The sequence below is a fragment of the Scyliorhinus torazame genome, unplaced genomic scaffold, assembly GCF_047496885.1.
Source record: "Scyliorhinus torazame isolate Kashiwa2021f unplaced genomic scaffold, sScyTor2.1 scaffold_709, whole genome shotgun sequence".
Classification (NCBI taxonomy): Eukaryota; Metazoa; Chordata; class Chondrichthyes; order Carcharhiniformes; family Scyliorhinidae; genus Scyliorhinus; species Scyliorhinus torazame.
Genome location: NW_027308436.1, coordinates 1 through 109,480, shown reverse-complemented (window position 1 = coordinate 109,480; position 109,480 = coordinate 1). Strand labels below are relative to the sequence as shown.

At 43.7% G+C, this 109,480-nt stretch overlaps 2 protein-coding genes and 1 long non-coding RNA gene across 8 annotated transcripts; 1 reads left to right on the top strand and 2 right to left on the bottom strand.

Annotated features, from left to right (window-relative positions):
- The first annotated feature begins 8,706 nt into the window (after positions 1 to 8,706).
- Positions 8,707 to 29,586, top strand: LOC140406608 (all trans-polyprenyl-diphosphate synthase PDSS1-like). Of its 2 annotated transcripts, XM_072494610.1 has the most exons (8): positions 8,707 to 8,829; positions 10,429 to 10,570; positions 13,307 to 13,418; positions 13,504 to 13,613; positions 14,498 to 14,578; positions 14,673 to 14,786; positions 23,955 to 24,035; positions 29,153 to 29,586. In XM_072494610.1, exons 1-8 carry the CDS (start codon positions 8,777 to 8,779, stop codon positions 29,291 to 29,293), a joined length of 834 nt encoding a protein of 277 aa, XP_072350711.1. In that variant the 5' UTR covers positions 8,707 to 8,776; the 3' UTR covers positions 29,294 to 29,586. The 2 variants fall into 2 exon arrangements, with proteins under 2 accessions (XP_072350711.1, XP_072350712.1); XM_072494611.1 differs by lacking the exon at positions 23,955 to 24,035.
- Positions 10,378 to 14,673, bottom strand: LOC140406609 (uncharacterized). The gene is made up of 2 exons (XR_011939209.1): positions 13,560 to 14,673; positions 10,378 to 10,554 (listed from the first exon to the last, which is right to left on the bottom strand). It is a non-coding gene; the product is annotated as an uncharacterized lncRNA (long non-coding RNA).
- Positions 29,490 to 90,171, bottom strand: LOC140406607 (abl interactor 1-like). 5 transcript variants are annotated; one of them, XM_072494606.1, is made up of 10 exons: positions 90,019 to 90,157; positions 60,175 to 60,189; positions 57,128 to 57,228; positions 55,993 to 56,139; positions 50,421 to 50,521; positions 49,574 to 49,648; positions 47,680 to 47,856; positions 39,042 to 39,128; positions 37,237 to 37,422; positions 29,490 to 31,037 (listed from the first exon to the last, which is right to left on the bottom strand). In XM_072494606.1, the coding sequence occupies exons 3-10, from the start codon at positions 57,148 to 57,150 to the stop codon at positions 30,862 to 30,864; spliced, it is 972 nt and encodes a 323-aa protein (XP_072350707.1). In that variant the 5' UTR covers positions 57,151 to 57,228; positions 60,175 to 60,189; positions 90,019 to 90,157; the 3' UTR covers positions 29,490 to 30,861. The 5 variants fall into 5 exon arrangements, with proteins under 5 accessions (XP_072350707.1, XP_072350705.1, XP_072350709.1 ...); XM_072494604.1 differs by lacking the exon at positions 60,175 to 60,189 and having other exon boundaries at positions 90,019 to 90,171; XM_072494608.1 differs by lacking the exons at positions 39,042 to 39,128; positions 60,175 to 60,189 and having other exon boundaries at positions 90,019 to 90,171.
- Between the last annotated feature and the right edge of the window lie 19,309 nt (positions 90,172 to 109,480).

Genomic DNA, 109,480 nt, shown 5'->3' with positions numbered 1-109,480 from the left:
AACAGCGCCCGCTGTGGCGCTTGGAAGTGGGGCTGTTGGCGGACGAGGAGGTGAGCGAGCGGGTCCGAGGAAGTATAGAGAGGTACTTGGAGACCAATGACAACGGGGAGGTCTGAGTGGGGATGGTATGGGAGGCACTGAAGGCGGTGGTGAGGGGAGAACTGATCTCCATCAGGGCCCACAAGGAGCGGGGGGAGAGGGAGAGGCTGGTGGGGGAGATGGTGAGGGTAGACAGGAGGTATGCGGAAGAACCTGAGGAAGGACTGTTGAGGAAGAGGCGCAGCCTCCAGGCCGAATTCGACCTGGTGACCACCAGGAAGGCGGAGGTGCAGTGGAGGAAGGCCCAGTGGGCGGTCTACGAGTATGGGGAAAAGGCAAGCCGGATGCTGGCGCATCAGCTTCGGAAGCGGAACGCAGCTAGGGAGATCGGGGGAGTTAAGGACAGGGGAGGGAGCGTGGTGCGGAGTGGGGTTGGCATCAATGGGGTCTTCAGGGACTTCTACGAGGAATTGTACCGATCTGAGCCCCCACGGGAGGAGGGAGGGATGGGCCGCTTCCTGGACCAATTGAGGTTTCCAAAGGTGGAAGAGGGACTGGTGGCGGGACTGGGGGCCCCGATTGGGCTGGAGGAGCTGATCAAAGGGATAGGAAGCATGCAGGCGGGGAAGGCACCGGGGCCGGACTGTTTCCCGGTCGAGTTCTATAAAAAATATATGGACCTGTTGGGCCCGCTGTTAGGACCTGCAATGAGGCAAGGGAGGGGCGTGCTTTAACCCCGACGATGTCCCGGGCACTGATCTCCTTGATCCTGAAGCGGGACAAGGATCCCCTGCAATGTGGGTCTTACAGACCGATTTCTTTGCTAAATGTAGATGCCAAGGTGCTGGCGAAGGTCTTAGCCACGAGGATTGTGTGCCGCAGATCATCCATGAAGACCAGACGGGGTTTGTGAAGAGGAGACAGTTGAACACGAATGTGCGGAGGCTTTTGAACGTTATCATGATGCCGGCGAGGGTGGGGGAGGCGGAGATGGTGGTGGCGATGGGCGCTGAGAAAGCCTTCGATAGGGTAGAGTGGGGGTACCTGTGGGAGGTGCTGAAGAGGTTTGGGGAGGGGTTTGTCAGGTTGGTTAGGCTGTTGTATGAGGTCCCGATGGCGAGTGTGGCCACAAATAGGAGGAGGTCCGAGTACTTTCGGTTGCACCGAGGGACGAGACAGGGGTGTCCCCTGTCCCCCCTGCTCTTCGCACTGGTGATTGAACCCCTGGCTATGGCACTGAGGGAATCGAGGAACTGGAGGGGGTTGGTGCGGGGTGGGGAGGAGCATAGGGTGTCGCTTTATGCGGACGACCTGCTGCTGTATGTGGCGGACCCGGTGGGAGGAATGCCAGAGGTAATGAGGATCCTTAGGGAATTCGGGGACTTTTCGGGGTACAAGCTCAATATGGGGAAGGGCGAGCTGTTCGTAGTTCAGGTAAGGGACCAGGAGAGTGGGATTGGCGAGCTCCCACTAAGATATTTGGGGGTCCAGGTGGCCAGGAGCTGGGGGGCCCTGCATAGGCTTAACTTTACAAGGCTGGTGGAGCAAATGGAGGAGGAGTTCAAGAGGTGGGACGCGCTGCCGCTGTCCCTGGCGGGTAGGGTGTAGTCAATCAAAATGACGGTGCTCCCAAGGTTTTTGTTCCTGTTCCAGTGCCTCCCCGTGTTTATCCCGAAGGCTTTTTTCAGGCGGGTTAACAGGAGTATAATGGGGTTTGTGTGGGAGCGAAGGACTCCGAGGGTGAGAAGGGTGTTCCTGGAGCGGAGTAGAGATAGGGGGGGGGGCTGGCGCTGCCCAACCTCTGTGGGTACTACTGGGCCGCCAATGCGACAATGGTGTGCAAGTGGGTGATGGAGGGGGAGGGGGCTGCATGGAAGAGGCTGGAGACGGCGTCCTGTGTGGGTACGAGTCTGGGGGCGCTGTCACCGGCGCTGCTGCCGCGCCCTCCAAGGAGGTCTCCCACGAGCCCGGTGGTGGTTGCGGCCCTCAAAATTTGGGGGCAGTGGAGGCGGCATAAGGGGGAAGTTAGGGCCTCGGCGTGGACCCCATTACGGGGGAACCGCCGGTTCGCCCCAGGAAGAACAGGTGGAGGGTTTTCTGGGTGGCACAGGGCAGGGATACGAAAGTTGGGGGACCTGTTTGTGGACGGGAAGTTCGCGAGCTTGGGTGAGCTGGAGGAGAAGTACGGGCTCCCCCCCCGGGGAACAGCTTCAGGTACTTACAGGTAAGGGCGTTTGCCAGACGGCAGGTGGTGGAATTCCCACGGCTACTGCCACACACAGTACAGGACAGGGTGCTCTCGGGGGGGGGGGGGGGGGGGGGGGGAGAGATCTCGGAAACTTACCAGGGGGTGTGGGGGGGGATCTCGGAAACTTACCAGGTGATGGAGGAGGAGGAGGCCTCGGTGGTGGAGTTGAAAGGTAAGTGGGAGGAGGAGTTGGGAGAGGAGATCGAAGAGGGGACGTGGGCAGATGCCCTAGGGAGGGTGAACTCTTCCTCTTCGTGCGCGATGCTCAGCCTCGTACAGTTTAAGGTGCTGCACAGGGCACACATGACCGGGACAAGGATGAGCAGGTTCTTTGGGGGTGAGGACAGGTGTGTTAGGTGCTCAGGGAGCCCAGCAAATCACACCCATATGTTCTGGGCATGCCCAACGCTGGAGGAATTTTGGAAGGGCGTAGCGAAGACGGTGTCGAGGGTGGTAGGATCCAGGGTCAAACCGGGCTGGGGGCTCACAATATTTGGGGTGGCAGAGGAGCCGGGAGTGCAGGAGGCGAAAGAGGCTGGAATTCTGGCCTTTGCGTCCCTGGTAGCCCGGGGAAGGATTCTTCTTCAGTGGTAGGATGCGAGGCCGCCAAGCGTGGAATCCTGGGTCAACGATATGGCGGGGTTTATTAAGTTGGAGAGGGTGAAATTCGCCTTGAGAGGGTCGGTACAAGGGTTTTTTAGGCAGTGGCAACCGTTCTTTGACTTCTTGGCAGAACGGCAGACATTGGTCAATGGCAGAAGCAACTCGGGGAGGGGGTGGGGTGGGGTTTGGGTTCCTTTTTCATTTTGTTATTGATATTTTATGAAAACCTTAATAAAACTTATTTTTTTAAAAAAAGAATATCTTTGACAAAAAGTTTTCAAAATTGTGGACCAATTTGTGGCTTGTTGAGAATACTGTTAAGCTTGTGCTAAATAGCCTGTTTTTATTGACATTGATAACTAGGACAGAAGAATGGCTCGGAATACTGAAACTTGAATCTGTATTCTTCAAAAAGAGTGGCTGTTGCATTAAAAAGCTGGACCAGCAGCAGCAGAATGGAACACAGAAACATAGAAAATAGGAGAAGGAGACAGCTATTCGGCCCTTTTGAGCCTGCTCGGTCGGTCATGCATTATGATACATAGAAGATAGGAGAAGGAGGAGGCCTTTTGGCCCTTCGAGCCTGTTCCGCCATTCATCACGATCATGGCTGATCATCTAACTCAATAACCTAATCCTGCTTTCTCCCCATAGCCTTTAATCCCCTTCTCCCCAAGTGCTGTATCTAGCCGCCTCTTAAATATATTCAAAGTTTCAGCATCAACTCCTTCAGTGGAAAGATGCGATGCCCCAAGCGTGGAATCCTGGATCAGCGATATGGCAGGGTTCATTAAATTGGAGAGGGTGAAATTCGCCTTGGGAGGGTCGGTACAAGGGTTCTTTAGGCGGTGGCAACCGTTCTTAGACTTTCTGGCAGAACGATAGACATTGGTCAATGGCAGCAGCAGCTTGGGGGGGGGGGGGGGGGTTTACTTTATTTTTGTTTGTTATTTACACTGGAAGGGTCTGAGGGGGTGTATACACCTGTTGTCTTAAGTCGGGGTGTGAATGTTAATTTATTATTTAGGTCCGGGGGGGGGAGGGGTTTGGGGGGGTTGCTTTTTTAGATTGTGTTTTGTACTTAACCCTGTTGGGTTCTTTTTCTTTCTCATTTTGTTATTGATATTTTATGAAAACCTTTAATAAAAATTATTTTATATTTAAAAAAAAAAGAGGTTATGGAGAGAAGGCAGGAGAAGGGGATGAGAAACATATCAGCCATGACTGAATGGTGGAGCATACTCGATGAGCCGAATGGCCTAATTCAGCTCCGATGTCTTATGGTCTTACACATCATGGCTACCATTGACACTGCAAACTGCCGGCTCAAAGTGGAGAGGATCTCCAAGAAGATCGCGCACATAGACACTGACATTAAGTTTCTACAAAGATGCAAGAAAGCAGAACATGGTCTTAATGCAGCTGCAATCCATTAAGGCATGTTGAAAGTGTGTTTGAGGTCAGAGGGTAGGGTCAGGGATCGGCATTCCTGTGAATTGAGTAACCCTGTTAAACTTTACAAAAGGCCACTTCATCAAGGCAATACATTTCTGCTGATGGTAAAACTATTCCCTAGAATGAGTTACTACCTTTGTAAAAAGGTGGATAAATATTATAACTGCCTGATATATTAAAGGTTAAGAATGTAGAGTTTTGGTTTCAATTTCAGGTGAACTGGAGGTTGTTTATTTGATTTAGCATGCCTGTGTTTACAAACCATCCTTGAATTTTTATCCCAACTGAGAGCCCTGTGGTTGATACGGAGAAAGTTTCCAGGGTGGAGCAATGCTCTACAAGGAACACTGGTGTGTTTTCTGTGGTGGTGGTGGTTGGGGGGGGGTGATGCTGGTAAGAGTTAGAAAAAAGTGCAAGAGAAGCTGACCTGGATGCTGCAGATTGCAAGTTTGTTGTGTTAACCAGAGAACTTGGTTCTGTATGTTTAGAGAGGAAAACAGAGTTCTAGAGAATTGAGTCAGACCAAGTAGCTCTGTAAAGAGAGGAGTATCTGTGTGTGGTGGATTATGGTGTGTGACCGTCAGCAAAGCCTATACTTGCACTAGGAGATTGTATTGGTTGGAATATAACAGTAGCAGAGATGCGGAGGAACAGATTGGGAAACAGATTTTGGAAAGGTGCAGAAGTCACAGGGCAGTAGTCATGGGTGACTTTAACTTCCCAAGCATTGAGTGGAAACTCTTTAGATCAAATAGTTTGGATGGGGTGGTGTTTGTGCAGTGTGTCCAGGAAGCTTTTCTAACACCGTATGGAGAATGTCCGACCAGAGGGGAGGCAATATTGGATTTGGTACTTGGTAATGAACCAGGGCAAGTGATAGATTTGTTAGTGGGGGAGCATTTTGGAGATAGTGACCACAATTCTGTGACTTTCACTTTAATAATGGAGAGGGATAGGTGCGAGCAACAGGGCAAGATTTACAATTGGGGGAAAGGGTAAATACGATGTTGTCAGACAAGAATTGAAGTGCATAAGTTGGGAACATAGGCTGTCAGGGAAGGACACAAGTGAAATGTGGAACTTGTTCAAGGAACAGGTACTACGTGTCCTTGATATGCATGTCCCTGTCAGGCAGGGAAGAGATGGTCGAGTGAGGGAACCATGGTTGACAAGAGAGGTTGAATGTCTTGTTAAGAGGAAAAAGGAGACTTATGTAAGGCTGAGGAAACAAGGTTCAGGCAGGGCACTGGAGGGATACAAGATAGCCAGGAGGGAACTGAAGAAAGGGATTAGGAGAGCTAAGAGAGTGCATGAACAATCTTTGGCGGGTAGGATCAAGGAAAACCCCAAGGCCTTTTACACATATGTGAGAAATATGAGAATGACTAGAGCGAGGGTAGGTCCGATCAAGGACAGTAGCGGGAGATTGTGTATTGAGTCTGAAGAGATAGGAGAGGTCTTGAACGAGTACTTTTCTTCTGTATTTACAAATGAGAGGGGCCATATTGTTGGAGAGGACAGTGTGAAACAGACTGGTAAGCTCGATGAAATACTTGTTAGGAAGGAAGATGTGTTGAGCATTTTGAAAAACTTGAGGATAGACAAGTCCCCCGGGCCTGACGGGATATATCCAAGGATTCTATGGGAAGCAAGAGATGAAATTGCAGAGCCGTTGGCAATGATCTTTTCGTCCTCACTGTCAACAGGGGTGGTACCAGGGGATTGGAGAGTGGCGAATGTCGTGCCCTGTTCAAAAAAGGGACTAGGGATAACCCTGGGAATTACAGGCCAGTTAGACTTACTTCGGTGGTAGGCAAAGTAATGGAAAGGGTACTGAAGGATAGGATTTCCGAGCATCTGGAAAGACACTGCTTGATTAGTCGGGATAGTCAGCACGGATTTGTGAGGGGTAGGTCTTGCCTTACAAGTCTTATTGAATTCTTTGAGGAGGTGACCAAGCATGTGGATGAAGGTAAAGCAGTGGATGTAGTGTACATGGATTTTAGTAAGGCATTTGATAAGATTCCCCATGGTAGGCTTATGCAGAAAGTAAGGAGGCATGGGATAGTGGGAAATTTGGCCAGTTGGATAACGAACTGGCTAACCGATAGAAGTCAGAGAGTGGTGGTGGATAGCAAATATTCAGCCTGGATCCCAGTTACCAGTGGCGTACCGCAGGGATCCGTTCTGGGTCCTCTGCTGTTTGTGATTTTCATTCCTGACTTGGATGAGGGAGTTGAAGGGTGGGTCAGTAAATTTGCAGACTATACGAAGATTGGTGGTTTGTGGATAGTGAGGAGGGCTGTTGTCAGCTGCAAAGAGACATAGATAGGATGCAGAGCTGGGCTGAGAAGTGGCAGATGGAGTTTAACCCTGAAAAGTGTGAGGTTGTCCATTTTGGAAGGACAAATATGAATGCGGAATACAGAGTTAACGGTAGAATTCTTGGCAATGTGGAGGAGCAGAGAGATCTTGGGGTCTATGTTCATAAATCTTTGAAAGTTGCCACTCAAGTGGATAGAGCTGTGAAGAAGGCCTATGGTGTGCTAGCGTTCATTAACAGAGGGATTGAATTTAAGAGCCGTGAGGTGATGATACAGCTGTACAAAACTTTGGTAAGGCCACATTTGGAGTACTGTGTACAGTTCTGGTCGCCTCATTTTAGGAAGGATGTGGAAGCTTTGGAAAAGGTGCAAAGGAGATTTACCAGGATGTTGCCTGGAATGGAGAGTAGGTCTTACGAGGAAAGGTTGAGGGTGCTAGGCCTTTTCTCATTAGAACGGAGAAGGATGAGGGGCGACTTGATAGAGGTTTATAAGATGATCAGGGGAATAGATAGAGTAGACAGTCAGAGACTTTTTCCCTGGGTGGAACAAACCATTACAAGGGGACACAAAATTTAAGGTGAATGGTGGAAGATATAGGGGGGATGTCCGAGGTAGGTTCTTTACCCAGAGAGTAGTGGGGGCATGGAATGCACTGCCTGTGGAAGTAGTTGAGTCGGAAACATTAGGGACCTTCAAGCAGCTATTGGATAGATACATGGATTACAGTACAATTATATAGTGTAGATTTATTTGTTCTTAAGGGCAGCATGGTAGCATTGTGGATAGCACAATTGCTTCACAGCTCCAGGGTCCCAGGTTCGATTCCGGCTTGGGTCGCTGTATGTGTGGAGTCTGCACGTCCTCCCCGTGTCTGCATGGGTTTCCTCCGGGTGCTCCGGTTTCCTCCCACGGTCCAGGGATGTGCAGGTTGGGTGGATTGGCCATGATAAATTGCCCTTAGTGTCCAAAATTGCCCTTAGTGTTGGGTGGAGGTGTTGACTTTGGGTAGGGTGCTCTTTCCAAGAGCCGGTGCAGACTCAATGGGCCGAATGGCCTCCTGCACTGTAAATTCAATGATAATCTATGATTAATCTGGGACAAAGGTTCGGCACAACATCGTGGGCTGAAGGGCCTGTTCTGTGCTGTATTTTTCTATATTCTATGTTCTAGACCCTGTGCAGCCAAACCCAGAGAGAAAGGAATTGCCTCCCACAGTATCAGTGTGTTCAAAAGCCTATCCAGACTGAAAGTCACAATAAAAAATTAAGATGGCTAAATCTGTTGGATTGAGTTTATGATAGAAGCTCGTTGTTTAGAATCATTATCTTTGTTCAGTGTACTAATTTGGTTATTATTATTTGCAAGTTTGTATAGTCAAGAGTTTTTTTTGGTGTTTCAATTTAATCTTGGGTGTCCTGTTGCTTATTTCCTCACCCTTGGTTCATTCACACATAATACGCTCTAAATTATCAGGCTTGGCCAGTATTCTCTAACTGGGATCATAACACGGTCGCACAGTGGTTAGCACAGTTGCTTCACAGCTCCAGGGTCCCATGTTCGATTCCTGGCTTGGATCACTGTCTGCGGAGTCTGCACGTTCTCCCCGTCTGTGTGGATTTCCTCCAGGTGCTTTGGTTTCCTCCCACGGTCCAAAAATGTGCAGTTAGTGGATTGGCCATGTTAAATTGCCCTTGGGTTTGGTGGGGTTACTGGGTTACGGGGATGGGGTGAGGGTATGGTCTTAAGTAGGGTGCTCTTTCCAAGAGCCAGTGCAGACTCGATGGGCCGAATGGCCTCCTTCTGCACTGTAAATTCTATGGAAAGGAGAAAGTGAGTGGAAAGTAGGATTATGGCAATTTGGTTTATCATCTTGAAAGTTGTTGGTTTATTTGGCATCTATATTTCGATAATTGATTCTGTTAAAGACTCAGACATACTTAAGGTTTTTCTGTTATTGCCGCTACTCTTTAATTTTTGAATGCATGATAACTTATTTTGTTTTGACATTTAACTCTTTTTGGTCTTTCAGCTATTAGCAGTTTCTTCAGACCTTAAAGATATTTGTGATTACTATTTTGATGGAAAAGGGAAGGCTTTTCGGCCCATGATTGCGGTACTAATGGCGAAAGCATGCAATCTCCACCACAGCAAGAGCAGGTGAGTGAAGTAAATTTTGTAAATCGTTAGTTGAACTAGAGAACTCTGACTTGGAGATGTTGTCTGGGGGGTGGGGGTTACTAATGCTTGTCAGGGGGATGGGGGTTACTAATGCAAGCACTTTTTTCCATGTTATTTATTTGTGTTCTCATGCAGGCACACACATTGATTGCATTTCCCAGCCACGCTAATAGATTCACAATGGCAGTGAAGGAGGCATATTGGTGCATCAAGTCCATGCCGGTTGTCTGTAGAGAGAGAATGCATGCCTGCATTCCAGGCAGACCTATCCTCCATTGCATCCGCTTCATTAAACTTCTCTGTTACTTCACCAAGAAGTTCCATTAGTCAAGCAAAATCTGCCATTTACAAATCCGTGCTGACTCTCCATTAACTCAAACCTCTGCAAATCCTGTTGACTTTTCTTTTTCCCCTAATTAATGCTTCTAAAATATTACAAACCACCAATGTTAAACTGACCAACCTGTATTACGAGGAATGTCTGGATCTTCTTCAAGGGGTGTGACATTTGCTATTTTCTGGCACCTCTCCAGTATCTAGGGAAGGTTATGGTAAGTGCTTCTGCTATCTCCAGCAACCTGGGCTGCATGCCATCTGGACCATTCACTCTAAGCATAGCCAGCCTTTCCAAATCCTGCTTACTATCAGTTTTCATCCTGCACATTTCCTCTACCATCTCAGCTTCTAACAATATTTTATCCTTCTCTTCTTCCTTAATAAAGATATACAAAGTACTGAGTATTCTGCCTTGCTCTCTGCCTCTAAGCGTATATCACCATCTTTTTAAAATAGAACCCCTGCATAAAGAAATAGTGAATTGGCACTTGTACACTGAAGTCATCTTTAAAATTAAAATGATGAAATGGCGATTTATAACACTGCACGATTGCTTATCTCAGGCTCTTTTTTTAATGTGTGGTTAAGTCACCATGTTGCTGTGTAACTTAATTGATGCAATTCCAGCTACTACTCACTAAATTCTTGACATGCATTGATCACAAGATTTTAAAAAGTGTGACGGGCAGCACGGTGGCCCTATCTGTAGCCCACTGCTGCCTCGTGGCGCTGAGGACCTAGGTTCTATCCCGGCCCCAGGTCATTGCCATGTGGAGTTTGCACATTCTCCCCGTGTCTCTGTGGGTCTCACCCCCACAACCCAAAAGATGTGCAGCGTAGGTGGATTGTCGCTTAATTTGGAAAACAAAATGAATTGGGTACCCTAAATTTATTTTTAGAAGTTTGACAAGAATGTATGCTTCCTTTCTGAGCACTGCATAAGTCAGTGGTATGGTTAAATAATTTCACCAAAATAGCCCAGAATGTAAATCTGCAGGGGAGGTCTATTGGTGAGTGCAATTAAGGGTAGTTAAGTCATAATATCTTGCACAACTACATTTCAGTGGCAGAAAAGCTCAAGTCCTAACAGAACTTTGTGTGTTACTTTTGCATATATTGAATGCCATCTTCCCAAGAAGTATCAGTTTTGATAAATCTGATCCGGTTTGTCATTTTCTCACACGGTCAACATCGCAGTATTAACTTTTATTGTTTTCTCTCCCATCCATCCATTCTATCTAGGAAGCTTTTGAAAAGCCAACATTCAATAGGCATGATTGTAGAGATGATCCACACTGCTAGCCTCGTACATGATGATGTTATTGATGGGTCAGACACCCGACGGGGCAAAGTTACTGTGAATAAAATCTGGGGAGAGAGAAAGGTGAGTGTGACTGCTTTGGTCATAAGGAATGGTTCACATTCAAAACATGAACAATTACAAATCATTAGGAACAGGAGTAGACCATTTAACCCTTTGAGCCTGTTTGCCACTTAGATCATTTCGTATCTGTTGCCCTGTAACCCTTAATACTACTGGCTAACAAAAGTCTAGCGATCTCTGGTTTAAGATTAACGATTGACCTAGGATCAATTGTAATTTGTGCAACAGTTCAGCACCTTTTCCACCGTTTGCAGGTATTTTTTCTCCTAATTTCACTCTTGAAAGATCAGGCTCTAATTTTCATACACTGCCCTCTAGTTCTCAACTATTCAACCAGCAGAAATAGTTTCTAGCTACCCCATCTGTTCTTCTTAATATCTAACTTTTAGATTCCAGGGAATATAACCAAACCTATTTTAATGTTGTCATAATTTAGCCCTTGAAGCCTAGGTATCATTCTGGAAATTGTTGAAAAGTCATGCTGCTGTCTCTCCAATGCCAATTTATCCTTTTTAAGACATGGTGCCCAGAACTGGTAAATATACTCAAGTTCTACTTCCTTGTATTCTAATCCTCTGCAAATAAAGACCAGCTTTTAGGAGCTGCTTTTTGATTGTAAGACAGGAGCAGAATTAGGCCACTCGGCCCATCGAGTCTGCTCTGTCATTCAATCATGGCTGATATTCTTCTCAACCCATTCTCCTGCCTTCTCCCCATAAACCCCTGATCCCCTTATTAATCAAGAACCTATTTATCTCTGTCTTAAAGACACTCAAAGATTTGGCCTGCACAGCCTTCTGCGGCAAAGAGTTCCACAGATTCACCACCCTCTGGCTGAAGAAACTTCTCCTCATCTCTGTTTTAAAGGACTGGCCCTTCAGTCTGAGATTGTGCCCTCGGGTTCTAGTTTCTCCTACTAGTGGAAACATACTCTCTACATTCACTCTATCTTGGCCTCTCTGTATTTTGTAAGTTTCAATGAGATCCCCCTTCATCCTTCTAAACTCCATTGAGTACAGACCCAGAGTCTGATTGAGGTGTACAAGATTGAGGGGCATGGACACGGTAGATAGGGAGCAGCTGTTCCCCTTGGTTGAAGGGTCAGTCCATAGGGGACACAAGTTCAAGGGGAGTGACAGGAGGTTTAGGGAGGATGCAAGGAAAATCCTTTTTTTTTAAACTCCGAGTGTTGACGGTCTGGAATGCACTGCCTGAAAGGGTGGTAGAGGTATGTTGCCTCACATACCTCAAAAAGTACCTGGATGAGCTCTTGGCATGTCATAACACTCGAGGTATGGCCCAAGCGCTGGTAAATGGGATTAGGTAGGTAGGTCAGATGTTTTTCAAGTGCCTGTGCAGACTTAATTGGCCGAAGGGCCTCTTTTAAACAGTGATTCTGTTTTCTTTGGCAAGCATGATTCTGTTGCCTTGCTTTGTCCATTTTAAATTTTTCTATCCTCCTCTTGAGCCAAATATATTGTATTCATTCAAATGACTAAGTCAAGCTGTTAACAACCTCGATGCAAGTACCAGAAAGTGTGAACAACATTTATCTTGACATAGCATACCCAGAAACATTTAAATTCCTAGTTACTTTAAATATACAGATTTTGCTGGAGCATCTCGAGGCTTGCCCTATTAATGAGACCTGTTTGCACACATTTAAATTTTTACATTTATGCTCCCAAAGTTACTGGAGGTACAAGGTGGTATGTAAGGGCAACAAGGGCATATGTAACCTTGGTAACCAATAGGAAAACGATCTATCTTTAACCAGAGATAAACAGGAAGGACCGATGGGCGGCACTGCCGCCTCACAGCACCAGGGACCCATGTTTAATTCCACCCTTGGGTGACTGGAGTTTGTACGTTCTCCCCATGTCTGTGTAGGTTTCTTCTGGCTGCTCTAGTTTCCTCCCACAGTCCACACGTGCAGTTTGGCTGGATTGGCCATGCTAAGATTGCCCCTTAGTGTCTAGGGTTGTGCAGGTTAGGTTACAGGGAAACGGACATGGATAGGGTGCACTTTCGGAGGGTTGGTGCAGACTCAATGGGCCGAAGGATCTCCTACACCGTAGGGATTCTGAGATTCTATGAAAAGGAGGCTGGATTAAGAGAGTGAATTAAATGTCAAATCAGGTTCAGAAAATAAATAGAAAGAAGGGAAAAGACAAAAGTAAGTTTTATAAAGTATTTATTTTGTATTTAGTACAGGAAAACATTTATTATGGTAGGCACTCAACACATTGCTGATGGGATTGAAAAACAAAAACCTCCCACTTGCCTAATTGTGTTTCCCAGAGCAGAGTTTTATGTCCAGCCCTGAGTTCCGGAAACGAGCGATAACCTGGCAGCACGGTAGCATTGTGGATAGCACAATTGCTTCACAGCTCCAGGGTCCCAGGTTCGATTCCGGCTTGGGTCACTGTCTGTGCGGAGTCTGCACATCCTCCCCGTGTGTGCGTGGGTTTCCTCCGGGTGCTCCGGTTTCCTCCCACCGTCCAAAGATGTGCAGGTTAGGTGGATTGGCCATGATAAATTGCCCTTGGTGTTGGATGGGGTTACTGGGTTATGGGGATAGGGTGGAGGTGTTGACCTTGGATAGGGTGCTCTTTCCAAGAGCCGGTGCAGACTCGATGAGCTGAATGGCCTCCTTCTGCACTGTAAATTCTATGATTATTGATACTGTATCAAATGTGTTTTTTTCCTTGCTTCTATAGTGAATTTTCATTGCAGGCTATTTTGGCTGGAGACTTTGTTCTCTCTGCGGCATCTGTGGCCCTTGCTCGCCTTGGTAACAACACCGTAGTATCCATTTTCACTCGAGCAATTGAAGACTTGGTACGAGGTTAGTTTAAAATTAATTTCAAATCATAAAACAGTCTGAACAGTTGATGACTTGTGAATTAGTACTTTTTTATCTTCATGTTTAGGAGAATTTATGCAACTGGGCTCCAAAGAAAATGAGAATGAAAGATTTGTGCATTACCTTGAGAAAACATTCAAGAAGACTGCAAGTCTCATAGCAAACAGTTGTAAAGCAGTATGTACGTTCTTGAAGCAACTGGAATTGTGGTCTGTTGATAAATTGATAAATTATGAAATGTATGATGTAGTGCACCTCATTGCACAAGGTTTCAGAGGCACAGCTTGATTTTTTTGCAAGGATTGAGAGATTTGTTTTGGCTTAATAGCTGCTATTAATCACTTCAAAGGTATCTTTTCCGTTATGTTTCTTTTAAGAAGTGTTCAGGAATGAATTTGTACACTTAATAGCTACACTCTATCTGACCTGAAGTCTTAAATGTTTTTACTTTCTGTTTTTATTCAAGATTGACATAGAGATTGAATTTTGTTCACTTTTTTAGTTACTGATTTCATATAGATTTTCTTTAAATTTTCTACCCTTGCTGCTTCATTTTGAGGGTACTACGTTAATGGTGGGTTTCAGCTTTACAGGTAGAGGTAGTCTATGGTATCTGAATTGGTCATTCTTCATAGAAGGGCCTTGTTAGTGACACTGTTTATTCATAGGTGAGCCTCAACATGTACTGAAATCAGTGGGGGTCCAAAACATTCTTTGTAGCTTCAGTGTGTTGGACTAATTGCAGCAGTCCAACTGTAGCTATGGTTTACATTAATTAACTCAACCCAGATTAGGATCTGAACTGGTCTGTATGATGTTATACCTCTTCAGAGGCTATGTGTAATGTGCTATTTTAATTTGAAATTTTTGTAAAATTTATATACTAAAGACCATGTTCTGGGCTGCAGGCCAGTATGATTCTAAATAAGTGCACAAAATGGATCAAGCTTGTGAAATTGAGAGTTGGCATGTTTTGTTGCTCGAGTTAGGTCAGTAAAATTTGATCCAGGCTTTGAAAATCCAAGACTTTTAATTTAATAGGTGTTTTTTTTTCTTAAAAGGTCTCCATACTTGGTAACTGTGATCCAGATGTCCAAGAAATTGCTTACCAGTATGGAAGAAATGTCGGGATAGCTTTTCAGGTAATGTGCAGATAATGTTGTCTATTATGATTTTCCTGGCACAAGCGAGCCTCCTGTAATGTCTTGCTTTAAAAAAAAACTGTACTTGTTTCAGCTGGTAGATGATGTGTTGGACTTCACCTCCTGCGCAGATCAATTAGGAAAACCTACTGCTAATGACCTGAAGCTTGGATTGGCAACAGGCCCAGTGTTGTTTGCTTGTCAACAGGTACTGTAGACATCATTTATAAATATAAACTGTAGAACTGTTTCCACAAAAACAGAAAATGTTATTTGACTGCAGTAAATTTTCCAATCAGTATTACTCTGGAGAACTAAGTTTTTAGAGGGTGATTTTCATCTGACTATAAAAGTGTGCAGTGAATATTATCTGCAATAAATATTACATTCTACAATATTGTAACTGGAATTTGAACTACAATTGAATCTGATATCAAAGAAAGACTTTGAACACCTTTTATGGTCACAGGACATCCCAAAGTACTTTACAGATAATGAATACTTTTTTGTTGACGTATAGTCCCTGTTGTAGGGGTAGCACAATAGCACAGTGATTAGCACAGTTGCTTCACAGCTCCAGGGTCCCAGGTTTGATTCCCGGCTTGGGTCACTGTCTGTGCGGAGTCTACAGGTTCTCTGTGTCGGCGTGGGTTTCCTCCCACAGTCCAAAGATGTGCAGGTTAGGTGGATTAGCTATGCTAAATTGCCCTTGGTGTCCAAAAATGGTTAGGTGGGGTAACTGGGTTACGGAGATGGGTTGGAAGTGTGGGCTTAAGTGGGGTGGTCTTTCCAAGGGCCGGTGCAGACTCGATGGGCTGAATGGCCTCCTTCTGCACTGTAAATTCTATTCTATAATGTGAATACAATGCAGCTCCCCACATCGTTTCCAGAAACAGCAATACGAGAATAACCAGATTATCTGCATTTGAGGTATATAGTCCAGGGCACTGGAGAGACATCTTCTCTTCAAAACCATGACATCTTTTTAAATCCACTTAAGACACACACGGTCTCAATCTGCCTTCTCCAATAGGGAAGCCCTCACTTGATGAAGACTTGGCCTTTTTATTGTGATCTAATCGTGAAGTGGGATTTAAAACCCACAACCAGAATGCTACCAGTTGACTCATGGCTGACACCTATGATTTTTTTTTTTAGCATTGCCAATCCACCTACGTTGCACATCTTTGGGATGTGGGGGTGAGAGCAACAAAACACAGGGAGAATGTGCAAACTCCACACAGACAGTGACGCGGGGCCAGGATCACTGCTGTCTGAAATGGCTTGGAAAGCCACTCGCTTGTACCAAACTGCTGCAGAAGTCAACAAGAAATGAACTGTCTGTCTGACCAGGCATTGACCCAAGCTCTAGAAATGGCAACAGCACATCCAGCCCTACTGACCCTGCAAAGCCATCCTTCGAACATATGGAGGCTTTTGCCAAAATTAGGAGAGCTGTCCCACAAACTAGTCAAGTAGCTTTTGTTTGCCCTAGCAATTGAGCCGCTGGCCATTGTGCTGAGGTTGTCCACTAGATGGGTATCGTACTATTTTCCAATGAACCCCCCCGCCCCCAGGAGGGGAGCTGATCTGCAGACATTGCTGTTTTCATCCAGCCTGAGCTAGCTTCCGTTATCTGGGAATCCAGGTGGCTCATGATTGGGCCTCACTCCATAAACTTAGATTTTGCTAGCATGATGGGAGGGGGTGAAGGCCGACTTGAAAAGGTGGGATGCCCTCCCTCAGACCTTAGTGGGAAGGGTACAGACGGTGAAGATGAATATTCTCCTGAGGGATTTTGTTTTTGTTCCAGTGTCGCCCAGTCTGTCTTTTTGCAGGGTCAATAAATTGATATCTACTTTTGTTTGGGCTGGTAAAACCCCTCAGGTTCTAAGGATGTTTCTGCAAAAGGATAGGCAGTCAGGGGTTGGCACTACCTAATCCACTATGTTACTATTGGGCAGCAAATACTAAGTGCAGGGGTGGCTCAGGGATCTGGATTCAATATGGGGGCAGATGGAGGAGGGTTCAAGCATAGGGTCGCGTTTGAGGACTTGGGTTACTGCCCACTCCTGTTTTCCCTGAAAGATTCACTTTGAGCCCGGTGATGATAGTCATTCTGAGGTTTTGGAATCCGTTTTGGCAGCATTTTAAACTGGGCTCCATGTCACTGTTGGTTCTAATTTTCAGGAACCATAGTTACTGTGCCGTCAGGCTTGGATTTATCGTTCAGGGCATGGGAGAGGGTGGGGTTGGGGAGGTTTAGAGACATTGTTTCTGGAGGGTAGGTTCGTATGAGTTTTGAGAAGCTCCAACTCCTAAGAGTGAATGTATTCAGATATTTGCAGGTTTGCGACTTTCTACGTAAGGGGCTTACTCATTTCCCCTGGCACTGTCACCCTTGCTCTTGAGCAGGGTCCTGTCCTTGGTCGAGTTAGGGGAGGGTACGATTTCTGATATTTATGGGCAGATGTTTTCAACGCAGCAGGCTTCATTCATTGGAAAAGGTAATAGGGAAATGGGAGGGTGAACTGGATTTGTTTTTTGAGGGGGGGGTGAGGGAGTGGAGTGAGGCTCTTCGCTTCCTCATTGTGAGGTTAATAATAATAATGGCTTATTGTCACAAGTAGGCTTCAATGAAGTTACTGTGAAAAGCCCCTGGTCGCCACATTCCGGCGCCTGTTCGGGGAGGCAGGTAGGAGAAGCTTGATGCAGTTCAAGGAGGTAAACGGGATGCACCTGACCAGGGCACATATGAGTGGGTTTTTCTAGGGTGTGGAGAATAGGTCTGAACTGTGCTTTAGGAGGCTGGCGAATCATACACGTGTTTCGGTGTTGCCTCAAGCTTGCTGGTTTCCGGTATTGACACTGTCAAAGATTTGGGATATTCTGCTGGAGCTGATTTGGGGGCCATTTTTGGAGTATCGGACTTGCCAGTGCTGCAGACAGGGACGAAGGCAGATGTCCTAGCCTTCACCTTGTTAATAGCCCGGAGACGACTTCTGCTTGGGTAGGGGTCTCAGCCTGGCAAGGGGACTTGATGGAATTTTTGTGTCTTGAGAAAAAACAAGTATTGCATGAGGTGGGCCATGGAAGGGCTCTACTCAAGGTGACAGCCTTTTATCTTTTTCGGGGAATTGGTTATAGTCAACTGTTGGGGGGGGTCATTTTTTGGTACGGTTTAGTTTTCTTTATGGGCAGCGAAGTGGGCTTTGGCTGGGTGTACTTTGTATACTGTTACTTTGTTATAATCTTTTGATTTTAAAAAAACCCACAATCTTCCAAACTGAAAATTGTGTCCATCGTGTTTGGCCTTAGTACGGTGGTGTAGTTAATGGGAGAAGCCAGGGGCTGAAGCAGTCCGGTTCTGGAGTATCAGTTCAGTTTTAATCTAAGAGCAGCAAAGCAGTTTAGTTAAAGATTATGCCTGTGAACAGATAGGTTTATGAAAATGTTCGCAGTTTAACAAGCACGAACCTGCAAGCTGTTTCCTGGAGGATCTCTCTCTCTCTGGTTTATCCAAGACAGCAAGCTGTTTTCCTGAATTGGCTAACTGTATTTAAGTGGATTTTGACTAGAGATGTCCAAAATTGCCCTTGGTGTTGGGTGGGGTTACTGGGTTATGGGGTAGGGTGCTCTTTCCAAGAGCCGGTGCGGACTCGATGGGTCGAATGGCCTCCTTCTGCACTGTAAATTCTATGATAATCAGCCATGATCTATGAGTTTTGCCCGAGTGGAGATAAAAGATAGCAATTAAGAATTTGTGTTTAATTGTCATTGTTAATTGTAAGATATGTTCTTTCTGGTAATGTTAGTAATAAACTTTGTTTTAATATACCAAATCATCCCTACTTGTGCATGTAATCACTCCTGGACCAAAGTAACTTTCCTCAGTTTTATAAATGAAATTAAATCTTGGGGTTTTTGAGCGGTATCCAAGCAACTGTTGGGCTCTGGCCCAGGATTGTAATAAAATTGGGGACTCTCTACCGGGATTTAAAAGTATAATTCCTTGTGTGACTTGGGATTATTGAATTTAGAGTGAGAGAGGAAATGGTGCTTTCTTTCTGGTGTTGCAGTATAAGTGGGGAGTGACTTTTGAAATGGCTCTTTCAATTGCAAACATTTCTTGGGTGTGGAAGAGATCAGTCGGGCTGGTTTACAAAGGGTGGCTAAAACAAATCTTTTTGGTTTGGCAGTTGGGGTCTGGTCTGGAATGGTAATATATCATTTCAAAATACTTTAGACACTAAATGCCCTCCGTGCTTTCCACCAAGGCAAAAATGCTAAGGCTGACATCTAATGTAGTTTATATCCTTACTTATAAACCCAAAATGCTGATGGCCAACTTTTAATGGGCTTTGAAGAAATACATGTGCAAAAGTCACAAAGATCCAATCAAAAATGCAAGGGAATGCCTTACGGTATTTTACAAGTGCAGAAGGTAGAGCGAGAAAGAGAGTTAACATTTTGAGTCCATTGTGACTTCTTTGGAAATACGACTTCAGAGTTCTGAGTCATTTTGGAATGTTAACTCTTTCTCCACATATACTGCAAAGTAGTCCCTTGGAATCAAACAGCAGAAGCAGCATGCGGTAGACAAACTTTGTTTGTCCCACAAAGGATCATATCAAATCTCTGCAGTCCTGCCACATCCAGTCATGAATAGTTTGGTAAACAAACAACGAACTGGAGAAGGAGGCTTTACAACATTGGGAGAACCCAGTAAAGAAGGCTGAAGCATGCAACCATTTTCAGCCAGATGCGGTGAGTGGATGATCCATCCCTGCTGTCAAGGTTTGCAGCATCACAGATGCCAGTCTTTAGTCAATTTCATTCACTCCAAGTGATATAAAGAAACAGCTGAACGCACCAAATACTGAAAAGGGTATGGGCCCTGACCGTTCCAGGAATAGTACTGAAGGCTTATGCTCCAGAACTAGCTGTGCCCCATGCCAACCAGTCCCAGTATACACCTACACCACTGGCATCTACCCGGTATAGCACAAGTATGTCCTGCCCACAAAAAGGACAAATCCAATCCAGCCATTTACATACCCATCAGTCCACTCAATCATCAGCAAAGTGATGGACGGTGCTGTTAATACTATCAAGTGGAATTTAACTGAGTGGTATGTGCTCAGTTTAAATTCTGCCAGAGCCACTTTGAGACAGAGTAGAATGAGGTGTGGTGAGAGACTGCACTTATAGGCAGCATTTGGCTTGTTTGGCATCAAGGGGCCCTAGCAAAACTGGTCAGTGAGAATCGGGCAGAGCACTCCATTAGTTGGAGTCATACTTGGCTGCACTCTTTCTCTCCTCTTTCCCCCCCCCCCCCCCCGCAAGATGGTTGTGGTTGTTGAAGGTCTGTCGTCTCAATCCCTGAACATTGGCTGCAAATGTTTCTCAGGTTAGTGTCCTCAGCCCAACCCATGTTCAACTACTTCCCTTCATCATAAGGTCAAAAGTGGGGATGTTCGCAGATGATTGAACATTGCTCAGTACCATTGAATAGTTTCAGATATTGAAGTAAGATATGCATTCATATGCAGCAAGACAACATTCAGACCTGAGCTGACAAGTGACCAGTAACATTTTTGCCATACAAGGGCCAAGCAATCAACATCTCCAACAAAACAATCTGACCATCTCTTTCTTCTCTCCCTCCTCCCCCCCCCCCCCCCCCACAACCCCCTGACAATGCTTACTAACATCCTGGGGGGTTACCATTAACTAGAAACTGAACTGGAGCAGGCATAAACTGGTAGGCAACGGCTTAGTGGTATTGTCACTGGACTGGTGAGCCAGAGACCCGTAATATTCTGGGGACCCGGGTTCAAATCTAGCCATGGGAAATTGAATCAGTTAAATATCTAATGATTACCATGAAACCATTGTCAATTGTCATTAAAACAAAAACAGCTGGTTTACTAATGTCCCTTAGGGAAGGAAATCTGCTGACCTCATCTGGTCTGGCTTACATGTGACTCCATTGTGGTTGACTCTTAAATGACCAGCAAGCCACTCAGTTGTGTCAAAACTGCTACAAAGTCTAAAAGGAAAGAAACAGGAACGAGCACCTGGAATCGACTGAGGCACCAGAAACGACAATTGCAAATCCAGCCTTGTCGACCCTGCAAAGTCCACCGTACTAACATCTGGTGCTTGTGCCAAAATTGATAGAGCTGTGTCTCACTGGTCTAGCAACAGCATTCACGGAATCATACCTCACAAAATATCCCAGACACCACTATTGCCATCCCTGGGTATGTCTTGTCTCAGGAACAGAACCAGCAAGGTGGTGGCACACTGGTATATAGTCGTGCGGGAGTTGCCTTGGCAGTGCTCAACATCTGGGCCCCATGAAGTCTTGTGGCACAGGACAAACATGAGCAAGGAAAGCTGATGATTACCACGTACCACCCACTGTCCCCTGATGAATCATGTTGAACACTACTTGAAGGAAGCATTTAGGGTGGCAAGGGCACAATGTATTTGGGATAGGGGACGTCAATGTCCCATCAACTAGCTCGATAGCATAACTACTGGCTGAGTCTGAAAGGGCATAACTGCTAGACTGGGTCTGAGACAGATGGTGAGGAAACAGAGGGAAAAATATACCAGACCTCCTCACCAACCTGCCTGCTGCGTATTCATCTGTCCATGACTGCATGGGCAAAGTGACCAATGCGCAATCCTTGTGGAGTCGTAGTCCTGTCTTCACATTGAGGATGCCCTCCATAGTCTTGTGGCACTACCATTACGCCAAATGGGATAGATTCAGAACAGATCAAGCAACTCCAGGCTGTGCATCCATGAGGCACCGTGGATCAGCAGCAGCAGAATTGTACTCAGCCACAATCTATATGCTCAGCATATCTCCAAATCTACCATTACCACCAAGCCAGGGGATCAACCCTGTTTAAAGAAGAGTGCAAGGATAGCACCAGGCATACTGAAAAATGAAGTGTCAACCCAGTGAAACTACAACACAGGGCTACTTGCAAGCCAAACAGCATAAGCAGCAAGTGACAGTGCCAAGTGATCTCACAACCAACTGATCAGATCTAAGCTCTGCAGTCATGCCACATCGTCGTGAATGGTAGTGGGAAATCAAATAAATCACTGGAGGGGAAGGAAGAGACTTCTCCAGTGTAACTACAGCACTGGCATCTACCTAGCGAAGTAGGAAATTGCCCAGGTATGCCCTGTACACAAAGCAGGACAAATCCAACCCGGCCAGTTACCCCTCGGTCTACTCTCAACCATCAGTAAAGTGACAGAAGGGGTCATCAACAATGCGATCAAGCAGCACTTAGCAATAACCTGCTCACTAATGCTTGGTTTGGATTCCGCCAGGGTCACTCAGCTCCTAACCTCATTAACGAGTTGATTCAAACATGGAACTAAAGGGCTGAACTCCAGAGGTGAGAGTGACTGCCCTTGACATCAAGGCAGCATTTGATCAAGTATTGAATCAAGGAGCCCTATCAATACTGGAGTCAATGGGAATCGGAAAACACTCCACTGGTTGGAGTCATACCTAGCAGGAAGATGGTTGTGGTTGTTGGAGGTCATCTCAGTCCTGGGACACCACTGCAGGAGTTCCTCGGGGTAGTGTCCTAGGCCCAACCATCATCTTAAGACACTTTATCAATGACCTTTCTTCCAACATAATATCAGATGTGGGGATGTTTGCTGATTTGATAGCACCATTCGCAACTCCTCAGACACTGCAGCAGACCACCACGTGCAAATGCAACAAGACCTGGACAATGCCCAGGCTTGGGCGGACAAATTGCCTGCCACTTGCGTGGCGTGAATGACCATCTCCAACAAAAAGAGAATCAAACCATCGTCCCTTGACATTCAGTTGGCATTACCAGCACTGAATCCTCCACCATCAACATCCTGGGGGATACCATTGACCAGAAACTGAACTGGGCTAGCCATATAAATACTGTGGCTACAAGAGCAGTTCAGAGGCTCAAAAGTCTGGCAAGTAACTCTCCACCTGATTTCCCCAAAGCCTGTCCACCACTTACAAAGCACAAGTCAGGAGTGATGGAATTGCTTGCACGATTGCAGCTCCAACAACAGGAAGCTTGACACCATACAAGCAAGGCAACCCGCTCGATTGGTAGCCCTTCCACAACTATTCACTCCCTCCTCCACTGACACACAGGAGTGTCAACCATCTACAAGATGCACTGCAGAAACTCACCAAAGGTCCTGAGGCAACACCTTCCAAGCATACAACCAGTACCATCTAGAAAGGACAAGGACAGCAGATGCATGAGAACACCACCACCTGGAAGTTCACCTCCAAGTCACTCACCATTCTGTCTTGGAAATATATCACTGTTCCTCCTTCCACTACTGCTGGGTCAAAATCCTGGAACTCCCTCCCTAATACCACATTGGGTGTGCCAATGGTTCAAGAAGGCAACACCCCATCACCTTCTCAAGGGCAATTAGGGATGGGCAACAAATGCTGGCTTAACCAGGTGGAGGCTGGAATTCTGCAGTGAGTAACTCATCCCCTGACTTCCTTGTCACCATACACAAGGTACACATCATGGCATAATCTCAATACTGGAGTCAATGGGAATCGGAAAACACTCCACTGGTTGGAGTCATGGACTCCTGGTTAAAGGAGAAATTGTTGAGTGATTGTCTTTAAGTGACATTAGGAAGCACTTAATTTATAATGGGGAGTAAAAAAAAAACTGGAATAACCTCAAACCTTTTGAGCACTGAAATTTAAGGCCAAGATTGATTAAATGAGGATAAAGGGATGTGAATTATTTGGATAAATGGAGTTGGGGTACAGATCAGCTGTGATGCAATTGTTGATTTTAGGCATCTCCCTCTTGCAGGTTTCGTGTGCACAATTGGAATCTCTAAACTCTACTGAATTATAATAAACCTACAGCCTAGGACAAAACACATTTCTAGATTCCAATCATGTCTAGATTTTGTGCTTTCAGGAATTTGAAATGCAGCAAAGATTTATGTTCACCACAAAGATGCACAACTAACCCTTGTTAATCAGCAAGCCTCAGCCTCATTAACCTAATGAAAGCCTTGGAGTGGATCTCAGGCGGTGTTATATTGCAGCAGGTATTGAAGACCTACCACACACTCGCAGTCCCAGTAATCTAAACTGCTAGCAAAAGAACGGTTGAAAGCCTCCCATAATCTGTGCCAACTATCATTCTTCAAAGATTTAATACTCTCCATCTGCCATCATGACAACACTAGATACCAGGGTCAAACAGGTAATATCAGTTCAGTGTAGTGCAAATTATATATTTAGCATAGTGTGAATGGAACCAAATAATGCTTAAATGTTGCACTTAAATTTCCCATTTAGTTTCCAGAATTACATACCCTGATAATGAGACGCTTCAGTGCGGATGGTGATGTAGATCAGGCCTGGCAATATGTACAACAGGTAAGAAAGAAGCAAAACACTAAAACAGTTAGTGTCTGAATGTGGGTTATGTTGACATGGCTACATGTTTGCCCAGTACTTAATTGCTCTCCTGAATAACTAGTTTGTGGTGGTGCTTCCACCATTGCATCAGAGAATTCTAGGATATTGGTCCAGAAAGGATGCAAAAATTCTCTGTCCAAATCAGCACCAAATAATTTGAGAAGCGGGGTGGGGGAGGGAGGAGTTAAAGACTATTCAGTGCTTTAATCCTTCGCTCTAATGAATAATGCTGTATTACGAAGTGGTATTAATTTTCGATACACACGCAGAAAATACTGGACAATCTCGGGTCAACACAGGTGGAGAAGATAGTCAAGAAGGCATACGGCATGCTTGCCTTCATTGGCCGGGGAACTGAGTAAAAAAAAATTGACAAGTCGTGTTGCAGTTGTATAGAACCTTAGGCCACACTTGGAGTATAGTGTTCATTCTGGTTGCCACACTACCAGAAGGATGTGGAGGCTTTAGAGAGGGTGCAGAAGAGATTTACAGGATGTTGCCTGGTATGGAGGGCATTAGCTATGATGAGGGGTTGAATAAACTTGGTTCTCACTGGAATGATGGGAGGTTGAGGGGCAATCTGATAGAGGTCTAAAAAATTGAGGGGCATAGTCAGAGACTTTTTCCCAGGGTAGAGGGGTCAATTACTAGGGGGCAGAGGTTTACGGTGCGAGGGGCAAGGTTTAGAGGAGATGAACAAGGCAAGTTTTTTTTACACAGGGTAGTGGATGCCTGGAACTCGCTGCCGGAGGCGGTGGTGGAAGCAGGGACGATAGTGACGTTTAAGAGGCAAATACATGAATAGGATAGGAATAGAGGGATACAGACAACGGGAGTGTAGAAGATTTTAGTTTAGACAGGCATCATGGTCAGCACAGGCTTGGAGGGCTGAAGGGCCTGTTCCTGTGCTGTACTTTTCTTTGTTTTTTTTTGTCTGACCGCATCTGCGGAGAGCAAATGGAGCTAACTTGAGTCTGGATGACTTGTCTAGTCATCAAGCTAGAGAGAACTGGAAATGGGGTCAGATTTACACTGAGTGGGGGGCATGGAGCTGGATAGGGGGCCAGCGACAGGTGGAGATAGACAAAGATGTTGAGGACAGAAGACAAAGCGTGTAAAGGTGATTAAAGGTCAAGAAGGCTGCTGATAGTGGCACAGATTAAAATGTGTGAATGGCCGAACATAAGTTGAGCAGTGTGTAAAAGGGTAACCTGCTGAGATTACCTAGTATTTTGTTACAGATTCCTGCATCCATTTTAATATTTAATGTCACAAGTAGGCTTACATTAATGTATTGTCCACATGTACCATGGTGTCCTGTGCTGACAATTTAGCAATGAGCTGACCTGTTAATCTTCATTCTGTCCCTTCATGTGTTGCTAACTATATAGCATCCATTAGTTGCAGACCAGTCTTTCCATCGTTGTAGTCAGAATGGTAGCCTGCTGACTCAGGTTCTTCCAATTTCTCATTAACACTTCTCCAGAATCTGACCAAACCCTGCTCATCATTTCCATCTTTAATTCACACTACATCTGGGGTTCTCCAATACTCTCAACTTGCCATTATCACGAATCAACATAATCCATGTAGTCAGTGATGGCATCCACCTGCCATTGACACAGAACAACTGCATAACCTAATTTCATCCATCCTTGATTTTCTTAGCCTGGAGTGAATGATCTAAAAATTAGTAAAGCAGTAGATCAGTGTGCCACTTGTTCACCCGTGAATGGGCAGCACGGTAGGAGTTGTTAGCACTGTTGCTTTGTCAGTGCCAGGGTCACATTCTGTGTAGTCTGCGTGGGTTTCCTCCAGGTGCTCCAGTTTCCCCCCACAAGTCCTGAAATATGTACTATTAGGTAAGTTGGACGTTTACCCAAACAGGCGTCGGAGTGTGGTGACTCATTACAAGTAGGCTTACATTAACACTGCAAAGATTATTGAAAAGCTTTGAGTTATAGATAACAGAAAAGGCCCTTCAGCCCATCGCATCTGTACCAGACAGAAACAACCACCCAACTATTCTAATCCCATTTTCCAGCACTTGCCTCATAGCCCTGTATTTGATCACAAGTGTACATCTAAATACTTAAATGTTAAGAGGCTCTCTGCCTCTACCACCCTTTCAGGCAGCAAGTTCCAAACTCCATCCACTCTGGGTTAAAAAGTTTTTCATCTCATCCCCTCACCTTAAACCTATGCCCCATGGTCATTCATCCATCCATCAAGAGGAAACATTTCTTCCTGCCTACTCTATGCTCCTCCATTTTATACATCTCAGTCATATCTCCCCTCAGTCTCCTCTGCTCCAAGGAAAATAATCCAAGTCTATCCAATCTCTCCTATTAACTAACTTTACAACCCAAGCAACATCCTAGTAAATCTCCTGTACCCTTTCCAGTGCTACCACATTCCTCCAATGTGGATTTCAGAACTGCCCACAGTACTCTAGCTGTGGCCTAACCAACATTTCATACAGTTCCAGCAGAACTTCCCTACTCAAACTCTATGACTCAGTTAATAATGGCAAGAGTACCAAATGCCTTAACCACTATATCCACCTGCTCTGCTACCTTAAGGGACTGGTGTACATGCACACCAAGAGCCCTCTGATCCTCAGTGCTTCCCAGGGTCCTGCCATTTATGATGTATTCCTTTGCTTGTTTACCCTGCCCAAGTGCATCACCTCACACTTATCTGGATTGAATTCCATTTGCCACTGATCAGCCCATCTGGTCTATACCCTCCTCACTATTTACCACCCTGCCAATTTTCATATCATTCGCAAATGTACTAGCAACTCTCCTATATTCAGATTTATTTATATAAACCACAAACAGCAAGGGCACCACCAATGATCCCTGCAGGACCCCACTGGACACCCCTCAACCATCACCCTTTGCTTCCTACCATTCAGCCAATTTTATATCCAATTTGCCAAATTTCCTTGGATCCTACAGGCTCTTAGCCTCACTAACAGCTCCCCAATTGGGACCTTTATCAGCCTTGCTGAAGTCCAATAGACTACATGAAATGCATTTCCCTCATCTACACTCCTGGTCACTGCACAATAATTAAACACTTTAATTACTTCACCCTTTTAATGTTCAATACTTGCAAAGAATGGGGATTAATGGGTGTTTCTCTGGTTGGCAATCAGTAGCTAGTGGTGTCCCTCAGGGATCAGTGTTGGGCCCACAACTGTTCACTATTTACATAGATGATTTGGAGTTGGGGACCAAGGGCAATGTGTCCAAGTTTGCAGACGACACTAAGATAAGTGGTAAAGCAAAAAGTGCAGAGGATACTGGAAGTCTGCAGAGGGATTTGGATAGGCTAAGTGAATGGGCTAGGGTCTGGCAGATGGAATACAATGTTGACAAATGTGAGGTTATCCATTTTGGTAGGAATAACAGCAAAAGGGATTATTTAAATGATAAAATATTAAAACATGCTGCTGTGCAGAGAGACCTGGGTGTGCTAGTGCATGAGTCGCAGAAAGTTGGTTTTCAGGTGCAACAGGTGATTAAGAAGGCAAATGGAATGTTGTCCTTCATTGCTAGAGGGATGGAGTTTAAGGCTAGGGAGGTTATGCTACAATTGTATAAGGTGTTAGTGAGGCCACACCTGGAGTATTGTGTTCAGTTTTGGTCTCCTTACTTGAGAAAAGACGTACTGGCACTGGAGGGTGTGCAGAGGAGATTCACTAGGTTAATCCCAGAGCTGAAGGGGTTGGATTATGAGGAGAGGTTGAGTAGACTGGGACTGTACTCGTTGGAATTTAGAAGGATGAGGGGGGGATCTTATAGAAACATAAAATTATGAAGGGAATAGATGCGGGCAGGTTGTTTCCACTGGCAGGTGAAAGCAGAACTAGGGGGAATAGCCTCAAAATAAGGGGAAGTAAATTTAGGACTGAGTTTAGGAGGAACTTCTTCACCCAAAGGGTTGTGAATCTATGGAATTCCTTGCCCAGTGAAGCAGTTGAGGCTCCTTCATTAAATGTTTTTAAGATAAAGGTAGATAGTTTTTTGAAGGATAAAGGGATTAAGGGTTATGGTGTTCGGGCCGGAAAGTGGAGCTGAGTCCACAAAAGATCAGCCATGATCTCATTGAATGGCAGAGCAGGCTCGAGTGGCCAGGTGGCCTACTCCTGCTTCTAGTTCTTATGTTGTGAATGCAGGCTTCATCTCTGCCACCTAGCCTTAATTTAACCCTTTTAGTTTCAGTAGCATTCTGGTGGAATCAGTGCTGCAACATTTTTTAATGCATAATGTATGCTTAGTCAGGATCTTTCGCCCCCTGACCGAGTGCACCCATTATCCCTACCTTCAAATGTGCTGATTTTACCCAGCAGTCTGGTAGAATTACAAAGACCCTCCCTTGTCTGAAATTTACAAGTCAAATTATGCAGGCTCTGATTATTTCATCTGTCACTGTCCATCAGTGACATGGTTTGGACATAGAGACCAATGGCATTGATCTGGATAAGGTTCAGCTTTGAATATTGAAGCAGCATCTATCCAGGCAAGTGGTTCTAGCAGGTGTCACAATCAAATGGTAGGTGCAGTCAATAAGAGCAAGTTCAAGCAGCTGCTGTCCAGTTTAGCAAGGTGGTAATTCCACAAATCATTATCTTGGAGGGGATTTGCAGCCTGTGGGTCACTGTTAGCTATTAAGTACAAGACGGCGAACATGAGGGCCAGGACTGAGCTTGGTTTTAAGTCTTAAGTCCAGCACTAAATTATTAAATTCTGTTTCATAATTTGCAAGGATGCAATTTAAGTCAGCCTTAGTAAAGAATCCTTTTAAGAACATGTAGAAATTTAGGGTTATTTTACACCAACTTTAATAGATCCCTAAATTAATACCCAATTCATTTTTCCAATTAAGGGGCAATTTAGCGTGGCCAATCCACCTAGCTTGCACAATTTTAGGTTGTGGGGGCGAAACCCATGCAAACTCCACACGGACAGTGGTATATATATATATATATATATATATATATTCTATCAATTCTTGAATCAGATTAATGCATGCAAAATATTTAACTGACCATGTTTTCCCTCTAGAGTGACGGTGTTCAGCAAACGTGCTATCTTGCACATCAATACTGTCAGGAAGCCATTCGACAGATCTCTATGCTACATCCTTCACCGGAAAGAGATGCCTTGATTCAACTTGCAGAAATTGTATTAACGCGGAACAAGTGACGTCTTCCACTTCAGGCAACAATTGTGACTGCAAATAAATACTTCAAATAACTTCAACTCGTATCAAGAATTCAAAGTTGAAAGGCAGGACTTCAGTGGGAATTTTGTTTACATTTTGGACTAACCATGTACATAAAGCCTAAACATGACCATTGTACAACTACATTTATGAAAGAATCTTGCAGTCCATATGAAGTAACTTTTTATATACCGAGAATGATTTATTATAAAAGGCTGTACATACAATTGTAACAGGTTATATACAAATTAAAGGAATGCATTTTCAATTTTAACAGTTGAAGAAAATGAAGTCACAATGTTAAAGCTTCTTACAATCATAAGGCAGAAGTTAATAAGAAAACCTCTTGCATGTATGGCCTCCATAATGTCTCTTCAAAGTGGACATTTTTAAAAACAAATTTACCTGCCATTTTATTTGTACATAATTTTGCTAAATCAGAGCACAGCTTCCAGAACAAGAATAGAAAAAATGTGGTACAAGAAATTTTAGCAATCCTCCAAACAGGACACTGCATTTATTGCCTTCCATATGCCCTTTAGTACCAGGACAAAATATGCCCATTGCTGCTCTATTTTCAAATTTCAGAATAGGATAGTTTCTTGGTTTCTTATTAGCTTCAACACTTGGAAGCATGAATCGCAAACAATTGAACTGAACATAGGAGAAACACAGCTGAACACTGATTCTATGGAGATTGGGGCTGTTTGGCCTGGAATTGCTGTTTTAAATACATGTAATAACCCCTTGAAACAAATTATACTTTTGTCTTCCAAAGCAAACAGGGAAGCATAATTGATAAGGCCTGAGCCACAAGATATATCGAAAGTAAAATCTGTTCAAGAAACTGACTTTGTACAGTAGAATTGTCTGTATCTAGTATAGAACATAGCTAATAAATCATAAGGTGTTAATTGGATTAATATTCTAATGGTTAGTAAATCATTTAATAAAATTTACCAGCACTATACAAAGCCAATGATCCAGACAAGTTCCACTGTACAAATGAACTGACAACATAGCAGACTACACTTTGGTTCACTTTGTGACTACAGATGATTTTTTCATTAAATTTAATCCATATAAAATGTTTAACCTGTTAAGTACAAATCAACAACATGTACTCTGATTAGAAGACACCCAAGCCTCATCCACAAATGTTCTTTAGACTCATGTGACCGTTCATGAGATTACAAATCAGTGATGCTCACAGATTAACTGAAAATTACAACATATTGGAAGCATTTTAGGTTAAAAATGGATTGGCTACAATACATAAATTTGTGTATTTTATGCATGCTATCAACAAGCACTATTTGTATTTTAGGAATGACCATAAGTCTTAAGAAAATTTGACCAGCACTTGCATTTTTATTGTGCCAGTTTGAACTTTGTTGTATTTTCAGTCGAACTGTGTCAGTTTCCATGCTGAACGCAAAAATAATGGCACCCTTGAAAACCGAGAAATCCTCCCCCCAATTAACCCACATCCCAAAATGCTTAGACTGGCCAATGATTAAAGAGAGCTTGAAGAAGCCATTTGTTTGCTTCAATCCACATAGTGCATGATGGGTTCCACATAATTTCCAGGAAACAAACCAGTAACTCCATTAATGACCCCTTCATACCAGCCATCATCATTCTTCTTTATCACATAAATGATTGAACCCTCCATGAAGGACAACTCATCTTCTTTATCCTTTGAGTAGTCATATATTGCCACAACTGTTGAAAAAGCATAGCAGGAGATGACATTCAGTATGGTCTTCTGCGCAACCACCATCTTAAACCCAATGGCATATTAAAAGTGATGGAAAAGATTTAAAAGCAGTTGTCAGCACAATACAAAACAACCTTTAAATAGAAGTCAGCCCAATCAATTACAGTAAGCAAAACTTGTAACTGCTTTGGTGATGGACTCTTGTCTGTTTGCAACTGAAATCAGAATCCTCTTACTGGATGCAGAATTAACATTCAAATACATGTACAATTGTCTACAACACCCACAGTTCAAATTTTAAGATGTTCATCCCAAAAGGTGAAGATAAGTATTCATCAGTGGACACAACAAGAAGTCTTACAACACCAGGTTAAAGTTCAGCAAGTTTGTTTGGAATCAATAGCTTTCGGAGCGCAGCTCCTTCATCAGGTAAAGGAGCTGTGCTCCGAAAGCTAGTTATTCCAAACAAACCTGTTGGACTATAACCTGGTGTTGTAAGACTACTTACTGTGCCCATCCCAATCCAACGGCAGCATCTCCACATCATCATCTGAGGTGTTTGGTGGAGTTCCAGTGGATACATGGGTGACTTAAGGCTAATCTGCACCCACAAGGTTCTGCTACAAATAGGGCAGGGCATCACATGATTCTGTTTTGGCTGCCTTGCTGTTTCAGGATTTCTTGTTCAAGGAGTTTTCTCCCGTTACGTGCTCACTTTCAAAAGAGGATGTAGTGCTTTATTTGATTGTACTGGGTTCAGCAACCTGAGCAAGTTTATCTCAGGACTTGAAGTTGATATCAAAACTATTAAAGACCTTCCATGGCCTTTGACAGCCATGAGAGCACATCCGAAACTCAAGCTCTCCATAAATGATTGTTCAAGTATCGGGCACTAACCAGATGACCAGCCCAACTTATGTTTGGCAGGTGTCTGGTATTTTGTCTTGCTATGTTATCTTGAGCTCCCAAAGACAGCTCAAGCGAAAAAGGCTGAGCTTCTTGAAGTCATGCATATGTATAGCAGAGTGAACAGGTCTATTGCACTATGGATTTGCAGTTTCGGAAGCAGTCTTACTCCTTGTTCCAATTATGGCATGGCTTGGGTATCATAAACCAATGGCGACAGCTTTAACAAGTTACCATTTTAGGAGAGGACAGAAGGACAAAAACGAACATTGGAACACTGAATCCACAAAATTCCAAATGAAAGGAAACTAAAAATGTAAGCAAAGAGAAAAAATAAAAATAAAATGTTTTAAAATATATGCAGAGATGGGAAATGATACAGAAACTGAAGTACTCTATAAAACTGAAATCCACTCAGGCTTCCAAAAACGTCTGTTGGTTACTTTTGACCTGAACATAGTCCAAAGCCACACAGATCAAGAGACCATAAAAGTTACATATTCTATGCCAGAGTCCAGCATCTACAGATGCGAACAGTGTTCTATGTTTTTAAGAATACAATGCAGAAAGTCATATTTGTCAGTGTCATTTCTTCAAATGCAGGCTAATTCTATTTCCCTAGATATTTTTATAACTTTCTTTTCAAAGACCTAATCAGTTCCATTTTAATTGTCCCAACCTCAGTCAATTTGTGCTAAAGCATTCTTTGTCTTAATCTTTTACAACAAAACCTAAATTACTCATTTGTTCTCCAAGAGCCCCGTTTTGCTAACCAGCAAAACAATTACCTTGCTAAATTTTGGAAGCTAAAGATTCCTTGAACAAAATGCCATTTCACAATCTCATTTTTGGCACAATTCTTATGAATTTTCATTACTAAAATGTCACAGAACTGCACACAATACTTAATGGTCACATATTTTTAAAACCATCTCATTAGTTATACCTCAAATCCCATCTTAAGTATCTGCACCCCTACATTTTAAAAAAATCCAATTAAGGGGCAATTTAGCGTGGCCAGTCCACCTACACTGCACATCTTTTGGTTGTGGGGAGTGAAACCCACGCAGACACGGAAGAATGTGCAAACTCCACATGGACAAAGGCCCAGGACTGGGATCGAACCCGGGTCCTCAGCGCCGCGAGGCAGCAGTGCTAACCACCGTGTCACCCTGCACCCCTACATTTCTGCTACTCCAAACAGTTAGGATATAATTTTACATTGAATTGTATATCCTATCAATTTGCCCACTCTGCTAAACCATATAAATCTTGCAATTTGCCATGATCCTTAAAAGAGCTTCAATATTGTACAAATCATTCAAATAAAAAAGGCAAAATACCAAACGTTTTGGGATATCCTACCTGCCCTTCATTTTTAAGCTTTTTCCACAACATAGCAATTGCATTTGTTTTCATACATAAATGGTGCCTTATCTATCTTCAGAACATTTATACATACTCATAAAAGGAATATAATGGAAGCTGCATCAGTACTAGAGATGCTGCATCAGTACTAGAGATACAGCAACTTAAACCACATCCAATTGTATGACTAGATTAACTAGCTTTGACAAACGGTCATCTGGACTTGAAACATTAGCTTTTTTCTCTCCCTACAGATGCTGCCAAACCTGCTGAGATTTTCCATCCAGCATTTTCTCTTTGGTTTCAGATTCCAGCATCCACAGTAATTTGCTTTTATAACTATATGCCTCAATAGTTCAAAATGCTTGCACAAAATAACTCCCGTCTGTCAAACAGTCAGCTTAAGTGAGTAGTTTGAAAGTAGGTTTATTCATGGTTTCAAACCAAGCTGTTGGGAGATTCCACTACATGAAGGATCTGGCAAGTCTGATGCAATTCTCAAGACCAGGCCCTCATTCAGCCTGGGACATTGGAACCAGTTCCGGGAGAGGTGGGATCAGTACAAACTGTACGGGTTACACCTGGGCAGGACCGGATGTCCGAGGGGGTGTATTTGCTAGAGTGGCTGGGGACGGTTTAAACTAAAATGGCAGGGGGGTGGGAACCTAGGCAAGGAGTCAAAGGAGGGGGAAAATCAAGGACAAAAACAAATTTGGAATATGAAAAGTGATAGGCATAGGACCAAGGACCAGATTCAAACAGGACCAGAGTGAAAAATTGTGGGAACAGGACATGTTAAAATGACAAGCCTAAAAGCTTTGTGCCTTAACACAGAGCATTCACAATGAAGTGGATGAATTAATCTCACAAATAGATGTTAACGGATATGATATAGTCAGGATTGCGGAGACATAGCTGCAGAGTGACCAGGGATGGGAACTGAACATCCAGGGATATTCAGTATTTAGGAAGGACAAGCAAAAAGGCAGTGGTGTTGCATTGCTGGTCAAAGAGGAAATTAATACAGTGGTGAGGAAGATATTAGCTCCGACAATGTGGAATCTGCATGGGTAGAGCTGAGAAGCACCAAGGGGCAAAAAAAACATTAGGTGGGGTTGTATTTGGACCCCCAAAATGCAGTGGAGATGTTGCAAATGGTATTAAACAGGAAATTAGAGGTGCATGCGATAAAGGAACATCTAAGGATGAGTGGTTTTGATCTGCATATATATTGGGCAAATCAAATTAGTCACAATGCCATAGAGGAGGAATTCCTGGAGTGTACATGGGATGGGGTTTTCTGGACTAATACATTGATGACCCAACTAGGAAACAGGCGATCCTAGACTGGAATGTAGCTATGAGAGACCCCTTAGGGATGAGCAACCATAGCATGATAGAAATTTTCATCAAGATAATAATTATAATAATCTTTATTGTCACAAGTAGGTTTACATTAACACTGCAACAAAATACTGTGAAAAGCCCCTAGTCGTCACATTCTGGCATTGAGGGAGAATTCAGAATATCCAAATTACCTAACAACACTCTTTCGGGACTTATTTCATAGATTTCATAGAATTTACAGTGCAAAAGGAGGCCATTCGGCCCATCGAGTCTGCACCGGCTCTTGGAAAGAGCACCCTACCCAAGGTCAACACCACCACCCTAGCCCCATAACCCAGTAACCCCACCCAACACTAAGGGCAATTTTGGACACTAAGGGCAATTTATCATGGCCAATCCACCTAACCTGCACATCTTTGGACTGTGGGAGGAAACCGGAGCACCCGGAGAAAACCCACGCACACACGGGGAGGATGTGCAGACTCCGCACAGACAGTGACCCAAGCCGGAATCGAACCTGGGACCCTGGAGCTGTGAAGCAATTGTGCTATCCACAAGGCTACCGTGCTGCCCCTTATGGGAGGAACTTGGGAATGGGAGGACTTATGGGAGGAAACCGGAGCACCCGGAGGAAACCCACGCAGACACAGGGAGGACGTGCAGACTTTGCACAGACAGTGATCCGGGAATCGAACCTGGGACCCTGGCACTGTGAAGCAACAGTGCTACCGTGCAGATGGAGAGAGTGACATAGTTGATTGAGACTAGGGTCCTGAATTTTAGGAAAGGAAACTACAACGCTATGAGGTGCGAATTGGCTATGATAGATTGGGAAACGTTATTGAAAGGAGTGACAGTGGATAGGCAGTGGTAAACATTCAAAGAGCGCATAGGTGAACTGCAACAACTGTTTGTTCTTATCTGGTACAAAAGTAAAATGGGATAGGTGGCCAAACTATGGCTTACACGGGATAGTATTAGATCCAAGAAAGAAGCATACAAATGGGGCAGTTTAGAATTCAGCAATGAGGACCATGGGGGAAATAGAGTATAAGATGAAGTCTGCGGGAGAACATAAAAGCTGACTGTAAAATATTCTATAGGTATGTGAAGAGAAAAAGTTTGAAGACAAATGTAGGTCCCTTACAATCAGAAACAGGAGAATTTATGAATGGGGAACAAAGAAATGGCATACCAACTAACTAAATACTTTTGGTTCAGTCTTCACAAAAGAGGATATAAATGACAAGCAGAAATGTTGGGGAACACAGGCTTTAATGAAAGGGAGGAACTGGAGGAAATCAGAATTAGCAGAGAAATGGTGTTGGGAAAATTGATGGGATTGAAAGCCAATAAATCTCCAGGGCCTGATAATCTACATCCCAGAGTACTTAAGTGGCCCAAGAAATAGTGGATGTACTGGTGGTCATTTTCCAGGATTCTATAGACTGGAACAATTTCTACAGATTGGAGGTAGCTAATGTAACCCCACTTTTTAAAAAGAGAGGCAGAGAAAAAACAGGGAATTATAGACCTGACATCAGTTGTGGGAAAAATTTTACAATCCATTATCAAAGATTCTATAGCAGAGCACTTGGAAGACAGTGGAAGCATTAGACAGTCAGCATGGATTGATCAAAGGGAAATCAAGCTTGACAAATCTACCGGAATTATTTGAGATGTAACTGTAGAGTTGATGAAGGGGAGCGAGTGGATATGGCTTATTTGGACTTTCAGAAGGCTTCTGACAAAGTCACACATCTGAGATTAGCATGCAAAATTAAAGCGTATGGGATTAAGGGTAGTGTATTGAGGTGGATATAAAACTGGGATATAAAGACAGGAAATAAAGGAATAAATGGGTATTTTTCCAAAGGACAGCCAGGGATTAGTGCTGGGCCCCCAGCTATTTACTATATATATTAATGATTTAGATGGGGGAGCCGCCGAATGTGCGACTTAGCTCCGCATAGCCGCAACCGGATGTCCTGTCAAAGATATTCTAGCCACACTTTCGACATTTACTTTTTAAAACACATTCTTTTGTGATCTTATATTGTGCCCTTAGATGACCATTTCACTAATCATTGGAAACAATCTATCGCTATTCACACTATTACATAATCTTGATCTTCATCCCAGAAAACCGACAGATGAAGGCCCAAAGAAACATGGAGCTGGAAGGGTCACATTTGAAACCCTCGCTCACGAGTTCCAATCGTCTGATAAAAATCATTCTTAAAAAATTGTTATTGTTTCAAGCTGACAACCTTGAAATCAAAAATATATTTACTCCCAACTTCAGTTTAAATAGGTTAGTCAAATAGACAAGAGATTTTTTCCCTTTCCTAATGGTGATATAGTCCCTTTGATGGCCAATCCTTCACAGGCCATGTGGCACTTTGAGCTGTTGGAACACGAGCATGGAATCCAGGACTGGAGGGTGGCAGTTGGAGCCAGGGCATAGTTAGGAGTACACCCACAGTTGTGCTGTTGAAACAGTTGTTCTTCTTGATCAATAAATCCTTTAATTCATTATTTGTTACATCAGTTATTACATTCCTCAATAAGTCAACCTCTTACCTTTTTCAAGATAAATCTTTGGTGCCCATTGAGGGTCTGAATCAGCATATGGGTCATTGTATTGCACGACTGCTGCTTCTTCATCTTCATAGTCCACAGGGGGTGGGGGAGGTGGAGGTGGGGATTCATCAAATATGGGTAAATCATCTGGTGGTGGTGGTGGTGGAGGGGTTGGACTATCAGCAACTGTAACAGTTTGCAAATTTTAATACAAGTTAAATATCATTTAGTTAAAAAAATGAATAAATTTACATAATAAATATTCAACTCAATTAATTTCACATGCATTTTGTATTGCAGGCTTTGAAAAGAAACCATGCAGATAGACAGAATATATAGAGAGGAGGTTTCAGACCATGCTGAGCCAAGTTAGTCATAATTTCTATTGATGAAATGAAAAATTTGCACATAGATCCTTGTATATCCAACTGCCTCAATTAAATACCAAGTTTCCTCAATTGGGAGATAATAATTTGATGCATGTTATTGCAGCCTATAGTAAAGTAAAAAATATTTTTCGGAGCTTGCTTAAATTTCAAGTTATCCTACAGGATCCAAAAATAAAACTGCGCACAATGAAATTGAATTTTTGAAAGTGGTGTTATAACAACTAATTCACAACACATTTTTGCATTAATCTACATTGTTACAGAAGAGCTGAAGTTAGATCATTCATCGCAAGAAAAATGTATTCTGTAATGGAAGTAAAGGTACTTTAACTTAAAAATCTACTGTATTTTGTATTCACTAAGAAAATGCAGCTCTGAACCTGTACATAAATTTAAAAGTTGCCATTTACAATGGGGTACAGAACTCCCAAAACTACCTGGATAAATCTTTTTTCCAAGGAAGCTGACAATATTGCTGGAAGTATTGGAGATAGACAATTTTGGATTTATTTGTACCATGTAAGATTAGGCATCTTCATACAAATGACATCCAAATGTTGCAGCTTTCAAAACGTCTTTCCTGACATGCTCATGTAGAATTCCAGCTGTTACTATGAGTAAATGAATGGCTTACCATTTGAATGAAGTTCAAGAATCACCAAGTACAATCAACACTATCCAGCAGGTGGCAACTTTGCATTCCTAGATTTTAATACGTTGGGACTGGCACACAACTTTATACAGATAAAACCTTCAAAAGAGAACAGTCTTTGCACAAATGCAGAAACTATGCAGCAGGATTAACAGGAGGATTAAATTAATCCACCCTTCTAAAACATGCACAAAATGACAAATGAAATGGTTTCCAGAGATTAGATATGCAATATGCAGAACAGTCCGCCTGAATCCAGTTAATTAAATTAGCATTCCAGGCAAAAAAAATCACAAAGGAGAGTTCTTGAACCAACCAGGTTTTAAAAATAATAGTTGCATATCCAACTTGTCAAATAATATTACACCCGAGCTTTACTGTTCTTCATACACGCAAACAAGTATTGATCTGAATATTATGCATAGAAGTTTATTCAGTTTATTAGTTTGAAAAATCCAATTAAAATTAGAGGATATAAAAACAGACCAAGAATAGTTTGTTCTGAGATACCCAGTGAACCAAATAACACCCGACTTTAAAACTAGTACACCAAAATGAGAATAAGAACTGAATATTGCATGTCAATAAGTGATGAAAGTCACATTTAGCGACACAGACAAGCACACAGCCAGTGATGCACTGTACAATGACAGCAGCAGTAGAGAAATCTCCTAAACAAGTATGTGAAAATGTCAATCATGCAGACTTCTCTGTCCTTAAGTGGGTAAAGAAAAGGATGCATCTACTCAGCCATAGGAACTTACTGTTTTCTTGCACCCTGGCCACGAAGCCTGTGAGAGGTATCTGTGGAGTCAGTTGAGGCATAGGGGGAGGAGGTGGAGCTAGGGATGCTGGCATAAACAGTCACGTTGGAACAACACAGTGAGGGGCAGAAGGAAAAAGGCAAACACAAGCAGCTGTCAATCACATACATTGAGTCACAAGGAGAACATACAATTGCTTAATGAAGGAATGCAACCTCATTCCTCCAAGTATAGGAATAAAGGTTTCAGAGAAACCTTTTAAGGAACTGTATTTGATAGGGTTTTAGTATCAGAGCGTTACAAGTGTTATATTGGAAATATTATATAACAACTTGATTTTTACACCCAAAACAAGACCAATACTAAATATTTATCAGAGTAGATAAGGTTCCGCTGCAACAACATTTATGAATGCAAGTTAACCCACCCCAAATTTTAGATGAAATAGAAAAAGCTCCATTTCCCCAGGACAGAAACAGATGTTCCAGGATATAGATATATTGTGCTAACTGTTAGAAGGAGCTATCCTGCTGAAGATATGACCATTAATCAAGATATATTCATGAATACATTGATTTAACAGCACAATAAACTAAAGCATTGGACTTAATGAGAACCGACTTGGAAAAGTTTGGTGATGGCGTTCACATGCATTTTCTGCCATCGTCCTGTGAGGTGGTAGGTGGTACAATTTAGAGGGTGCTGGCAAAAGAGCCTTAGCAAGATGCTGCAAAGCATAAGTGTAGATGGCAGAGTGTACCAGGGTGAAGACAGTGACATTGGTGTAGATCAAGCAGGCTGCTTTGTCCTGGATGGCATCAAGCTCTAGCTTTTCTGGGGTTGCACTCGTGCAGGCAAGTGGAGCACACTCCATCACACTTCGGACTGGTACCTTGTAGATGGGCAAGCTTTGGGGAATCAGGCAAGTCACACACCATATCATTTCCTGCCTCCCACCTGCTCTTCTAGCTGGTATTTATATGGCTGGTCAAGTTCAATTTCTGGTCAGTGGTAAACCCCAGGATGTTGATGGTCAGGATTCAATAATTGTAATACCACTGAATGGAAAGGAGAGATAGTTAGAGATTAGAGGTGGCCATAGGCTGGCATTTGAGAGGTATGAATGTCACTTGCCCCTTATCGGCCCAAGCCTGCATGCTGCCAAGGTTTTGCTGCAACTGGACACAGACTGTTTCAGTCTGAGGATTTGTGAATGATGCTAAACATCAATGAACATCCCAACTTTTGACCATATTATGGAAATGAAGGTCATTGATTAAGCTGAAGATGGCTGGGCCTAGGACACTGCCCCGAGGAACTCCTGCAGGAATTTCTTGGGGCCGAGATGACTAAACAACAACCATCTTCCTTTTGTCACAAACATTCAGCAATCTGTGCATAATAACGGCTAAGAACCAGCTGACATTACCTGTGATCAAGAAAAAAATCATCACAAATTAAATTGGAGTAATTATCATATTGGGCCTGGCAAGGTGAATGTACTTTTGAGACGTCAAATGTGAAAGGCCAAAGTCCAAAGTGTAGGATGCTAACCAGACTAGAATAGGGAAAGCAAGAAGCATATTTAGTAACAAAGTTTGATTTTAAAAGGCCAAAGATTAGTAGGAAAGTTTCTGAAGCTTTGAATGAAAGGAAGAGCTGTCCGTGGGAGGGCGAACAGGGTCATATAGAATGGCAGTTACAGCACAGCAAGAGGAGGAGAAGGAATGTGTGTTTTTCTGGGACATTGGCCAGAATTTTCCAGCCGGTCACGGCGGCAGGATCTTCCGATCCTACCAACGGTGCACCCCCACTGCAGGATTCCCAGCAGGGAGGGGTAAATTCAACGGGAAACCCAGCCAACAATGCAGAACCAGAAGATCCCGCCACCAGCCAATGGCTGGCCACATCCACTGCCACGAAACACACAGCGGTTTGCGTGAAAATCCCACCCATATTATCTGATGGATTGGAATTTTAAAACTATACTGGGCAATGGGAGGTCTTAAGAGTTTTAATGAAGCCCAATTCTGTAAGGCCGTCAGTATTATTGAGGGGGAAATAAATGATTGGCAATTGGACTACATTTAAAGCTTTTTAAAAAGTACTTCCTACAAAGATATTAAGTAAATATCCTGAATAAGAGATCAAACATCATAACTCCTTGAACTGCAAATTTTTGAGCACAGGATCTGCATTGCTCTCGTGTGCACATTTTTAAATATGTGAAGAAATGTGGGGAAATGCAGCCAAAAATAATTCCTTTTTATTCAGCTGGTAAGTTAATGCTAATTAAAAATACAAACATCAACACCACTCCTGGCATTTTGAGGCCACAAAGTTCCAGAGATCGCAAATCTAAAATGGTACTTTTGCAAAACACTGATATTCAAAAATATAAGCCTAATCTTAAAAACAGTGAACTCTGCAAATTGCAGACAATTTAGGAAATGGTATCAGCTGTCTTTTTTTGTAGGCGTGCTTATTTTCAAGACGTTCATTGTATATACTGCAAGGTTTACTGACAATATTGGAAGAACCAGCTGAGAAGATCAGTACCTAACCAACTATAATGTTACAAATGCCCCTTCTCACACACCAGCATTCAGCTCTGTTCATGTAACAGTTTTGTCATCCAAATAGCCACACAATTCAAACCATTCACTCTTGGAAGCAACATGCAACTTCAGTAATGAACTGTGTTTTAATTATATAAGAGTGCCCATCACTCTACAAATCATAGACAAAGACGTGGGACAACTATTTGTAGCCAGTTAAAATGGCTAACTCCTGATTTAGAATGGCTAACCCCGATTTAAAATGGCGAACGGCAAAGGATGATGGGAAAATCAGCCAACAGGACTAAAACGAGCAGCTGCAGGTAGACTGTGTATTCACCTCTGGGAAGGCCAGACAAGATCGATACCAGTAATCATCAGCACAACAAAACACCAGCCAGCTGCATAGTAATGAGCAATCCCCGGGAACAATGTGCAACATTTTAGACACACAAAGCCAACCCAGACTCGTCGGCGCCAGCAGAAGCCTACACAAAGGGAGGTGAACGATTTGCTCAAGGCCGCCCATCGATCAAGGAATCACTCCAGCATTGGAAAAAAATCGAACCAAGTGATTGAGACAAAGTCCAATCGCTTGGAACCAGGTACAGGGTCCGCCCCGAAAGGCGGGAAGCTCCTGGGGACTATAAGAATAGAGTCCAAGTTCAAATCGACCCGTCTGCCATCCTTCCGCACCCTGCTGCATCTTCTTCTGACCGGGTCACTCAGCAACGCAGACCAACCCTTGACAGTGACCGGTCCAGCCATCGCGAAACATCCAGTAAGTCTTACTTCAACGCTCGCAACGAGATAGGCACTCCTAGCTATCAATCTGTACCAGCTTCGAATCCCGCAGGCTCAGAACCCGAACGAAAGGCTATTCGTTTCCCTGACCTGGTGGGCCATTTCCAAGTTAAGTATTGGCCTGTTAGTTGTAGGAAGCAGCTGAGACGTAGAATTTATGCAGGAGTATCGATTACTGTATATAATAAATGTGCTTTAATTTAACTCTTACTAAGCGGTGTATTGGATTATTGATCATTACTCGGACTTGAACCACGTGGCGGTATCAGAAAGATACCTGGCGACTCAAGAGCAAAGGTGATAGAACAGAGCAATTAAACTAAGGCAAAAGTTAGCAACACTATCCACCATCACCCCATAAAGCCACAGATCCTTAAAAGATGATCCACCATCAGAAGCAGAGGAAGAGATGATGCAGAGTCAGGAAAGAGGGAGTTACCAGCAGATGCTGCAAGAGCATATTGAAGTGGCACTGGGGTAGGAAATGACGTAACAATCACTGTTCAAATGCATTTTTCTTTATTGGGGAGGCTGGTGAATTTTGTGAGCATTGAGCAGCAGGTTTTGTGGAAGAAATGAATAACGAATTATCCATTAGACAAAAGCCAGCATCCATAACAGTATGATGCCGTGCAAGCATTCAACTGCAAAGAGAGTGCGGTTTCTCTGCTGTTATGGATGTTGCATAGTTTTTCACGTTCCACAAAGGCTGTTTCTTTCACAAAAGATGCAGCCACCTTGCAATGGGTGTCCAGTATTTTACGCCCCAGTGAGTTACGTTGTTAAGTTTGGTGAAGTGAAGATTGTCCATAATTTATAATTGATAAGAGTCTGTGGTTTTAGAACTTCTCTCTTTAACCATACAAGCTTAAAGATTTCTCAGTAATTATTTTGCAGACGCCTGTTTGTACACGTTACACTGTAATTGCAAAATGCTACATGAACACTGCTGTACCCGAGCTAAACTGATTAACCAAAATATTGAGCAACTGGATTTTTCATGTTTAGAAAGATTAAAAACTTGTATGCCAACTTAAACACCGGGGTCAGACTAGTGTGACTGCAGTGAATTCTTGAGAACACATATGGAAGACAGCATGAAAGAGGCAACATAATAATAATAATAATAATAATAAATAAAAAAATCTGAAAAGAGCCACACAACTCTGGGTTATAGCTGGACAACAGATGCTTTTGAGGATAACCATGGCTGGCATAAATGTATACCAAGGAGGCAGACATGTTTCTCTTGCACATAAACCAAAGCATTATTCCATTTTGCGGAACTGAAATGTCGAACTTTATTTTGAAGAACAATACTTCCCCACAATCACAAGATAGCATTCTGGAAAAGGTAACAAAAATGTAAAAAGGTGCAACTGCACTTCAGCTTAGTATCATCTTTTATTGACTGGTAATTTTTTTCTTGCTAAAACCTTGGGGAACAGGTTGATTTTTAATTTCATTACAGTAGATACTCTTTTCCTACTCAATCTGTAATGTTTAGTAAATCTTCACAGGACCACAAAATAAATAAGGATGGGAACAAATAAATCAGGATTTATAGAATTGCTCAGTTAAATACTCACCCTCCTTTCAGAAGTGAAATTATCACCTACAGTCACTCATGTGAATTACTACATCATGGTTAAGTGACAGTGATATGGCCAATCACTTTTAATCTGCTTTGATTTTAAAAATATAATGGAAAGGGCTTCACCAGTGAAGCCTATTTACTGTCAGAATTAAGCAAAATCTTTTTTCTCGAGCCTAGCAAAATTAGCAAAGCTCTATTGGCCAGAAACCCTTGGATTTGATTACTTTTCAATGATTAGTTAGTTGATGTTAACTATGATAGCACCTGTGGATTTAACCGGGATGAACAGCCAGGGTTCCTGCTCCTGATTGCCTGAACATCCTAACTCACACTATTACCCCAGTGCTCAATGACCTACAGTAGTAACTGGCTAAGCAATGCCTCCATTTTAAAATCATCATTCCTAGGTCTGTTACGTCCTGTAGTCCTACAACCCTCCCCAAGATATCGGAGCTTCTCCAATTCTAGCTGAACGGCATCCCTTGTTTCAGGTGTCGTCATTGGCAGACATGTCTTCACCTGTCAAGACCCCGAACTCCGTAATAGCTCCTTTAACACCTTCATTAAAATCAACCTCTGGCAAAGCTTTGCATCATTTGACTCAATATCTCCCTTGTGTGTGTGCCAATATTTGATAATGCTCCTGTGAAGTACTTTCAGGCGTTTTACTATGTTTTTTTAAAAATATGTTTTATTGAAATTTTTTTCCCAAACAACAATTTTTCCCCTCTTACAAAGCAAACGCAATTTTTAACAATACACAAGTAACAAAACCCCTTTATCTTTGACCTAAACTAAACTACCCCCCCCCCTCCCCCCTGGGTTGCTGCTGCTGGTCATCTGTCTTCCCTCTCTCGACTACCTAGGGGAACGTTAAATGGGTGCCACCGCCTGGTGAACCCTTGAGCCGATCCTCTCAGGGCAAACTTTATCTGCTCCAGTTTAATGAACCCCGCCATATCATTTACCCAGGCCTCCAGTCCGGGGGGTTTCGCCTCCTTCCACATGAGTAGGATCCTGCGCCGGGCTACTAGGGACGCAAAGGCCACGACATCGGCCTCTTTCGCCTCCTGCACTCCCGGCTCTTCCGCAACTCCAAATAGAGCTAACCCCCAGCCTGGTTTGACCCGGGCCTTCACCACCCGCGAAATCACTCCCGTCACTCCCTTCCAATACCCTTCCAGTGCCGGGCACGCCCAAAACATAGGTGCGTGGTTTGCCGGGCTCCCGCCACACCTCCCACATTTGTCCTCCACTCCAAAGAACCTGCTCAATCTTGCTCCCGTTATGTGTGCTCTATGTAGCACCTTAAATTGAATCAGGCTAAGCCTGGCGCATGAGGAAGAGGAATTTACCCTGCTTAGGGCATCAGCCCACATACCCTCCTCTATCTCCTCCCCTAGTTCTTCTTCCCACTTTCCTTTTAGTTCGCCCACCGACTCCTCCCCTCTTCCCTCATCTCTCGGTAAATCTCTGACACCTTGCCCTCTCCGACCCACACCCCTGAAAGCACCCTGTCCTGTATCCCCTGTGTCGGGAGCAACGGAAATTCCCTCACCTGTTGTCTAGTAAATGCCCTCATCTGCATATATCTCAAGAAATTTCCCCGGGGCAACTTATACATTTCCTCCAATGCTCCCAAAAGTCCTATCTATAAATAAATCTCCCACCCTCCTAATTCCCAACTGGTACCAGCTCTGAAATCTTCCATCCATTCTTCCTGGGGCGAACCTATGGTTGTTCCTGATTAGGGACCCCACCAGGGCTCCCCGCACCCCTCTCTGTCGCCTCCACTGTCCCCAGATATTCAATGTTGCCGCCACCACCGGGTTCGTGGTAAACTTTTTAGGTGAGATCGGTAGCGGCGCCGTCACCAGCGCCTCTAAACTCGTCCCTTTACAGGACTTTCTCTCCAGTCTTTTCCACGCCGCTCCCTCACCCTCCATCATCCGTTTACGTATCATTGCCACATTGGCGGCCCAATAGTAATCGCCCAAGTTCGGTAGTGCCAATCCTCCTCTGTCCCTACTACGCTGAAGGAACCCCCTCCTTACTCTCGGAACTTTCCCTGCCCACACGAAGCTCGTGATGCTCCTGTCTATTTTATTAAAAAAGGTCTTGGTGGCGTTTTACTATGTTAAAAGGCACTCTATAATGGACTGTTTTAATTATCTGATTAGTGATTGGAGTTGAACCAGAAATCCCTACTCATTTGACCAAAGTTCTATTAGTTCAGGGCAGCACAGTAGCACACGTGGCTAGCACTGTGGCTTCACAGTGCCAGGGTCCCAGGTTCGATTCCCCGCTGGGTCACTGTCTGTGCGGAGTCTGCACATTCTCCCGTGTGTGCATGGGTTTACTCCGGGTGCTCCGGTTTCCTCCCACAGTCCAAAGACGTGCGGGTTAGGTGGATTGGCCATGCTAAATTGCCCTTAGTGTCCAAAAAGGTTAGATGGGGTTATTAGGTTTTGGGGATAGGGTGGAAGTGAGGGCTTAAGTGGGTCGGTGCAGACTCGATGGGCCGAATGGCCTCCTTCGGCACAGTTTGTTCTATGTTTGTCTTTGTAGAAGTGCAAATATGCATCTGCATAAAATTTAAGCCATTACAATTTTCCCTCAACCTTAAACCTGGTCACTTTTTTTTTTAAAAAGCAGATGGTGAACTTACTGAAAGCAAATTAGATGACTGCAAAAAGAATTAAAGTCATTTCAACAACAAAAAAAAAGTTTTACATAATTACAAATGGAGAAGCTGCCTTGGCAAACTGCTCAGTTATCATGCTAGTTGCACATTCCATAGGCTTAATTCAAATTTTGCATATGGGTGCAAACAAGCTGGTTTGCTGACTCCAAGTCAGACCCATTGTAGCCAAACCAACAATATAAATCAGGTGATTCTTCATTTTTGATACACAGGTTTATTTTGGACATGCATTATAAATGTGATGATTCAAAGAAAGCCTTTTAAAGCCGTTGCAATTGCAAATCCATCAGTTATGTGTAATGCTGGAAATGTAGTGATCCAGCCAACTGAAGCATGTACATGCTTCTAATATTTGGAAAACTTAGCTGTCACTGAACAGCTGCCTGTTTCCCTGCTGGGATATTTTCTCCCGCCACCCCAATGACTTCCAAGCATTCAATTTCACAGAACCGCCCATACAAAAAAAAAGAGACAGACATAGAAACATGATTTGGAATTTATGCTGCACAACAGTGAAACTTGGAATGCTAGTACGATACGCTCTGCACAGTCTACTGTTGACTAAGCCATCTAAAATAGTTCAGTCAGTTTACTTTGGGTAGGGTCTAACAACCGGTTTTAAGAATACTTTGTTCTAAAAATCCACTTTCACCACAATGTAGTCTCACATATCAGGAACAATTTTCTCTTCCCCAAGAAAATTGCTGCTGCATATTTAAAAAATCTAATTTCAGTGCTGAACAATCTGCTGAGGATTCCAATCATTTCAGGCAACTCAGGAAGATAGATATGAGCAAAGTACAGGTCATATAGAAATGAACATACAACCCATGCTACGAAGTCAGAATTTTACCAAGTGTAGAAAGATTCATGACACAATAAAGATAACTAAATATGCATTGCATTGAGAGCTAATTAAAGTGTCACTCGATGAGCATCGTATATTTAGAAGCAGTATTAAAGTAAAAGCCTTACTTGAATTTTGAGCATAGAGAGGGCCACCATTAACATGAGGCTGCACAGAAAACTGGGAAGTCACCGAAGGATTTCGCCTGAAGCCCCCTGAAGATGCCGTAGAGGTGGTAGAATTATGCCGAGAGATCTGTCTGGTCATGGTACTGTACTGGGAGCTAGGAGCCGAACCAGGGCCAGCTGAAAGCATTAAAGTCACAGCAGGGGAGGAAAGAAGAAATATGCATTATTCCATAATTTCTGAAAGGCAGATATGATTGGTGAAGAAAATGTGAATCCTTGAACCAGCCAGAGCACAATAAATAAAGTGAGGGGACAGAATTAAGTTTCAGTTTAATCACACTCGTGCAAGACCTGAAATTCCTACAAGTTCCACTAAAATCAATTGACAGTTTTCTCACTCAAGAAAGTCCCTTCTTCCATTCTGTCACAGCTCCTGTTCGGCGTTGCATTTTTAGGAAAATCATAAGACATCAGGCGATATATACTTTAGCCATTCTTCAACCATATTTCGCAAGAGTTCCAAATTTCCTGTTGATTCTGAACATGTTATCAGCATGCAACTCGAAAAAACGAATTCTCACTATACCATCACCAACACAAAATAAAGGTGATAGCAACAAGCAGGTAAGTGTAGAAGCTTTAAACAATGTAAAAGCATAGGCGCTTAAAATTCAAAGGCAGATGAAGGACTGATACCTTCAATGTGAATCAATAACTCTTTAAAAGCACATGTGCATTTAGGACAGGTCTTTAAGGACTTTAATCCATGTTAGTGTCATGCAGCAATAGGATATTCTTCAAAAATTGATTTGGCAAAAAAAAAAAACTATCCATATCCCACCACACCCCCAAAATCAGTAGTTCGTCAAAGGGTTCTAAAACCTAGCAAGGAATGTTGGCAGTTCACAAAAATGTTATTTATTTTTCTTGCCAAAAGTTAACTTAAAAAATGAATGCTTCTAGACGAAGGTGTTTTTTTCCCTCATTCTATGAGTAGGTGGGCAAACTATGCATCCAAGAAACGTTACAAGCTCAATGTCCAGTCTCGGATGGTGGCACAATGGTTAGCACGGCTGCCTCACAGCGCCAGGAACCCCAGGTTCAATTCTGGCTTTGGGTGACAGCATGGAGTTTTCATGTTCTCCCAGAGCGTGCGTGGGTTTCCTCCAGGTGCTTCTGTTTCCTCCCACAGTCCAAAGAGGTGCAGGTTACGTGGATTTGCCATGTTAAATTTCCCCTTGGTGTCCAGGGATGTGCACAGTTACAGATCATCGGTGCAGACTCAATGGGACGAATAGCCTCCTTCTGCATTGTAGAGATTCTATTGAGTTAGTTTATCTCATCTGGATGGTCTGTTAGGAACTCTGCCTGAGCTCTCTTTCTCTTAGTGAGAAAAAAGAAACTCAAATTGGCATATGGGCATTGGGCAAGGACAAAGTTAAGCTCGGGAACATTGGTTCCCACATTCAAAACACTTCCATGAATCACAAAAAATGAATCAATTCATAATGGTCATTTAGGCAAGGTCTAAAGACCATCACCCTGTGAAACCATCAAGAAGTCAACACTTGAGAAATAAAACTGGTCAGTCAGACAAAGATAGACCTGGCTTTAGTTGATAAGTTAATATTTTATAGTTTTTTTAAGAAGTTCCTGAACAGAAGTTCCTGAACAGTTCATCATACCGGAGCCAGTGGTAACCCTATTTCAAAGACACTAACATGGATTTAAAGTACTTGGAATACTACTAGCAGTTCCTTATAACCCAAAAGCATTCGATCAAAGTTTTAGTCACTGTAACCCATTGAAAATCAACACCATTTTTTCACAGCCATTAAAAGTTAGCTGTGAAAGGACAAATGAATGAGTAGCTCCAAGCAGCAGCCAGTCTCACCTATGAAACTGCCCACTGGTAGTGGAGGTGGTGGTGGCGGCAGGGAAGGGGCTCCAGCAGGGACAGAATATGAAGCTAACAAAAAAAAGTCAAAAGTGTGATTATAACCATTTACCAAGTAGTTCTTTGTAAACATCAAATTTCAGAAAATCGAATGCCACTGGACACAAATTATAATATTGGCTTAGCGAAGACCACAAATATATATGGCACATCACTTGAACATCTGGGAGTGAGTGGTGACAGAGGTCCATTTGGTAATGAGAAAATCGGCACAGAATGGGTTCTCTCTTGCATACTCATTGTTCTACCTGAAGCACAACTTTGGTTATAATATTGCATGAACACAATAAACAGGGGCATGTTGGAACAAATGGTCCATTGAGCCTGCTCCGTTATTCAATACCATCACGGCAGATCTTCTGTCTTAACTCCACTTTCCTAGCTGCTATTGATATCTTTAATTCCTGGGAGAGGTCAATAAACTTTCTATCCCATCCTCAAATGTTTTCTATGTTGGGGCATCCTTGACCCTTTGAACTAGATAATGCCAAAACTTTGCAACTTTTTGGCAATGTCTCCTTATCGCAGTCCGAAACGATGGACTCCTATTCCCCATTAGCAACTGTGCCCCATTAGCAACTCAGGCCGATGACCTTCTGATGAAAGGGCATCAACCTGAAACAACTTGTTGAACATTTTCAGCATTTTTTGTTTTTCATTCAATATTGTTGAAGTTTGTTACAACTACACTAAAGTACAGGGAAATTATCAAAACCAACTTTTTACATCAGGTTCTTAAGCATGCACCACAAATTAATCTGTTAAGCATTAGAAGTTTACTGACCTGGCAAAAGAGTCGGTGGTGAGGGAGCAGGCACAGCAATAGGAATGCCTATACTGCTGCTTCCACTATTTTCTCGACTTCCACTTCCTCCACTGCTCCCACTAAAGGCAAAAAAAATTAAAATGATCAGGTATTAATTCCCCCCCCCCCCCAACACCTATCCCAAATACAAAATCTCCTGTTACAGTAAGAGCTGCTGTATTTCAGCCACAGATACACATGCAAGCCTCAGTCTCAGCTGGCTATTCAACCAGAGGCATAACAGTCAAAGTTGATCCTGTCCTCACTGCATACACATGTGCATTTCTAGCTCATCATTTTCAAACCTCCACAAAAGAGTGCAGAGGCCCCTTCCTGTCTGCTGAGGTCAGCAAACCCAGCATAGATGAGACCTAACCAGGGTGCTTTCTGACATGAACCATTTGACAGTTTTAATGCTCCTCCCCAAAAAAACTCAGAACCGAGGATTTTGACTCAAGTCCAGAAATCCTTCAGAGGCATGATACACGCACATGATTTACTGAAGAAAGTATTGGACCATTAAGAGTTGTGGATTCCTGAAGGTTACATGCGAAAAAGGCTAAATTTAGCCTACAGCAGATTGTATTACCTTTTCTCTTCTGCTCAACTCAATATGGCACAGCTGTCAGCAATGGTGTCAAATTTTCAACAAGTGCAACTATACGCTGTCAGGTGAGAATTACTGTATCTCATTTATGCATTACATTTTAAAAAGTGCTGTAAATCACTAATATTTTCAGAACAAATCTAATGAAGTAGTCCCTGTTTCTCTATATTCATTCTAAGCTGCATTTTTCTTAACAGGGGATGGAGTTCCAGCCAGGCACTGAAAGTGGCAAATTGATTGGCTTAATTCATATTACAGCCAACCGGAGAGTTAGAGCCATACATATTTTGTTTTTGATTAAATAAAAAATAAAACAGACATGAAAATTGTTAATTGCACACAAACATTTAAGTTCACACCCCAGTGCAGGATAACTGTATAAAATTCAGGCTGGTGTTTCAACACAAATCAATTCTGTTGGCGAGTTCTGTTGTCAGGTGCCATTCTTTGACTGATATTTAAAACATAAGATTCTACTTATGTCAATGGATATTGAAGCTGCCCAATGTAGATTGATCTAGTGAGTGAGAGTCAATGTTTCTTCTGTAATTATCCATCATTAACAACTCAACTAAGTTGTTGATCCACGATAGGTCTTTAATACCGGGGCCCCACAATGCTGCATTCTTAGCCCCCTACTATACTCCCTGTACACACAAATGTATGGCAAAATTCAGCTCCAACGCCATCTACAAGTTTGCTGATGACACGGCCGTAGTGCGTCAGATCTCAAACAATGATGAGTCAGAGTACAGGAGGGAGATAGAGAACCTAGTGGCATGGTGCAATGACAACAATCTCTCCTTCAGTCAGCAAAACGAACGGGCTGGTCATCGACTTCAGGAAACAAAGTGTCGTACACACCCCTGTCTGCATCAATGGTACCAAGGTGGAGATGGTGGACAGCTTCAAATTCCTAGGTGTGCACATCACCAATAATCTATCCTGGCCCACCCATGTCGATGCTTCGACCAAGAAAGCCCAAATGAGCCTATACTTCCTCAGGAAACCAAGGAAATTCGGCATGTCCACATCGACTGTTAGCAATTTTTACAGATGCACCTCAGAAAGCATCCTATTTGGCTGCATCACAGCCTGGTATGGCAACTGCTCGGCCCAAGACTGTAAGAAACTAGAGTCTTGAGTCACAGCCCAGTCCATCACGTGAACCCGTCTCCCATCCATTGACTGTCTACAGCTCCCGCTGCCTTGGGAAAGCGGGCAGCATAATCAAACACTTCTCCCACCCAGGTTATTCTCTCTTCCGACCTCTTCCATCAGGCAGAAGATACAAAAGTCTGAGAACACGCACTAATAGATTCAAAAACAACTTCTTCCCCGCTGTTACCAGACTCCTGAATGATCCTCTTATGGATTGAACTGATCTTTCTACGCATCTTCTGTAATGTTTAGCACTATACTCCATATACTTCGCCTGACGTCTATGTCTACGTATTTACATTGTGTATTTATTGTATGTCCTATTTTTTTTTCATGTATGGAATGATCTGCCCGGACCGTGTACAGAACAACACCTTTCACTGTACCTCGGTACGCGCAAAGATAAATCTAAATCCAAGCAGGAAGTGTGTGTATGCTCTGAAGAAGTCATGCAGACTCTCAACTTTACTGCTTTTCTCTCCAAAGTTGCTACCAGGCCTGAGTTTTTCCAGGTTTGTTTTTATTTAAATGTATGAAAAATGGCTGGTGCATCAATGACCATACTTCAAAGCAATTAATCATCTGTGAGGCACTTGGAGCATGAGAGAGGCAGTGTATCATGCAAACCCAATATTTAAGACAATAAATGGCTAGAAGAAGAATCTTAATCTACTGGGTAAACAAAACATGAAATCAATAATTAACTGAAAACAGTGTCTCATTTTACTCTGGTGTGTTCAGAAAAAAACAGGGCTTCAGGAGAAACATTTTACCCTTGGACGTTACTATTTTCCATACCCATTATTCATCGAATGATTAAAGGAGACCAAAATTGTGGTTAGTTCAGTGCTGTGGGTTCTTGTTTATTGAGAACTTCCATCAGTTGTTTTGTCAATGCTCTGAAAGGAATTAAATGTATCTGGTGGAATTGAGAAACACACTTAAGGGTCACAAGCAGGAATATTTGAGCTAAAATTGTCCCCAACCATCACGGTTCTTGTTCATGATGCTTAAACCTGGATGTTCTGTAATTCAAGCTGGGAAACATTTTTCATCACTGAGGAATGCAGCTGTTTTACATATTGCAAAATGCCAGCCTAAGAATAAAGCTTATGGTATAGGCTAATGATATGAGAATGACATGCAGCAGAGACTGATTCATCCTTCTGGCGACTTTGTTGCAAAATCCATACCCAAATGGTAATTAGTAACCTGTCTAGAACACACCCTGAATCAATAGGCACTAACTGCTAGCTAGACCTGATATAATCAGGTACTGACTATTTGCATACAGATTTAATCTACTTACTCTCGTCATATTTGCACATATTTTACTAATGTGGTCAAAGGGGCGTTTGATGTTCAATTATCTGCTACACCCAAATTTTCAAAGGGAGACCAGAGAGGCAGAATATAAAGTACTGTATTAATTTACTATGAATAGAATTGGTGTCCGAAGAAGCTAGAGCAGAGACTGAAGATATTACAGGGGGATGTTAACAACAAGTCCAGGGTTAAACCTGTTATGCGAGGGAGGTATGAGGAAATGGAGTCCAGAAATTGGGACCAAAGATGTAGCAGGCAATTTCGGGATTAAACAGACTGATGGGGGAAAACTGCTAGCAGAGTCAGAGAGATACACCTACACCTGGCATGAGTTACATTGCCCCATTCAGATTTAAACTAGTTAGTGGGAATACACAGGATGACCCGCTTCAGCAAGGGTGAGTCACTCAAGATCCATTGTCCTTTGGGGCACGCCCTGTCTGACATTACAGAATCCGATGGCCTTTGTCCATCAATGGGACATTAGTTGTGTATGGCTGCTCTTTTGTATAAACATGATGGGTTCAAGTCTGGAAACCAGAGGAGAGAACCTTTGTTTTAGGGGCTGGGCAGAGCGTAAGCGAGAGGGAGAAATAATCCTGTTTTGAACAGATACAGGAAGGTGGTTTTGGAAAGCGACCGAGAGAGGCCATCAAAGTTGCCACCGAGGCAGGCTTTGGAAAGGAGAATTTCCCTAACAGCAGAAAAATTGCTTCGTAAATGCAAATATTGCCAATGCTGGCCTGTGTAAGTGGAATGAGAGCTGCATGTTCATTTAAAGAGCTTGTTTAATGGGAATTCATGTGTTAAAGTTAAGAAACTAATGTAATCTGTTATTGTTAGGGTTGAAGTTTAAAAGCTTAAATACCGTTTTTCTTTTGTTTTATAAAGCTTGTTTTATAAAATAACCATGCCCTATTTCTTATATTATCATTCCTGGAATGAATCTATCTTTCCGCACCGCCTTAAAAACTTCAAAAGTCATGGTTCTGGTCTAGTCTCTTAGCCACATTTGGGAGCTGACCAGGCACCTGTAACAAACCACAACTCAAACAAGTCACACTCTGTTCAGGTTAGGTTGAGTATGCAGCCAGTTGGAGAAATAGAAACATGGGCAGGGGTAAATGTTTCTGGCTTTGCTCTTACCAGTGTGTAAGCGGTGAGCTTCAGCTAATCTTTAATTGAAGATGGGAATGAACTTCGACAAGAAAAAAAGTAGAGCTATAATCGTGAAGTTGTAGATGGTGGAACAAAAGAAAAGTTGGCCGTCAATATACCACAAAATCTTATTCAATCTTTAGTCAGAAGATAAAAGTGCTATAGTCAATTGTGGGGTTAATTAATTGCTTTGATGAGGAAAACCTCTGGTGTGGAACAGAAGACAAAAAATTACAACAACTTCTATCAACTAAGAGAAAAAAGGGGAGGGGGTTAGCAAATGGAGAGTATTCCAACACACCCCTGAACTGTGTCTTGCAGATGGCAGACAAGCTTTGGAGAGTCATGGGGTGTGTTGGTCACAGTACAGTGGCAGCAGTGTACACCATGTTTGAGACACACTGCTGCCACTGTAATGAAGGGAGTAAAGATTTAAGGTGGCAGAAGGAGTGCCATCAATCTTTTGTCCTGGATGATGTCAACTTTCTGGAGGTCATTGGAGCTTCACATATCCATACAAATGGAGAGTATTCCATCCCACTCCTGAACTGTACCTGCAGGTGACAGACAGGCTTAAGAGGAGAACGGTTCATAGAATTCCCAGCCTGCTCTTGTAGGCACAATATTTATATGCCTGGCCCAGTTCAGTTATTATGGTGGGGATTCAGAGATTTGGTAATGCCATTGAATGTTATCTCTTGTTGGAGATGATCAATTCCTGACACTTCCGATACACATATGACTTGCCAATTATCAGCCCAAGCCTGAATGTTGTCCAGGTCTTGCTGCGTGTGGACAAAGACTGCTTCAGTATCCGAATCATCATGAATGGTACTAAACGGGCAGCACGGTGGCGCAGTGGGTTAGCCCTGCTGCCTCACGGCACCGAGGTCCCAGGTTTGATCCTGGCTCTGGGTCACTGTCTGTGGGGAGTTTGCACATTCGCCCAGTGTTTGCGTGGGTTTCGCCCCCACAACCCAAAGATGTGCAGATTAGGTGGATTGGCTACTTTAAATTGCCCCTTAATTGGAAAAAAAAAATGAATTGGGTACTCTAGATTTATTTTAAAAAAGAATGAATGGTACTGAACATAGTGGAATCATCAGCAAACATGCCCACTTCTAACTTTGTGCTGTAGAGAAGGTCATTGATGAACCAGTTGAAGATGGTTGGTCCTAGTATACTACTAGCACAGTTGTCAACATAAAAATAGGTTAAAAGCAAATCCAATTTCAATTATCTCGGCATGTCATTTTAGAATAAAAGTTGAAATATCAATCACGGAAAAGGCATTCATACCTGTGCGTTCTTGGCCTTTGGTTCAGAGATGCTGTTCGCATAGGACTTTGCTGGTTTGTAGTCACATTCCTGGCAGGACTAGTCATGTAATCATTAGGAATAACGGGTGGTTTAACAGGCTCTAATGTTTTGTAGGGAGTGTTTCGTCTGAAGGTAAAGAAAAAAAAGTGCTACTTAATGTTGTATAAAGAGAGCGAGTTTGAGCAAACAGACAGTAATGAATCAGACACTGACTACACCAGATTTTGTTGAAGCAAATGAGCTTCTGCGTCTCCGATTGTGCAAATTCACAGGCAACAGCCGGGGGGGAGGGGTTAATTTGATAACGTTTTACAGGGGGAAGAAATGCAGAAACTGAAAATGTTTTCATCCTCTCAGAATTGGAGGTTCACCACATTTCACCAAAACATTACAATTAAAAATGTAAAAAAATAAGAGACACTTAATAATCAATTAATTGATAAAGCTTCCAAATACGACCTGCACTTTGTTTTGGAATGTTTAAAAATCAAGATTTTAAAAGTTGACATTTCTTGGTTGAAGTTACAGCTGCGGTGAAACCATCGTTGGATCACTCGTCATTCTTGGAGTAAGAGACTTCCACTTCATCAGCATCAAAGTTCAGAAAGCTACCAATCACATCATTCTCCCCAAACCTTTTGAAGCCAGCTTTTAACAATACCGGCTGCGAACGGCCTTCAAAAAGGCTGCAACCAGATTTTTAAAAATGCGGCCGCACTGCGCATTCGTGCCCGCTCATCGGTGCGCATGCACAAAACTCTGCGCATGCGCACCGATGAGCCGGCACGCATGCGCAGTGCGGCCGCATTTTTTTTAAAATATGTTCTTGGCCATTTTGAAGGTCGCTTGCAGCCGGCATTATTAAAAGCTGGGTGCTGCGGCTGTTGCACACGGATTTGCGCGATCAGAAATGCCGTGACGGACGGCTTCGCGACCCTCCTGACACCCAAACGTGGGTCGCGCCCCCGACTTTGACAATGCCTGCAATAAATAGAAGTTACTCTAGGCGCATTACAAATTTATTTGCTAAAATAAGTCTCCCCTTCAAAAGACACAAAACATAGTTACAGGATAGGAAAATTAACTGAGTTTTCCATTGTGTGGGATAGCATACCCTAAAGTTCCACGTCCAGACATCGGGGGACTTGGAGGCTTTTGTGTGGGTGGGTTTGTCCTGGTCAGTGTACCAGTTCTGGCAGGCTGATTACTTCCATGCTGCAACAAAAAGAAATTGCAGTTCAAGTAAGGAATGCATACATTGAAAGTATTTGCTATTATTTATAACTGTATTAATAAAATGGACTCTGATATCATGATGGTTGAAAAACAAAGCAGTACAGTTCGCTGAAGGCTTACGTATATCATAGCTGAGCTTAGAAACGTGTCAAGTAAAAGTTTTAAAGTCCAATTGGTTCTAAATGGGTTGATCTCAGCCAGGTTGGCAACAAGAGCATTATAACCGGCTACCAAAAACAGAGGGATTATCAGGCGAGGATAAGATTTTGCTTAGTTGTAATGTGGCATGACACCTTAAGACTGGACAGCACTGTCCAGGCTAAAAGATTAGCAGCCAGTTGAACAGGTACCGAGTGTGATCCAGAAGAATCCCAGGAAGGAAATAAAACAAAATTAGGATTCCCAGATGTAAACTTAAATGCTACACAAAGTACAAGTTTCAATTGATAAGTTCAGTACATCTATTTACAAAACTTCCTAAAAACATGCCATTTAATTGAAAGTAGTGTACATCTGCTTAGAATAAAGTCCACATTTAAATTAGGGAGAATTTGAGAGATATCCCAAAGGTACTGTAAAGATATGGTTTACAGCACAACTGCGAAATCGCATGAAAAAACACCGTTAATCATTGGCATAGTTCATAGAGATCGCCTATAATCAATATATTAAGATATATTGGGACAGCTAACTTAAGTCATGAAGAGATTTTTGAGAAAGCAACAGGCAAGGTGGGCAAAGGAGAACATGTAATTCTGCCGAACTTGGGATATCCAAAAGGTCTTGATGAGGTACCACAAAAGCCTGCAACAGAAGAGCACATCATGTATGTGGCAATATATTAGCATGGGTAAAGGATTGGTGAGCTAACAGGAAGCAGACTGTTGGGATAAAATGGGTCTTCGGTTGGCAAGCTGCAACTAGGGTGCCACAGGGATCAAAGCTGTGCCCTCAACTATTTAGAATCTACATCATGACTTGAATGAAGGCACCAAATGTTATGGAAGCCAAATTTGCAGTCGCCTGGGAGATGTCTAGGGGAGGCAGAATATCTCCCCGCCAATGGAGAAACATCAGTATACTATTTTAACTGGGGGAGTTTGCAGAACTCGTGATACAAAGGGATCCTGGTACATGAAGCACAAAAATGCAGTTACAGCAAATGGTGTTGAAAGGTTTGACATAGGTGGTGATGGGAATATTGGAGGTTTTGGGAGGCTTAAAAGTGGACAAATCCCCAGGTCTGGATGACTTGTATTCCAGGCTGGTGTTGGAGGCAAGGGAGGTAATTACAGGGGCCCTGACCCAAATATTTAATTCCTCTCATCACAGTGGAGGGGACGAGGATTGGTGGACAGCTAATTTGGTTCCAATTTTTAAGAAGTGTGTAGAGATATGGATCAGAGTCTCTCTGGATTTTGTCTGGTTTCCTCCCACACTACAACGATGTGCAGTTTAGATGGACTGGCTGTGCTAAAGTTTTTCCTTGGATGTCCCAAGATGTTCAGGTTAGGGAGATGGGGTTAGGGAGTGAGCCGGTGCAGACTTGATGGGCCAAAAGGTCTCCTTTGTGGATGACAAAAATTGGTAGGGTGATCAATAGTGAAGGAGTTTCTTTGGTTGCAGAAGGATATAGATAGGTTGGTCAGATGGCAGATCAGTGGCCGATGAAATTTAACCTTGAAAATTATGAGGTGATGCTCTTTGGAAGGAGCAACAAGACAAGGGAGTACTCGATGAATGGTACGACGCTAGGAGGGTCAGAGGGATCTTTGGGTGCTGGTCCATAGATCCCTGAAGGCAGGACAGATGAATAGGGTAATTAAGGCATACAGAATACTTGCCTTTGTGACATAGATTATAAGAGCAGGGGTGTTATGTTGGAGCTGTACAAAACTTTGGTTATGCCACAGCTGGAGTACTATGTTCAGTTTGGGTCACTGCAATATAGGAAAGATGTCATTACACTGGAGAGGGTGCAGAGGGGATTCACCAGGATGTTGCCTGGCTTGGTGCATTTGAGGTATGAAGAGAGGCTGGATATACTAGTGTTGTTTTCTTTAGAGCTCTGAGAAGGCTGAGGGGGGACCTGATTGAGGTGTATAGGATTATGTGGAGTATGGACAGGGTGGATAGGAAACACCCTTTCCCTTAGTTGAAAGGTCAATAATGATTGGGCCAAATTTTAAGGCAAGTGGCAGGAGGTGGAGGGAATTTGAGGAAAACAAATTTCACCCAGAGGGTGGTGAGAGTCTGGAATGCACAGCCTGGGAGGGTAGAAAGGCGAGAAACCTCAACCTCTAAAAAGTTGAATGTGGATGAGCAATTGAAATGTCATAACACTATGGGCTAAGTGCTGGAAAGTGGGATGAGTGTAGTTTTGTCGATGCAGAAATAATGGGCCGAAGGGCTTGTTCTGTGCTGTATGACTGTATACCCATTGGAGTTTAAAGTAGGAGGGCTGCTCTTATTGAAACTGAGACTCCAAAGGATTTGGTGGGATAGATACCGAGAGTGTTTCCTTTTGTGGGAGGACTTGCATTGGGAGAGAGAGTTTAAGAATGGAGGTGTCCTTTTTAAAATAGAGGGGAGAATTCTTTGAGGGTCATTTATCTCTGGAATTCTCTACCCCTAAAAACCAGTGGTGACTGGATCATTCAATTTATTCAAGACAAAGTTGGGCAGATTTTTCATAAAAAGGGAGTTAAGGGTTTTGGAGGGGCAGACAGAAAAGTGGAGTTGAGACCACACATCAGTCATGATCTTTTTGAATGTCAGAGCAGGCCATAATGGCCATGTGGTCCTATATTCCAGTGTAAAATACTGTTGTACTAAAAAGATAAAGACATGGGAACAGAGGGGTTGGTGAAATTTCATTGATTAGTTCGGTTGTTGGTGCACTACAAAGAAAAAGGCTCATCTTACCTTGGCTTTAAGCCACTTAATGTTGCCAAAAGGGAAGAAAAATAACAAGAGTTAACCACACAAGGAGTTTGACAGAATTCAGCATCAATAATATTAATAATTAAAAATTAACTGCACCATTACATTGTGGCACAGTTTTGCTCAACAAGTTGAGGTGCTGGAAATAATTAGGTCCCTCTTCAATTAACAAAACAAACATTCATACTCCGTTACACAAGCCAAGATTACACAAATGTATGACTGCCAAGTTGTTCATGGATTAACAATTCAATCTGAAGATCAACATAGCAATGTCATGGTTTCACAAAAGTAAAGATAAAACGTATGAGTCATTGTTAACTGTCTCTCAATTCAAGAATTCTACCTACTCAGGTTCTCAAGTTTCTGCCATGGGTCTCCACATGACTAAACAGACCGATAATTGACATGGGCATCTTTGGACACATGGAGAAGGATGTCCCACAAAGGAGTGGGATCTGGAGTGCAGGATTTTCTTTGTTTTCTTTCCTTCTCTGCCAATGCTCTGCCTAGTTAAAGCATTGGGACTCAAAACGTGATGCAGCTGGATGAACAAGTTGTCAACATTCTGAACAATTGGTAGCAAGGTCCCATCAATCAAGATGGGTTAATGCAAGTGGAGCAGCAAATGAAAACAAGCCTGTCGTATTCAAAAGTTTGTACACAATTGGGTCACAGGTACAACTTTGTGTAGCTATTTAACAAAATCTATTAGCACAATTAAAAGACTATTAAGGAAACCGAATCAACCAAGTCTACAAGTGTGAACACAGCCGATTGGGATTCGACTGGTATTTACCAAGTGCTTAATCCAGTCTCGGTATGCAAATCCACATGGTTGAGTGCCAGCCCAAAGCTGGACAATTTAATGCATTCTACCCAAGTGGTCCCACACATACAAAATATCCTAATTTTATGTTCTCAAACAAAGAGAAGACCGTCCTACATTATTTTAGTGTCATAGATCATGAAAGCAGATATCTTGTACATTTAACATGACTGCCGAATAGGGTTCAGTTCAACAGATGGAAGCCCACATAAAACTATTCCCTAGATCTGTCTGTGTTGTGATCTTGCTCTCCTGAACATCTGTCAAGGTCGTGAATTAAGCTACATAGCCATGCAGCAAGCAAAATGTTCTGTGTAAGCCACACACAAGTCGTCCCCATTATGTTACAGTGCAGCCGCACAAAATTAAACAGCCTGGCACTTGAAACAAAACCATCCACAGACTACACCCCAACAAAATAGTATATTGGTTATGACTGCTGCCCAGGTGGGGTTCTAATCTTTGGTGACTCCTTTTTTCTGCAGGCTCATTCGAAGAAATCTACTTGAATTCATGTTGGTTTTCTATGCCAGTTTGCAAATCAGCTTGATGCAGCCTTACAGAATCCAAATGCAGAATAGCAATGGAGAAATCAACAAATAAGATGGAGTTGCTGTTGAGACACTGAAGGGAGAATAGCCCAAACTTGGAACGTAAATATACCACAATGTCTGATGAAGCAGAGTTGTCATCTTGCATGCCATTGTTTGGCAACCAGATCTCAGCTCATAGCCTCAAATTAATTTGAACCAACCAGACCAGGCACGACTCAGTTTAACAGATTTTGATTCTGTGACCATGCCTTCCCAGATCTTGGGAATTAATAATCATAGAATTTACAATGCAGAAGGATATTGCAAGATTAAGTGGATTTTAGTGCTCCTTTAAAGCTTCTTTCATCTGGCCAACTCAAGACATTCAATCTACAGTTTGGTATTAGAGATGGCTTTTGTGCTTATACAATTAGGCATACAAATTACAAGTCTGTACCAGCATAACTGGACCTCATTGATCGTAGATTCAATTCCAATTACACTCCAGCACTGCCCAGTCACTTGATGCTAGCGACACTGTACAAGAGGAAACAAGTTACTTGCTGTGAAGCAGATGGGCCACATGTCTGTCCATGTAGTAGGGGGAGGAGGATAACAGCTTGGTGTGAAGTAAGGTTTGTTGGATGGATCCCAATTCTTTTTTCTATTCAGTGATCCCCGACTGAATAAACACAAATTGGCTATGAAACGGAGGGTAGATCAGTTTTGGGATCCAACACCAACATTATCTACAGTCAAGATTTACAGGTGTGTAAAGGCTACTTCGCTTTGTGCAGTTGCCATGGAACTGTTATGTACCCCAGCAATAAAATTAGGACAAGAGAAAGTTGGTGAAATCACCCACAGCACAGTACTGCAAACATCTACAGCAAAACACTGATTTGGTGTGCTGTCATAAAATGTTTGTGCATCACTTCTTTCTCCGGACTTAATAGACTAAAGAAAAAGTTAGATCATTGGTTTAAAAATCCATTTACTGAAGGATATGAGAAGCAAGCAGGAAGAGAAAATGAACCTCATTGGCATGTGTACCAAAGTTTCCTGTGCTGTAACCTCCCAGGGCTTTTGGTTTAGCAAACATGAAGCTGCTAGGACATGATTGACAGCCATTCACGATTATCAAAGAAAGCAAGTGAGGTCAAGTAAAGGATCTTCAAAGAAAGCAGCAATTGACCTGCAATAGGATTAAACTGAGCCATTTTCAATTCAAACTAATCAGTAAGCCTACCATATAAGGCTTCACAGAATTGCAGCAAACCTCATCGCAGAAGTACCCTTCAGATTCAGAAGCGCAGAAATCTTAACTAGTGAGGTTACAGCCACCCACGCCTTCCAAGTGAGATTCAAATTTAAAGCCATTTAAAAGAAGAGTTCCAATTAAAATGCTGTGAAGCATAATTAGAGATCACCGAGTTAAGGGGTGCAATCCACTCCATATACTTTGTATTCGCATACGTGTATATTCCTCTCCAAAAACAAAAAGACAAAGCAGATGTATTCAATGCAAGATTGAAGCAAGCAGTTACCAGGCTGTCAGCACTTCCTAACAGTGGTTACATGTCTATGAAGTGATAGGATATTTAATCAAATGCCGACTGAATTAATCATTGATGATACAGACAGCATTTCAAATCACACCTATATGCATCAGCCTATTTATGAGTCATTTCTCATATATGGCACTAATTAGTGAAAATAAACTGCTTCGCAACCACTCAGCAGGTCAACCAGCATCTGTGGAATGAAAGGAGTTAACGTTTCAGGGGTTCACCCTGGAGTCAGTTCTCTGATTGAGGCTCCCTGCCTGAAATATAAACACATTTGTTCTCTCCACAGAGGCCGATTGTCCTGCTGAGTGTTCCAGCATTGTTTTGGCTTTATGAGTTACAGCAGTAGCTTTTTATTGTGTTTTCAACCCCATGGCTCGATTCCCTCTCAAATACCCAGTGACAAAATACTTCAAAAGTGAGATTTTTCAACTAACGTGACAGATTCATCCAGCAAAGAAAGAATTGTATGTTGACAAGTTTCTACGTGCAGAATTACTGACCAGTCAAAATGAAAAAGTGAATCACTAACCAAGCAAGCTGGCTAAGAGCTCAACACTCAATTCTAGAGAAAATAATGCAGACTTGACTTCATGTCATTGGCACTCAGACGAACTACCTTGGAAGGTTTGTTTGGTTGTTTGTTAGCACCAGAGCCAAGTTATTAAAAGGAGCATAAAGTTAAAAAGGGACACACTTCTACAATAACAATGCAATGTGAAGGAGTAGAATTGGTTTACTTAATGCAGTGTCTGGTTGCTCATGGAAGTGAAGAACCACTGTCCCTTGGGCTTTAAATTTACTTGTGTATTGCCAATGGCTGGAGCAATGTAAAAGCAGCTAGCCAGTTGAAGCAAATCCTAATCAAAACAAAATGTGAAATCAATACAAGAACAAGTCCGAATTCTTGCCAAAACCCACACAGCTGCTAACATTAGAAAAACAGATTTGCCACTGCCATTTTATTTACAGGTATAGTGCTGGAAAACAATGGCAGAATTCCAAATCCAGAGGACATAAAACAACATAATTCTGCCTTTAAAAACATAATGTGGAGATGCCGGCGTTGGGACTGGGATGGGCACAGTAAGTGGTGCTGTATATACAGTAGCATATAAATATATAAAGGGGCAGCACATAGCACAGTGGTTAGCACTGTTGCTTCACAGCTCCACGGTCCCAGGTTCAATTCCCAGCTTGGGTCACTGTCTGTGCTGTATCTGCACGTTATCCCAGTGTCTGCATGGGTTTCCTCCAGGAGCCGGTCCGGTTCCCTCCCACAGTCCAAATATGTGCTGTTAGATAATTTGGACATTCTGAATTCTCCCTGTGCACCCGAACAGACGCCGGAATGTGGCGACTATGGGATTTTCACAGTAACTTCATTGCAGAGTTAATGTAAGCCTACTTGTGACAATAAAGATTATTATGGCAGAGAGTTGAACTTTCACACTAGCCTTTCATAAAGTTCAAATCTCAACTCGGACTGGATTTTGGTAATTAGCCAAACCATTAAAAGTGGGCACAATGCGGGGGAGAATAGATTTGCCAGTAGTAACAGTTGCAGCCATGAAGAATGGAATATAAAATACCGTACCAACTGAAGAATGAGAACCGATGGTTTTGTCAGTGTCTGTCCACTAATTCATAATTATAGGAATCTAGCATCTATACTGTTAAGTCCCACTTTTTTATCTCAGGTGGTAGAATTTAAGAGAAACTGGATCTTAAAATGAAGCCAACATAAAAGCAGCTAACAGAAAATAGGAAAGGATTTGATTTTATATTACCGATTAGATGTTAATCTTTGCATGAAACCAACTAACCAAAATATAGATATTAACATCCTGAAGCTCCTTTTGCTCTTTTCCATATCTAGCAGAGCCTCAAGTCACATTAAAACCATCAGGTTCGACACACAAAGTTATTACTCACCAAATATATTCAAGTTACTCTGTATATCTGACATCAGATTGATCAAATCTTCCCATTTCATTGCCTAGTTCCCCACTGGAGCCACAAAGGCTGACATTTCCAGAATTATGCCCAATATCCGACAACATAGCGATTGCCCATGCTGCTCGGTCAATTAAACTATTCCAATTTTAATGACAATATAGAATAACAATCTTTATTAGGCTCACAAGTAGGCTTACATTAACACTGCAATGAAGTTACTGTGAAAATAGTATGGATGAAGTCCCTATTTATTAGCACAAAATTTAACTGTCAATTTGCAGTATTCACAAGGTTACAATTAAATCTCCCGTTCGCATAAATACGGCCCAATTTTAGAGCAGCGAGGATAAATTTATCCCCTATTAGGTAGAAACCGGACACTAGTTCAAAATCAGGACAGGATCACAGAAGGAAGTGTTTGAAAAGTACCAGAACCTGCATTGTATTTCTGCAAGGAAATCTGCTTTCTTCCTTCCACTGCTTTCCTGTCCAATCGTGTCCCAATTGTTGCAGCTGCTCTCTTGTTCCTTTTAATGTGTTCTCTGCTTGCATTATATTACTTCAAGCCTTTCAGCGAGAACACAAATCTGATTTGAAAAATAGAATGCTATTTACATGACAGACTTCTCGGAAGAACTGATAAAGCATACTAATGCCAGTAGAACTGCCATTATCAGCCAAATTATTTTACCCAACAGGAAATCTCCATTCTGAAGAATGAATGAGGTCAATTGTACTGAATTAATCATAATAATCTTTATTAGTGTCACAAATAGGCTTACATTAACACTGCAATGAAGTTACTGTTAAAATTCCCTCGTCACCACACTGCGGCGCCTGTTCGGGTACAGAGGGAGAATTCAGAATGTCCAATTCACCTAACAAGCACGTCTTTCGGGACTTGTGGGAGGACACTGGAGCATCCGGAGGAAACCCACCCAGACACGGGGAGAACGTGATGACTCCACACAGACAGTGACCCAAGCCAGGAATCGAACCCATATCCCTGCTGCTGTGAAGCAACAGTGCTAACCACTGTGCTACCCATGCTGTCAAAATACACAAGTTAACAGAAATCAGATTTAACTCAGTGTCCCACAATTAACAAGTATACACAAGGGTTCTCCATATGCACCATTTTTCATTCTCTATCAAAAGAATGAGTGCAACACAAATCAACAGAATGAGTGCAGCACATCTCTGCAAACAGATTCCTGATCCAAGTTCTTGCCATTCATTTGTATGTCAATATTGTTAAACTGTCGAATTGCAATCAGAAGTAGAGTCAGATTTAATCTTGCCATTCTTTTTCGCAATTACATACTGGATGATGTCAAATGTCACATCAGGAAATGAGTTAAAGAACCATGCAAGTCCAATTAAACTCAATTGTTCAAGCTTCAGTTGAATCACATCAAAACCAGCGCCAGTGAACGTTTATGTAATTTACTCTTAAAATTTGCAGTTGCAGATAGTTCTATCTTGTAGCTGAACAAAATTAGCTGGTGAAAGGCTATTTTAATAATGACATCAAAGGTGGTGCTAGGTATTTGCAAGTTACATTTTAACAGCAAACAAGCAAAGCATAAAATATCAGTCTAGTGATGGAACAGAACCAGTGGGATAAAACAATTCAAATGAAATAGAATTGAAGTCAATCCTTCACTGTCAGAGGTAACATCCTGGAACAACCCCCACCCTCCCTTCTCAAGTGGGGTCAAGGGTCACTTTGACCAATCAGAATGCAGAAAAAGACTGGTATGCAAAGCTGATGACTCGTCCGGCGCAAAACCATGCCAATGCAGCACCCTGGTAAGTTATTTTACTGATTTAACAATTAAAATTGATGCACAGCAGCTTATAAAACTGTCCAGTTTTCCCACAATTCGGTTTTCGTATAGCTGTACCTCTGGTGACAAGGTCCATAAGTTAGGGCTGTCACTTTAACACTCGTCCATCACGAGAGGAATAGGTCCGTTTCAAACAAAAGGCAAAAATAAGTTCTGCCCCAATACATCAGAACTGCTCTGCTTGGATACATTTCAAAAGTTTAACTTGTGGAATCAAAAGTATTGCTATCCCCATTGCCATTTCATAAATATGTAGTTTTCAGTCTGAGTAATACATCTGAATATAATGGAACATGAAAACAGCAACTGTATGTTTTCTGTGATCAGTGGTCAAAGTTTGTTTCCTCGGGTATAATTACTCTTGTATGAAGTTTCATAATTCTGTTATTATGGTCGCCTTAACTGTTATTATTCATATATCCTTGATTTGTCAGTAAATGTTGAAAATTGAAGGGGATACATATACAATCTGGTTTTTAAAAAGTAACTCATGAGGGGTGAAGGAATAATTTAAGATGGTCAGTGAGATAACTCCGAACAAATGTCATCACGTCACATTCAGCCAGACGCCCGTGAGCTCAAGTTCCAATTAATTGCTGAACATGCTCAGAATGCAGTCTGACAGAGTCTATATGGTTTTCTGAAACGGAAATAGTGTTGATCTAATTTACTGGAGTCGCTATGGAAGCAATGAGCAACGTTGATCAAGGAGAACCAGTGGGTATGTAGTTAGCAGATTTCCAGAAGTCATTTGACAAGGTGCCACATCAAAGATTCCTCATCAAAGAAAGAGCGGATAGTGTATGGTAACAAATTGTTGGGTTGGCAAGATTGTGACAAGTACAGTGCAACAGGAATCAGTACCAGGTCTTCTACAATTTATATCAATGACTTGGATGAAAAGGACCAAATGTCTGGTTGCTAAATTTGTTGATGAACAAAAAAAATAGTAGGAAAGCAAGCTATGAAGAGAAAATAAGGAGTCTGTAAAGGGACACAGGTCAAATAGACAGGCAAAAATTTGGCAGATGGAACATAAAGTGGGAAATGTGAACTTGTCCACTTTGACAGGAAGAATAGAAACCAATGTCCTAAGGTAGCTGTTTGCTGGCGCTGTTGGGAAGGAGTTAAATTAATATGGCAGGGTGGTGGGAACCAATGCAGGAAGTTAGAGGGTAGTAAAGAAGTGACAAAAACAAAAGCTACTAAGGAGAAAAGTGGAAGGCAGAGAAACAGATTGAACTGCCTAGTATGGCAGGGGGGGCGGGAACCAGAGGTCAGCAGGAGAAATAACGGAGGGAGAACTACAGACTAAGGTCAGTAAGATTAAGAGATAGAGCAAGAAGGGCACTTGTGGTTGGTCAACGCAGCGGGGTTGGTGGGCTGAAGTGCACTAGTTTCAATGTGAGGAATATTTCAGGTAAAACAGATGAACTTCGAGCTTGGATTAGTACGTGGAATTATGATGTTGTTGCTATTACAGAAACTTGTTTGAGAGACAGGATAGGCACCTAAACATTCCAGGATTTAGATGCTTCAGTCAGGATAGAGGGGGATGCAAAAGGGCTGGGGGAGTTGCATTATTGGTTAAGGAGAATATTACAGCTGTAGGAGGACACCTTGGATGGTTCAGGCAGCGAGGCAATTCCTGAGGCAATCAGGAATAGGAAGGGTGCTGTCACAATGTTGGTGGCTAACTACAGACCTCCTAACAGCCAGTGGGAGATAGAGGAGCAGATATGCAGACAGGTCTTGGAAAGATGCATAAACAATACGGTTGTTGTGGTGGGCGATTTTAATTTTCCCTATATTGACTGGGGCACACTTACTGCTTAGAGGCATGGATGGAGCAGAATTTGTAAGGAGCCTCCAGGAGGGTTTCTTGAAACAATATGTAAATAGCCCAACTTAGGAAGGGGCCATATTTGACCTGGTGCTGGGAATGAGCCCGGCCAAGTGATCGAAGTTACAGTTGGAGATCATTTCAGGAATAGTGATCATAATTCTGTAAGTTTAAACAGCTTATGGAAAAGGACAAGAGTGGTCCTCAGATGAAGGTGTTAGACAGGGGGGAGGCTAATTACAACAGCATTAGGCAGGATCTGGAGTGTGGTGACTGGGCGAGGCTGTTTGAGGGAAAATCAACATACTGCCTGTGAGAGGCTTTCAAATGTCACTTGATTAGAATTCAGGACCAGCATGTACCTGTGGGGGTGAAAGATAAGGGTAAGTAAGTAAGTAAGTAAGTAAAGGGAACCCTGGATAACGAGGGATATTATCAACTGTGTCAAAAAGAAAAAGGAAGTATTCATACGGTCTAAAAAGCTTAGGACAGATGAAGCCCTTGAAGAGTATAAAACAAGTAGGAAGGAACTTAAGGTAGGAGCTAGGAAGGCTAAAAGGAGTCATGAAATGTCATTGGCAAACCGGATTAAGGAAAATCCAACGGCGTTTTATACATATGTAAAGAGCAAGAGGGTAGCCAGAGAACGGGTTGGTCCATTCAAGGATATTTGAGGGAATCTATGTGTGGAACCAGAGAAAATGGGAGATACTAAATGAATACTTTGCCTCAGTATTCACCAAAGAGAAAGACTTGGTGGATGAAGAGTATAGGGTAGAGTGTGTAGATGTTCGGAGTCAAGTTGATATTAATAAAGAGGTGTTGGGCATCTTAAAAAGCATTAAAGTAGACAAGTCCCAGGCCTGATGGGATCTACCCCAGAATACTGAGGGAGGCAAGGGGCGGGGGGGGGGGGGGGGGGGGGTGGGGGGGGAAGAATTGCTGGGGCCTTGACAGTAATCTTTGTATCCTCATTGGCTACAGGTGAAGTTCCAGAGGACTGGAGAGTAGCCAATGTTGTTCCATTGTTTAAGAAGGGTAGCATAGAAAATCCAGGAAATTTTAGGCCGGTGAGTCTTAGGTCAGTGGTAGGGAAATTATTGGAAAAGTATCTTAAAGATAGGATTTACTCACATTTTGAAACAAATTGACTTATTAAATGATGGACAGCATGGTTCTGTGAAGGGTAGGTTGTGCCTCGCTAGTTTGATCCGAGTTTTTCGAGGAAGTGAGAAAGATGATCAATGAGGGAAAGGCGCTAGATGTTGTATACAGGACTTCAGTAAAGCCTTTGACAAGGTACCTCATGGTACAAAAAGTTAAGTCACATGGCACAGAGGACAGAGGGTAGCAGTAGAAAAGGTGTTTCTCGGAATGGAAGGCTGTGACTAGTGGCATTCCACAGGGAACAGTTCTGGGGCCTTTGTTGTTCATGGTGTACATAAATGATTTGGAAGAAAATGTAGCAGGTCTGATCAGTAAGATAGCAGATGACACAAAAATTGGTGGAGTTGCAGAGAGTGAAGAGGATTATCAGAGGATACAAACTGGTAGGAATCTTGGGTGGAGAAATGGCAGATGGAGTATAATCCGGACAAGTGTGAGGTAATGCACTTTGGAAGGTCCAATGCATGTAGGAATTACACAATAAATGATAGAACTCTTGCGAGTACTGGCAGGGAGAGAGATCTGGCCGTGCATGTCCACCAATCACTGAAAGTAGCAACGCATATGGATAAGGTGGTCAAGAAGGCATACAGCATGCCGGCCTTCATCGGTCAGGGAATTGAACATAAAAATTGGCAAATCCTGTTGCAGCTGTACAGGACCTTAGTTAGGCCTCATTTGGAATATTGTGTACAATTCTGGTCGCCACACTACCAGAATGATGTGGATGCTTTGGAGAGGGTACAGAAGCAGTTTACGAGGATGTTGCCTGGTATGGAGGGCATTAGCTATGAGGAGAGGTTAGATAATCTCAGTCTGTTCTCACTGGAACGACGGAGGTGGAGAAGCGACCTGATAGAGGCCTGCAAGATTCTGAGTTGCATGGGCAGAGTGGATAGTCAGATGCTCTTTCCTAGGGTAGGAGAATCAAGTTTTTTTTTTTTTTTTTTTTTTTTTTTTTTTTTTTTTTTTACACAGAGGGTGGTAAATATATGGAACACGCTGTCTGGGGAGGTGGTGGGAGCAGGTATGATAGCGGCATTTTAAGGGGCATCTAGACAAATGTATGAATAGGGTGAGAATGGAAGGATATGGACTCCTTAAGTGCATACGGTTTTACTTTAGGCAGGTACCATGGTCAGCGCAGGCTTGGAGGGCCAAAGGGCCTGTTCTGTATTGTTCTTTGCAGCATAATTTTCAAATGCTGAAATTGCAAAATCCTGTGGCACTGAGGGATCTGGATGTCCTCATACAAAAATCACAAAGTTAGAGTGCAGGCACAGCAAGTGCTTAAGGAGGAAAATGGAATGCTGTTGTTTATTGCAAGGTGAATGGAACAAAGTAGGAATATTTTGCTACAGTCAAGACTGATTCTGTGTTTAAATTAAAGTTTGTTTTAACATAATAGATACCTATTGGTCAATGTTAACACTCCTGGAGTGAAGTATCCTTTTCTTAGTTGTCCAGGTCATATTAGCAACAAAGTAACAAGTTAACAGTTAACAGTTCCAATAGTTCTTAATCAAAGGAAAAACATTTCTCCCCTTGTCTGCGTGGGTCTCATCCCCACACCCCAAAAGATGTATAGGGTGGATAGATTGGACACGCTAAATTGCCCCTCAATTGGAAAAGAAAATTTTAAAAAGGAAAAACTTTAACTTACTCCCTACATCTGCAATGTATATTCTAATTAAGCAAACCAATATTGTTCAAAAAAAACAAAGTTAGCAATCAGATTTACTTGCTTTTTATGTGAAAGCCTTGGAGAGAAACCTCCAGGAGCCAGCAAACTGCAGACAGACCTGGCTCCACCATCAATTATGTCAGGGCAGCGGTTAGCAATGCTGCCTCACAGCTCCAGGACTCAATTCCAGCCATGAGTTATTGTGGAGTTTCTATGTTCACCCAGTGTCTGCGTGGGTTCCATCCGGATGCCCCAGTTTCTTTCTACAGTCCGAAGATGTGCAGGTTAGGTGGATTGGCCAAGATAATTTGCCCTTTAGTGTCCAGGAATGTGCAGGTTAGGTTATGGGGTTACAGGGCTAGGGCAGGGTGGATGGCTGAGTGGACATGGGTAGAACACTCTTTCAAAGGGTTGGTGCAGACTCGATGGGACGAATGACCTCATTCTGCACTGTCGGGATTCTTTGATTCTATCATGAGTTATTCTTCAAACTCCTCCCACTAAGCTGTCCCACGACCTGCTAATCCAGGACTAAGCACCTCAAAATTATCTACACTCCAGGGAGCCTCCAAAATCAAAACAATGAGCACTCCGGTTTCCTCCCACAAAGATGTGCAGGTTAGGTGGATTGGTCATGCTAAATTGCCCCTCAATGTCCAAAAGGTTAGGTTACAGGGATAGGGTGGAGACATGGGCTTAAGCAGGGTGCTCATTCCAAGGGTCAGTACAGACTCGATGGGCTGAATGGCCTCCTTCTGCATTGTAAATTCTACGATTCTATGAACGTTCCATTAGCCATCTATTTGTAAACCCGTCAATGGTCAAAACGAATAATTAACTCACTTTTACGACACAGTCATGGGTTTAGCAGACATTCTGCCTCGATGTATTTTAAACCAGGGCTTTAAATAACATTACTGCAACAAAATATAATATTGAGACTACATTTGGTGTACTGTGAGAAGGTATAGTTTTGATCGCCTTATTTAAGATTAGAAAGAAGTGCATTATAGTTCACCTGGGATTGGGGGTCATCATACGAGGATAGTCGGACAGGCTGGCCTGTATTTATTGGAGTATAAAAGAATGAAAATTAACCTTATCGAAACTGTTGTAGACGGAGGCAAAGACTCCACGAGAGGCCAGGTTGATAGGGTACAACTCACTTTATTCCAGGTCGGGGTTTATATTCTGTGGGGAGTTCCTCCAATTAGGAGGGAGCTCTGTCCCCGCGTCACCCGAGTAGCTCATTCTCAGGTATGTAGGAGGGGAATCAGATACTATACAGCTGTCCCTGTAAGGGATTGTAACAGAAACCATATAAAATCCTGAGGGGACTTGGCAGGGTGGATGCTGAAAGGATGTTTTCCTCTTGGGGGAGAGACTAAAACGAAGGGACATAGTTAGACAGTATACAAATAAGAGGTCTCCCATTTAAGATGGAGCTGAGAAGATTTACTTTCTCTCAGAGGATCATGAATCTTTGTAACTCTTTCTTGGAGAGTGGTGGATCATTGAACAATTTTAAGGCAGTGGTAGACAGATTCTTGATTAAAAAGGGAATTGAAGGTTACGGGGGTAGGCAGAATGTGGAATTGAAGCCACAATCAGACCAGCCATGAACTTATTGAATGGCAGAGCAGGCTCGAGGGGCTGGATGGCCCACTCTTGTCTCATGCTTACACAGGTTAGGTGGATTGGCCATGATAAATTACCCCTTGGTGGCCAAAGATGTGCAGGTTAGGTGGGGTTACAGGGATAGAACGGGAGAGTGGGCCTAGGTAGGATCCTCTTTCTGAAAGAGCAGACTCGATTGGCCGAATGGCCTCCCTCTGCACCGTAAGTCCGCTCGGCCATTCAATATCATGGCTGATCGGAGCGCTCCACAAGTTCAACCTCCCTCTAAATCTGTTGTCTATACAAAGGATTCATACTTCCCCTGCAAGGAAATGACACCTCCTCACAAAATAGAACTTAAAACAGCGGGTCTCCCAGGTCAGACTGTTCACCATAATGGGAACAATGTGGCCTATGAAAACTTGCCGTAGAATTCAACCAGACAACAGTGCTGTGATTTAGCTGTCCAACTTGGAGTTTGGACTTGTAAAGCTGCAAGATGTCATTTGCAAAATAATAATTATAATCACACTGTCTTTCACTGCAAGGGCCACAGTTAAAAATGGGAGATGTTGAAATGTTCTCATATATTGTGATCAAATCAGTAACTTCAGTAACCTATAAATTTCAACAGTTGTTTTGGTTGTCAGGATAATTAAATACATTAACTGGTCCAATTCATCCATATTCCCAATGAGAATCAACTGGCTATGCTTGTCGATGCTGCTCCATCTACTCAAACTAATTAGATTTACATTTTCATTTGACTGGGCAATCTTTGATACATTTTGGAGATGCAGACTGGCAGAAGGTAAATGAGTTACTCTAATATACGGTTTAATGGGCATGCTTGAATGGAGGATAGTTAATAGCTCAATACAGACATACTTTTGTCATGGAAGCACTGCCCTAGCTGTTTAGCTTCAAGTCAGTCAAGTTTGTCAAGTGGGTTCCACACAATGGACAAGAATTCTGCATTGTACATAATTTTATAATTTACATGGCTGTTGGGTATTCCACATTACAACAGCAATTACACTTCAAAATCACAAGCACTTTGAGACATCATGAAAGGTACCATCAAAATACACGTCTTTCTTTTCAATAATTGCAAAGTTGATTTACCAATACCTTGGTGATTCTATTTATTTGCACTGTCAATAACTTGCTGTCCTACAGCTGCAGCAGATGATCCTGCATGTTGTAAGCATGCTCCTGTTTAAATTTGGTCCCCCTTGTGTATTCCTATTATTGTTTGGTTTTAGAACTTGGGTGCCTGGACAGTTTCTGGGACTTGTGCCTTTCAGATGGACTGCACAGTTAATTTTTTAAAAACAAACGAGACACCCCAGCAGGAAGTGCCCGATGAGATGGGCTGCTTAGTTTGGTTTAACGATGATTCATGTTGATGGACTTGGCTGACAGCCAACCAGTTACTTCAAATTCCCAGGCCTTAATACATCCTCGATGTTGATTAATGCTCATCGTTACAGAATGCCCCTTACCTTCGGAGACTGGGTATTTTTGCTTTCAATTTTGATTTGTAGCCATCTGGGATGGCCACTTCCAACAAGGTACAGAGAAACTCACAAAGCCTGGCGGATAAAATGGACAAGCCAAGACTCAGGCAGGCTCAGAGCCTGAAATGCATATTCGTAAGCCAGAAGTCCAGACGGTATCGAAACTCTGTCCAATTAGCATTTTAATCGGGCCGATTAGCATTTGATGACCCATCTTCACCAAAACAAAGGACTGGTACTCAAGAAATCGGGACAGTCCCAGACATTTTGGCGCCACTCCCTGTTCAAGGGAAACGCAAACAACAGGGTCAGTGACAGCTTGGGACACGCCCAGCCATCCAGATCCTCGCCCACGTATTGGCTAAGGAATCAAACAGTGTGATCAGGGATCACCCAATTGGTAAGGCCCAAATCAAAGGACCGCCCAAAAGAGCACAAACCTCCCCCCCTCCCCCTCCCCCCGAGTATAAGAAGAGGAGTTTGCCATATGTTCGCTCTCTCTTGGTCTTGGTACCCCAGGTCACGGCCACCGCCAAGTGCAGCAACACCAGAAGCAAGTCCAAGTTCAACGCTCGCTACCAGACGGATGAGCCTAGCTGAGCAGCAGTTACTCCTTCAAACCCGATAGATCCAGAAGCGACAGCGGCCACTGTTTTCTGACCTAAGTTGGGTGCCCGAAGTCAAGTACAGGTTGTCTTAGTCGATAGGTGTAGTTAACTAGTAGTGTTTATGTTGCATGACTAATTGGGTGTAAATAAAATACCCTTGACCTTGAACTAACTAATTGGCGCTTGGCTCTTTGATCGATAGCCGGCTGAAACTAGTGGTGGTATCACTTGATACCTGGCGACTCTAAGCATCAAGACATAGATAACACAGAAAGAAGGGCAAACTCACTGCCTGCCATAATTGGAACAGAGCCACAGAAAAGACAAAGTAAAAGAAACGCACAACAGATTTGAACCCGAGCTGAACAGGTCTTTTAAATGCCTCTCTCAGAAAGGGTGGAACTCTCTCTGATACTTCGGCTGGGGCTAAGTCCAGGTAAACAGAGCAGCCAGTGTCTTCTCTTTAGCCAACTGGCGAGTGTGAAGAGTTGCTTTAGCCAACAGAGTGTGAAGACAAGAGCTGGAGGGGAGGGGAACTTTCCGGATTCCTCTCCCAGTAAGGTTACTAGATCACAAAGGCCTTGTGGAAGCTGTGTGTCTGATATTCTATTTATCTGGAGTGGGAAGCAAATCAGAAATTGAACAGACCTGAAACGCATCTTCGGTGTGAAGGCCTTTGTTAGGTGACTGCCGAGAGGGGATCCCACAGCCAGAGAGTCCGGACTGAATGTTCCAGCCAGAAGATCCAAACCAACTGGTAGTTTCAACACTCAAGTGTCCTGGGAAGATAGCCGGCTACAACGATCTCAATATCAGCGACAATGACACTCATCTCTTTCTTCCATTTTAATCCCTTTCCCTTGTGTGTATTTGGGTAGAGGGTGGGAAGATAAGAAGCAGAATTCCAACAGTGCAGAAGGAGGCCATTCGACCCATCAAGTCGGCACCAATCCGACAAAAGAGCATCCGACCTCGGCCCATGGTCCCCAATCTATCCCCGTAACCCCACCAAATCTTTTAGACACCAAGGGCTAATTTAGCATGGTCAATCGACCAAACCCACATATCTTTGGATTGTGGGAGGAAACTGGAGCACCCGGGGGAAACTCACATACACAAGGGGAAAAGGGCAAACTCCAGACAATCACCAAGGCCAGAATTGAACCAGGGTCCCTGGCACTGAGGTAGCAGTGCTAACCACTGTGCCACCCAAAGGGGGTGGGGGGGAGATTCATTAGCTGGTCGATATTCTATGAAACTCATTGCATGTCTTTTATCTATTGTTGTTGCAAATAAACAGGTTTTTTTTTTGTGTTTCACTTACAAATCTGTGCCTGTGCCGTCACAGGTCAAAGATCTCAAAAACTATATTGGAATAATTGGTTAATTCACTTATGTTGCAACCTGGGGCCGGTGAGGCTGGGATTCATAATGGAAAAATCAAAGAGAAAGCTAATCATTTAGCCAAGATCAGTGCAGTATTCAATGCCTTTCAAAGCAAACTGTGTGGTGGACATTCTACATCTTCTGTACCATGTGGCAGTTTTGTGGATAAGGCTGTAAGTTCTAGGTCAAGGAATAGCCAGAAGCTATGCAACCTGCGTTTCTGCTGTGAAAATACAAAAAATTACCCTTCATAATTGAACTAAGTAGTATGCCTTTGAATGAAGTCACCCATTTCTATTCCTTCACTAAGTTACACCAATTTGCAGTAACTCAGTGCCAAGTATAGATCAGGATCATGATTAAAGAAATACATTCTGAATGAACTTCCTGATACTGTACAGAAACGGGATGCCACAATATGAAGCAAAATAGGCTTCAACCAAAATATCAATTATAGGATATTATAGTGCAGCTTTACTTATTCTGATATACAAATATTAATACAATGATTACAAGATCCAATATTTGAAATCTGAATACTTTAAATGCTTTAAGAACATAAAAGAACTAGAAGAAGGCTATTCAGCCCTTCTAGTCCACTCATTCAATGAGATCATGGCTGAGCATCTACTTCACCGCCATTTTCCTGCACTACCCTCCACATCCCTTGATATTTTAAATATGTAGAAATAAATTGATCCAATTCTTGAACACAAGTCTTACGAAGGTTCTCCCCCACCCCACCTTAATTGCATGCATGTTAGCTTTTGTGACTCGTGAACAAGGACCGTTGATTTTCAACATTCTCCAGCCTCTCACTATTGATAATTACTCTATTTTTGGTCTTTCTATCAAAGTAGATAAGCTAATTTCTCCATGTTGTAATCCATCTGCCAATTTCCAAATCCCCTTAAAGCAGTCTTTGCATCCTCCTCAAAAACTCACACCTCCAGCTAGTTTTAGGCCATCTGCAAATTTGGAAATATACATTTAATCGCCACATCCAAATCATTGATAAGGTTGTGAGTAGCTGGGATCCAAGTTCTGATCGTTGCAGTACCCCAGTTGTCACAGCGAACAACCTGATCATTTCCCACTTATTCCAACTGTTTTCTATCTGTTAACCAGTTCTGAATTCATGCTTGTATATTACTTCAATTCCTCTAATTTTGTTTCCCATCTTGTGGGAGACCCTGTTAAAAGCTTTCTGAAAATTCAAATGCACCACATCTACTAGTTCCCCCTGATCTATTCTTCCAGTTACATCTTGTGGTAAACCACATTATTGTATTATATGCATTGTGCTGTATTGTACATGCCTGGGCATGTCCAGGCTGGCTCTGCCTGTGGCTCCTCCCCTCAGGCTTCTGTATGAAAGTGGAAAGTCTCTGCCTCCGGACCCAGTTTGGGTCCAGAGGCAGGAGGCTTGCTGTTCAGTGTATTAAAGCCCATTACATTTATCACTCGTCGTCTATTATTGATGGTTTGCATCAATTTAATACACTAAACTTCTAAAGATGGACTCTTCACTCAAGATGAACTCCTCACTCAAGCCTGATCGCTTGCAACTGGACCCACAAGCAGCCGACGCTACAGAGACCTTGGAACACTGGCTAAGCTGCTTCAAGGCGTACCTCGCATCCTTCAACAAAGACTTCACAGACCTCCAGAAGAAGCAGGTCCTCCATGCATGGGTGAGCCCAAGAGTCTTTAACGTCATCAGGGACGCCCCCTCGTTCGAGGAGGCCATAACACTGCTAAAAGGACATTAGGTGAAATCCGTTAACCAGGGAGATGCTAGGCACCTCGTTGCCACGATTCCTGGGGAATCACTCGCGGAATTCCTGTGTGCCTTGCGCATCCTCTGCCGGAACTGTGACTGCCGGGCGATATCGGCTACCCAGCACGCGGAGCTGCTGATCAGGGACGCCTACGTCGCAGGCATGCACTCAAATTATATCCGCCAGCTATTATTAGAAGGGGGGACACTCGGCCTCCCAGAGACAGTACAACTCTCCAACTCACTGGAGATGGCCTCCCAGAACATGGGGGGCCTATACCTCCGACCACACAGCACCCTCGTGGGCGCAGCCATCAACCCACCCGGGTGCGACACAAGCCTGCGCCGCGCAGCGGCCCGCCAATGCCGGAGGCCCGAAGTGCTACTTCTGCAGCCAAAGAAATCACCCCCAACAACGCTGCCCGGCACAGAACGCAACCTGTAATGGCTGTGGGAAGAAGGGCCACTTCACAAAGGCCTGCCAGGCCCGACCCCCCCTAAATCTTCTACGCCCAGCAGCGCTGCCTGCTGCCTGTCGGGGCACCCCAGCTGCCGCACCACCCGCCAGGTGCGAGCCATGGGTGCCGCCATCTTTAATTTCAGCCGACACGTGCGACCCATGGGGGCCGCCATTTTGGACACCATCTTACACCTCGCCCGCCACGTGCGACCCACGTGGACCTCCCCCGCTACGTGAGACTCATGGGGCCACCATCTTGGGACCACTCCGCAGCCTCCCGGGAGCGCTCTCACCCGACCGTACACTGGCCGCCGCTACCTCCGACCGGCCTACCGATCGCCTTCTGACTCTCACCGCCGTCACACTCTACCGTGCCCGGCCGCACCACCTCGCGAAGTCCACGATGACCGTCCGGATCAACGGGCACGAGACCGCCTGCCTCTTCGACTCCGGGAGCACAGACAGCTTCATTCACCCAGGCATGGTAAGGCGCTGCTCCCTCCCCGTCGTACCTGCTACCCAGAAAATCTCCCTGGCTTCCAGATCCCATGCAGTGGAAAGCTGGGGGGTATTGTGTCGTGACCCTCACTGTGCAAGGCGTAGAGTACACCAACTTTAGGCTCTACGTTCTCCCCCATCTCTGCGCTGCCCTATTACTGGGGCTCGACTTCCAGTGCCATCTCCAGAGCTTGACCTTAAAGTTCAACGGACCCCTGGCCTCCCTCACCGTCTGTAGCCTCGCGACCCTTAAGGTCGCCCCACCCTCCCTCTTCGCAAACCTCACCCTGGACTGTAAACCCGTCGCTACCAGGAGCAGACGTTACAGTGCCCAGGACAGGGCCTTCATCAGGTCGGAGGTCCAGCGACACCTGCGAGAAGGGATCATTGAGGCTAGTAACAGCCCCTGGAGAGCCCAAGTGGTGGTCGTCAAGACTGAGGCGAAGCACCGGATGGTCATGGACTATAGTCAGACTATCAACCGGTACATGCAGCTCGACGCGTACCCTCTCCCTCGCATATCTGACATGATCAATCAGATTGCACAGTATTGAGTCTTCTCTACAGTCAACTTGAAGTCTGCATACCACCAGCTCCCTATCCACCCGGAGGACCGTCAATACACTTACTTCGAGGCAGATGGCTGCCTCTATCACTTACTCAGGGTTCCCTTCGGCGTCACCAACGGAGTCTCGGTCTTCCAAAGGGAAATGGACCGAATGACCAGTACAGGCTGCGGGCCACGTTCCCGTACCTAGACACGTCACCATCTGTGGCCGTGACCAGCAGGACTATGACAAGAACCTCTGGCGTTTCCTCCACACCGCAAAACTCCTGAACCTAACTTACAATGGAGAGAAATGCGTCTTTCGCACAACCCGCCTGGCCATCCTCGGCTACGTCGTGGAACACGGGAGTCCTAGGGCCCGACCACGACCGCATACGCCCCCTCCTGGAACTCCCCCTCCCCCACTGCCCTAAGGCCCTGAAGAGATGCCTGGGGTTCTTCTCTTACTATGCCCAGTGGGTCCCCAACTATGCGGACAAGGCCCGCCCACTGATCAAATCCAACATTTTTCCCTTGACGACTGAGGCCCAACTGGCCTTCAATCGCATCAAAGCAGACATTACCGAAGCCGCGATGCACGCTGTGGACGAGTCCATCCCTTTCCAACTGGAGAGCGATGCGTTGGACTTTGCGCTGGCCGCTACATTCAACCAAGCGGGCAGGCCGTGGCTTTCTTCTCCCGTACCCTCCATGCCTCCGAAATTCGACACTCCTACATCGAAAAGGAAGCCCAAGCCATCGTAGAAGCTGTGAGACATTGGAGGCATTACCTGGCCAGCAGGCGATTCACTCTCCTCACTGACCAACGATCGGTTCCTTCACGTTTTAATAACACAGCGGGGCAAAATCAAGAACGACAAGATCTTGAGGTGGAGGATCGAACTCTCCACCTACAGCTGTGACATCTTGTATTGCCCCAGGAAGCTCAATGAGCCCCCAGGTGCCCTCTCCCGCGATACATGTGCCAGCGCACAGGTAGACCGACTCCGGGCCCTCCACAGCGACCGGTTACCCGGGGGTCACCCGGTGTTTCCATTTCATCAAGGCTCGCAACCTGCCCTACTCCATCGAGGAGGTCAGGTCCATGACCAGGGACTGCCAGGTCTGCGTGGAGTGCAAACCGCACTTCAATCGGTCAGACAGAGCGCACCTGGTAAAGGCCTCTCGTCCCTTTGAGTGCCTCAGCATGGACTTCAAAGGGCCCCTCCCCTCCACCGACCGTAACGTGTACTTCCTCAACATCGTTGACGAGTACTCCAGATTCCCCTTTGCCATCCCCTGTGCTGACATGACCTCTGCTTCCGTTATCAAGGCCCTGCACAGTCTTTTCACCTTGTTCGGGTTCCCCGCCTACATCCACAGTGATCGGGGCTGCTCCTTTATGTGCGACGAGTTGCGTAAATTCCTGCTCAGCAAAGGCATCGCCTCCAGCAGGACGACCATCTATAAAACCGACCCCCTCGTCGAGAAGGTCCTGCTGCTCCATGCAAACCCCCAATATGCCGACATGACACACCAGGACGGGCAGCAGGGCACGGTCTCCTTTCGGGATTCGGCTCCTGCAGGCTCCCCGGCGACCATCACCACCACCTTACACTGTCTTCCCCCACCTCCCCCACAACAAGCAAGCAAGCTTCACCCACGCCCGACTTTTTTTTTTTTTTAAAACAGGGGGTGAATATGGTAAACCACGTTATTGTATTATATGCATGGTGCTGTATTGTACATGCCTGGGCTTGTCCAGGCTGGCTTCGCCTGTGGCTCCTCTCCTCAGGCTTCTGTATAAAAGTGGCAAGTCTCCGCCTCCAGACCCAGTTCGGGTCCAGAGGAAGGAGGCTTGCTGTTTAGTGTCTTAAAGCTCAGTTACGTTTAACACTCATCGTCTATTATCGATGGTGTATCACATCTTCAAGTTTGTTGAACATTATTTTCCTTTCATAAGACATAGGAGCGGAAGTAAGGCCATTCGGCCCATCGAGTCCACTCCTCCATTCAATCATGGCTGATTTCAACATCACTTACCCGCTCTCTCTCCATAGCCCTTAATTCCTCGAGAAATCAAGAATTTATCAACTTCTGTCTTAAAGACACTCAACGTCCCAGCCTCCACCGCCCTCTGTGGCAATGAATTCCACAGACCCGCCACTCTCTGGCTGAAGAAATTTCTCTTCATCTCTGTTCTAAAGTGACTCCCTTCTATTCGAAGGCTGTGCCCCCGGGTCCTAGTCTCCCCTGCTAATGGAAACAACTTCCCTACGTCCACCCTATCTAAGCCATTCATTATCTTGTAAGTTTCTATTAGATCTCCCCTCAACCTCCTAAACTCCAATGAATATAATCCCAGGATCCTCAGACGTTCATCGTATGTTAGGCCTTCCATTCCTGGGATCAACCGTGTGAATCTCCGCTGGACCCGCTCCAGTGCCAGTATGTCCTTCCTGAGGTGTGGGGCCCAAAATTGCACAGTATTCTAAATGGGGCCTAACTAGTGCTTTATAAAGCTTCAGAAGTACATCCCTGCTTTTATATTCCAAGCCCCTTGAGATAAATGACAACATTGCATTTGCTTTCTTAATTACGGACTCAACCTGCTAGTTTACCTTTAGAGAATCCTGGACTAGGACTCCCAAGTCCCTCTGCACTTCAGCATTATGAATTTTGTCACCGTTTAGAAAATAGTCCATGCCTCTATTCTTTTTTCCAAAGTGCAAGACCTCGCACTTGCCCACGTTGAATTTCATCAGCCATTTCTTGGACCACACTCCTAAACTGTCTAAATCTTTCTGCAGCCTCCCTACCTCCTCCATACTACCTGCCCCTCCACCTATCTTTGTATCATCGGCAAACTTAGCCAGAATGCCCCCAGTCCCATCATCTAGATCATTAATATATAAAGAGAACAACTGTGGCCCCAACACTGAACCCTGCGGGACACCACTCGTCACTGGTTGCCATTCCGAAAAAGAACCTTTTATCCCAACTCTCTGCCTTCTGCCTGACAGCCAATCGTCAATCCATGTTAGTACCTTGCCTCGAATACCATGGGCCCTTATTTTACTCAGCAGTCTCCCGTGAGGCACCTGATCAAAGGCCTTTTGGAAGTCAAGATAGATAACATCCATTGGCTCTCCTTGGTCTAACCTATTTGTTATCTCTTCAAAGAACTCTAACAGGTTTGTCATGCACGACCTCCCCTTACTAAATCCATGCGGACTTGTCCTAATCCCACCCTGCACTTCCAAGAATTTAGAAATCTCATCCTTAACGATGGATTTTAGAATCATGCAAACAACAGAGGTTAGGCTAATTGGCCTATAATTTTCCATCTTTTTTCTTGTTCCCTTCTTGAACAGGGGGGTTACAACAGCGATTTTCCAATCCTCTGGGCCTTTCCCTGACTCCAGTGACTTTTGAAAGATCATAACTAACGCCTCCACTATTTCTTCAGCTATCTCCTTTAGAACTCTAGGATGTAGCCCATCTGGGCCCGGGGATTTATCAATTTTTAGACCTCTTAATTTCTCTAGCACTTTCTCCTTTGTGATGGCTACCATATTCAACTCTGCCCCCTGACTCTCCTGAATAGTTGGGATATTACTCATGTCTTCTAAGGTGAAGACTGACGCAAAGTACTTATTCAGTTCCTCAGCTATTTCCTGGTCTCCCATCACAAAATTACCAGCGTCATTTTGGAGCGGCCCAATGTCTACTTTTGCCTCCCATTTGTTTTTAATGTATTTAAAGAAACTTTTACTATCATTCCTAATGTTACTGGCTAGCCTACCTTCATATTTGATCTTCTCTTTCCTTATTTCTCTCTTTGTTATCCTCGGTTTGTTTTTGTAGCCTTCCCAATCTTCTGACTTCCCACTACTCTTTGCCACATTGTAGGCTCTCTCTTTTGCTTTGATGCATTCCCTGACTTCCTTTGTCAGCCATGGCTGCCTAATCCTCCCCTGATAACCTTTCTTTTCTTTGGGATGAACCTCTAAACTGTGTCCTCAATTACTCCCAGAAACCCCTGACATTGCTGTTCTACTGTCTTTCCCACTAGGCTCTGCTCCCAGTCGATTTTAGTCAGTTCCTCCCTCATGCCCCTGTAGTTATCTTTAATTAACTGTAAGACCTTTACATCTGATTCTACCTTCTTTCTTTCAAATTGCAAATCCAGGTTGTCTCTGCCCAATCCTAACATTATTTGCTAAGTGTCCGGTTATCACATTCTTTATTATAGATTCTAGCATTTTCCCTGCTACTGATATTAAACAGACATGTCTGTGGCCGCATTTTCTTTCTCCCTCCTTTCTTAAATTCCACCTCCCAATTTTCAGGAACCATTCCAGAACCTATGGAATTTTGAAACTATGTATCTATTATCTCTGCAGCCACTTCAACACTCATGGATGTAGGTCATCAGGTTCAAGGGATGTATTTACCCTAAGTCGCATTAATTTCTTTAGTACTTTTTTTCAAAAACTAATGGTAATATCTTGGGACTTTCTTGCTTACACTAGTCCCTCGATTCTCCACTATTTCTGAGATGTTTTGAGCATTTGTCTGTGAAGACAAACAAACTTGTTTCCTCGCCATTATAAATTTTCCTGACTCCGCTTGTAATGGACTCACATTTGCAGTTCAAGATATTTTACTTTCTGAATTACTTCAGTTCACTTCAATTGCACCAGTAAAACTGTTTAGCACCTATAATTAATCCATTTAAAAATAAAATAAAATGCAGTAGTCATTAAATGTAAACAAATTGATAAGATTTCTATGCACAGTTTAAATAAGAGGAAGTGTTAAATTTCTGCTCAATCAAAAATAAAACCTACAGCTCATCTGACAATTCTGGTCAGTTAAGTTTTTCTTTTAAATTTAGATTACCCAATTATTTTTTCCAATTAAGGGGCAATTTAGTGTGGCCAATCCACCTACTCTGCACATTTTTGGGTTGTGGGGGCGAAACCCACAGACATGGGGAGAATGTGCAAACTCCACACGGACAGTGACCCAGAGCCGGGATCGAACCTGGGACCTCAGCGCCGTGAGGCAGCTGTGCTAACCACTAGGCCACCGTGCTGCCCTGGGTCAGTTAAGTTGAGCAATTAATTGTCTCAACGAGCAGTTATCCTGAAACTTGACTCAATCAAAACTTTTTAACAGGCAATATATAAATGTTTTCTTTGTACCCATGGTTTAGACAGCTGGTTTGTAATGCAGAACAAGGCCAGCAGCGCAGGTTCAATTCCCGTACCAGCTTACCCGAACAGGTGCCAGAATGTGGCGACGAGGGGCTTTTCACAGTAACTACATAATTGTGGCAATAGAAGATTATTATTATTTTAATTTCTCACCTTTCAATATTTTTTCAAATTTAGAGTACCAAATTCACTTTTTTCAATTAAGGGGCAATTTAGCGTGGCCAATCCACCTACCCTGCACATCTGGGTTGTGGGTGAAACCCACACAAATACGGGGAGAATGTGCAAAGTCCACACGGTCAGTGATCCAGAGCCCAGATAGAACCTGGCACCTCGGCGCCGTGATGCAGCAGTGCTAACCACTGCGCCACCATACTGACCCTCACCGTTCAATCTTAATTTCAGAGTCCTTGGATTGATATTTTACTCACGTAAAGACCTATTTTAAATTGGCCACTTCTAAATGATCAATTTGGGAGGATGAGAAATTTTAAAAAACAATTAGACAAGGAATGCTTTGCTACAGCGAGTTTGAGGCAAAGACACAGCATCTTTCAGAATAGCAGCTAAATTTTGGACGCCGGGGGGGGCAGTACGCTGGTGCAATGGTTAGCACTGCTGCCTCACGCCGACGAGGTCCCAGGTTTGATCCCGGCTCCTGGTCACTGTCCGTGTGGAGTTTGCACATTCTCCCCATGTTTGCGTGGGTTTTGCCCCCACAACCCAAAGATGTGCAGGGTAGGTGGATTGGCCATATTTTTTTATTAAAACAGTAAAAAAATATATACAAGGCCAAATGGTACAAACACTAATTTTGTGTTGGAAAAACAGGGTACCCTTCCCTCAGTAGGGGAGGGTTGTAGGATACTGTGATTATTAAAAGTTCACAACACAGTTGTACTAACGAACAAACGGTACATGCACTAAACTTTGCACTGGAGAGATTGGCCACACTCAATTACCCGTTAATTGGGGCTGGTTTAGCAAAGTGGGCTAAATAGCTAGCTTGTAAAGCAGACCAAAGCCAGCAGCGCGGGTTCAATTCCCGTACCAGCCACCCCGAACAGGCGCTGCAATGTGGCGACTAGGGGCTTTTCACAGTAAATTCATTGAAGCCGACTTGTGACAATAAGCGATTTTCATTCATTTCATTGAATTTACAGTGCAGAAGGAGGCCATTTGGCTCATCGAGTCTAGCCCGGCTCTTGGAAAGAGCACCCTACCCAAGGTCAACACCTCCAACCTTTCCCCATAACCCAGTAACTCCACCCACTACTATGGGCAATTTTTGGACACTAAGGGCAATTTATCATGGCCAATCCACCTAACCTCCTCATCTTTGGACTTTGGGAGGAAACCCCCACACACACGGGATGTGCAGACTCCGCATAGACAATGACCCAAGCCGGAATCGAACCTGGGACCCTGGAGCTGTGAAGCAATTGTGCTATCCACAATGCTACCGTGCTGCCCTTTCATTTCATTCAATTGGAAAAAATGAATTGGGTATTCTAAATTTGTTTTAAAAAATAATAATTTGGATGCAGAAGATATAGAACTATAGTGAGAACACAGAGCAGCACCAAAATAATAATAATCTTTATTGTTGTCACAAGTACACTGCAATGAAGTTACTGTGAAAAGCCCCGAGTCACCACACTGCAGCATCTGTTCGGGTACACAGAGGGAGAATTCAGAATGTCCAATTGACCTAACAAGCACGTCTTTCGGGACTTGTGGAAGGAAACCGGAGCCGCTGGAGGAAACCCACGCAGACACAGGGAGAATGTGCAGACTCCACACAGAGAGTGACCCAAGCTCGGAATTGAACCCAGGACCCTGGCACTGTGAAGCAACCGGGCTAACCACTATGCCACCTTGCAGCTCTTTCAAATTCTCCAGGAAAATGCAGGTACAGATACAATCGGCCAAATAGTCTCCTGTGCCTTACACATCCTTTCCATTTCCTTTTCTGAACTACCTGACAATTTTGAGACCAAATAATGAGATATCAACCTTCTGTTGATCACAGATGGCTTTGTCATAGGACCATGGAATTTACAGTGCAGGTGGAGGCTATTCGGCCCATCAAGTCTGCACTGGCCCTTGGAAAGAGCACCCTAAGCCCACGCCTCCACCTGATCACTGTAACCCAATAACCTCACCTAACCTTTTGGACACTAAGAGTCAATTTAACATGGCCAATCCACTAACCTGCACATTTTTGGACTGGGGGGAGGGGGGGGGGGGGGGGGGGGGGGGGGGGAGAGAGAACCCACGCATACATGGGGAAAAGTGCAAACTCCACACAGAGTCACCTCAGGCTAGAATTGAACCCAGGTCCCTGGAGCTACGAGACAGCAGTGCCAACCACTGTGCCACCATGCCACCCCAATCATCACCAGTGCAGGGACCTGAACCCTGGACCCTCAGATTAAAAGTCAATGTTCTACCAACCGAGCTATCCATGCACTGTCGCACAGATTCTACGGAGTCCGAACAATAGAAATAGAAAAAGTGACGATTTCAATTTGTAAAAGGTTCAGGTCAATTAGCTTCCATCGTTCCAAACACGATGACAGATATGAAAACAATAAAAGATTATTGGCTAAGAATCTATACCATTAAGGCAAATCATACTTTTGCATCACAAAAGTAGTTATTAATAATACTTTTTAATTAAAATATATTTGAACAGATTTCAGGATTGAAAACCTAAACTCAATAAGCAAAATGGTTCTGTTGTTTTCTTGTGGGTTTTTTTAAATTAAACTTAGCCTGCATGGATTTGGTGAACAGTCTCATTGCAGGAGAAACTTCTGTCAGTACCAAAAGTGAAGAACACCTCTTGGCTAATCATTCAATTGTTTGGATTCATTCAAGTGAGGCATAAGTGTGAATAACATATTTTGGAATTTCATCTATAACTAGCAGTTTGACTGGTATAATGTTCCTCCCAAAATCTATGAAAATCCAAACCAGAGGTAGGTAGTGTCTATTGTGAACACAGAGGCACAAGCTATAATTTCAGGGATTAATTTTAAAGCATCATATTCAGTGATCATCTTTAAGTCAATTTTCATTTGCATTGAATTAACTTGTATTTAATTAACTCCTCAAACACAGCTTCCCTTATGGGTTGTCATAACCAGAAAAGATGATTTGCCTCTCTCAATACAGACTGTTCGTCTGACATTCAGCTCTGGATGAGCTTCAATTTTCTCCAGAAAACACTGGGAAGACCAATATCATTTTCCATCCAACCACAAACTCTATGCAAAGTGATTTTATCCACCTTCCCCAACAATTGCCTCAGCTAGAAGTCAACTTTTTTGTAACCATGGCATCTTATTTTACCAATTAAAATTTTAACTCCATATCCTCTCCAACATTAAGATCACATACTTTCACTTCAGACATTTCCCAACTGCAGCCCACATCCTGCTGAGACACTTAATCATGTTTATCGCCTCCACTGATTGTTTCAATGCTCTCACAACTAGCCTCTCTCATCCTCTACCCTGGTCACTTTATCCAACACACTGCTGCCTGCATCCCAACAGGATATCCCAATACTACTATGGTCAGTGACCGACATTGGCTCTGCGAAATTAAAATCCTGAATTTAAAATTCCCTGGCCATTTGACTTCAACTGCCGAGGACTAGGCTCTGAAATTCTATCATGGCTTCCACCTTTCCTTTGACCCTGCTTAAACTCTAACAGATTAGTCACCCTCCCAATATCTCCTTTGACTCTGCCAATTTCTTGTGTTTTGTGAGGCACCTTGTACATTTTTCTACATTAAAGGCACTGCATGAATTTAAATAACTAACTATTATAGTGTAGTCATTTTAGAGTTTGATTAGATATTTCCCTCCAGCTCCACATTAGTTGTTCAAGCAAACCCTCGCTTCCTACAGACTAACTTGACATCAAAACACAACATTGGACAATGCAGCATGCTAAGAAACACAACAGAATATTCAACTAATTAGTTTGATGATTTGACCTGACAAGCCTCTGTGCTCCCTAAACCCAAACGTGGCAGAAAAATCAGACTATGACTGAAGTGATAGATAAATACTTGATTACGTAGTATTATGTTGGGGTAAAAATAATTTCAAGAAACATGACACCAAGTACTTGTAATAATACACCTGAGCCAATGTGAAACTCCTAACATTTAAAAGTGAAATTCACGGCGGATAGTCAGGATTCATCAACATTCAATGGATTCTGCCACAATTGTAGACGAAGCTGAAAAGCTTCAGCAGGCTAGCTGAAATATGCCTCTCCCTCCATTGGAATTTCATACTGGAATACAGAAATTCAAAACATATCTTAACAGTTCGACAAAAGCTAAAATGAACATGAACTCCCAAAAAAGGCATTTGCACTTGGTGGAAAACACTTCAACCTTAAAGTAACTTCGGGATAAATCAAGAAGCTAATGTTACCTGGTCTCTGCATTCTTTAGAATTCCTGCATAACAAGGATATCCCAATTCTGGAGGATGAAGTATCTTAAATATTGTTTAATGATTGCAAGCATAGCCTAGCAGTAAATAGTTTTAAAAATGAATGGCAGAACATAGATGATATAAAACTTACTTTAATAGAACAGACCTTCCGATTCAATACACACTTTACATATCCCTCCCAAGGTTGCACCAGACTCACGAATGCAAGGCCATAAGAACTTGAGATTTTAATAATCTGAAATATCTTTCATGACTTCATTTTGAAAAAGTTACCTTCACTCCATGACCAACATCATCCAACACGGTGTAATCTATTGGCTTCCGAATGTATCGGACTGGTCTCTCAACACTGGCTGGTGCTATGATTTTGTGAGTTCTTGAGGTGTTCTTGTTGGTAGTCAGAATACCTATCTCCCGACGAGCCACTTTTTCTTTATGGATGTCCACAGTCTAGTTAAAAAGAGTGTAAAGTTAATCTTCCAGAATTTATATTAAAATTGAATTAAACATGTCAAATCTGAATATTTTTCTCTTCCTCCTCTAGATTTTTACCCTTCTCCTTCCAAGTTGCTGCCTAGACTTTCACCCTTCTCTTTCTAATTTGCTGAACATCACTGATCTTAAACTACTGAGGGAAAAAATGCTTTTGCAATGATACCAAAAAGAACCCGTTTAGATAGCTCAACACTGACACAATATGCATGGAAAATGTGGCACTTTAGTTGTAACTAAATGTTGAGCTGAGAGATCAAACAACATTAACCCGAAAAGAAGAAATCAAATCCACAAGACAGCAAGGCTGCATATCCAAAAATTGATGCAGAAAATAAAATGGACAATATTCTGTGACAAGGACCTCATATCCAAATAAGTTTATATTTAATATTTTCACGTGAAGTGGGCTTCACTGCAAGTCAATACCTACACTTTTCCCAGTGTTAATTTTGAAATAAAATTACCTTTAAAAAAAAAAAATCTTCTCCAAAGCAATGTTAAGTGTAAATTGAATTCACATCAGAATTCTGGAAAAGATGATTGCAGTCTACTCTTGGTCACTAAAAGTAAAATTCAGTCAAATGATTGAACTATCCAATTATTCAAATTAAACAATTTTAGGGAACAAATCAAATTAAGCATTTTCAGATCAAGAGTTGTTAATTGAACCCAAGTTCTGGGCCAAAGCAAATTCTCTTAATTAATTCTAGCCCAGAAGGAGTCTTTTATTGTTCCTATAGAACAAAGTATATGTTTCAACTGGGAAAAAACAGCATCTCCTGGTTTGAGAGAATTGTGAATTATGGTTTTGAATAGGGTAAATTTAGCCATCACTCAAGTTCTAGTCAGGGGGGTTATTTTTGTTCCGCTCTCTATTCACTCAATCATAGATTCCCTACAGTGCAGAAGGAAGCCATTCAACCCATTGAGTCTGCATCGACCCTTGGAAAGAGCACCCTACCTAGGACCACCCCTCACCCTATCCTCTTAACCCCCCCAACCTTTTGGACACCAAAGGGCAATTTAGCATAGCCAATTCACCCAACCTGCACATCTTTGGACTGTGTGAGGAAACCAGAGCACCTGGAGGAAACCCACCCAGACAGTGCTCACTATGTCACCGTGCCACTCATTTCAAAAACCTTCAAAGTATAAACTTTGCCCATCTATGTCGGTGCACGATTTTGACCAGGATTGCCGAAACAATGGTACAGCTCTGGGAGGTCTCACAGTTGTTGTGGTCCATGTCGGTACCAACAACATAGGCAAGTCTAGGAAAGAGGACCTGTTTAGAGATTATAAAGAGCTAGGATTCAAATTAAAAAACAGGTCCTCAAGGGTCATAATCTCCGGATTACTGCCCGAGCCACGTGCAAATTGGCATAGGGAGGCAAGAATAAGGGAAGTTAACACGTGGCTGAAAGAGTGGTGTGGGAATGAGGGGTTCCTTTTCATGGGACACTGGCGTCAGTTTTGGGACAGGGGGCACCTATACCGTTGGGATGGTCTCCACCTGAACCGAGCTGGGACCAGTGTTCTGGCGAAAAGAGTAAATAGGGTGGTCAATAGGACTTTAAACTAAAGATTGGGGGGGAAGGGAAAGTCAGGGAACCAAGAGGTGAAGTAATCAGCGGGGAGCGTAGCTGCTTAGCAATACAAAAAAACACGAACAGACAAAACTCAAGGGTGGTTACGATTGTCCCCATCCCACAAAATATGACACAGTGTATGGAAAGGCTCAGTAAACCAAGGTCCACCACACTAAGAAAACAAAAAGGGACGGTCAATAGAGAATTAAAGGTGCTATATTTAAATGCGCGCAGTGTATGGAAGAAGGTAGATGAGCTTGTGGCCCAGATTGTGACTGGCAGGTATGATGTGGTAGGCATCACAGAGACATGGTTGCAGGGGGTTCAGGACTGGCATTTAAACATCCAGGGATTCACAACCTATCGAAAAGACAGAGAGGTGGGCAGAGGGGGCAGGTTGCCTTGTTAATTAGGAATGAAATTAAATCAATAGCACTAAACGACATAGGGTCAGATGATGTGGAGTCTGTGTGGGTAGAGTTGAGGAACCACAAAGGCAAAAAAACCATAATGGGAGTTATGTACAGGCCTCCTAACAGTGGTCAGGACCGGGGGCACAAAATGCACCACGAAATAGAAAGTGCATGTCAGAAAGGCACGGTCACAGTGATCATGGGGGACTTCAATATGCAGGTGGACTGGGTAAATAATGCTGCCAGTGGACCCAAGGAAAGGGAATTCATTGAATGTTTACAGGAGGGCTTTTTGGAACAGCTTGTGATGGAGCCCACGAGGGAACAAGCCATTCTGGACTTAGTGTTATGTAATGAGCCAGACTTGATTAAAGATCTTAAAGTAAGGGAGCACTTAGGAGGCAGTGATCATAATATGGTCGAATTCAATCTCCAATTTGAAAGAAAGAAGGTAGAATCAGATGTAAAGGTGTTACAGTTAAATAAAGGTAACTACAGGGGCATGAGGGAGGAACTGACACAAATCAACTGGGAGCAGAGCCTAGTGGGAAAGACAGTAGAACAGCAATGGCATGAGTTTCTGGGAGTAATTGAGGACACAGTACAGAGGTTCATCCCAAAGAAAAGAAAGGTTATCAGAGGGGGGATTAGGTAGCCGTGGCTGACAAAGGAAGTTAGGGAATGCATCAAAGCAAAAGAGAAAGCTTATAATGTGGCAAAGAGTAGTGGGAAGTCAGAAGATTGGGAAGACTACAAAAACAAACAGAGGATAACAAAGAGAGAAATAAGGAAAGAGGATCAAATTTGAAGGTAGGCTAGCCAGTAACATTAGGAATGATAGTAAAGACTTCCGGGTGCGGCGATGACCAGCTAAGTCGCACGTTTCGGCAGCTCCCGGTGGAACGGACTTTTGGGCTCTGAATAAGAGCCCCAACGGCAATTTTAACGGCTAAAAGCATTGTGCGGTAAACCAGAAGGGAATCCCCCCTGGATACGGATGGAAAAAGGAGAGGAAAGTGGCCGGATTGCGGTGGATCCTTTAGAGCAGCGGCAAGGAAGGCAAGCAAAAACCAAAATGGCGTCGGAAGGTGGCAGTTTAATATGGGGCCCTGAACAACACGAGTTTTTGAAACGCTGCGTGGAAGAGCTTGAAAAGGAGATGAAGAAGGAGCTGTTGGCCCCGATATTACAGGCGATTGAAGGGCTAAAAGATGAGCAAAAGACCCAGGAGCGGGAGCTTCGGGTCGTGAAGGGAAAGGCTGCCGAGAACGAGGACGATATACAGGGCCTGGTGGTGAAGACGGAGATGCACGAGGCACACCATAAACGATGTGTGGAAAGGCTGGAGGTGCTGGAGAATAATGCGAGGAGGAAGAATTTAAGGATTCTTGGTCTTCCTGAAGGTACAGAAGGGGCGGATGTCGGGGCATATGTGAGCACGATGCTGCACTCGTTGATGGGATCGGAGGCCCCGACGGGTCCGCTGGAGGTGGAGGGAGCCTATCGAGTTATGGCGCGAAGACCGAGGGCTGGAGAAATTCCTCGAGCCATAGTGGTGAGATTCCTCCGTTTTAAGGACAGAGAGATGGTCCTAAGATGGGCAAAGAAAACTCGGAGCAGTAGATGGGAGAACGCGGTGATCCGCGTATATCAAGACTGGAGTGCGGAGGTGGCGAGAAGGAGGGCGAGCTTTAATCGGGCCAAGGCGGTGCTTCATAAAAAGAAGATCAAATTTGGAATGCTGCAGCCGGCAAGACTGTGGGTCACATATCAAGGGAAGCACCACTACTTTGAAACGGCGGATGAGGCGTGGGCATTTATTGTTAGAGAAATTGGAATGAGTGGGTTATTAAAAAAGAACGTTCGAGACAAAGTGGTGGGGCGAATATGGGGGGCGAAGAGGAGGGGGGAAAAGGGGGGAAGAGATGATTTTTTTGTTAATCCTGCGACCCGGTAACTTTTCTCTCTTCCACAGGTTGTGGGGGAGGGAGGAAGGGAGGTGGAGGAGTTGGGGGCGTTGGCCATTGGGGGCAGGGCCAAAAGGGAAGCGCGGGCTTTGTTCCCGCGCTATGATAATTATGGCGGGAATAGGGAAGCAGGAAGGAGGGGGCGTCGCACGGTGCGAGCCGAGGTCACGGGGGGGAAGCAGAGGTCGGCCAGAGTTTGCTGACTTCTGGGAGCAACATGGGGGGTGTAACTACGTTAGTGGGGGATCTAGCGGGGGGGGGGGGGGGGGGGGGGGGGGGGATTTACTGGGTTGCTGCTGCTGGGGAGAAGGGGGAAACTGGTATGGGGTGGGGTGGGCGGGGCGGGGGGGCACCGCCTGGGGGGGGACACAGCTGCGTGGGAACCGGGTGAGGAGCTGGGTAAAAAAGGGGATGGCTAATCAACTAGGGGGGGGGGGGGTAAAGAGCCCCCCAACCCGGCTGATCACGTGGAATGTGAGAGGGCTGAACGGGCCGATAAAGAGGGCACGGGTACTCACACACCTAAAGAAACTTAAGGCAGATGTGGTTATGTTACAGGAGACGCATTTGAAACTGATAGACCAGGTTAGACTACGCAAAGGATGGGTGGGGCAGATGTTTCATTCGGGGCTAGACGCAAAAAACAGGGGGGTGGCCATACTAGTGGGGAAGCGGGTAATGTTTGAGGCAAAGACCATAGTGGCGGATAGTGGGGGCAGATACGTGATGGTGAGTGGCAAATTACAGGGCGAGGCGGTAGTCTTAAGTGAACGTATATGCCCCGAACTGGGATGATGCCAACTTTATGAGGCGCATGTTAGGACGTATCCCGGACCTAGAGGTGGGGAAGTTGGTAATGGGTGGAGATTTTAACACAGTGCTGGAACCAGGGCTGGACAGATCGAGGTCCAGGACTGGAAGGAGGCCGGCAGCAGCCAAGGTGCTTAAAGACTTTCTGGAGCAGATGGGAGGAGTAGACCCATGGAGATTTAGTAGACCTAGGAGTAAGGAGTTTTCGTTTTTCTCCTATGTCCACAAAGTTTATTCGCGAATAGACTTTTTTGTTTTGGGAAGGGCGCTGATCCCGAAGGTGAGGGGGACGGAGTATATGGCCATAGCTATTTCCACCCTGGATAATGGACATGGGACTAATGTCGGATGAGGGGGGGGGGGGGGGGGGGGGGGTGTCTAATGGTGAGGGGGTGTATTGAAAAGTACTTGGAACTCAAGGATAATGGGGAGGTCCAGGTGGGAGTGGTCTGGGAGGCGCTGAAGGCAGTGGTTAGAGGGGAGCGGATATCAATCAGGGCACATAAAGGAAAGCAGGAGAGTAGGGAACGGGAGCGGTTGCTGCAAGAACTTCTGAGGGTGGACAGGCAATATGCGGAGGCACCGGAGGAGGGACTGTACAGGGAAAGGCAAAGGCTACACGTAGAATTTGATTTGCTGACTACGGGTACTGCAGAGGCACAGTGGAGGAAGGCACAGGGTGTACAATACGAATATGGGGAGAAGGCGAGCAGGTTGCTGGCCCACCAATTGAGGAAAAGGGGAGCAGCGAGGGAAATAGGGGGAGTGAGGGATGAGGAGGGAAAGATGGAGCGGGAAGCGGAGAGAGTGAATGGAGTGTTCAAGGCATTCTATGAAAGGTTATATGAAGCTCAGCCCCCGGATGGGAAGGAGAGAATGATGTGTTTTCTGGACCAGCTGGAATTTCCTAAGGTGGAGGAGCAGGAGAGGGTGGGACTGGGAGCACAGATCGAAATGGAGGAAGTAGTGAAAGGAATTAGGAGCATGCAGGCGGGGAAGGCTCCGGGACCGGATGGATTCCCAGTTGAATTTTACAGGAAATACGTGGACTTGCTCGCCCCGCTACTGATGAGAACCTTTAATGAGGCGAGGGAAAGGGGACAGCTGCCCCCGACTATGTCAGAGGCAACGATATCGCTTCTCCTAAAGAAAGAAAAAGACCCGCTGCAATGCGGGTCCTATAGGCCTATTTCCCTCCTGAATGTAGACGCTAAGATTCTGGCCAAGGTAATGGCAATGAGGATAGAGGAATGTGTCCCGGGGGTGGTCCATGAGGACCAAACTGGGTTTGTGATGGGGAGACAGCTGAATACGAATATACGGAGGCTGCTAGGGGTAATGATGATGCCCCCACCAGAGGGGGAAGCGGAGATAGTGGTGGCGATGGATGCCGAGAAAGCATTTGATAGAGTGGAGTGGAATTATTTGTGGGAGGTGTTGAGGAGATTTGGCTTTGGAGAAGAGTATTTTAGATGGGTACAGCTGCTGTATAGGGCCCCGATGGCGAGCGTGGTCACGAATGGACGGGGGTCTGCATATTTCCGGCTCCATAGAGGGACGAGGCAGGGATGTCCTCTGTCCCCATTATTGTTTGCACTGGCGATTGAGCCCCTGGCAATAGCACTGAGGGGTTCCAGGAAGTGGAGGGGAGTACTCAGGGGAGGAGAAGAACACCGGGTATCTCTGTATGCGGACGATTTGTTGTTGTATGTGGCGGACCTGGCGGAGGGGATGCCAGAGATAATGCGGATACTTGGGGAGTTTGGAGAATTTTCAGGATATAAACTGAACATGGGGAAAAGTGAGTTGTTTGTGGTGCATCCAGGGGGGCAGAGCAGAGAAATAGAGGACTTACCGCTGAGGAAGGTAACAAGGGGCTTTCACTACTTGGGGATCCAGATAGCCAAGAATTGGGGTACATTGCATAGGTTAAATTTAACGCGGTTGGTGGAACAGATGGAGGAGGACTTCAAGAGATGGGACATGGTATCCCTGTCACTGGCAGGGAGGGTGCAGGCGGTTAAAATGGTGGTCCTCCCGAGGTTCCTTTTTGTGTTTCAGTGCCTCCCGGTGGTGATCACGAAGGCTTTTTTCAAAAGGATTGAGAAGAATATCATGAGTTTTGTGTGGGCCGGGAAGACCCCGAGAGTGAGGAGGGGATTTCTGCAGCGTAGTAGGGATAGGGGGGGGCTGGCACTACCGAGCCTAAGTGAGTACTACTGGGCCGCCAATGTCTCAATGGTATGTAAATGGATGGGAGAAGAGGAGGGAGCGGCGTGGAAGAGATTGGAGAGGGCATCCTGCAGGGGGACTAGCCTACAAGCTATGGTGACGGCGCCGTTGCCGTTCTCACCGAAGAAATACACCACAAGCCCGGTGGTGGTGGCTACTCTGAAAATCTGGGGGCAGTGGAGACGGCATAGGGGTAAGACGGGAGCCTCGGTGTGTTCCCCGATAAGAAATAACCATAGGTTTGCTCCGGGGAGAATGGATGGGGGATTTGGAACATGGCAAAGAGCAGGAGTAACACAATTGAGAGATCTGTTTGTAGATGGGACGTTTGCAAGTCTGGGAGCGCTGACCGAAAAATATGGGTTGCTCCAAGGGAATGCATTCCGGTATATGCAACTGAGGGCTTTTGCGAGGCAACAGGTGAGGGAATTCCCGCAGCTCCCGACGCAGGAGGTGCAGGACAGAGTGATCTCAAAGACATGGGTGGGGGACGGTAAGGTATCAGACATATATAGGGAAATGAGGGACGAGGGGGAGATTATGGTAGATGAGCTGAAAGGGAAATGGGAAGAGGAGCTGGGGAGGAGATTGAGGAGGGGCTGTGGGCTGATGCCCTAAGTAGGGTAAACTCATCGTCCTAGTGTGCCAGGCTAAGCCTGATACAATTTAAGGTGTTACACAGGGCGCATATGACTGGAGCACGGCTCAGTAAATTTTTTGGAGTAGAGGATAGGTGTGCGAGATGTTCGAGAAGCCCAGCGAATCACACCCATATGTTCTGGTCATGTCCGGCACTACAGGGGTTTTGGGTGGGGGTGACAAAGGTGCTTTCGAAGGTGGTGGGGGTCCAGGTCGAACCAAGCTGGGGGTTGGCTATATTCGGGGTTGCAGAGGAGCCGGGAGTGCAGGAGGCGAAAGAGGCTGATGTTTTGGCCTTTGCGTCCCTAGTAGCCCGGCGCAGGATACTGTTGATGTGGAAGGAAGCCAAGCCCCCGGGTGTGGAGATCTGGATAAATGACATGGCAGGGTTTATAAAGTTGGAACGGATTAAGTTCGTCCTAAGGGGATCAGCTCAAGGGTTCACCAGGCGGTGGCAACCGTTCGTCGAATACCTCACAGAAAGATAGAGGGAATGGAAAAGAAGACAGCAGCAGCAACCCAGGGGGGAGGGGGGGGAAGGAACCAGAAGGACTCTCAGGGATGTTAGTGAATATGTATAATATGTATAGGTTGTTGTTATAGGTAATTGTATATTGGACTGCTAAATTGTATTTTTGGAGAGTATTTATTTGGGACAAGGCAGTTGCCATTTAGTTTTATTTTTTAATTTCGATGTTGTTTATATATTATTTATTTCTTGCTTAAAACTGGCTATTGTTATTTATATTGTTATATTACTGTGTAAAGGATACACAATGTACTGTCATGGTTGGCCAAAAATTGTGAATAAAATATTTTTTTTTTTTTTAAAAAAAGGAATGATAGTAAAAGTTTCTTTAAATACATTAAAAACAAACGGGAGGCAAAAGTTGATATTGGGCCGCTCCAAAATGACGCTGGTAATTTTGTGATAGGAGACCAGGACATAGCTGAGGAACTGAATAAGTACTTTGCGTCAGTCTTCACCGTAGAAGACATGAGTAATATCCCAACTATTCAGGAGAGTCAGGGGGCAGAGTTGAATATGGTAGCCATCACAAAGGAGAAAGTGCTAGAGAAACTAAGAGGTCTAAAAATTGATAAATCCCCGGGCCCAGATGGGCTACATCCTAGAGTTCTAAAGGAGATAGCTGAAGAAATAGTGGAGGCGTTAGTTATGATCTTTCAAAAGTCACTGGAGTCATGGAAAGTCCCAGAGGATTGGAAAATCGCTGTTGTAACCCCCCCTGTTCAAGAAGGGAACAAGGAAAAAGATGGAAAATGATAGGCCAATTAGCCTAACCTCGGTTGTTGGCAAGATTCTAGAATCCATTGTTAAGGATGAGATTTCTAAATTCTTGGAAGTGCAGGGTGGGATTAGGACAAGTCAGCATGGATTTAGTAAGGGGAGGTCGTGCCTGACAAACCTGTTAAGAGTTCTTTGAAGTGATAACAAATAGGTTAACCAAGGAGAGCCAATGGATGTTATCTATCTTGACTTCCAAAAGGCCTTTGATAAGGTGCCTCACGGGAGACTGCTGAGTAAAATAAGGGCCCATGGTATTCGAGGCAAGGTACTAACATGGATTGACGATTGGCTGTCAGGCAGAGAGTTGGGATAAAAGGTTCTTTTTCGGAATGGCAACCGGTGACGAGTGGTGTCCCGCAGGGTTCAGTGTTGGGGCCACAGCTGTTCTCTTTATATATTAACGATCTAGATGACAGGACTGGGGGCATTCTGGCTAAGTTTGCCGATGATACAAAGATAGGTGGAGGGGCAGGTAGTATTGAGGAGGTGGGGAGGCTGCAGAAAGATTTAGACAGTTTAGGAGTGTGGTCCAAGAAATGGCTGATGAAATTCAATGTGGGCAAGTGCGAAGTCTTGCACTTTGGAAAAAAGAATAGAGGCACGGACTATTTTCTAAACGGTGACAAAATTCATAATGCTGAAGTGCAAAGGGACTTGGGAGTCCTAGTCCAGTATTCTCTAAAGGTAAACTTGCAGGTTGAGTCTGTAATTAAGAAAGCAAATGCAATGTTGTCATTCATCTCAAGAGGCTTGGAATATAAAAGCAGGGATGTACTTCTGAAGCTTTATAAAGCATTAGTTAGGCCCCATTTAGAATACTGTGAGCAATTTTGGGCCCCACACCTCAGGAAGGACATACTGGCACTGGAGCGGGTCCAGCGGAGATTCACACGGATGATCCCAGGAATGGTAGGCCTAACATACGATGAACGTCTGAGGATCCTGGGATTATATTCATTGGAGTTTAGGAGGTTGAGGGGAGATCTAATAGAAACTTACAAGACAATGAATGGCTTAGATAGGGTGGATGTAGGGAAGTTGTTTCCATTAACAGGGGAGACTAGGACCCGGGGGCACAGCCTTAGAATAAAAGGGAGTCACTTTAGAACAGAGATGAGGAGAAATTTCTTCAGCCAGAGAGTGGTGGGTCTGTGGAATTCATTGCCACAGAGGGCGGTGGAGGCTGGGACGTTGAGTGTCTTTAAGACAGAAGTTGATAAATTCTTGATTTCTCAAGGAATTAAGGGCTATGGAGAGCGGGTAAATGGAGTTGAAATCAGCTATGATTGAATGGTGGAGTGGACTCGATGGGCCGAATGGCCTTACTTCCACTCCTATGTCTTATGGTCTATGCCATGTATTTTCTTTCTATGTACGGAATGATCGGTCTGGAGCTGCACGCAAAACAATGCTTTTCACTGTACCTCGGTACACGTGACAATAAACAAATCCAATCCAAAATGTCTAATGGCAGATTTTAGTTATTCATTTAATGCATTTTTTTTTATTTTTTTTTAGTAGGCTACTCGGTCCGAAGGCTCTTTGGGAATTTGTTGTATGAAGTAGCTATTTTACTTCAAGATGCATCAATGGAAATAAGATAAGATATACAGTGCAATGTCCTCCCCTCCAATCGTCATGCACTAATTTGGTTGCAACTGTCGAGTCTAATTGAGCTGAGACCTAAATTTGTTTTTTGCCCCAATGTATACCTTGTACTATAACTGCTTGCACTATAACTATATTTGCTGAGGCCAAGTATGAAATGGACAGTGGAGTTGGCTAGTTTTAAGAAAACAAGATAGCGATCATGAGCAAAGGAATAAAATTTGTCTTGCCACTACAAATGCCCTCGACTGAAAACAAATTACTGACAAGACAATGATTCCGGACTCCATATGCAAATATTAGCCTGCGAAGTGAAACACTGACACTAGGCATAAAACAGGTTTTAAATCAAAGCAATGTAAAAATAACAATGAAGTACATCAAAATGGCATTTACTTGGGACACTGATTACCCTTAACTGCAGGAGGTTCTGTCAAATAACAGACTAAAAACCATCTTCTTTACACAGACACTTGGAATAAACATGATCACAAGGACAAGTACTTTTTCAGTCAACGGTGCCTCATATGGCGAGGACAGCTCTGTGCTCTGTTACAGCTGCTGACAATATTAAGACTCTTGACACCTCATACGAAAGAGTTGCAATGTCAGGAAAACATTGGATCATTGCAGAGGAATTAATATCAGCTTCAGTAGGAGACATGGGCATCCCCATGTTTGACCAGAACAAACATAATTCAATTAGCATCATAACCAAACAATTGTTACATTGAGATGACATGGCCAATGATGTCCTAATTCAATTGGGTACTGGGAAACATTTTTAAAATGTTTCCTAAAACTCGGCTATGAAAGTTGATTCAATTCCATGACAAAAGAAAGTATCCACAGCGCCTGTGTGCAGAAAATAACTTATCACTGGTCACCTCAACACAAGTCCATGCTCAAACAAAGCCTCAAATAATAGATCATAGAATTTACAGTGCAGAAGGAGGCCATTCGGCCCATCGAGTCTGCACCGGCTCTTGGAAAGAGCACCCTACCCAAGGTCAACACCGCCACCCTATCAATAATAATAATAATAACAATAATGTTTATTGTCACAAGTAGGCTTACATTAACACTGCAATTAAGTTACTGTGAAAAGCCCCTAGTCGCCACACTCCGGCACGTAGCATTATTAATATAATATCTATATAACCATAACTTACACATTGTGCAATGCCCAGCATTAAAGACGTTAAAACATTAAATGTAACTGGTCAGGGTATGCAAGCATGGGATCGATCTGGAAGGGAATACGCATTAAGTAAAATTTGGTCTATGTGCCAGTCCATCTTCCCAAACCTTTAGGTCCCTCTGAAGGCAGGATTGTTGCAGAACAGTGATCTTGTCTTGAATCACATAGGCCATGACATTCAAACTGCATGCTTAAAATCCTCCAGGTTTCCACCTCTCCTTTGAAGTCTCGCTAAAACAAAAACTTGCTTAATCTTGTACTCCAAGTCCCTTGCAAAAAAGGGGAAGTACAGTTGCCTTCCAACTTACTAAAATTTACCTATAAGCTAATTTTCAATTTCTTGCGCGAGTCCCTCTCTTTTGAACATCATTTACAAGTTTCATTCTGCTTTTCTTGCTGCACAAAAAAACTCTCCCACGTTATATTTCATCTGCCACCTGTTACCCACTTAATTAACATTTCTAGATCTCTTCACACTCTTCCTGTCCTCCTCACAACTTATGTTCTCACTTAGCTTTGTTTTGTCAACAAACACAAGATACATTACTCTACCTCTTCACCCAAGTCTTAAAATAGATTGTAAACGGATGAGGTCGCAACACTGATCCTTGCGGCACTTCAATAATTATAACCTGCCAAATACCCTTTTTGTCCCTCATCTGCTTTCTGTCTAATAACCAATCCTCTGTCCCTCGTCTGCTTTCTGCCCAATAACCAATCCTCTATCCATGTTAATATGTTCCATGAATTCTTATCTTGTATATTGGCACCTTATCAAGTGTCTTTTACAAGTCGGCTGCCATTTATGCTCCAACTCTACAAGTTAAATCCTCAAAAGATTAATTTTGTCAAACACACTTGCCCTTTTCTAAGATAATAAAACGCAGACTGGGTGACTGCTCTGTGGAACACCTGCGCTCAGTCCGCAAGCATGACCACAACCTTCCCATTGCTCGCCATTTCAACTCTGCATCTTGATTGCATGCCCACACATCACCTGTTGGCCTGCTGTAATGTTCCAGTGAAGCCCAACGCAAACTGGAGGAACACCTCATCTTCTGATTAGGCACGAGTTCAACAACCTTAGGGCCAAGGTACGGTGCTCTTTTAGAGGGTCAGTGCAGACTTGATGGGCCAAATGGCCTCCTTCTTCACCGTAGGGATTTCGAAAAATATATTTTTTTCTGTTCCAACCCCGCATGTAAGGGCCAAACACTTGTTCTCAAGTGTTGCTTTCACTGAGCACTGACCTTTGTTCTCCCATTAACATTTCGATCTCACCGTAAGCTATCAGCACATGCTACTACCAGCACCTTCTATAGCCTTTACCACTGCCATTAATTACATCTTTAGGCAATCTCTCCTCACTCACTTAGCTATTTTGCTCCACCGCCTCAACAGTATAAAATCAATGCCACTTAATCCTCTCTTTAGCTCTGAAGAGTCATAGAATCCCTGCAGTGCAGGAGGCGGCTATTTGGCCCAACGACCCGCCGAAAGAGCACCCGACTAAGGCCCACTCCACTGCCCTATTCCCCAATGCCACCTAACCTGCATTTTTGGGCTGTGGGAGGAAACCAGAGCACCCCAAAGAAATCCACGCAGACACGAGAACGTGCAAACTCCGCACCAACATTCACCCAAGGCCGGAATTGAACCCGGGTCTCTGGTGCTGACGCATCAGTGCTAACTAACCACTATGCTACCATGAGTCACACTGACTCAAACGTTGGTCGTTTCTCTTTCTCCAGGTGTATCCAGGCATGAATTTTCTGTTTTGATTCCCTTTTTAAAAACCATGTTGACTTCTGTCTGATCATAATATAATTCTCGTACAGCATTGGACAAACATAACATGCAAGCTACTAAGGATATTTTGTGGTAGGGCAATGTAAACACTATTTTGATTCTTTAGCTGTAATTCAGGTCCTTAACCACAAACTGTCAAAAACTGGCATTTTCAAACCGTCCACACCAGAATTGCTCATTATGTTCAACAGACAACCACATCAGGAATAAAGATTTTATTTTGCCTTTCCTGTTGATCCAATAGTAGAATAGGAGTCAGATTAGTATTACAAACTGGGCTGATAAAAGAAAAATATTATGGATTGTTTTCACTGAATCTGTTCAATTTATCAGGCATAGATATAATACAGGAAACAGATTCTAGTTGTGCTTTCATAGAAACCTTCCTTCTCCACCCTCCAAATCACAGGAAATTGCGCTATTTCGGGTGTAAAATTAGCTACATCGTACTACCAAAACAGTTTCATTTACTGCATAAATGGGGTGTATTACCCATAATCCTGTGATAGTAGAATGCTTGGGGGGGGGGAAGCAATTTACATCAATAGCCATTTCATTTCTGGGCATTGGGGACACTGGAACCGTTCAAGCCAAATACTTATTTGGGGCAAAGTTCTTGAATGTGGTGAGAGAGTGCTTTTGTTAATTTAGACGTTGGAGGTAAATTTGGGCAAATAAATTACTCACTTGTTAAAATGAAGCCAGTTCAGCAGGAAGGGTGCAATGAAAATATGAAAAGGCTAATTTGAAATCCGCACCTGTAACGTATGACAAAGACGCTGCACCTGGATTTTTACATTTTTATTCTCTCCAGCATTTTTAGTTTCTTTCAATATTTGCATTAGTAACTGCTGCTCTGGAGAGAGAAATCCATCAGTACGATCAGCCCAGTTTTAAACTGAAAATAAATTATCACAGCTCTGAAAACGTAGCCACTAAAGTCTCAAGATTAAAAGGCATTTTTGGGCCTTCTACTATTTTACCCCGTGACTTTAATAACTATGGTTCCCACTAGTTCCTTTCTCCACCACCCATTCTAATTTACTGCAAACATGTTAACTACCCATTCCAAAACTTTCAACCCATGCTGCATTTGAACTATTTCAGGATGTAATTACACAGAAAATGTTGCCCATTTAAACCCAGAAAAAAACCAATGTATCACCAATTCAAAGCACATCAAGTCATTATCTGAACTGGAATTTAGTGCCCGGAAGTTGCAAAATAGCATACCTCAACAGCACTTATGTTCCTCCTTCAAAATGCATTGGCTCAGCATACCAAAATGCAGGATGAGCCCAGCCAAAGTGTAACCACATAATAAACACCCTGTTAATTAACAGGCCAGCATTATGTGCCGCACCTACAAATCTGGCACAATATGTTTTGTGCAATGCAAGACCCAAGTGTCCAAAAATGGACACGCAGAACAAAACATTATTCAAATCTTCCCTCTCAATTTGCTCTGCTCAAAAACGAGCGCTTCAGGCTTCAGAGGAAATATAGGCATGCACACACTATTTAGCAAAACACAGATTTCATTAGTTCACAGCAGAGCTAAGTGCCAATAAGGCAATAATCAATTACATTTCAGTTGAAGGTATTTTTACCCTCTGTTTCCTCTCTGTAGTCCTTGGGCTCCCTCTCCACAGCCATTGAAGGATGCTTTTCTGGTCATTTCACAGAAGTCAATGACCTGAACATTAAATGCACATCCATCTGACCCACAAAAAAAGGATGATTTTTTTTTACTGTTAAAATACACATTTTGAAGTGAGACACCTCAACAGAAGTGTAATTCTAATACCAGAGATGCGAAACTACATTCACGAGTAGATACAGGGGTAATAAGCTACTCTCATTGCAACAGTGAAGACCAAAATGAGATGACATTTTTTTTTTTAAAGTTTAAACTTATTGCGTTCCTGTGGTCTGATTGGCAAGGTAGCAAAACCGGATATTCATCAGTTAACTTATGATTTATTCACCAACATTCCTCTCAATTGATCTTCACTGGTAAAGATATAATCATACTAATCTTTTTAGTGTCACAAGTAGGCTTACATTAACACTGCAATGAAGTTTCTGTAAAAAGCCCATGGTCACCACATTCCGGCACCTGTTTGGGTACACAGGGAGAATTCAGAATGTCCAAATTACCTAACAGCACATCATAGAATTTACAGTGCAGAAGGAGGCCATTCAGCCCATCGAGTCTGCACCGGCTCTTGGAAAGAGCACCCTACCCAAGGTCAACACCTCCACCCTATCCCCATAACCCAGTAACCCCACCCAACACTAAGGGCAATTTTGGACACTAAGGGCAATTTATCATGGCCAATCCACCTAACCTGCACATCTTTGGACTGTGGGAGGAAACCGGAGCACCCGGAGGAAACCCACGCACACACGGGGAGGATGTGCAGACTCCGCACAGACAGTGACCCAAGCCGGGAATCAAACCCGGGTCCACTGTGCTACTGTGCAGCCCTATGGTCAACCAGCAGCTTAACAGTTCTGCCCTGGATGATGTAAAGGGTCACATTTTTGAGCGGTTTGGCAGCAGCAAGTCTCTAATCACAAAAGTATGTAGCCATACCGTGCTCTGGTCCCCAATACCCCCATCTCCATCAGTGTCTCTCCTGTTCAAGACTGTTCTTACCTGACAATTATGAAATTAAAATGCTTCGGATTACTTCTCATAACGTGCATGGATTTTATCCACAACTGCTGTAAACTAGCTTGCACATAAGGTGCGGGTGGCGATTCAGGAGTACGTGGAGTTGTATCAGAATAAGAACATAAGAACTAGGAACAGGAGTAGGCCATCTGGCCCCTCGAGCCTGCTCCGCCATTTAATGAGATCATGGCTGATCTTTGTGGACTCAGCTCCACTCTCCGGCCCGTACACCATATCCCCGAATCCCTTTATTCTTTAGAAAGGCATCTATCTTTTTCTTAAAAACGTTTAAAGAAGGAGCCTCAACTGCTTCACTGGGCAAGGAATTCCAGAGATTCACAACCCTTTGGGTGAAAAAGTTCCTCCTACACTCAGTCCTAAATCTACCTCTCCTTATTTTGAGGCTCTGCCCCCTAGTTCTGCTTTCCCCGACCAGTGGAAACAACCTGCCCGCATCTATCCTATCTATTCCCTTCATAATTTTATATGTCTCACTAAGATCCCCCCGCATCCTTCTAAACTCCAATGAGTACAGTCCCAGTCTACTCAACCTCTCATCATAATCTAATCCCCTCAACTCTGGGATCAACCTAGTGAATCTCCTCTGCACTCCCTCCAGTGCCAATATGTCCTTTCTCAGGTAAGGAGACCAAAACTGAACACAATACTCCAGATGCGGCCTCACCAACACCCTATACAATTGCAGCATAACCTCACTCGTCTTGAACTCCATCCCTCTAGCAATGAAAGACAAAACTCGATTAGCCTTCTTAATCACCTGTTGCACCTGCACACCAACGTTTTGCGACTCGTGCACCAGCACACCCAGGTCCCTCTGCACAGCAGCATGTTTTAACATCTTACCGTTTAAATAATAATCCATTCTGCTGTTATTCCTCCCAAAATGGATAGCCTCACACTTGGCAACATTGAATTCCATCTGCCAGACCCTAGCCCATTCACCTAACCTATCCAAATCCTTCTGCAGACTTTCAGTATCCTCTGCACTTTTTGTTTTACCACTCATCTTCGTGTCGTCTGCACATTGCACTTGGTCCCCAACTCCAAATCGTCTATGTAAATTGTGAACAACTGCGGGCCCAACACTGATCCTTGAGGGACCCCACTAGTTACAGGTTGCCAACCAGAGAAACATCCATTTATCCCCACTCTCTGCTTTCTGTTACTTAACCAATCCTCTACCCATGCTACCACTTTACCCTCAATGCCATGCATCTTTAGTTTATGCAGCAACCTTGTGTGGCACCTCGTCAAAACCTTTCTGGAAATCCAGATATACCACATCCATTGGCTCCCCGTTATCTACTGCACTGGTAACGGCCTCAAAAAAATTCTACCAAATTAGTCAGACACGACCTACCCTTTGTGAACCCATGCTGCGTCTGCCCAATGGGACAATGTCCCTCCAGGTGCCCCGCTATTTCCTCCTTAATTATAAGATTTCAGCATTTTCCCTACAACCGAAGTTAAGCTTACCGGCCTATAATTACCCGCTTTCTGCCAACCTCCTTTTTTTAAAAACAGTGGTGTCACGTTTGCTACTTTCCAATCCTCTGGGACCACTCCAGAGTCTAGTGAATTTTGATAAATTATCACTAGTGCGTTTACAATTTCCCTGGCCATCTCTTTTAACACTCTGGGATGCATCCTATCAGGGCCAGGAGACTGGTCTACCTTTTGCCCCATTAGCTTGCCCAATACTGCCTCCTTAGTGATTACAATCATCTCAAGGTCCTCACCTATCATATCTTTATTTCCATCAGTCACTGGCATGTTATTTGTGTCTTCCACTGTGAAGACTGACCCAAAAAACCTGTTCAGCTCCTCAGCCATTTCCCCGTCTCCTATTATTAAATCTCCCTTCTCATCTTCCAAAGGACCAATATTTACCTTAGCCACTCTTTTTTGTCTTATATATTTGTAGAAGCTTTTACTATCTGCTTTTATGTTCTGAGCCAGTTTACTTCATAGTCTACCTTACTCTTCTTTTTGGCTTTTTTAGTAGCTTTCTGTTGTCCCCTAAAGACTTCCCAGTCCTCTAGTCTCCCACTAATTTTTGCCACTTTGTATGTTTTTTTCCTTCAATTTGATACTCTCCCTCACCTCCTTAGATATCCACGGTCGGTTTTTCCCCTTTCTACCGTCTTTCTTTTTTGTCGGTTTGAACCTTTTCTGAACACTGTGAAAGATCGCTCGGAGGTTCTCCACTGTTCCTCAACTGCTTCACCATGAAGTCTTTGCTCCCAGTCTACCTTAGCTAGTTCTTCTCTCATCCTATTGTAATCGCCTTTGTTTAAGCACAAAATATTAGTGTTTGATTTTACCTCGTCATCCTCCAACTGTATTTTAAATTCCACCATATTGTGGTCGCTCCTTCCAAGAGGATCCCGAACTATGAGATCATTATTCAATCCTGCCTCATTACACAGGACCAGATCTAGGACCGCTTGTTCCCTTGTAGGTTCCATTACATACTGTTCCAGGAAATTATCCCGGGCACATTCTATAAACTCCTCCTCAAGGCTGCCTTTACCAACCTGGTTAAACCAATCGATATGCAGATTAAAATCTCCCATGATAACCGCTGTACCATTTCTACATGCATCCGTTATTTCTTTGCTTATTGCCTGCCCTACCATCCTGTTACTATTTGGTGGCCTATAGACTACTTCTATCAGTGACCTTTTCGCCTTACTATTCCTGATTTCCACCCAAATTGATTCAACCTTGTCCTCCATAGCACCAATATCATCCCTTACTATTGCCCGGATGCCATCCTTAAACAACAAAGCTACACCACCCGCTCTTACCGTCCATTCTATCCTTTCGTATAGTCTGATACCCTTGGATATTTAACTCCTAGTCGTGACCATCTTTTAACCATGTGAAGGTATCCATGAATGGGGAGGTGTTGGCAGTCATTTTTTGGGAAGCACTGAAGGTAATATTCTGGGGGGGGTTG

Excerpts from the sequence above, each read along its gene's own strand:
- LOC140406607 (XM_072494604.1), bottom strand. The coding sequence starts at position 57,150 with ATGTCTGGACGTGGAACTTTAGG. Across the intron at positions 39,129-47,679 it reads TCTCTATGCTCAAAATTCAA|CATCCCTAGCTCCACCTCCT; the intron begins GTAAGGCTTTTA and ends TGTTTATGCCAG. Across the intron at positions 31,038-37,236 it reads AAAGATTTATCTTGAAAAAG|TTGTGGCAATATATGACTAC; the intron begins GTAAGAGGTTGA and ends CTTTTTCAACAG.
- LOC140406608 (XM_072494610.1), top strand. The coding sequence starts at position 8,777 with ATGATTGCGGTACTAATGGCGAAAGCATGCAATCTCCACCACAGCAAG. Across the intron at positions 14,579-14,672 it reads ATGTCGGGATAGCTTTTCAG|CTGGTAGATGATGTGTTGGA; the intron begins GTAATGTGCAGA and ends TACTTGTTTCAG. Across the intron at positions 24,036-29,152 it reads CCTGGCAATATGTACAACAG|AGTGACGGTGTTCAGCAAAC; the intron begins GTAAGAAAGAAG and ends TTTTCCCTCTAG.